A 144,179-nucleotide genomic window follows, 5' to 3' on the forward strand; every position below is an offset into this window, starting at 1 on the left:
TAGCTACTACTGGGTAAATATCTTTAGTTATTCCATTTATTGCTCTCAAATCCTGTACTAGTCTGTACTCACCATTTGGTTTCTTCACTGGGAATACTAGTGTATTAAATTCTGATTCACATAGTTCCAAAATTTGGTATTTCAAAAATTTATCAATAATCTTTACTATTCCTTGCCATGTTTCTGGCTTTATGGGATACTGTTTGACCTGTACAGCTTTTGCCCCTTCTTTTAATTCCACATGTACCGGTTGTGACAATTTAGATTTTCCCGGTATGTCTGATTCCCATACAGAGGGAATTACTGCATTCTCTACTCCCCTGGGGATAGTAGGGACTGCTTTTCCTTTTATCATTAAAATTTGTCCTGTCTTTGATTCAGGTATTTTCATTAAAAGTTCCCCATTCTCAAAAGTTATCACTGCATCAAGTTTTGCTAATAAATCTTGTCCTAAAAGTGGAATTGGACACTCAGGCATATATAAAAATTCGTGTGTTAAAACTTTGTTACCAAAACACAGATCCAGGGGTTGCAGGAATGGCCAGTTTTTCTCCTTTCCTGTGGCTCCCACTATTGTTGTTGTTTTGTCTCCAATTTGCCCTTTCAGATCATTTAGTATGGAATATGTAGCCTGGTGTCCACCAGGAATTTTAGTTCTTTATCTCGTATTGATGTACAAAACACTTGCTCGCAGTGAGAGACTTCTCCAGGGTCAAGCTGTTCAGGTATAAGCAGTTTATTATATGAGTAAAGAGAGGGAGAGACACGTGTCCACCACCAGCCTCGGCGTCCACATGGTCGGGAGGGGGGGCAGAGAGTGGGATGGGGAGAGCAGGAGAGGAGAGGTTAAAGATGGGGAGGGAAGAAAACAAGAGCAAGAGAGGAAGAAGAGAGAGTAAGAGAGGGAGAAGAGGGAGTAAGAGAGGGGAAAACGAGAGCAAGAGAGCAGGGAAAACAAGAGAGCAAAGTTCCTGTTACAATACAATATATCTTTTTCTATAGTGAATATTCTAATTCCCAGTAACCAATCACTACAAGACACACCCACTAAAGAATTTAGTTATACCCTATAAGAACTACTGCATTACCATACAGTGTTACATTTCAAACTCTAAAGGCTTTACAAATTCTTCTCTTGCTTCTTGACCTTTGGATTCTCCATCTGCAGAAGGACATTGTTTCATCATCAGGGATTCTCCTTTAGCTGGCTAGGCTATTGTTCTTTGGTCATATAGTAACCAGCACTCAGCATCTTATGACTCAAAGCAAGCTTTCATTTCTACTTCGATTCTAGGCTTCATACCTTCAGAATCTTTTGCCAAACAATCATATTCATAAGGTTTCCCTGTTTCATCCTCCCCAACAATCTCACAATTGTATAGTTACTAAAGGTTCCTGTATTGCTTTTTGTTCTGGTTCTAGTCAGCTGCTGTGTTCTCCCAACACCATTAGTTTTGTAGCGTCCTGATTCTGGTTGAACTGACTGCCCTGGCTAAACCGGTTTGGGCACTCATTTTTCCAATGCCCCTCTTGTCTACAATAAGCACATTGGTTTAACCCTAATCTTGGCAAAACTGATCCCCCTCGTCCTCTGCCAAGTCCGCCCCTTCCCAGTCCTCTCCTTCTAACTTCTGCAATTTTCTCCTAATATCATCCTGTGACTGCCCAAGGAAAATGAACGCAAGCTGAACTTTCGCCCGTTCTGTTTCTAATAGGAGATCCGTATACTTTCTTGCTGCCTCCTTAAGCCTTTCCAAAAATGCAGTAGCGGATTCTTTCTTTTCCTGTCTTATCTCATACAATTTAGACTAATTCCTAGTCTTAAGCATAGAGTTCTGAACTCTTATCTGGACCCACTCTTGATATCTCTTCAGCCTCCGCATGTTTCCAAAAGCATTGGGATCCCACCCTGGATCCTCTGTAGAAAGTTCTCATCTGAAGTCCCCATCACCAGCCCAGTTCTGAGATCTTCTCTTGCTTTCTCCTTGGCTGCTCTAAACACCATCTCTTTCTCAGTAGAGTCCATTAAATTATCCAATATTACTTGTATATCATCCCTGTAGGAGACGCTTTCTGGAGTGGACGGTCAGAGACACGGCAAAGACCTCTATAATCGAGTTAGGTGTTAGAAGTTTATTTCAGGGCTTGGGAGAGAGAGAGAGAGAGAGAGAGAGCCTGCTATGAGCCAGCAGATAGAGCTCAAAGTGGGCTCGGAGGGAACAATACAAAAGGGGGTAAAATATGAATACATGAGCTCAAGACTTAAGATTGCTAAGAAAGAGAGTAACAGAACAGAAGTGAGAGAGCCGGGGGAAAAGAGTAGCAAGAGAGAGACCAAGAGAACCAAGAGAACTAAGAGAGAGAACTCTCTTTTTCAATTACTTAGATAATCTATACATTTGAATATTCTATTCTTTCACTGACCAATCTTTCGAAGTATACTAATACAGTAACATTTGTGTGCGACCTATAGAAATCGCTATTTTTGCATATTTTTAGTTATCTCAGGGTCTTTCAGACCTTTCCTTATAAGGCTAGGAAGAGGGGTCTCAGCTTGGTTTTATTGTGGGAAAGAATGTGTTCTGGCGTACCAGCCCGGTTTCTTTGAATTATTCAAACTGTGCTATCATTTGTATTTCTTCCTTAGCCTTTCTGGCTAAAGAGTCAAATTTATAATTTCTTTCTAATTCTACCTTCCCAACAATCCCAATCTGGATTCTGAGTTTTCATAATCAGTTTTACCACACCTGCTACTTTATCAGGATTTTCTCTATAAGTTCCAGATGATTGTTTCCAAATTACCAAGTCTGCAGGGGAGAAAGGCACTTTTACAAACACCGGCCCCTCCACTCCTACTCCTTGTCTCAAGGGGGCAATCACAGTCCGCCTTTGCCTGCCCAAATCTTTTCCCATTTTACACAGGACCGGGGCAAGCTTTGACCAGGTCCTATGGGATACCAGTGTCACTGATTTATTATCATCACCCCCACTACTGCTATCTTTCCCTCACAGCATTTTTCACATTTCCTTGTATCACAGTTAGATTTTGATCACTTCCCGGAGAAGAAGGATCAGGTGTAGGCAGGAGACGAGGGTAAAGAGGGAAAGGTGAAGTAGGATTTAGTGGAATAGGGTTAGGTGAAATGGGATTGGGTGAAATGGGGGCAGACAAAATAGAATCAGGTTCTTTTGGTTCTGCTGAAACCACTTGTACATCAACATCCATATCGTTCCCCCAACACAAACTTTCTTTTAATGCCAGGTACTCTAAACAACACTTTCCTTTTACACAAACCTCACATTTATCACTCACACATGCCTTAACTGCCATGAATCCATACTCAGTCTGCCATTCTGGTTTGTCTATCAAATAGAAGAACAAATCAACGTACGGGACTTCATCCCACTTTTCCTCTTGCTTACAGAACAACATCAACTGTAAAATGGTGTTATACTGCAAAGATCCATTTCTTGGCCATTTTCCCCCACTGTCCAGGTCATATCCTGGCCACCATGTATTACAATAATCAATTTATTTTACATAAATCTTGCCCAAAATTACCCTCTTTCCAATGTGTTAATATGCACCCCAAAGGAGAAGTACGCGGTATAGGGGTATTGCCACCTAAAATCCCTTTAAGCTTCTCCACATTACAGCTACAATACACCACTGATGCCGAACCTGCAACACTTTCACAGTTGTCTGCAGACGGCGCCTAGGGAATACCAGGAATTCCTCTAGCCCAACCAAGCGTAGCTTTCGCTGCGTCTTATTGGCAGGCACCAGACCAAACTGAAAAGCACCTTACCTTTCAGAGGGAGGTTGTGAGCGGTGGAGACGGTTGCAGCCGGATGGGCTCCCCGAGAATCCCCCTGTGCCGGCTGGAGAGTGATCGGATCTCGAACTCGCTCAGCAGCGCTCACACGGTCCCATCTGGGTTGCCAAAATGTTAGCGTTCAGGAACACACATAATCATAGATTGATTATATGCAGGTGCTTTATTGAGGTGCACAGGAACTAGGGCTATCAGCAACCCAAATCTAGCTCCATTGTCTTTGTCCAAAGTGCACATGTTTATACAATTTCAACTGTAGCAGTAATCACTATAACAACCTTATCAATATTGCTTCATTAATATTGCTTCATTAACTTTATCAATATTGCTTCATTAGAGTTAGCTCATCCTTGTATGAACATGTACAACTCTTATCTCTGGGTATCTTAGAGATCTCAAGTACCAGTTCCCATTACCATAAACATTTTAGCTTGCTAGACTATCCCTAATACCAAACATTCTTGTGGCCTACTTCTACATGATTTTCAAAAATATTTAACCCCATAGTAACAGGACCACTGAAAATCTCACTGGTGAGTAAAATGGGATCTTCGAGGAGAAAACCTGGGAGGCCACCCATGAAGGGTAGCACAGGTAAAATAAGGCACCCATGGAGGGTTGCAAGGGTACAGTGGGGAAGGGGCCCCAGCAAAAGGGATGACAATCCCAAAATATCTCCAAATAATCCCTTGGAAGAATGTGGAGTTAGTTTACACATTCTCCCAGAGGTAATTAAGGATATAGACACCCAAAGAGGGCAATAAGGGAAAATCAAGAAGGGGTCTTGACACTCCATGCCCAGGGGGGGAAATAAGGGGAGCTGAGAAGGGGTCTCAAGAATCCACGTCCAGGGGGGCAATAAGGGGAGTCAAGAAGGAGTCTTGACAATAGGGGATGGATGGATTGTGTTGGTGTATTGGAACAGAATTTGTTAAAGGGGAGTGTGAAGAGATATGGTTGAGGCAAGGAGCAGGCGTGGAGGTGCAGGACCGGGAGCAGAGGCTGGGGGCCTGTGGGGCTACTGGGACTCAGCACTGGGCAGTGCCTGACCCCGCCAGCCCCGGGCAGGGGCGGCAGTGGCCGCCGGCCCTGTGAGGCTGCTGGATGCCCTGGCCGCCTGTGGTGCTGCCAGCTGTTCCCGCCGGGAGCACTGGGGGGGGGGGGGGGGGGGGAAGCGGGGGAGGAGCTGTTTGGACAATGTGGAAGGACAGAGACTGGCTCTGTTATACGGTGTGGGTAAACAGAGTGAGCACAAGGAGGAAAGGAAAAGGTGATGGCAGAATTTTTCCGGCCCAAGAGTGAAAAACCGCAGGGCCGAAGGGGTTCCCTGGGACAGAAGGGACAGAGTCGGCCAGAAGGAAGTGGCAGAGGCATTCCTCCCCAGCAGGGGAGATCCGACCCAGACAGTGGTTGGGAAAAATCAGTGTTCTATCTGCAGGGCAGAGGGACACTGAAAAAGGCAATGTCTGCAAAAACAGCTGGACTCTTGATAAAGTTCAGAAGATAAGGAAAATGGATTGTTAGGGGTGTCAAAGGCTCTCATTGTACCAAGAACCCACCAACCTGGAGCCTTTGCTAACTTTTAAAGTGGGTCTGGATCGAGGTGTGTGTCTTAGTAAAAACAAGGACCTCTCAATCCACCTTAATTTTTATCCCTGAGGGTGAAAAATTGTCTAAAGAATTTTTTTTTTGACTGTTCAAAGGAGTTGTGAAAATTGTGGTTTCTTCTGTGGGCTCAGAAGTTTGAACACATCATTCTCTGAAAGAATTGTAGAAATTGTAGTAAATGAATTTGGGGATTTAATTCATTTGTCTACATGAGGTTTTGTGCAGAGCTGAAAGGCTCCAGTTTGGAGGGGACTACACCTCTCTGCTTTTCGTATGTTTTGTTGTAAAAAGCCAGAATTGGAAAGTTGTTGCCGCTGAAGATGAATAGATCACACGGACACAGGTCGAGGTGTGGTGAAAGAAAGAGAGAGTTTATTTTTCCCCCCAGGATTTATAGGCTCCTGACCACAGCCAGGGATTGGATGGTCATGATAACACTTTCTCACTGCACTGGCTGCCGCGGCGGCGGAAAGCCCGGAGCACCGCGACTTCTCCAGAAGCAGCCTTGAGAAAGGCTGGCCCGAAGTGCATGTGAGCAGCTTCGAGCAGTCGAGTGATTCCAGCTCAGCTCAGTAATAGTATAGTGATTTCAGCTCAGCTCAGCTCGGCAGCAGCGGCGGCAGGCAACACAGGAAGCAGGGACGAGATAGCTGGTCCAGCGTTCCACCGAGGCACAAGCCTTTATTTAGGCAAAGCCTCGGCAAAGGGTGCCGGTAACAGCGAATCTCCCGAACAGAGGAAAACCCGGGATATTTATGGGGAAGGAGAGGGGCGGGGGGAAGCCCGAGATACCTGTATCGGGGTGGGACAGCAGGGGGGAACACCAATGAAACACAACAGTTTAACATAACTAACTCAAAGACCCCTGGGAGCGACATTGTGTCGCTCTTACAGAGAAGCATCTCCTCTCCAGGGGAGGGCCAGTATCTCGGGTCCAGCGGGCTCCTCCGTACCCACAACTCCCACTTCTTTATTTATTAAAAAGGCATCCCCTAGAGAGTTAGCTGATAGCTTCTTAAAACATGAAAACATACTTAGGAAGATAATAACAACTAGGAAAACCCAAGAAAAAAAAATATTTTTGAGGAGGGAGGCAACCCATCCTTTGAGCCCTTAGTTCTCAAAAAGGTCCTCAAGCCACTGGGGCTCCTTTTCAGTTTGGAGTTCCTGGACCGTGTGTTGGAGTCTCTGGATGCGGGCGTGGATGCCTTCACTGGGGCTGGAGAGGACAAAGCAGCACAGTCCGTTAAATTCCTCGCAGCCATGTCCATGGGCCAGGAGCAAAAGGTCTAGAGGGTTGGTGGCACTGCCCATGGACAAGCACATGTGGTCTTGTTGGAGTGTCTTTGCGAGGGTGATCCACACGTTCTCCTGGGGCTGTGCTACTAGCCAGGCATCCACAGCTGATGTTTTCAGGAGCATCGAGATAATCAGGGACATCAGGAACTCAAGGATGGTTTTGCTCTCCATTTTTGTCACGGTGTCAGGCGTGACGTTGGCAGTCGTCTCGTTGCAGCTCTGGTAGGATGGTTTGGCCTCTGTCTGGTTGTTGGTCTGGTGGCAGGTCGGTTCTGTGGACTCCGACGACGTCTCCGCTTCCAGGCTGCAGTGGGCTGCTGTTTTTCTGGACCTGTGTGGGTCTCAGGAGACTTTGAAAGTTCTGAATCTGGTGCAGGGTTTGTAGGGCCTAAGTAAGGTTTTACATTTTTCCCTGGGAGCCACTTAGGTCCTGATGGTGTGGACACACATGCATACCCTCTCCCCCAGGTAATCAGTGGGAAGGGTCCTGATGTCCATTGTGATTCAGGATCCTTGATCAGCACCGGCGGCTTCTCTGTGAGTTTGGCATGAGTTGAATTAGAGAAGTGCCGTATTACAGGGGGGTCAGGCTCTGTAGGTGAGCAATTTAGAAAGTTCATGACATATAGAGCCTTACAGAGCCTCTCAATGGGAGGAATGATCTCTGTTCCTCCCCGCTGGTGATCAAGGACTCTTTTTAGGTTTTGGTGGGTTCTCTCTACTATTGATTGCCCTGTAGGGGAATGAGGAATGCCCGTGGTGTGTTTCACCCCCCACTCATTGAAAAAGTCTCTTAATTTGTGAGAGGTGTAAGCAGGTCCATTGTCTGTTTTAATTTGTTCTGGGACTCCCAGGGTAGCAAAAGCAAGGAGAAAATGTCGGATGGTGTGCTTGGCATTTTCTCCTGCATGGGCTGAGGCAAACACTGCACCAGAGAAGGTGTCTACGGAGACATGTACGTATTTGACTCTCCCGAAGGATGGGACGTGAGTGACATCGGTTTGCCATATCTGGCAGCTGTTAAGTCCTCGGGGGTTAACCCCGGAGTTAACGACAGGTATTTGGAACGATTGGCAATTAGGACAGGTGGCAACTATTGCCCTAGCCTGGTCTCTGGGTAGTCTGAACATTCTCATCAGTGCAGGCACATTTTGGTGGAAGAACTGGTGGGACAATTTCGCTTGTGCGAAAATGTCAGGGACATTGGCTGCTGCAGCAGGCATGGCTAAGGCATCTGCCCTCCTGTTTCCTTCGGCAATGGCACCTGGGAGGTCGGTGTGCGCCCTCACATGCATGACATAGTAAGGTTGCTTTCTGTGAGAGATAAGATATACTAATTCAGAAAGCAATTGGTATAAATTTGGGTTAGAGACTTCTTTCAGAAATGCATGTTCTGCTCTCATAGCTATTCCAGCCACATAAGCCGAATCAGTCACCAGATTGAAAGGGTCTTGGAATTTCTCAAAAGCTCTGACAACGGCTGCTAATTCAGCAATTTGTGGTGATCCTTCGACCACTTGGACATCAGACTCCCATTTCTGTGTCCTGGGGTCCTTCCAAGTCATGACTGACTTGTGGGATTTCCCTGAGCCATCTGTGAAAACCGTCAGGGCCTGGAGCGGTGTTTTGCTCTGTAATGATTTGGGGACCAAATTAAATGTGGTTTTGAAAAGTCTGTGGCCAGGTGGGTGTATAGAAATTTGGCCTGAATAGCTATCGAGAGCAAACTGAAGGCTCTCATTAGTTTGGAGCAAAGGCTCCAAACTTCCAGTTGCCAATGGGAGGAAGATGCAGGTGAACTCACAGGCTGCAAGAGTGCGGAGACGGACTCTAGCTCTTTTAATGAGTTCAGTCATGATTTCTTGTGGAGTGGTGATAGTCTTAGTGGGCTGGTTATGTGTAAAGATCCACTCGATGATAAGGAGAGGATCCTTCAATGCAGTGTCCCATTGAAAAATGAGTGCGTGTAAGCGCGGGGCCTTACCCAGGACAACCAGCTGGAAGGGCAGGCCGGGCTCATACCGGTGGGCTTGCCGTGAAGACAGGGCCTCCTGGACCTTGGTGATGGATTCTCGAGCCTCTGGTGTGAGGGAGCGCGGTGAGTCGAGGGCTTCACTGCCACGGAGCAGGTTGAAAAGGGGTGCAAGGACTTCTGTTGTTACCCCAAGCAGAGGGCGTATCCAGTTGATGGACCCACAGAGCTGATGCAAGTCCCGCAGGGTCTTGGGGTTGTCTTTGATGCTCAGCTGCTGGGGCACGATGGTCCGCTCACGGATCTGGAGTCCCAGGTAGGTGCACGGGCAGGTGTGCTGGATCTTGTCCTCACGGATCTCAAATCCAGCATCCTCGATTGTCTGGATAGTTTTTTGTAAAGTCCGGTGCAGATAGTCATCATCAGCAGCACAAACCAGGATGTCATCCATGTAGTGGAGGATGACAGCATCTGGGAACAGGGTCCTCACAGGTGACAGGATGCGGGCCACGTACCATTGGCAGATGGTAGGAGAATTTTTCATCCCCTGAGGAAGGACTAGCCAATGGTATCTTTTTAAAGGTGCTTGTCTGTTTGGAGAGGGAACCGAGAATGCAAATCTGGGGGCGTCCTGAGGATGGAGGGGTATGTTGAAAAAACAGTCCTTTATGTCAATGACAGCCAGCTTCCAATCCCGGGGGAGCATTGAAGGGGAGGGCATGCCAGGCTGGAGGGGGCCCATGTCTTCAATAACATCATTGATTTTCCTGAGGTCATGAAGGAGTCTCCACCTGTCTTTGCCTGGTTTGCGTAGGACAAAGACAGGGGAGTTCCAAGGGCTATTGGTCTCAGTGATGTGGCCCTTGGCAAGCTGCTCTTCTACGAGAGCTTCCAGTGCGCGCAGTTTGGTCTCAGATAGGGGCCACTGATCAACCCACACTGGATGGTGCTGTTTCCAGGTGAGTTGGGGGATGGTAGGCGTGGCGCGCTTCTCAGTGACCCCCACTAAAAATCCCTGCTGGGAATCCTCAGAGAAGCTCCCCATTGGGACAAGAGATCCCGTTCCCAGAGGGTGATTGGTGCTCTCACCACAAATGGCCTGATGGTTGCCATTTGTCCCTCAGGTCCTTCGATGACAATATTCCGTTTGCTCCTCATGGAGGCTGTCATCCCTCCAATTCCTGAAATCATGCCTGCTACAGGCTGTAATTCCCAATTGTCTGGCCACTCGGAGCGGGCGATGATGGTAACATCTGCTCCAGTGTCTATCATTCCTGGGCGCTGAATCCTTTCCCCATAACAAAACAGGCTACAGTCCACAATGGGTTTGCAGGAGCCCACAACCTGTGTCCACATAGCACTGGGGTTGAGGGGAACATGATCTGGGCAGTCACTAGGAAGTAAAAAGGCCTGTGCCACAGGAGTCTGTTCCTTTAAATAATAAGGAGGGTCTATGCAGGTCAAAGAGATGGAAATTTCATCTCCAGGGTATATAGTCTGGACTTCAGGAACAGTATGAATTTGTCCTGGACAGTTAGTTGGATCCCCAAGTATTAAGATGTTAGAGGGACCACCTGGTGGTCCACGTTTCCCTGTGGGGACTTTGTAAACACAGTCACCTTTCATATGTAAAGAGAGTCTAGTTACCAGTTGACGCCGGGTTCCCATCTGAAGCCCTCCACCTGCTGGGCTTAATATTGGGGCCCCCATGGAGACAGGATGGTGGGTTTGGCAGGAGGGGTGGAACGGTGCGGCATTTGATTTGATGTCGAAGCACGGGGCCGTTCTGCACTCTGCTTGAAGTTTCCCGAATGCCAGTTCTGTCTGGGGAATCGTTGGTGGGCTGGCGGTTGTATAGAATGTCTCTCCGGACAGTCTTTGAAAAAATGTCCAGGCTCACCACAATTAAAACAACAATTTCTATTGGGGTCTGCAGCATAAGCTCCAGATATCGCCTCTGCCACTCCTTTAGCCACTGCAAGTGCCACTGTATTCTCACTTGAGGCAGAGGAGTGTTTAGTGCAGGCTTCAACCATCTGATCTATGGTTGGTTCGGGGTCCAGAGGGAGGGCTCGCAAAACTGCTTTGCACTCCTGATTAGCATTGGCCATTGCTATTTTTACTAATAATTCTTTTTGTGCCTGAGGGCTCTCTATCTGCTTTTCAATGGCTATTTTTAACTTATCAATATACTTAATAAAAGACTCAGTTGCCCCCTGCTTAATATTGGTGAAGCACTGCGTTGGCACTTTATCATCAGGGGTGGTAAAAAGAGATATCTTGGCAGCATTAGCTATATCCTGTAAAGCTGCTTCAGGCAGATCCCGGGCCTGATCTCGGGGCTTTTGGAAATCTCCTTCTCCTGCTAATTGCTCTAAAGTAAAATTGGGTCTGTTAGCATCTCTTGCATAAACATCTGCCAATTGCTTTAAATGTTTTTTCCACTGCCTCTCCCACAACATGTATTCTGCTGGAGAGAGGAGGCAGTTCATAATAATTTTGATGTCATGCGGGACCATGACGTGGGCAGAGAAGGAGGCTTCCAGCAAGTGTTTAAAAAAATGTGAACTCCTGCCATGTTCCTCGGCAGCTTTACAAAGTTCCTGCAGTTCCCTATAGTGAAGGGATTCCCATGCAGCAACCTGTGCCCCTGTCCTGTCTCTCCTCATTATTACAGGAAAGGCAAGTATTTTCTGGGACAGAGCTGAGTTCCCCGCCCGTGTGGCTTCCCTCTGCACCTCAGCCCAGTGATCTTCATACTCAGAATCTGAATAAGAAGATTCACTGCTCTCATCTCCTAGTGGAGATGGGGGGTGTTTGGTGGCAGCGCGGGGCCGGCTCAGGTGTCTAGAGCTGGCCCTTTTGTGGCTGCGTGGGGAAGCGGGGGTGGCCCCGCTCCGGCCGGAGCCGTCCCGACCTCCGGGGCACTGGGACCCTGGAGCGGGCGCGCCGCTGGGGACGGGGCCCCGGCACAAAGGGACAGGACCGGGGCCCGCGACGGGGAGGGGTTTCCCGATGGATGGGGGAGGGCCCGACGCGGTTACACCCAACGACGCAGTGGCGGGGGAGGAGGAACAGGACGCGGCAGGAAGAGAAGGGGTGAAGGCGGGAGAGTGGCCATTTTGGGCATCGAGGGCGGGAAAACCGGGGTGGGAGTGGGACAAAATGGCAGGGCTGGCCACGCTGCCGGCGCCATCTGTGCTAACGCTAGGAACTGGGGGGGACACAACCGGGTGTGAGGGCATAGGAGAGAGGGTAGAGGAAAGACCCAGAGCGGCATGGCCATTGCCACCCTGGTGCAGGTAGAGAGACAGCGGGGGGGTGTCAGGGAGACTGCAGCAGCCCTGTGCCCGGGGGCAATGTCCACCCGCCGACTGGCTCTCAGATAGGGAAAGGGGTTCAGGGACACCTGGAGGGGCTGACGGGGTTGGGGGGTTTAACTGGGGACCCAAAACTCCCTCTTCTTTTTTTCCCTCTTTTTCCAATGAGAAAATAATATTTTGAAACACAGGAAAGAACTTTGCAACAGAAAAATCCCCTTTAGCTTGAACTGTATATAACTTTCTCCCCACATTATCCCAAAAAATTCCTGATTTAGCAGAGTCCGAATTAATCTTAAAATGCTTAAAAACCCAATGAATAAATCTTTTTAAATCCCCTTTAGAAAACTTAAAATTTCCCGCTTTTAAGGTAGTTACAACTTGGATGTAAAAGTCCCTCTCAGGTGGGGTCAGCCTCAATACAGAGGACTCATTCCCCATCCTTTTTCACTCCCCACCCAGCAGTAAAACAGCAAAAAAAGAAAAAAAGCCCGAAAAAAGGAACCTTTCACGGGATACACTTACAATTTCTCTTCGGCAGATGCCGGCGGGCGAAAACAAAGCTGCTGGGTGGGTGGTCACCTGGGCGGCCGGTCCTCAGGGGCTTTCCCTTGCCCCAGATGGTCAGCGAGGGTCCCGGTCGCAGCCTCTTGGATCGCTTCTTGCTAGAACGCAAGCAAGCTTCCTCGAGGGGTGGCGGCTCCAACGGCGGCTCGCCTCACAGCTGAAGGTGTGGGCGGACGCTTCTTCAGGGTTTCTTCAAAGCCCCATGGTCAGGCGCCACTTGCCGCGGCGGCGGAAAGCCCGGAGCACCGCGACTTCTCCAGAAGCAGCCTTGAGAAAGGCTGGCCCGAAGTGCATGTGAGCAGCTTCGAGCAGTCGAGTGATTCCAGCTCAGCTCAGTAATAGTATAGTGATTTCAGCTCAGCTCAGCTCGGCAGCAGCGGCGGCAGGCAACACAGGAAGCAGGGACGAGATAGCTGGTCCAGCGTTCCACCGAGGCACAAGCCTTTATTTAGGCAAAGCCTCGGCAAAGGGTGCCGGTAACAGCGAATCTCCCGAACAGAGGAAAACCCGGGATATTTATGGGGAAGGAGAGGGGCGGGGGGAAGCCCGAGATACCTGTATCGGGGTGGGACAGCAGGGGGGAACACCAATGAAACACAACAGTTTAACATAACTAACTCAAAGACCCCTGGGAGCGACATTGTGTCGCTCTTACAGAGAAGCATCTCCTCTCCAGGGGAGGGCCAGTATCTCGGGTCCAGCGGGCTCCTCCGTACCCACAACTGGCCATGAGAGATGTCCATCACAAGACGTGCAACAGAAAGAATGTACACATATCTATGTTTACAGTTACTGTCCTGGGAAAGTCCTTAGAAAACCATGTCAGCAAGCTCAGAAGCTGAGTTTTCAGGGCAACAGAAAGTTTCAGTTATGAAGCCAATTCTGCAACTCCTACCTTGTGGGGAACACCCCCACCAGTCTGTGGTTTGTTGTGGAGACCTAGAATTGGGAAGTTCTAATCGTAAAGCAAATTCTGCATCTGCAGCCTTGTGGGGATGGTGTCCTATGGAAAGGCTAGGTGTTGGTCATGTACTTCCTCTGTGGAGGCTATAAGAAAACTTTAAGGGAAAGTATTTTATTATCTTTCCTTAATAAAGATTATAAATGTTAAAGGATATAAAATGTTATAAATATTAAGTGTTGGAGTCTGAGATACAGAGTGAGTGCCCTTGTTTCTAATACTTAGTTCTAGGATCCAAAGAAACACTGAATTTCATATAACATGAAATTCATGAGCATGTTTTCATGGTGATACATGAGAACAAATGTTAAAGTTAGATGGAAAAAGTGTAAGTGTGTAGATTAGAAAGTTGCTTAAATCACTGGGTGAAAAAGTAGTTTAGAGAGCAGAAGACAAGATGGAGGATTTAGGGTGTTGTCTCTTGTCCTTCTTCTTTCATGTTCTTCTCCTAGAGGTTTTTGGGTAGTAGTAAGTGATTGGATAAAGAATGCCACAGTGCATCACAGAGGTGATGGGTCATTGGGTCACTAAGAAAAATAATTTAGTTGGCATCTGTTAATTGGGTAAATGGACATATAAAAGACCTTGAAGAGGATCTTTGTTAGCCATTTTACCCCTTTCTATCATAGTGCACATAGCTCCTTGTACCTGGTAATGCGGATAAAAAAATAATAAACAACCAAGACCGAACAAGAGAAAATTTCCTCCCTCTCGACAATCTTCAGTTCAAAGGGAAAAAGAACCTAATCCAAAAGTCCTTAACGAGACAATTAAGGTTTCCTTAATAAAGGTTAATTTGTTAGTCACCTCCCTACACCTATGATGGATTTGATGCAAAAAATTGGGATAGGGAGTAATTGGTTACTAAAAATAAAAAATGTGATGTGATTAGCTTAGGGCAGTGGCATTGCTTGCTGCTGAACTATATCATGTTTTTACAGTCACCTGTTTTGTTTGGGCAAACTTTGCAGAAAATATTAGGAGAGTTTACTCCATCCTCAAGAGTTAAGTTGTTGCAGTATGTGGATAGTAAACAAAGGCATGCTAAAGGAATTTTGGTGAAAGAGCATAGAGGAACACGAAGTCTGTTGCCTATCTTTCTAAACTGCTAAACCTCATAACCAGAGGCTGGCCACATTGTCTGCAGAACTGTGAAGCCACAGCTCTGATGATAGCTGAGGCCCAAAATCTGACAAGGGGATGGGATCTGATTGTTAAAGTTTCATATCAAATTAAAGCTGTGTTAACTGAGAAAGCCTCTAAGTGAATGACCAGTGGCCAGTTATTACAGTATGAGTCTTATTTAATGGAACAGGAGGATTTAGAATTTAAAAGCGAGGAAGGTTTTAACCAGCCTCCTGTTAGAACGACCCTGAAGAGGGGACCCAGGGAGATTTCCATGACTGCATTCAAGTAATAGATTTGCAGACTAGGGCAAGGAAAGATTTTCGAGACATTCCATGGCCTGAGGGAGAAAATGTGTTTATTGATGGGTCTTCAAGGGTGGTAGAAGGAAAGTGATTTACAAGATACTCCCCTTGCTCCCAGTAACGGCACCCTTGCCAGAGAAGTTGTCTCTTCCCCCAGAAGAACTTGAGATAGTTAAAAAGAGTGGGGCAGAGGAAAGGGGGCAGGCGGTAATTGGTTTACAAGGGATGGTAAGTAGTGGATACTGTTGCTATATTTTATATATTAGTAAAGGCCTGTCTGCACAAGCCAGTCTTTGAAATAAGTCGTGATATTAAAGGCTAAAGTCCTTGAAACCTTCCTGCAGAAGAGAGAGTAAAGCAAAACAATATCCTTGTGTACAGGAGAAAAAATGTAAACCTATGTGTATTAGCCAATGGTAACTTGCTTAGCCCGTGGACCCTGTAAAACCCTATAAAAGGTGTGCTAAAGATAGAAATAAATGGCGTTCATGTTTACTTCTGTGAAGAGTGGTGAATAAGCTGGCAGTCTCTCAAGATCTGGTGCCTGAACAGGGACACCCTGCGGGCAAGGGGGCTTCAACGGGTCAATGCACGGTGGGACGAGGCCTTGGACCGAAGTTGGTGGAGCGGATCTGAGCGCAGATAGATGCTGCCTTGGATCGGTACCGGATAGGCGGCCCGCGGATAAAGGGGGGCGAGTCGCTGGGGGAGTCCAAAGGCAGAGGCGTAAGAGAGGGGTTGCGACTGTCCCCCCGCCATGGCCACAGAAAAAATGGATGTGGAGTCTGCGGCAGCTAAAAAACTGCTTCTTTGTATACTCGTTAACAGAGGCAAAGCAGCCCGGGAAAACGACCTGGATATGCTCATTATATGGGCTAATTATCAACGGCATTTAGTAGTGCCCCCACTGCTCTTTGCAGTTGAGGAACGGACAGATATAAGGGCTCTGATATGGGAAACGACAAGCATGGAAAAGAGCAAGGACACTGTGTCTCTCGGTCGAACTTGGCAGATTGTAATTAATACCTTAAAAAACAGAAAAGCGAGATATGCTGAGGCTGTGAGCCCCGTAATTCTACCTGCATCACAGCAGCAGACGCCTTTACCTCCCATGGCTGGGCAAGCTCTCCTATCTATGCTGCCCATGGAAAGAGGAAGGGAGAGTCAGAGACACGAAAATAATGCGAAAGAAATTCCACAGCAAATGCTGAAACAACAGAATCTGTTCAGTTATGGCAGGATGTGATACACCCGGAACTATTTGCTTCACTTTTGGAGTCACTCTTAACACTACAATCTTACTTAAGTTCCAACTTTACTACCCTGGAAGAAAAGAAGCCAAATTTAGATTGGTTTCCACCCGAACCAGGGGGACATAGGGGAGCACTGAGGTGTGCGCAGAGAGCGGGGGCACCCCTGGGGGCAGAGGCAGTGCGGGATGGGTTCCAAGGCCACGCTGGACAATTGCAGAAACAGCTGAGCAGAAACAGGTGGCTCAGACAGCTTCAAAGAGAGACAAAATAGCCAAAAAATCACAAACTATATGGTATCTAGTTCAAAATTCATAACTGTAATTAAGTTGATAAGCTGCAATGGTCACCGTTGTTACCACCTGGCCCTGTGAGACTTTTCGTGTAACATCACCTGCTTTTGTAAAAATCGTGCCCTTTTTCCTCTATCAGCGAACAGCAAGAGAGATCGAGAGAAACAACTGCATTTGTTAAAGTTAACTTTGTGAGGTTTTTTCTTTCTCTCCATTTTTCCTCTCTGCAAGAGTATGTGGGGGATGTGAAGAAAGATAACAGCAGCAGAGAGCAGCAGCAGGGCAGGCAGTCCACCCCCCCGGTCCCTCTCTAAGAAAAAGCACCAGTATAATACCCAGTTTGTTAAGAAGTTATGATTCAGTGGTTTTTTTAAAATAGTTTTTATATACCCTTTTAGAGTTAATTTTGTGTTTTAAGTAATTATGAGTTTATGCAGTTGCAGTATTTAGAGTTTTACAAGAGAAGTAATTGTGATTCTTTGAAAGTTAAAAAAAAAAAAGAAAAAAGTATTAAAGGTGAATATTAACAGAAGTTACTTTGCAATAATTAGTTTTAAAACCTAAGGTTAAAAATTATGGTATGATTTACAGCTACTAAGAAAACCTTCCAATTAATGTTATCTATAGAAGAGATTTGTGGTTTAAAAAATAATTAGTTAAGAGAACTTTACTGTACAAGACAAAGTTAAGTTAGAGCATATATTAGCTATTTGCTTGTTTTTTCCACAATTTTAATAGGGTAATTTCAATGTGAGTCCTTTTGTTATATAAAACAGATATAACTGCATATATACTAATTTGGATTTTGGATTTCAATTAAGAATTGGACTTTATGTTTCTGAAAAATGCTACAAAAGCTGAATGGCAACTTACCAAATCCTGTGTTGTTGTGGTTTTTCTCTAGAAAAACTGCACTTCAAAATCCTAACCAATTTAAACATATACTAGGTAAATTTCTGTTATGAATAAGTATTTTTAGTAACATTTGCAGTTATTGTGAGTTATTCTCAAAGCTAGATGACATAGAATTGTGATGTATTTGTTACATTTTTATAGTCTTTATAATGAATCCATGTTATTGTTATATTGTGTTTAAAAGGTATATATCAAACTTTTAGCTGCCTTTTTGTAGTCACAGAATAAGATTAAGTTGTGTTTTTATTTAATATAGATTAAGTGTTAATAGAATTAAGACTAGTCAAGTTTTATTATGTTTAGGCTTGAATGTTTTTAAGTTAAGTTTTATAACTTAGATATTCTTTTAAGGTTAAGTTTTGTTATATCCTTTTGTCATAAATAATTATTGTTAGGTTTAAATATTGTTTAATTTAAATTGTTTTATGTTTTATTGGAGACACTTGTCTAAACTGCAAAGTATAGTTATTTTCCTAGAGAGATGAAGATAGCTACAACTGAAACAGCTGTGATAGAACACTGATGAACACCTGCTTGTGGATAGAAGTGAATGCACTCTGTGACACCCTTGACTTCATTGAGAGTTCTATTGTTTGTTGCAATCTATGCAGTTTTTGTTTGTTATAGCTTTCTTATTTTCAGTGTTTCCAGAATTTTAAGATGTACCATTGCTGAGGATCAGCTGCCATGGGGGAGGCCTCAGATTTAACCAACTGCTGAATGGTTTAATTGGTCTGGTACCTAAGGCTTCTGATCATTTGCTTTGTACAAATGCATTTTAACAGTTTGCTGTGCTGTAAGCATCTCATAGCTGCCAGTATTGAGAACCTTGTTTTAGAAATATGGTAAAAGGCATCTTTCCAGTTTAAAGCCTAGGCCCTGGCCAAGCCTTGACTTTACCTGGACGGAATGTTTGCCAACAGATCCAGATGTTTTCTGTACCAAATCAGTATGAGTCACTTTTTGACTCAGCAATTTGACCCTATTAATATGACAGCTGGATCAATTTTGAAGTGGCCTTGGAGAATCATTTCCAGAAGTGATTATCCAATCCTTCACTAATTTTTTTTTTTTTTTTTTGATTGTTTCTGTTTGTTTGCAGACTATAAGATGCTGGTGCAGTGTTTTAGTAGTTAACAGAAGTTTTTATTACATATGTTATTAATAATGTTTATGATTTAATTGATTTTTAACTGGTATAGGTTCTTATTCATTGTGTATATGATTTTGTGTTGATGTTGATGTGTATGACAGAAGTACATCTCATTTTTATTTTTTTTAAGAAAACGGGGGAAATTGATGCCCTAAAAGCATTTGATTAGTGTAATTCATTAACTTCAAGGGGAGAAGTGTCTGTGTTTTGTTGGCAGGTTCAAAAAGGTCACCTGTTCATCTGACCAGACTGTCTGCCTCTGAACACGAGATCCAGTGAACAGAGATGTCATCACACAGCCTTGGTACTTCAGACATGGATCAGAAGTGGACCTGTCAGGACACAGTTGTGTCTGAACACTACACAGACAGTTTACCAACAGAAATTTTATGTTGTTATTATGATGTTGTGTCTCTACCAATTTTTTCAGTTATCTTCTGTGGGTACGGAGGAGCCCGCTGGGCCCAAGATCCATTCTCTGCCCTGGAGACAAGATACTTCTCTGTAAGAGAGACACAATGTATCGCTCCCAGGGGTCTTTGAGTTAGATATGTTTAACTGTTGTGCTCCATTGGTGTTCCCCCCTGCTGTCCCACCCCGATACAGGTATCTCGGGCTTCCCCCCACCCCTCTCCCCTCCTATGAATATCCTGGGTTTTCCCCTGTTCGGGAGATTCGCTGTTGCCAGCACCCTTCGCCGAAGCTCTGCCTGAATAAAGGTTTGTGCTTTGCGGAACACTGGACCAGCTTTCTTGTCCCTGCTTCCCGTGTTGCCTGCCTGCCACCGCCGCTGAGCTGAGCTAAATCACTCGACTCGCCGAAGTCACTCACACGCGCTTTGGCCCAGCCGTTCTCAGGGCTGTCTCTAGAGAAGTTGCGGTGCTCCGGGCTTTCCGTCACCGCGGCAATCTTCTGTTTTAAGATTTAGAAGGATGTGAAGAACAACCTGAACATCGAAGCCCTCAGTCACTGATCAGCTGACAGCTGACATCACAGGAGCAGTGAACGTTTCAAGACTGAATCGTGTTAAATCATAGTCTGTTTGTGAAGTAAATTCTGCAGAAAATCTAAGAAAAATGTAAAGACTCAATCTAACTGTATATAAAGCAAATTGTAGTTGTGTGTTTACCCTTTCAGCAAATTGCTTTCACGCTTAGACTACATATATACCAGAGCACGTGTGTTAAAACTAGTTAGATAATAGTTTAAGATAGAGTTTAGCCTGTATAGTAATTGTCATATAAGTATAAAGTATAAGCATTCCCCCCCCTTCAAGAGGTAGTGTAAACATCTTTGAAAGTTCATTTAACGTTAAAGTTTTAGCTGTGAGTTTGTAAGTATGGTGCCATTTGCATGGAACAAACTGCTTATAGTAATTGTGCTGTGTATAGTCCCGACCAACTGTCTGCTAAATTGCAAAAGCGACAGAACATATGGGTTACTCTAGCACATTGAACTGTTTAAAGGTCAATGTGTTTGAGCCTAGCCACACCTGGAGATCCTTTTCACACCTGTCTCATAGGAGTCCCTGAATGGGATCCTCAAGCATTTAAAGGTTTAGTTAGTAATGAGACTCGACTGAATCAATTGGCAATGTTGCAAGAGTGCAATCGCACTGTTGGCTTCACATTAAGACAATTTGAAGCCTGTTGGCAAGCAAAAATTATCGAAGTTCTCAATGTTACCATAGAGCCCCCAGAAGAATTAGATTTATTAGGTTCCACCAATACCTCAGGTGGATGAATAATATTTGAACCCCCAACAAAAGCCATTCTAACAAAGTAATGCAGCACTGGGCAACAGTCAACCCTATAGTTGATCTCATTACTCACACTGAAAGTAAAGCCTTTATTCGTGGTGCAATCTCACAGGACGGTTACCAAGGTGATTACCTACTTCCATATTCCTAATCTGTGGAGACAGAGCATGGAATTAGATTCCTGCTAATCCACATAGAAGACCCTGTTATCTTGGGAAACTCACTTTGTTCCACCCAAGCTTACATCAATTGCTGAATGTAGCTAGCAGAATGAAAAGTATTAAACAGTCAAAGCGAAGCCTGAATGAATTAAGGCTTAGCAACTCCAAAAAGGCTCGCTTTTTAGACTAAGAAAGAATTGAACTTAACATCAACAATGTTAAGTGAACTTTCAGCTGATGTGAGTAGTGTACGTCTTGCAGTATTACAAAATCAAGCTGCAACTGATTTTTTGCTCTTAGCACAAGGACATGGTTGTGAGGAGTTTGAAGGCATGTCCTGTTTGAATCTTACTGATCATTCAGTTTCCATCCATAAGCAACTACAACAGCTACAGAATGGGCTACATGCCCTGAAAGAAGATAGTGACCCCATTAGAAGTTGGTTTACCAGCTGGGGTATCACTGGATGGTTGAGGTCTCTTGTGCTAGAAGGGGGATGGACTTTACTTATAGTGTTAATTGGAATGACAGTTTAAATTGTATGTTATCTTGTCTTCATAAAAGTGTAGAATGAGTCACATCCAAAGCCTGGTTTGTGCAAAAAGAGAAAGGGGGAATTGTTGCTATATTTTATATATTAGTAAAGGCCTGTCTGCACAAACCAGTCTTTGAAATAAGTCGTGATATTAAAGGCTAAAGTCCTTGAAACCTTCCTGCAGAAGAGAGAGTAAAGCAAAACAATATCCTTGTGTACAGGAGAAAAAATGTATACCTATTTGTATTAGCCAATGGTAACTTGCTTAGCCCGTGGACCCTGTAGAACCCTATAAAAGGTGTGCTAAAGTTAGAAATAAATGGCGTTCATGTTTTCTTCTGTGAAGAGTGGTGAATAAGCTGGGAGTCTCTCAAAAGGATACCAAAAGCTCTGGCCTTACAGTTGTTAAAACAACTTCATGAAAGAAGTCATTTGGGCTCCAGAGGGATAGCAGAAGCCTTCATCAAAATGTATGCTGCTGTGGGTCTTTTTACTCCAGCATGAAGAGCCACTGAAAGTTGTTTGATTTATGATAAAACTCATAACAAGGTTGCAAAGAAACTTGCCAGTGGAAGGAGGCCCTGGGCTGTACGTCCCTTCCGGAGATGCCGGGTAGATTTTTCTGAAATGCCCCAAGTGGCAAGATTTAAATATCTTTTGGTAATAGTATGTCAGTTAACAGGGTGACCAGAGGTGTTCCCAGCTGTTTCAGCAACTACATGGTCAGTTATTAAAGTATTTTTAGAGCAAATAATTCCAAGATATGGGATTGTGGAAGCAATGGACTCAGATAGGGGAACTTATTTTGCAGGAAAAATTCTTAAAGGTGTGATGACTGCTTTAGGGATACAATGGAACCTCCACACTCCATGGCACCCCCAGGGCTTGGGCCGGGTTGAAAGGATGAATAGGGAAATAGGGAAACATCTTCTGATGCTGGTGATAGAACCTGAGATGTCATGGGTGCGGCTCTTGCCACTAGCTTTGGCAAGAATAAGGGCCAGACCCAGGGGGGATATTCAACTATCTCCCTTTGAATTGATGTTTGGAATTCCTTATCCTTGTAATTCTCAGCCTGGGGTGGGGATAGAGATAAGTGATGTATATTTAAAACAATATGTGGCCTGGATACTGTCTCTTGTGAAATCTCTGTGACAGGAAGCTCAGCTGACGCAAGACCCTACCTTTGGACTTTGCTGTTCACAACATCCAAGCAGGAGACTGGGTCCTAGTTAAGGAGTAGAAAGAAGCACCACTGGTAGCTAAGTGGCTTGGACATTTCCAGGTGTTCTGACGACAGAAACAGCCATCAAGACAGCTGAACACAGGTGGACCCATCACACTCGGGTCAAGGTCTCTGAGGCCCCAGAGGTTTGGACATCTCAGCTGGAGAAAGATAGGAAGCTGCGACTGACACTCTGCAGGAGTGGACTGGAGCAGTATAGATGTGCAAAACACTCGCTCGTGGTGAGAGACTTCTCCAGGGTCAAGCTGTTCAGGTATATGCAATTTATTATAGGGGTAGAGGGAGGAAGACACCTGTATCCGCCGCCAGCCATGGCATACACGTGGTCAGGGAGAGAGATAGTTTAAGAGTCGGGGGGGAGAGCTTAAGAGAGAGCGAGGGAGGAAGGGGAGAAATTAGGAGCAAGAGAAGCATGGAAAGAGTAAGAGGTAAGAGCAAGAGTAAGGAGAGGGGAGAACAAGAGTAAGAGAGCTTAAGAGAGTGGGGAAAGCAAGAGTAAGAGTAAGAGAGTGGGGAGAACAAGAGAGCGAAGTTCTTGTTACAATACTTTATATCCTTTTCTATACTGAATATTCTAATTCCCAGTAACCAATCACTACGAGACACATATACTAAAGAATTTACATATAGCCTATAAGAACTACTACATTACCATACAGTGTTACATTTTAGACTCTGCAAAGCTTTACAAATTCTTCTCTTGCTGCTTGACCTTTGGATTCTCTGTCACCAGAAGGACATTGTTTCATCGACAGGGATTCTCCTTTAGCTGGCTAGGCTATTGTTCTTTGGTTATATAGTAACTAGTACTCAGCATCCCATGACTCAAAGCAGGCTTTCATTTCTATTTTGATTCTAGGCTTCATATTTTCAGAATCTTTTGCTAAACAATCATATTCATAAGGTTTCCCTGTTTCATCCTCCCCAACAGGGCAGTAGCTATGCATTGACATCAGGGGAAGCCCCGAGTGCCTACCCACAGAATGCCTGCTGAAATAGTCTGTATGGGCATCCCTACTCTCAAATCTCCAGTCACTGAGGACCAATCCATGCTGTCATTGCTTTCTTAATGCTAAGCTGTTTCTGTGCCTTCACTTGCCACAGGTGGTGTGCAAGACAATGTGAAAGTGAAAATTAGGTTAGGAAATTAGATTATTGCACTATTAGAATGTTTCTCTAAATAATCTTACCTTTATATTGTCAGCTACGTTGGGGCCAAAAGTGGGAAAATCATTTTTTAACCTTAGGAGAAGAAGTAGCAAAAACCTTTGACCTTAGAAATTGTTGGGTCTGCGGAGGGCCAGGGGGATCTGAAAACTGGCCATGGGTGGCCAGCCCGGTCGAGCCTAGATGGTGGGTTAGCACCCTGAGTAAAGTCCATAATGTAACAGGATTTTAGGACAAAAGAGGAAGTCCATGGCAGCTTCATTCTTCTGAAAGAGGCATATATTGTCTAAATAGAACAAGTAGCATATATGTGGGAAAAAGCATTTGTGACTGGACTTTATCTTTGGGCTTATATTGTTGGACCCCCAACTGCCCTCCTTAAGGCTGTAAAACAGTGGGGCAAAGATGAATGACCACCTGAATGAATATCAGGTGCCAGAGAACCCATTTATAATTTAAAATCGGATAATTAATTTGGAAGCTGTCTTTAAATAATTATCAACCAGACAGCTACAGCTCTTGACCTTCTTGCTGACCAGTCAACTCAGATAAGAAATGCAATATTTCAACATCGGATGGTATTAGACTATTTATTAGCAGAAGAAGGGAGCGTGTGTGGCAAATTAAAGGACTCAAACTGCTGTTTGCAAATAGATGACAATGGAAAGGTGGTAAAGCAGATAACAAAAGGAATAAGAAATTTAGCTCATGTACCAGTCCAAACATGGAAAGGATAGGAATGGGACATGTTTTCATGGTTACCTGGTGGACTGTGAGTTAAATGCTTTTTTTCCCCTTATGTGTTGTAGCACCTCTAATCTTTTTACCATGCATGATCCCTTGCTTAGTGCAACTCATTCAACATGTGATCAAAGAGATGCAGGTAGTAGCCATGCCTACTGACCCAAAAATGGCTACAAAAGGGCAGAAAATGAGGCCACTGCAAATAATTGCAAAACCAAAAAAGACTCAAGAACAAGATATTAAGTCAATGATAACTAAAGTTTCTAAAGACAATTATTAAAAATTAAAAGAGGAGGGATTGAGAGGAATGACGAGTTTGTCTTTACAAACAAGCTGTGGGTCTGCTGATAAGATGAAACTATCACTGAGAGATAACAGAAACAATGGGATGGATTCCACTGAAGGATGAAAGGGACACTGAGGAAACACCATAAAATTCCACAAGAGTTTAAAATGATGAGGGGGGTTATGCATTGGGGGGATATCCCAGGTATTAGGCATTCCGGGAAGCCTGCACTTCTCAAGTACCTCATCCTATGGCAAAAGAGAGAAGGGACATAAAGCCAGGAATTAGGATAAAAAGGAGGCTGCGCCCTCCAAAAACTGGAGAGACCCCAGAGGAATGCCCCTTTATTCGAATGATGTTACAAGAGTCCTCTGTCTCCTTTTTGGACATAAACCTCTGGTGTTTGTGGATTAGTTTTCCTGACAATTTGTTAACATTTTTGTTTTATTTTTTAGTAATAAAAAGTGCTACATCGTCATTATAACACAAACACTGTTGATAAGATGGATAAAACTAAAAAAGCTGTAAAATGGTTCAAGCACAACCTTTCCATTTAATCCACTTAAAGTGCAAGCCTGTATTTTTTTTTATTATTATTATTTATTTTTTTTTTAACAGCCGAGTTTTGAAATAAATTAGTCAGGAGACAGATTCCTGTTTTATGCCTTTATTAGGACTCAGCCTTGGGGTGGGGACCCGAGGGGTCGCTCGCACCACTGCTGCTTCCACACTGGAAGCTCCAAGGAGGAGGCACAATTCAGCTTTGCAGCACACACTGCAGAGCTGGGGTTTCCGTCCTCATGGGAGTAGCCAGGAGGCCTCTTGGTCTTGCTCATTGTCCAGGGGGGTCAGTCCTTTCCAGTCCTCTTTAGGTCATGGTGATGCAAGAAGACGGTTTTTAAGCAGGCTTAGGTGATGCAGGAAGACGATCTTTCATCATAGCTTGCTAGAATATGTTTCTTTGTCCTTTTATTCCATTGTTAGCTCATTGTTTTGGTATCTGGTGTGCCTTAGTTTGCATATGACTCGGGCGCACAGCCCCCCGAGAGCAGCATTGTTACGTAGTAACAGGGAAGTAAGGAAAAGGGGGTAGAGGTACATCTTATAAGAGAACTCTTAAAACACTTCAACAACCAGTAAGTAATTAACATTACTAACAACTATTGGAGTAAACAAGGGGTACAACTGTAATAGATTGCTCTTGTTAGTTAATCAAATTTAATATAATATGATTGTTTAATATAATATGATTGTTAAAACTGTTTGCTTAATACAATGTAAAAGCTGAAACTGCAGAAAGGCCAAACCACAATATCTGGCTGTACAAACAAGAATTAGAACATTTTCTTATGAAAAGAGAAGTTAGGAGAAATTGCATAATTGGTATAGGACCAACGCCCACGCATGGACCAAGGAAGACTACAAGCCTTCATCTCACGACCATCAGGAGGCAGAGGACAATTCCTTAGCAACAGGCAGCACAAGCTCAGGTGCAACCCAGGAAGAAGCAATACAGGAACTGTATATAAGGAGGAACCTCATCAGCTGAGGCGTGCATGACGTTGGTGAAGCAGAGGCTTCCTGGCCATCGCCCAGCGCTGTTTTTTGCTTGCTCACTGCTTGCTGAATTAATAAAATTGATTTTCAAGAATGATTATTTAAATTGGCTCCTTGATTTAGTCAGGACAATTTCTTATAGTTTTGGTGCCGTGACTGGGATCCAGGAATCTGTGGTTTAGAACCCTCTCTCCAGGGAGGTGCCCTATCTTCGGATAGCCCTGGTGTGGAGGGTTTCTGTCCCCAGACCTGGCATTCTGGACCCCCCTCAAATGCGGTGAGCAAGAAAAGGAAACTTGCCGAACCCCTTAAATTTTGTGCACGAAGACCAAGCAAAGACCCCGGACGGGGTAAGTATAGAATTGGGAATCCGTTTGGTTGGGGTTGGTGATCCCAGAGTCCGGTGTCTGAGAGCTCTGCTGGAGACCAAGCAAGACCGAACCCTTAATTAGTGCAGTTCCCTCAGTCCATGAGGACCTGGGCCATGAACAAGGGGAGCGAGTGTGAGTGAGTGAGGGGACTCTGGAAGATGGGACAGAAGAAGAGCAAGCCTTCTGGGCCCATGGGAGGGGACAAGGGGAAGTTGCCAAGGGTCCCCCCCAGTAGCCCATTAGGGCTGATGTTGAAATATTGAGATGAATCACCCCAGAGAATAAAAAGTAGAGAAAAGAGGACTCATTATAGTACTGAGGTGTGGGGAGGAAAAGCAATTTATGGGCCAGGAGTAACATGGACGTCATTTGGCTCTTTTAATGAATAAGTCCAACAGGATTTGAACCTCTGGGCCAACAGTAAGACCCCTGTGAACCCAGAGGAAAGTGAGTATGCCTCCCTTTGGCTCCCTAGGGATGCACACGAGACTGGTAAAAGTGTCTCCTTGTATCCTCTAAAAGATAAGAAGGAGAAAAGAAAAGGGGGGAGCGATGAATTATTCTACCCACCTCCCTATGCCCCCCCTGAGGAAGAAGACGAGGGAGCGCAAGGGGAAGTACAAGCACAAGCACCGCTACCACAGGAACCACAACAGGAACCACAGAGACCATTTACTTGGAGTCAGGCTAGGCAAAATCTGTATCTGTTGAGGGAGGTGCCGATGCCGGGTGGGAACAACCCGGGAATTGAGTATGTGTCAGTCCCCCTTAATACTGGGGATGTCAGGGATTTTAAGAAGGAAATGGGTAACCTACTTGAGGATCCTTTAGGGGTAGCTGAACGATTTGATCAGTTTTTGGGTCCCAACATATACACCTGGGAAGAACTCCAGGCCATCCTTGCCTTATTATTTACAGCCGAGGAACAAGACATGATACGGAGGGCAGGGATGCAGGTTTGGGATCTAACACATCAGGCCGGACCTGCCGCAGACACTAAGTGGCCTATGCAAAATCCTCATTGGAATCATCAAGAACCGGCAGGGCGTAATAACATGGGTGATTTAAGGGCCATAATAATCCAAGGGGTAAAGGAATCTGTCCTGAGGGGACAAAATATTAATAAAGCATTTAAGGAGGAGCAAAAGAATGCATGCAATTATACTCAGGCATTGATTCCACTACACCTGTGGGACAAGCCCTCCTTAAAACCCAGTTTGTGGCTAAATCTTGGCCAGATATAAGGAAGAAATTAGAGAAAATAGAGGATTGGCAAGAAAAACCCCTGGATGAGTTGTTGAGAGAGGCTCAGAAAGTGCATGTAAGGAGAGAGGAAGAGTCCCAGAAAAGGCAGACTAGGTTGCTGGTGGCTGCAGTACCGGAGGGGGTCAGTAAACCGGGAAAGGGAGGGTTTACTAAGGGACCCCAAGGGCCTAGAAAACCCGTTGGAAAAAGAGATTGAAGTTGAATGGTTTTACTGTTACAAGAAAGGGCATTTGAAAAAGGATTGTAAAAAGAGGATTTAAGAGGAGAAGATATTTGAACAGGATTGGAGGGGTCAGAGGCTCTATTTGCTGGGGACCCATAGAAAATCATCAGAGCCCTTCATAAAGTTGAAAGTGGGTCCTCAGCAAGAGGTACTTGAATTTTTAGTAGACTCTGGGGCAGAATGGTCCACTGTCCAACGAGTACCTAAAGGATGTACACCTTTTTTGAAATACATCCAAATAGTAGGGGCAAGTGAAAAACCTTTTTTTTTTGGCCCCTATAATTGAGAATATATAATTAGAGTATTAAATTTAGAGTTGGATTGTTGTTATTAGTTTTGGAAACATTATAATTTGCTGGGATGGGATTTAATGATAGAATTAAATATAAGTTTAAAAATAAAAGATAAGTAATTAGCAGTAAAATTATGCCCTTTAAATGGATACAGGATGAAGAAGCAAAAAGGGTGGCAATATTGTTTTTTTAAAACAGCAAGAAAATAAAAATAGATTCTTAAAATAGGAACATTTAAAAAAAGAAAGATTTATTAGTGGTTTCTTCCTAATGGTAGAGAAGTCCTCCCAAAAGGTCTCGCTTAAAAAAATATTCAAAGATATTTAATATAAAACACATGCCCATTGGTCAGTAAGAGCATTAGTGGATCAGTTTATCAATAAATACATGTGTATGGATATTTATAATTTGGCCAAATAATTAGTAGGGGTTTATATGACATGCCAAAAAGTGAATAAACAGCACCTAAGAGACAAAGTGCCAGGAGGACAAGAGCTAGTAATTAAACCTTTTGTCCAAGTACCGGAAACCACATTTTATATGGAGATACCTCCAAATTATTTAGTAGTAGAAAACCAGTTGTTAAATTAATATGTTTTAAGTTTAATAAAAAGGAAAAAAAATAAACTGAGAAAACAAAGACTGATTATCCAGAAATCTCCCCTGAATGCACCTATTCACCGTGTACAACTTGGAGACTCTATCCTTATTAAAACTTGGAAAGAAACCTCTCTCACCCCTAAATGGGTAAGTCCTTTTCTCGTTTTGCTTACCACAAAAACAGCTGTACGGACTGCTGAAAGAGGGTAAACAGACGCCAGCCGGATCAAGGGTCCAGTTACTGATGCGTGAGAAGTCATTCCCCAACCTGATGAACTGAAAGTTCAATTGAAATGTAAAACTAATGAGTGATGTTGTGTTTTAGCCTGAGCCTGATTGTATTTGCTAACCTTTTATTTGTTTTAGGTGTAAGTTGTGTAAGGACAATTGGTGGGGACATTGTGTCGCTCTATTGGGAACGGCGAGAAGAACCACACAGACTCTCTTGTGAGTTGAACAGGAGAGTCCTTTCTCTTCTCTTCTTAAGGTTTATTACCTCAGATCTTCTTTTATAGACCGATATGTGAAAGTACAGAAAAGTAAAACTCTTATTGGTTAGTAAACTAACACATCACCATCACTGGTCAGTTGTGTACACCACCCCTCGACCTTCTCTTGCAAGAAAACAAGAAACTGACAAACAGCACCTGCAAGGCTGTCTTCTATCTCTGAGGATTGTTTTAGTTCCTCCTTATGATTTCCCAGGCCACTTTCTCAGGCGAGACTGAGAAAATTATGCGGCCTGCTATTCCACAGGCACTGTGCTGCCTGCTTCATAGTTAGCATCCATAACATTGTAGAACAGGGTATCCCCCTAGAAAAATTTGTAGAGAATGCTACAATTATGAAAGGTTATTAACTTCAACCTATTTAGAGCAAGCAGTGAACATTGGGCAACTTAAAAAGGGGTCCCCTGAGTGGTGGAAAATATACACATACAAAATCCACCCAAAAAAAAAGAGTGTGCATGTCCTAACTCATCCGGAAGCACACCTAATATATTAGAGGAATTGGAAATCATCGAGATGGTGTGCAGGAAATGCATACCCTGGATACCGTGCTCAGCACCACAGGTAAAGAGTAAAAGTTGGGAAGCGTATGTGACCCAGTGTAAAGCCAAAGGGAGAGCCCCTGAAGAATATGACTGCTGCCGAGAAGATGGGATACCTCGTTGCTCCAAGCAAAGGAGTAGGCAGAGGAGGCAGAGACGTACAGAAACTGTGGGGAAACAACACTCCCAGGGCAGTGATCCGGAAAGCTCTCAAACCTGTGTGGTAAATGTGTCCCTCTAAAATACCACCTCAAATCCCTATTGCAGAGGTAAAACACCGCATTATTGCTCCCACCTGGTACCCACCAAATCTCCTGGAATATATTTTGTGGATTTATTATTTGACAATTGTAACTGCATAACATATCCACCAACCTTTTAAATGGTTTCTTATTAAGTGGAATGATCAAAATGTGCTTTAGAACTATGTAACAGCGGAGCCTCCCTCTTTCACACCACAACTGTGTCAGCTAGTGCTTACAAAAATGTGCCAAAATCAAAAAAGTTTTTATACGTGTCCTGGCATTGGGCTTCCTTATTGTAATTATCCTGGGCATTATTATTGTGCCTACTGGGGGTGTGAGACTACAGTATTTAGGTGGGAAACAGCACTTTTTTTTTTGACTGTGGGGTGGGTGCCATCCAGATGTAAGTCTCCCCGGACAGATCCCTTTGGGGGCATGCAATTAGGCTGCCATCAAGTGGTATTTCTGCATAAAAATTACAAAATTGTGGAAAAAAATTAGAAAAACAAGAACAACAAAAAAAAGGAAAAAGCAATGAACCTGGCATAAATTTTGGTTTTTTCAGTCACCCTGGTTAACAACTCTGCTATCCACCCTAATGGGCCCAATAATTGTAATATTGCTAGGCCTCACATTTGGCCCCTGTGTAATTAATCAGGTAATATCAATAGTAAAAGAAAGATTGGAGGCAGCCCACCTATTATTAATTTACCAACATGAATGTATAAGAAAAAGCCTAAAGGTGAGCCAGTGCTAAATAGGGCAAGAGAAATGGTAAAGGAATTTGATAAACAAAATGAAAAATAGAAAAGGGGGGATTGTAATAGATTGCTCGTTAGTTAATCAAATTTAATATAATATGATTCTTAAAACTGTTTGCTTAATACAATGTAAAAGCTGAAACTGCAGAAAGGCCAAACCACAATATCTGGCTGTACAAACAAGAATTAGAACATTTTCTTATTAGGAGAAGTCGCATAATTGGTATAGGACCAACGCTCACGCACGGACCAAGGAAGACTACAAGCCTTCATCTCATGACCATCAGGAGGCAGAGGACAACTCCCTAGCAACAGGCAGCACAAGCTCAGGTGCAACCCAGGAAGAAGCAATACAGGAACTGTATATAAGGAGGTGTGGAGGCTAGCTTTAGAGCAAGCTGCAGGCCCCATGGCCTGCCAGACCTGCCTGAGAAGCTAGCCTGGGAATTTTATGGGAGGATTCAAAACAATCCTCAAAGACAGAAAACAGCCTGCAGGTGCTGTTTGTCTGTTCCCGTGTTTTCCTTGCAGGAGAAAGTCAGGGGGTGGTGAACCCCACTGACCAATGATGGTAATGTAGCACTTTACTAACCAATAAGAGTTTCCTTTCTGTACTTTCCACGAACTAGTCTATATAACATGGCTGTAGCAATAAACTAGAGATTCTCTCCTGTTCTGACTCCTTTGAGAGTCCGTGTCGTTCTTCCTGCCGTTCCCAATTAGAACGACATCTGGTGACCCCGACGTGATGTGCAGCCGACCCCCGAGGTCAGAAAGCAACCTACGTGAAGACATCTGCTAATCCCCTGAGGGTAAGCAGCGAGCGAGGACAAAGCCAACCCTTGCCCCTAGAGGGGTAAGTGGAATTCTCCCGGGCTTTCCTAGAGGAAGCTGGTTTCTAACCAACGGGATAGTGGAGCCTGCCAGAGAGCGGGCTTGGAACGGCCTATCTTGGTGAAGCAGAGCTTGAAATCCCGGGTCCAAGCCGATAGTGTTTGCATAATTGCATTCGCAGAGCTGCCAAGATAAAAAAAAGTTTTCATAATGGAGAACTGTGATTTAGCTGACGAGCAACTTGTCAGCTTTGCATGGCAAGACGCCTTGCTGAGCATGGGACTCTGTATTCCTGAAGAAGATATACGCGCTTTGTTCCACTGGGTGAAAGCGCAGGAGTTTGCTATGACTGTGAATAATGTGTTTAACCTTGAGATTTGGTGGTCAGTGGGGGACCACCTGTGGACTAGGCTGGCTATGGGAGATACCAGTGCGTGCAGCTTAGCAGCAACTTGGGGAGTGATTTTTAAGGCACTGGAACAGTGCCAGCCTAAAAACAGTGAAACCGAGCTGTGTAGCGGTCCTTCAGCTCTGCCCGGACCCTTAAAAAACTTTAGCAGCGGGCAGGAGCAGTCCGTGAGCCAGAAATCTCCCTCTCCAGAAAAGTTTGAGCGCCCACCATCCGCAGAGCTCTGCGCGCAGGTTTTACCAGCAGAAAAACAACAGAAGAGCGAAAATCGCTCGGCTCTGCCTTTACCGCACCCGCAGGCGTCGCCATCGCCAGCGCAGCCAGAGCCGCCTTTGCCTGCGCCCTCCGTGGAGCCTCCGCCGGCCCCTCCAGGACCAGCGCTGCGAGCACTTCTGCCAGCGGCCGCCGTGGAGCCTCCGCCGGTGACCCGAGTACCTGCCAGTGCGGCCGCGAAAAACCCTCTCTTCAGCCCCCCCCCGCGCCCAGGGGGCGAGGGGGCGCCGCCGCCGCCGCCGCGGAGCCAGGGCAGACGCCCGAGCACACAGAAGAGCCGCAGCCACCGGTAAAATCCCCACAGCAGCAGCAGCAGCGGCGAGAAAAAAACGAGAGAAAAGGTGGAAAAGAAGGAAGAAAAAGCTAACTCAGGATGCCGCCTGCAGCCACCGGCCGCGGGCCGGGCGGCCATCCAGGCCCTCTGGCTCCGGCCGGCTGCGAAAACCCCGTAAAAGCCGAGCCGAAGCCCGGATCTGGAGCCAGGGCCGGGGCCGTGGCGAGCATTCCCCCCCCGCACCCATCCAAGGTGCCAGCCAAAAAGCGGCGGGGGAGGGGGGGGGAGCCCAGGCCCCCCTTTCGTTTGCGCGCGCGCGCCCTGTGAGCTCCTTTCTTCTGTGCCGCCGGAAGCAGCGCGAAACCGCGGCACCCGCGCGGAGCGAGCTGCGAGGGTCGGCGCGGAGCCGCGGGACCTGCACAACACCCCCAGCGGGGAAGCGGCGGGGAGGACAGGGAGCGAACTTCGCTCCCCCCTCGCGCCCGTCAGCGTGGCCCGCGCGCGCGCGGACCGTGCTACGGGCGCCGGGCCGAGTTCTGCCAGCCTTGTGCTGCCAGGTTCTTCTCCTGCGAACCCGAGCCGCCCCGCGAGACGGTGCCGGGGCTCGAGCAGTGCCCCGGCCAGCACGCGTTCCCCCCCGCCTTGCAGGGGGTGAGCCGCACCAACGTCTTGCAATCCCTGCGAGACCCAAATTTGCTCACTTTGTACCACTTTAGTGTTCTTTTAAACTACTATATTGACAAGTTAGACTGTCAGTTTGAACAGACTAACAATGTTTTGTATTAGTTCACTGAGTTAAGGATATTTGACTCAACCGTCAAATCCTTGCAAGGAAAACAATCTTTAAACATCATCATAAACCAAAATTCCAAATTAATATCCATTCCAATATCTAGTAAAAGAAACCAATTGTGCCGTGTTTGTTCTCCCTCCTGCAGGGCCCAGCAGGATGTTACAAACACTGTACATTTTTTATTTTTTTCCTAAACCAAAAGGGTGAATTGTGGAGGCTAGCTTTAGAGCAAGCTGCAGGCCCCATGGCCTGCCAGACCTGCCTGAGAAGCTAGCCTGGGAATTTCATGGGAGGATTCAAAACAATCCTCAAAGACAGAAAACAGCCTGCAGGTGCTGTTTGTCTGTTCCCGTGTTTTCCTTGCAGGAGAGGGTCAGGGGGTGGTGAACCCCACTTACCAATGATGGTAATGTAGCACTTTACTAACCAATAAGAGTTTCCTTTCTGTACTTTCCACGAACTAGTCTATATAACATGGCTGTAGCAATAAACTAGAGATTCTCTCCTGTTCTGACTCCCTTGAGAGTCCGTGTCGTTCTTCCTGCCGTTCCCAATTAGAACGACAAGGAGGAACCTCCTCAGCTGAGGCATGCATGACGTTGGTGAAGCAGAGGCTTCCTGGCCGTCGCCCAGCGCTGTTTTTTGCTTGCTCACCGTTTGCTGAATTAATAAAATTGATTTTCCGGAATGATTATTTAAATTGGCTCCTTGATTTAGTCAGGACAATTTATAACAAAACAAACAAGGTTTACAAATGGGACAAGAATATTAACTGGACTCAACTAAACACAGTATTTTAACTGGGGTGGATTTCTTGACAGATTTTATTCATGACAAGTGTAATAAATTTTTATTATTTGTTAATCAAATTTAATATTATTACTAAAATAAAATATGATTGCTAAGGTTGTTTTAAAAAAGCTAACATTGCAGAAACGCCTAACCACAGTGATCACATATCCGGCTAAGAAGGCAAGAAGCTGAAACTACAGAGCTGAAGCTGCAGGATGCTATCCGGCTGTACAAAGGGGAAGTAGAACATCTTCTTATTAAGGAGAATTGCCTACCCATGACCACCAAGAAGCAGAGGAAGACCCCCTAGCAACAGGAGGTACAGGCACTGATGCGATCCAGGAAGACACCGATGCAGGGACTGTATAAAAAAAGGGAACCTCCTCAGCCAACGCGCGTGCCGTGTGCGGGACACTTCAGAGGAAGTGTCCTCCGGCTCTCCCCCCGCTGGGTTTTTGCTTGCTTTACTGCTTGCTGGATTAATGTTGGGGTCAGAGATGCAAGATATATACCTTTATCTGTAATGCCTAACTCTGACACCCAAGAAAGCACTGAGTTTCACAAAGCACCATGGAGACAACAGTTAGAGTTAAGTAGAAAAGACTGAAAATGTAAGTGTGTGAATTAGAAGGTTTCTTGAGTCACTGGGTGAATGGGTTGAAGTTTAGAGTTTAAGGTAGTTTAGAGTGCAGAACACAAGATGGAGGATTTATGGTGTTGTCTCTTGTCCTTCTTCTTTCTTCTTCATGTTCTCCTAGGGGTTTTTGGGTAGTAGTAAGTGATTGGGTAAAAAATGCTGCAGTGCAGCACACAGGTGTTGGGTCATTGGGTTGCTAAGAAAAATAATTTAGTTGGCATCTGTTAATTGAGTAAATGGACATATAAAAGACCTTGAAGAGGATCTTTGTTAGCCATTTTACCCTTTTCTATCATAGTGCACATAGCTCCTTGTACCTTGTAATGCTGATAAGAAAAGAATAAACAATTGAGACCAAACAAGAGAAAACTGCCTCCCTCTCGTCAATCTTCAGTTCAAAGGGAAAAAGAACTTAATCCAAAAGTCCTTAACGGGACAGATTAATGAAAATTGGCTTTTATAGATTATTTAAAATTGTCCCTTTTTATGGATGCTAAATCTGAATCAGAGTGCCTGTACAAATTACAGGCCGCATAGCTCCTCAGGCTTGCCTGAGAAAGTAGCCTGGGAAAAACATGAGAAAGAATTAAAACAATCCTCAGGGAAACAAAACAGTCTTGCAGGTGTTGTTTTGCTCTCCTTGTTTTCCTTGCAGGAGAAGGTCAGGGGGATGGTGAGCCCCACTGACCAATGATGGTGATGTAGTAGATTACTAACCAATAAGAGTTTCCTTTCTGTACTTTCCACGTATCTGTCTATAAAACAGGCCTGGAGCAATAAACTGGGAGATTCTCTCCTGTTCTGACTCTTTTGAGAGTCCGTGTCGTTCTTTCTGCCGTTCCCAATTAGAACGACATCTGGTGACCCCGACGTGATGATGAACCGACCCTCCGAGGCCTGGTAACCCGACGTGAACTGTATCTACTGACCCCTGAGGTCTGAAGACAACCGACGTGACGCTGAACCCCTGAGGGTAAGCAGCGAGCGGGAAAAACACCGGCCCTTCCCCCTAGAGGGGAAAGTGGAATTCTCCCGGGCTTCCCAAGAGGAAGCTGGTTTCTAACCAACGGGATAGTGGAGCCTGCCAGAGAGCGGGCTTGGAACGGCCTATCTTGGTGAAGCAGAGCTTGAAATCCCGGGTCCAAGCCGATAGCGCTTGTGTAATTACATTCGCCGAGCCACCAAGATAAAGTTCTCATAATGGGGAACTGTAATTCAGCTGATGAACAGCTTGCCTACCTCGCTTGGCAGGATGCTTTGCCCCGTATGGGACTCTGTGTTTCTGAAGATGCCATGCGTGCCTTATTTCAGTGGATAAAAGAGCAAGGTTTTGCTGTGACTATGGATAATGCCTTTGATCTTGAGGTTTGGCTGTCGGTGGGAGACCGTCTATGGTCTGAACTGACTGATGGGGATACCAGTGTGAGCAGCCTGGCAGTCACCTGGGGGGCGCTTTTTAAGGCGCTGGAACGGAGCCAGTCTGAGGACAGTGAGGCCGGGGTGGAAGATGAGACTGTGGATGAGTGGCGTAGCGCTTCCTCGGAGCGGCCCGGGTCCCCGGAAGATTTGGGCCGCGGGCGGAGGCGGGCTGCGCGCCAGGAACCCCCCCCCCTAGGACCGCCGCTGCGGGCTCTGCCGCCAGAGGCGGCGGGTGCTTCTCCCGCCCCCCCGCTGCCTTCGGCGGGGCCTGTGCAGGGGCCGGCGCTGCCCCTCCCCCAGACTCACTGTGGCTGCTCTGCCGCGGCGGCAGCGGGGGCTTCTCCCCCCCCGCTGCCTTCGGCGGGGCCCGTGCGGGGGCCGGCGCCGCCCCTCCCCCGAGCCCGGTGCGGCTGTTCTGCTGTTGTACCTGCTTTGGCCTCCGAGCGAAGATCTGCACCGCCTGACGTGGCCGGCCCGTCCACCTCTTCTGGTGCCCGCAACGACCCTACAGCGAGCCCGCCCCGGGGCCATGTCGGCCCATCCCCACCCTGTCCGGTGACCGCGTCTCCGATGCATCGGGGGCATTTTTGGGACGTGGTGAAACAGCAAGCTTTGGAAGTGGGGGATTGGGAGTTGCTCGAGAGGCTGGGAACACCCGGGACCGGGATTTTTAACACCGTAGGGGCTGGAGCGGGGGAGACGGCGGGAGGACTGGAAACCGCTTCGGCTCCTGATGACTGGGTCCGGCTGGGATGGGACGTCCAAGGGGCGCCCCAAGGGGCGGCCCAAGCCTTCCCTGTGTTTAAGGCCGCCCCGAATACGGGACAGGCCGACAAGCATAATGTGATAGCATGGAGAGTGGTGCAGGATATACAGAGTAAGGTGGCACAATACGGGCTCGGATCTCCCGAGGTTATGCAGATTATTAGGGTGTTAGACACTGATGTGCTTGCTCCGTTTGATATTAGGCACCTGGCTCAAGTCTTGTTCCAGCCTGTGCAGTTTAAAGTTTTTGAAGACAATTGGAGGCAGATGGCTCAAAGGGCTGCAGACGGGAATGCGCGTCTGCCTGCACATGATCCCAGACAGGGGGTCAGAGTAGAGGCCCTTATGGGTATTGGTGACTTTTCCAATCCTGACCTCCAGGCCCGTTGGGACATCAGAGTCCTTGAGCAAGGGCAGAAGATTGGTATGGGAGCATTGCTAAAAACTATAGAAGCGGCTGCTCCCAGGGCACGATATGTAATGATTACTCAGGGTCTAAAGGAACCTTTCTTACCCTTTGTTGAAAAAATTGCTGCAGCCTTGGAGAAGCAGGTTGAAGATGATAACCTGAGACAGCTCTTGTGTAAACAGCTGGCAAGGGATAATGCTAATGAAGACTGTAGGAAGATCATAGAAGCTCTTCCAGGGGACCCCTCAATACCAGAAATGGTCCGAGCCTGTGCCAAGGTGGGCTCTGTGGGGCACAAAATGTCTGCTCTGGCAGCAGCTCTAGCATCAAAACAACCAGGCTGCCAGGGTGGTTCCAGGAAGCAAAAGAATGCTCAGGGCAAGGCTCGGCAGGTGCAGCAGAATAATAAAGGGAAAGGAAAGTTCTTGTGTGCTAGATGTCACAAGCCAGGTCATTTTGCTGATCAATGTAGATCTAGATATCATGCCAATGGTCAGCCTTTGGGGGATTCGGGAAACGTGTACAGGAGCGCACAGGGGACCTGCGCTCTGACACGAGTTCCCAGGGCACAGCCCCCCCACAGGCCTACTCAGCCAGCTTAGAGGCAGCACCCAGGGGGCGGCAGGAGTGGATGTATACACCGCGACAACAGTTACATTAGATTCTAGTCATGTGTATAAGGTTCCCCTGGATGCTTTTGGTCCTCTGGGTCACGGTTTGAGTGCACTGCTTGTGGGAAGATCTAGTGCGACCCTACAAGGAATTTTTGTACACCCGGGAGTCATTAATGCTGACTTTATGGGACAGATTTGTGCCCTGGTTTCTACTCCTTCCCCCCCTGTTACCATCCCTGAGAAGACTCGCATTGCTCAACTTGTGCCTTTTAAGTCCTGTGTTCCTAGGACTGCTGATCGGACCCGCGGGGATGGTGGCTTTGGATCTACCGGATTGCCCCAAGTCCTTTGGTCCGCCTGTATCTCTACTCAGCGTCCTCAAATGACGTGCACCCTGAGTCTGCCGACTGCCAGCCCGCCGCAAATTCAGCTTCGAGGTCTCATCGACACCGGGGCAGATGTGACGATCGTCTCCTTCTCTGCGTGGCCTCCGTCCTGGCCCTTGACTCCTATGGGTTCGGCCATTGAGGGACTGGGAGGTACCACGCAGACATTTGTGAGCCAGCGGCCCGTGCTGATCAAAAACCCAGAAGGGCAAACAGCTACGGTCCGGCCTTATGTCACTGCAGATCCACTTAACCTCTGGGGGCGGGATGTCTTGGCAGCATGGGGAGTGCGGATTGGGACACATTTTTGATAGGGGCCACTGTGACGAAGGGCACACAGTTTTCCACGCTGCCTTTGCAGTGGCTGGTGACCAAACCCATCTGGGAAAACCAGTGGCCCCTGGCTAAGGAGAAATTGGTTGCCCTTCGTGAATTAGTCCAAGAACAGTTACAGCAGGGACACATTGAGCCTTCCACTAGTCCCTGGAACAGTCCCGTTTTTGTGATCAGGAAAAAATCTGGGAAATGGAGATTGTTGCAGGATCTCCGCAAGATCAATGCAGTCATGGAAAGCATGGGGGCACTGCAGCCTGGCATGCCGTCACCTACCATGCTTCCCACGGGGTGGAAAATCCTAATCCTTGATTTAAAGGATTGTTTTTTTACTATTCCATTGCATTCTGAGGACAAATGCAAGTTTGCTTTCACAGTGCCTGCGATCAACAACGCTGAACCCGTGCAGAGGTATCAATGGAAGGTTTTGCCACAGGGCTGCAAGAACAGCCCGACTATTTGTCAGTGGTATGTGGCTCAGGCCTTATCAGGAGTCCGTGAGTAGTTTCCTGAAGCTTATTGTTATCATTACATGGATGACATCCTGGTGGCAGCATCCACCCAGGATGAACTGCTGAGGATACAGCCCCAGCTGTTCGGAGCTCTGCGTTCTCATGGCCTGCAGGTAGCTCCGGAAAAGGTTCAGCAGCATCCTCCTTGGAAATATCTAGGGGTCAAAATCTTAGATCGAACCATTTGCCATCAAGAGGTGCAATTTGTGGATTCTATCAAAACTCTGAATGATGCCCAAAAATTGATGGGTATCATCACGTGGTTGCGTCCTTACTTAGGGCTGACCACGGCACAGTTGTCCCCATTGTTCAATCTTTTGAAGGGGGACCCTGATCTGAACTCCCCTCGGGAGCTGACTCCTGAAGCGCGGCGAGCGCTGGAGGATGTTCAACAGGCTGTTTCTGCTCGGCAGGTTTACCGGGTGGATCCATCCATTGATATCACTGTTTTTATTACTTGTCCAGAGTCTCATCCCACAGGTATCATTGGCCAATGGAGTGATCAATGGTCTGATCCTTTGCACATTTTGGAATGGATTTTTCTGCCCCATCAACCGAAAAAGACGGCGCCCACGGTATTTGAATTGGTTGCTCAATTGATAATTAAATGCCGTCAACGGTGTTTGCAGCTGATGGCAGCCGACCCTGGGAAAATTATCCTCCCAATACGGCGGGAGGAATTTGAATGGAGTCTGACTAACAGTGCCTCCTTACAGAGTGCGCTGCAAAACTTTTCAGGGCAGGTTGCTTATCATCTGCCCAGCCACAAACTGTTGCAATTAGCAGGGTCAGCTGAATTGTCCTTTCGACAAAAGAGTAGTCGGGTGCCGGTGCAGGGACCCACCGTCTTCACTGACGGTTCAGGAAGGACGGGAAAAGCCATTGTTACATGGAAGGATGAGTCTGAGTGGCAAGTGCTGGAAGGCCATGAGTCAGGCTCAGCCCAGTTAGTCGAACTAAGGGCTGCAACCATGGCATTCCAGCAGTTTTCTCAGGTACCATTGAATCTAGTTACTGATTCTGCTTATGTAGCAGATCTTGCTAAGCGTTTAGATTGTGTGCTCCTGAAAGAAGTTGATAATGAGCATCTATTTCAGCTGCTGAAGTCTTTGTGGTGTGTAATCCAAGCTCGAGTTCACCCATATTATATCCTGCATATTCGGAGTCATACCAATCTACCAGGTTTCATAGCAGAAGGTAATGCCAGGGCTGATAGGTTAGCTAACCCTGCATGGGTAGCACCTCAGCCTGACAAAATTGCACAAGCTAAGGCATCGCATGATTTTTTCCACCAAAGTGCACATACTTTGCAAAAACAGTTTCACCTGACGCCGACCGAAGCTCGTGACATTGTCAGTTCTTGTGCTGACTGTCATGGACTTGCAGCACCTCTGCCAGCGGGGGTGAACCCCAGAGGGTTGAAAGCCCTACAGCTTTGGCAGACAGATGTTACTCACATTGCGGAATTTGGCAGACTTAAGTATGTGCATGTGTCTGTTGACACCTTTTCATCTGCTATGTGGGCATCTGCTCACACCGGGGAAAAAGGTCGTGATGTTATTGCCCATTGGAAAATTGCATTTGCAGTCTTGGGCATACCTTCTTCTGTGAAAACTGACAATGGCCCTGCCTACACCTCACAGAAGACACGACGATTTTTACAGTTATGGGGAGTTTCACACACATTCGGTATTCCACATTCTCCCGCTGGGCAGGCTATTGTCGAACGCGCTCATGGTACCCTAAAACGTGTTCTAGAAAAACAAAAAACGGGGATGGTTGGAGAAACTCCACACAGCCGGCTGGAGAAAGCCTTGTATACAATCAATCACCTCACAGTGCAAAAAAATTCTGATAACCCTGTCATTTTGAATAATTTTCTTTCATTGCAGTCCTCAGGCGAGGTGCACCTGCCCCGAGCGAAAGTCTGGGTGAAAGACCTAACCACCAACAAGTGGCAAGGCCCGTGTGAACTCATCGCTTGGGGTCGCGGGTATGCATGCGTTTCCACAGACACTGGGGTACGGTGGGTACCCGCAAGGTGCGTCCGCCCTGATCTGCGACACCAAAGGCAGAAAGCAATCAACAGGCGACCCTCAGATGATGACCAAGATACCGATCATCACTCAGATGGTCCTTCTACAAGCAGAGACTGAACATTCTTACTTGTCGACAAGTTAGACCGTCAGTTGGAACAGACTAACAATGGTTTTTGTTGCGTGTGCGTGTGTGTTAGTTCACTGAACCGGTTCTGTTAGTCAGCCATCAGATCCTTGCAAGGAGAACAATCCTTAAACATCAAAACATAAGTCAAGATTCTAAATCAGCATCCATTCCAAGTTCTGTTGAAATAAACCTCTTGTGCTGTGTTTGTTCTCTCTCCTGCAAGGGCCCAGCAGGACGTGACAAACACTGCCCTTTTATTTTATTTATTTTTTTTTTAACAAAAGGGGTGAATTATGGATGCTAAATCTGAATCAGAGTGCCTGTACAAATTACAGGCCGCATAGCTCCTCAGGCTTGCCTGAGAAAGTAGCCTGGGAAAAACATGAGAAAGAATTAAAACAATCCTCAGGGAAACAAAACAGTCTTGCAGGTGTTGTTTTGCTCTCCTTGTTTTCCTTGCAGGAGAAGGTCAGGGGGATGGTGAGCCCCACTGACCAATGATGGTGATGTAGTAGATTACTAACCAATAAGAGTTTCCTTTCTGTACTTTCCACGTATCTGTCTATAAAACAGGCCTGGAGCAATAAACTGGGAGATTCTCTCCTGTTCTGACTCCTTTGAGAGTCCGTGTCGTTCTTTCCGCCGTTCCCAATTAGAACGACACCTTTTATTTTGTCATGCCAAGTTATAACAACAAGTATGTTCTCTGCAGTGTTGATCCTGGAGAGAGGGAGCGCGGCAGCCCCAAGGGGTGTGATCCCACTGGGATCACGTCCCCGGAGCGCTCAGCTTTCCTGACAGGCCTGGAGCTCGGCGGGGCCCGAGGACCTGCCGCTTCACTACCACCTCGCCGGTTGGGGCCTGCTTGGAACCGCTATGGGCGTGGAGGGGCCTGGCTTGGTACCGGCGGGTGTGTCCGTACTAAATACGACGGGTTTCTTCTCACTATTTCCCTCAGGGCGGGAGAGGCGGCCCGCCATAGAGGAGTGGAACGCCCTCCCCCTCGTAGCCGGAGCTGTCCTCCTCCGTCACGTGCCGGGGGCGTGCACAGGGTGCACGATGGTGGCGGTGGGGCCTGGCGGCGGCAGCAGCACCACCAGCGGGTAGAAAATGGCGGATTTCGAGGAGCTGCGGGTGAGGAGGGAGAGAAGCGGCTGCGGGAAAGACGCGAGTCAAGATTCCAACTGACCGCTTTCGCGGCGGGGGACCCCTCGCCCATCCCTGTCCTACGGCCTTTCCTTACGGAGAGTCCCCGCCGCACCCTTTGGTGCTTGCTGTGGGGGGCGGAAGCCGTCAGCGCCTTGCGCTGAGGCGGCAGGCTGCCCGCTGGGCACCGTGGCTGTCTGTTCCTTCCCTAGAGAGGAATCAGGGCCTCCCTGAAATGCGGTCGGGAGGGCGGCGAGAGTCGGTGGCGTGCCCCGTGGCGCTGCTATCTCTCCCTGTCACTTTGCGGAGTGGGTGTGGGTGGGTGTGGCCGGGGCGGGGGAGTGGGGTGGTGTGGCGCGGCTCAGCGAGCCCGCTTTCCATCGCCGCTGTGTGGGTTGTGCTGTTGGTGGGATACATACGCACTCTTCTACCCTACCCCCTCCCCCCCGCACCCCCCCCCCTTCAATTTCGGCCCTTGCGTGCGGGAAGCTAGGACCCGGTGCTCGCATGGCGCCTGTCGAGGCTCGGTACACTCAGGAGAGTCTAGCGCCATGGTGCCCTTACTGTAAGCTGAAGGGAGAATGATGGATACTGGGTTTTTATAAATGCTAATTATTACTGAAACTTTAAAAATTCATTAACCACTTTCTAACGGGGAAAACTGTGCCTGTGTAGCCAAAACCCAGTATTTCTTTTCAGACCTATTTTCAGTTGAATACCTTTTATATTGCACTTATGGACTTTCCCCTAACTTATTCACTATCTGTGAGTATCTTTGTAAAGAGGACATTGTCCTTTTTACAGCATCCACACCTGAAGAAGTGCTGCTGAAGGAATACTACATGCACACTGAATCCCCCCCAACCTAGACTGTCCTACAGAAGGAATAAAAATCAGTTAAATAGGAGCCACTCCGAGTTAGGCTTTAGTGTTGAGAATGGTCTGATGCTTGAACTCCTGTGATTGCCAGAGAATTTTCTATGCTAAGGTTTCTTCCAGCACTAACACTGCTTGGGTTGAAGGGGCTGTAGTGTAGCTGAGGAGCTCAGTTATAAAGATCTCATTGAAAGAATTGAATTTCTTTATTTGAGGACAACGGTGTTCAATCTTAATCTTAGGAAAAAAAATAAGACAACCTTTCTTAATCCTAAATTGAACATTTATATATTTAAAAAAAAAACTTTTTAACATACGTTTACATGTTTTCTTGTTTAGCATCCTCACTTGTTTTCAGCCCTCATTTCAAGGTCTCTCAAAGGGTGTAGCTACATAGGTGGCTAAATCCCCAGTGTAAACAGCAGAGGTGGCTCTTCATTTATCTCCTCCAGGCTTGAGCTGGAGCTGTGATCTGCATTTTCCAAGGCACTACAATCACTTATCTGGATATGCATAAGTATTGATAGACTCCATTTGGGATTGGGTACCTAAATACCTTTGGAATTATATACACACCTGAGTTGTTTGCCAGAAGTAATACAGGAAATATGGAGGGAAAAGGAATTTGGTTCCAGGCCAACTATAGGACTGTACTTTTATCACTTAAAAGAATAGGTATCAGTAGTTTAAAAAAAAGACTGAAGCCATGTCTTTTGATGTGCCCATCTTATTTGTTAACTGGAGTGCTTGTGAAATGAATTTGTTAGCTTGGAGCTTCTATAAATGTTCAACATGCATCTAATAATAATTCGTGGCCCATTTTGGGGGAATTCTAGATATTTTTAGAAGAGAATATAGTAGACTGCAGACTGTCTCATCCTCAAGGCCTTTACTGTGGTGTTTTGTTTTTTTTTTGTTTTAAGAGGATATGTTTGAATGTGTCTGAATATCAGGCACTTGATTTGTAGGTTTAAAATTTTTTTCAGACAAACAAATTTTCCTTCTTTTGTCCAAAGAACACTCCCCTTCCCCAATAGATTTTGTGACTTGACCTTTAGGTGTTCTTAAAATGCTACTTTATAGATTAGTGTGCAGAATGTTTTTATGGCAATATTCTTTGCTGCTCTCTTGCTGATTGCAATTTTCTGTAGTGTTTCATCTCTACCTGCCTTATAAAAGACCACTAGGGCAATTTGGAGAGTTGAATTTATTTTAGTAAATCATTAAGGACTGACTAAAGGCAAGAGATTAGAATTCTCTCTTAATTCCTATTTTTGAGGGAAACATACAGGGATAACATTTTTCTATCCTTGGGGCAAAGGATTGTTTTAATATTTGTTAGTACCATCTCTGCCATCCTCTGGATCTTCAGAGTAAAAGCTCTGGGGAGCTATGACCAAAGGGTTATAACTGAGAGGCTGTAGTGAAAGAAAACTAGAAAAGCTGAGGGACTTGGGCCTGTTCAGCCTTGAGAAGAGACAACTGAGAGGGAAACTGTTAAGATCTGGTTGAGAGATGCCTCTACCCAAATTAGGGTGCAAACTAGACCATATGCTAAAGTCAATAGTATGGATTTTATTTAATAGTAAAATGTGAGGTAGAGAGAAAGAAATAGAAAAGATAAGGGAGAAACAGAACAAGCAGAAGATAGTCACCACCCATGTATATGGCAGTGTTCTGTTGGTCCTTCTTCACCCTGGGCTTCTCACTGGTGGGGGGTCTTGAGGTTGTTCAAAACTTTTCATTATTTATGCACTTTTGCAAGCAAAGGGATTAATGCTCATTGGCTAATTGACTACACAGTTCTCTTATTCTATTGGTTAAATTATTCCCTCCCTTGTAGTGCTGGGGCCAACAAGGCTGGTGAAGGATCTAGAACATAAGTCCTATGAGGAGTGGCTGAGGGAGCTGGGGTTGTTTAGCCTGGAGAAGAGGAGGCTCAGGGGAGACCTTATCACACTCTACAACTACCTGAAAGGAGGTTGTAGCCAGGTGGGGGTTGGTCTTTTCTCCCAGGCAACCAGCAACAGAACAAAAAGACAGTCTTAAGCTGTACCAGGGGAGGTTTAGACTGGACATTAGGAAAAGTTCTTCATGGAAAGAGTGATTGGGCATTGAAATGGGCTGCTCAGCGAGGTGGTGGAGTCACCATCCCTGGAGGTGTTTAATAAAAGACTGGATGTGGCACTTAGTTCCATGGTCTAGTTGACAAGGTAGTGTTAGGTCATAGGTTGGACTCAATGATCTCAAAGGTCTTTTTTAACCTAGTTAATTCTGTGATTCTGTAATTAGTCCTTTTGAGTCTGTGGGTTGTGGTCTACCCCTGCTGGAATTACCTTTTACCCAATCAGAGCTGATTTCAGCACAGTTGCTGAGTTGCCTTTCCTTGTGGATTCCGTGTGTCCATTATCAGTGATAATTATCTCCCCCCCCCCCCCACTTTGTTTACTTCCCCCTATGCTTGCTAAGACAACACTTATATAGGGGGCTTTAGTGGTCACAGATGAGCAGTTGCTTCTTTTGGTGGTCGCAGATGAGCAGTTGCTTCTTTACACAGTTTTTCACAATGGGAGTCCTTCTGTGGTAACAGTATTTGAGACAGGCAACTCTGATCTTTAAGTCCTTTACAGGACCTCATTCATGTGTATAAATACCTAAAGGGGGGATGCCAAGAGGATGGACCAGGCTCTTCTCAGTAGTGCCAAGCAATAGGACATGAGGCAATGGGCAAAACCTGATGCACAGGAAGTTCCACCTGAATATGAAGAAGAACTTATTTCCTGTGTAGTGACCGTAGACTAGAACAGGTTGCCCATAGAGGGTGTGGAGTCTCCCTCACTGGAGATATTCAAGAACTGTCTGGACACAATTCTGTGCAATGTGTTCTAGGATGATTCTGCTAGAGCACGAAAGTTGGACCAAATGACCTACTGTGGTGTCCCTTCCAACCTGACCCATTCTGTGATTTCTGTGAAAACAAACAGACTCAAAGGAACTTGCTGTTAGATCATGCCTTTTGGAAACGTTCAGTTTTGTTAAAAGGATTTGGAGGTAGCTGTAACCACAGTCACTACTTTTTAAGATATTGGTGAAAATGTCCAGTATAAGGCTTACCCTTTTAAATTGTCAGATTAACCCTTAATTAATTCACAGTGTTTATTGAATTCTGTAGCTTACCAGTTTCTGGAATATTAGGGAGTTGCTGAGATGATGTAGTGAGCACAACTGTATTGATGCCTTTTCCTTGGTCCTAAAACTGAGAGCCAGACATGGTTAAGGGATAAAGGGTTTTAACCTCGGTATTTAATAAGGATCCTTATGGTGCAACACTTCGCCAAGATGGAGCATGCTGAAATGCACACCCCCGATAGGTTGCGTATACAATTTTATAGACCTTGCAAATTAGCATATCTAACAAAGATGCCCCAATGAGAGGCTTGAATGAATAGCGTGATATCCTCTCATCCCAAAGAATTCCCCCCTGGATGGGCCTAATCCTAGTTTACAGGATGTATTCTAGAGAGGACCTTGGTTTCTCAAGATAGCGTAGGGCTTTCCGGTCTCCAACTGTGAGGCTTCTAGGATGTTTGGTCTTCTGGCCTAATAGAATACCAGGACTCTACTAAGTTATCAAATTTAAGGAATTACAAGTATGCATGCTAAGAGCACTGAGGATATATAAAAGGTATATAAAAGGCATAAAATCATCATGGCGTCAGTATCTATCTCACATTTTTGAGATATAGTTTCCAGACTTGCTGTTCACAGATGTGCTTTTAAACATGGCTCATACCTTTATCCATAATCCTCACTCAAGAGCAACCTGATGAATGTCAAAGGGATTACACAGGCAGAGGTGGATATGGAACAGAAGTCAGCAGTCTGGTGTGGAGGCCTGAGATGGCATGTGAACACGTTTTTGAAGAGAATTGGCCCAGGAATGGGGAACTACAGCTCCTTCTGAGAGCCATCTGTGAGATTATTCCTGTTCCAAACAAATTCTGAACTCATAGAGATTTGACTTGAAGCTATGGCTTGTATCCCAGCAAAATGTTCCTCAAACTGAGGAGTAAGAAAAATGCACAGCCAGTGGAAGCAGGGACAGGTGACCTGGGGAGAGTACAGGGAGATGGTTTGGAGAGGTAGGGATGGGGTCAGGAAAGCCAAGGCAAATTTGGAACAGGACTTGGCAAGGGATGTGAGGAATAACAAGAAGGGATTCTATAAGTAGATAGGTCAGAAAAGAAAGGCCAAGGAGAGTGTACCTGCCCTGATAATCAAGAAGGGTGAACTGGTGGCAACTGATATGGAGAAGGTTGAGGTACTCAATAAGTTCTTTGCCTTGGTCTTCACTGGCAGTCAGGCTTTCCACTTCTCTCAAGTCCTTGATCCTCTGGGTGGGTGTGGGGGGAATGAAGTCCCTCCCACTGTAAGTGAAATGCAAGTTTGGGACCACATGATGATGCTGAATAGACACAAACCTATAGGGCCTGACGAGATGCATCCCAAGGTCCTGAGGAAACTAGCTGATGTTGTTGCCAAGCCATTCTCCATCATATTTGAAAAATCATGGCAGTCAGGTGAAGTCTCTGGTGACTGGAGAAAGGGAAACATCACTCCTGTTTTTGAGAAGGTGATAAGGTGAGACCTAGGGAACTACAGACTGGTGAACCTCACCTCTGTGCCTGAGAAGGTTATGGAGCAGATCCTCCTAGAAGATATGCTGAGGCATATAAAAGACAATGTGATCCAAGGCAGCCAGCACGGCTTTACTAAGGGCAAATCGTGCCTGACCAATCTGGTGGCCTTCTATGACTGAGTGATGGCAATGGTTGACAAGGGAAGGCTGAAAGATGTCAACTATCTAGATTTCTGTAAGGCCTTTGATATGGTGCCACATGGCATCCTTATCTCCAAATTGGAGAGACATGGATTTGATGGATAGACTATTCGGTAGATAAGTATTTTCCTGGATGGACTGTGATGGTTTTAACACCAGCTGGAAATTAAACTCCAAATAAGCTGCACCCCTTCCGGTAAGGGAGGGACAAATGCAGAGACTATGAGTTGAGATAACAATTTACTGAAAGCACAAAGCAATGGAATAAGACGTGTACAGTAACAATGGCAGTATTGATAACAAAAGCATGCAAAAAGAGGTGTTTTACCCACAAATAGATGTTCATCACCAGGAAGAAAAACAAGATGGAAGGTACACCCTGTAGGTTGCATCCACATGGCTTTCCCAGACAAAGGCAAGGTGGTGACAATTCCTCTGCTGGGCTCAGCAGGTATCTGTGCTGCCATTTCTACTGCCATACTGGAGATTGGTCCCACAGGTCGCTGTGACCTTTTTCAACTGCTCCTCTGTGCTTCTTTTGGCTCAACTGGGCTCCCTTCTGTTTGGCTTGATGGGCTTGGCTGGGCTGTGGTCACCCTTGCCAGTCCTTTCCCTGCAGCAGCCTCTGCATTGGTGCTGTCAGTTGAGCACTACTGTCGGTTCACATTTTCACTGCTTTCCTTTCAGTGCCAGGTCCTGCAGCCATGTTCTGGAGAAAACAGGAGGGGAACCAGCAGTGATGGCAGGGGGCCAGGTCTGCAGGGGCTGATGCTGGCAACTTCCTGTTGGAGATAGAGGGAGGCAAAATTGAGCACTTCCAATGGGGTGCCCAGCTTTTCCTCCTGAAACCACATCCTCCAGTGATGATGTGAGTGATATAGAATAACAACCTTGCCATGCCCACTGTAGTGGGTTGATACTGGCTAGCCAGATGCCAGGCACCCACCAAAGCCACTCTCTCACTCCCCTCTGCAGCTGAATAGGGGAGAGAAAATATAACAGAGTTCATGGGTTGAGATAAGGACTGAGAGAGATCACTCATCAAATACCATCACGGGCAAAACAGGCTCTAATTAGAGATATGAATTGAATTAATTGCTAACAAAATCAGAGCAGGATAATGAGAAGTAAAATAAACCCTTAAAATCACCTTCCCCTTGCTCCTACCTTCTTACCATCTCTACCTCCTCCTTCCAGTGGCACAAGGAGGGAGGTAATGAGGGTTATAGTCAGTTCATCATCCATTGTTCTTTTCGTTGCTCAGTGAGAAGAGTTGTTCCCCTGCTCCACCATGGGGTCCCTTCCATGTGAGACAGTTCTCCGAGAACTTCTGCAACATGAGTCCATCTCATGAGCAACAGTCTTCCCCAAACTGCTGTAGAGTGGGTCAGTCTTCCACAGGGTGCAGTCCTTCAAGTACAGGCTGCTCCAGCAGGGGCTTCTCTCTCCACGGGTCTCCCATGGGGTCATAGCCTCCTCTCAGGCATCTACCTCCTCCAGTGTAGGTTTCCTCCATGGGCTGCAGGTTGATCTCTGCATCCCCATGGATCTCCATGGGCTGCAGGGGGACAGCCTGCCTCACCATGGTCAGCATCACAGCCTACAGGGGAATCTCAGCTCCAGCACCTGAAGGACCTCCTTCCCCTCCTTCTGCACTGACTTTGGTGTCTGCATAGTTGTTTCTCTCACATGTTCTCACCCCACTCTTCTCTGGATGCAATTATAACTGTGCAATAACTTTTTTTTTCTATGTTCTTAAATATGTTATCACAGAGGTGTTACCACTATTTCTAATTGGCCCGGCCTTGACCAGCAGCATATCCATTTTTGGAGCCGCCAGGGATTAGCTCTGCCAGATATGGAGGAAACTTTTAGCAGCTTCTCACAGAAGCCACCCCTGTAGCTCACCCCCCTACATCCAAAACCAGGCCGTGCAAACCCAATACACTCACACAGCACTAAGCTCTGCCCCCTCTCTGCAACCAGGACATGGATGCAGCCAGAGAGTTGTGGTCAATGTCTCTGTCCAGGTGGAGGCTGGTGATAAGTGGTGTCCCTCAGGGTTCTGTCTTGGGACTGGTGTTCTTAAATATCTTTATTACTAACATCAATAGTGAGATTAAGTGCACCCTCAGCAAGTTTGCAGATGACACAACAGAAGGATGGGATGCCATTCAGAGGAACCTGGACAAACTTGGTAAGTGCACCCATGAGAACCTCATGAAGTTCAACAAGTTCAAGTACAAGGTGCTGCACCTGGGTAGGGGCAACCCCAGACATGAGTGCAGACTGGGAAATTAATTGGGAGCAGCCCTGCAGAGAAGGACATGAGTTGATGTGCACAGAGTGCACGCGATCTTTGAAATATTGTAGATCCATAGTTTAGAAAATAATAGCTTCAGTCTCATAGTTTGTATATAATCAGGTTTTGAAGTAATGTGTTAGCTTCATCTTTATGGGAGGAAAAAAAGAAGCCCTTTATAGGCAAATGGATGTGCCTGTGCCAAAATTAATTTGTGTGACACTAGTGAGCAGTTTCATGGCCATTGTGGAAAAGAACTAATTTGAGTGAGAAGAGATGGAAGTGTGCTCATACATCTTCTGTGGAAGGAGAGATTACACAAAATTTACTGGAGAATTGGATTTATAAATGCTGGAAGTAAGTCTCATGTAATTCTTATGTTCTTCCTAGTTGTGTAGTCACTTTTTCAGACCAGTGAAGCATATTGTAGTACCTTAAAAGTTTGTTGTATCTAGAATAAATAAGAATTAATGATTGTGCTGAGAGATAGCAATGGGGTAGATAAAAAAGAGAATGTAGTTTTTGAAACTTAAAAACTGAGGCTACAAGGGTCAAAATGGGTTTGCAAAAGGTCTGCAAGGGTCAAAAAACAAACGTGGTTGGCTTTCTGGGCTGCAAGCACACATTGCTGAGTAATGTTGAGCTGCTTCTCCTCCTCCAGCACCCCCAAGTCTTCTTCCTTGGGGCTGCTCTCAATCCATTTTCCAACCAGCTTGTACTTGTGCTTGGGATTGCCCTGACCCAGGTACAGGACATTGCACTTGGCTTTGTTGAACTTCATGTGATTTGCACAGGGCTACCCTGTTGAGGTCCCTCTGGATTGCGTCTCTTCCCCTCCAGCATGTCAACTGCACCTCACGGCTTGGTGTTGTCAGCAAACTTGCTGAGGGTACCCTCAATCCCACTGTCCATGTTGTCAACAAAGATGTTAAACAGCATCAGTCCCAATACTGACCCCTGAGGAAAGTCACTTGTCACCAGTCTCAGCTTAGATATTGAGCCACTGACCACAACTCTTTGAGTGTGACCATCCAGCCAATTCTTCTCCATGGAGGAGTCCATCTATCAAATCCATGTCTCTCTAGTTTATAGACAAGGATGTTGTATGGAACGGTGTCAAATGCTTTGCACAAGTCCAGGTAGATGTCAGTTGCTCTTTCCTTATTCACCAACACTATAATCCTGTTATAGAAGGCCACCAGATTTTTCAGGCACAATTTGTAGATCAGACTAGCTGCATTTTCATACATGTGGGGGTTGCTGCTTTAAAAGGAATGTAGGATCAGCTTTAGGGAGAAAATGTTGCAAAACCAAATTGTTTAATTACTTTCAGTAAAACTGTTGCAAGACTTCTTTCAAAAACCTATGTAATATTTTTGCATTGATGGACAAAACTATGTATCTTTTTTATACACTCAAGCATTTTTTAATGGGAGTGTTAATTTAAAATCTCACTGATTATGGTATTGAAGCCAGCTTGTGTCTTCTAGTAAAATTAAATATAGCTAAATGCTAATTTGTGGAATTTCTGTATAAAATGTTAGCTGTTTTGAGGCAATTGACTGCATGTTTCGCCTTGATTAGCTTGCAGGAATGCACAGAAAGCAGCAAGTTGGGTAATAGACAATATTTTGCAATACATGCTGTTTCCTTAATCTCACTGTCAAGGATTATTTTATTTGTTTGCATTCTGAATATGGAATCCATAATCATACATACTGCCTGCATCTGAAACAAAGGAGCTGATGTTGCTATCAAGTTTATACAACTGTCTATGAAAACAAGCAACACAAAGTTCTCGGTAAATTCTTGAATATTGGTATTATCTTTTAACATAATTTCTCTTATGTGACATGACTATAAAGCTTTTATAGTACTATAGTACACTATTTTCTTCATCCTGTCTGAGTGAGAAAAAGTAGAATGGGAATGCCTGATGGACAATGACTTTCTCCAGCATTTTGCAAACTCCATGAAGTTCTGTCTCCATCTTTCTTTACTTCTATTGTTTTGCTGTTGAGAAGTTGCTGAGATGAAATTAAGGTGAAATCTGCAGTTGGCCTCTTCTTCAAAAGTTAGGGTGAGCCACTCAACACCTACTGTGACACTGATTTCACTGGCAACTGCATCCATGGTGCATTTATAGGTGGGATGTTGGGGGAATACCAGTTTGAAGACTGCTGGGTTAGCTCCCTGATAGCTACTTGAAGCATCACTGTATCCAAACTGACTATCTGGAAATGCTAACATTCAGTATCTGAAATAGGATAACCTCATCCCCTCAATGGCGAGGAAAGTGTGTGCCTGATGAGAGTGCTACCATAGTATTTTAGATGGTTGTTTTGATGTGTATGAATAATGTGGCCCTTGAAAAGGCAGGTCCTGGCTGCTTGCCCCTGCTGTCTTGTCACAAGAGGGATCTGGATGGGCTGGATCAATGGGCTGAGACCAACTGTATGAGGTTCAACAAGGTCAAGTGCTGGGTCACGCACTTGGGTCACAACAACCCCATGCAGTGTCATAGACTTGAGGAAGAGTGGCCAGAAAGTGACCCAGTGGAAAAAGACCTTGGGGTGCTGGTTGGCAGCTGGCTGAACATGAGCCAGCAGTGTGCCCAGGTGGCCACAAAGGCCAATGGCATCTTGGCTTGTATCAGCAAAAGTGTGGCCATCAGGAGTAGGGCAGTGTTTTGTGAGTGAGTAGGGTCAGACACAGACACCAACTTAAGGAATAGTGTAATTTACTATAATGCAAAATGCAAAGAATCACAAAAGGATAAGCTAAGCAATGCACCTAATAATTACTACAAAAGAATGCCTATAGTGATTAAGAAGGATACATTACCAGTTACCCTAATACCTTACCATCATCCAAGTCCAAGAAACATCAGCTGGGGGGGGGGGGAACTGTCACAGCAAAGGACTGGAGAACCAAACCCAGTAACTGGGAAATTGTGCGGTGCATCCACCTTGCAGGCCACAAGGCTGCCGCACTTTGTTGTGTCAGTAGCTCAGCTTTTATACTGTTAAAAAAACAAGCTGACATAATTTCTAATTTCATTCTCCTGTTAGCTTTCTCCCAAAGCCTGGCCAGGGCTCAAGGAGGAACCAAGGGAGTTGTCTTTAATCCTATACCCCTCTAATTGAGCCAGATATGGCCTCATCTGGTTTCTAGATACAGAAAGGTAAATACATGTTTTGCCAATAAATGAACACATATAACAGTACTTGGTTAATGAGTATATATATATATATATATATATATATATAAAACATTTGGTTGAAAGGTTCATCTGTAGGTCAACTATGGCTCAGGGCCTGTTATTCAGACCTCAGTCAGGGCCTATTGTTCAGGCCTTAGTACTTCAGGCAGTGATCATTCTGTACTGGGCACTGGTGAGGCTGCACCTCAAATTCTGTGTTTTGGGCTCCTCACACCAAGAAAGACATTAAGGGGATAGAGTCTGTCCAGAGAAGTGTTATGTGTGGTCATAGGTTGGAGACAGAAATCACAACTCAAGTCCTCTTGATCATGAAATAAACAGCTTCTTTTATTGTTTGGATCCTTCTTATATAGGGGGTTTGAATCTCCCAGGCTTAGACAGCTGATTGGTTGGGATCTTGGACTGCCCAGCTCTCTGACCAGTGAGATGTCTGCAGCAGGATTGAACAGGATTGGTTGAAGTCCCTGTATGTGTTCAAATCCATCCTATCACTGCTCACCCAGGGACTTGTTTACTTCTAGGCTGGTTGAGTTTGGGGGGTAGCTTCAGACCAGCTGCACTGTGACAGAGAAGGGCAACAGAACTGGTGAAGGGTCTGGAGCACTGTGTTGTTTTTGCACTGATGCCTTGAGAAGGCTGACCTAGAACAGAGACTAGACAGTTAAAGGATAAAGTAGGTATTTATTAAAAGGCCTAAAAGGATACACCTTGGGAAGTACAAGAGCCTGGCCAGGGCTACACCCAAGGTGGACCCAAAATGGTCACAAAAATGGACAGCTGATCATGAGGTCTCACACTTTTATAAGTTCTGGTCCATTTGCATATTGTAGTTAATTGTCCAATTATTGGTAGCTTTCAGTTATGAAGTCCCATCCTCCTTGTTTTCACTGTTGTTTATACTTTTTGGGCCTGGAGCTTGTAATGGTTGTCCTCGGTCTCAAGCTGGAAAAGGATTGTTTTGTCTACCTATCCTGTGAAGAGAACCTACTAACACTTAATATGAAGCTCAGAGTTATACACTAAAACAGCACAGAATCTGAAAATATGAAAGCTAAAACTTGAGGCATCAGCATGGCCTGATTTTTGGTAGTGGGGTAGCCACAGAGGTGGCTTCTGTGAAAAGCTGCTAGAAGCTTCCACCATATCTGGCAGAGCCAATCCCTGATGACCATGAAGATGGACATGCCACTGGCCAAGCCTGAGCCAATTAGAGATGGTGGTAATGCCTCTGTGATAACATATTTAAGAAGAAAATCAAAACAATGCGGGGGCATGGTTTTAATTTCAGCTAGAGAAGAGGAGGAGGTGAGAAGATGTGACGGAAAACAGAGACACCAAGGTCAGTGAAAAAGGAGGTGCTCCAGGCTCTGGAGCTGAGATTCCTCTGCAGGCTGTGGTGATGACCATGGTGAAACAGTCTGTCCCTCTGCAGTCTGTGGAGGTCCACCGGGGATGCAGAGATCCATGTGCAGCCTGTGGGGGAGGTGCTCATGCTGGGGTAGGTGGATGCCTGGGAGGAGGCTGTTATCGTGTGTCAGACCCATGGAGAGAGGGTTCCTGCTCCCAGGCTGGAGCAGTCTGTCCTTGGAGGACTGCATCCCATGGAAGAGTGACCCACTCTGCAGCAGTTTTGGGAGGACTGTTTGCCTGTGGGAGGGACTCATGTTGCAGCAGTTTTGGCAGGACTGCTGCGCGTGAGATTGGAGCCACGCTGGAGAAGTTCATGGAGAACTGTCTCCCGTGGGAGGGACTGCACGGTCTCACAGGGGAACAACTTCTCTCCCTGAGCAGCAAAAGAAAACCTCAGGTGGTCAACTGACCAAAACCCCCACACCCTGTCTCCCTGTGCTGTTGGTGGGAAGGAGGGAGGGGTTGGGTGGAAAAAAGGTGTTTTTAAGGGCTTGTTTTACTTCTCATTATCCTCCTCTGATTTTGTTAGTAATAAACTCCCTTTGTACCTCTAAGCTGAGCCGGTTTTGCCCTTGGAGTGTTTTCTCCTGGTCCTTATCTCAACGCATGAACCCTGCATTAAATTTTCTCTATGCAGCTGTGGCAGAGGAGGGTGAATGAGCAGCTTTCGTGTGTGTCTAGCATCTGGCCAGTGTCAAACCACAACAAGCACAAGTCTGATGAGAAGCAGCTGAGGCAACTGGGGGTGTTTCATCTGGAGAAAAGGAGGCTCTGGGCAGACCTTATTGCTTTCTAAAACTACCTGAAAGGAGGTTGCAGTGAGGTGGGATCAGTCTCCCGATTAAGAGGATGAGAGGAAATGCCCTCAAATTTGCACCAGGGGATGTTTACATTGGATACTAGGAAAAAAATCTTCACTGAAAGGGTTGTCAAGCACTGGAACAGGCTCCCCAGGGCATTGGTGGAGTCACCATTTGTCTTAAATAGTGGACAAACCCTTCTCCCAAATAACAACCAACAGGGAACAAGGACAAAACAAAAAGAAAACCTGGAGTCCAAAACCAGCCAAATGTCCCTCTTATCTCTCTGGCGATGGCAGTTCCGTTGACAAAGGCGGCTTTAGCTTGGTCAGCGGCTGGAACTTTTGGAGGGACTTTGCCTTCTCCTTGACAGAAGCAGCCAGCTGGGGTGTCCTTATGGAGCAGGACTGTTCTGTTTTTCTCAGCATGGTTCGGCTGTAGACAGACAGGTATTTGTTCTCTTTTATTTTTCCCTGAGGGGGTTGCTTCAGGCAGGTCTCCAAGAAGCTGCATTTCACAATCCTAAACTGCTTCAAGGCAAATTCCACCAAGGGGAGCATCTGCCTTTCACTGCCTCAAGGGAAAGAGCAAGAGCCCTTTTGCCTGATCGACCCCAACCTTAAAAAGGGACCAGCACTCCCCAGCCCTGTGGTTCTATTTCCAGCTGCTGGGTCTTAAAGAGACAGTAACAATTTTTGGCACAGATAGATATGGACTACAATAACATTTTGGGTTACCCAGGACACCCTCCCTGGAGGGATTTAAAAGATGTTCATATCTGGCACTTGGGGACACAGTTGAAAGGTGGGCTTGGCAGTGCTGGGTGAATGGTTGGACTCAATGATCTTAGAGGTATTTTCTAACCTGAATGATTCCATGACTCTAAGTTCAGTTTTCATCTGATTCAATTCACTGGGCTGTCTTACTGTCAAAACAAATTTCTCAAGGTGAGAATAGGGACCAAGCAGCCAGGAGAAGTTTAGAGATTTTGGTGGCTGACTGTATGGTTGTAAGAGTATGCTCACAGAAATGTGAAATGATGTGTCTATGCTAAGTTACTCTTTTGTAGTAATGGGGAGAGAAAATTGTTTCCTTTTCCATAGTGGACTTTTTTTTAATGAGTCTTTCTGTTTACGAACTTCATAGTTCAATCCTCAAAGTCTCCCACAACTAACTGTGATAACCAACTGAATAGTATTATTTCCTCTGAAGAGATCTTTGTGACCCACCATACCAGAATGTTTGTTATATGAAAAGAACAGGAAGTTTTTTGCAAAGTTTGAAGAATCAGTTATGTTGGTTAAGCAGTTGGTTAATATATAATGTAGCCTCTTAAAATCTGTCCACCTTGCTGCGCCATCGTTTTAGGAATGAAACCTGATGTGCCTTTCTCTGTTCATGCATGCCTTTAACATGCTATCCAAAATAAAAGAAGTTTCAAAATAAACTATGCAGAACTTAAGAAATAAAATAAGGAAGTGCTTAAAATGTGTTGGAAGATAGGCGATAATACTCATTCATCAGGATTTTTGTTTGTTTGCTTATTTAATGAAGTGAGACAGATATTTTGTGTTAGAACTTGTATTTCTGCCTGTGAATTTGAGACCCATTTAACCTATTTAATGCATAGGTTGTGTGAAGGTTTTGTTGTTGCTATTGTTTGAGTGTGGGAACAAGTCTTTGAAATTATAATACAATCAAACTCAGTCTTCATCCTGGACCCTTTGTTTTTAACTATACTCTTATGTCAGGTAGTAGCTAAGATAAATCATTCTAGTTTCACACTTGTTAAGTTAACATGCTTTACCATGCTTCTCAAAAGTGCTTACTTGGGGTACTGTTGGTTTACCTGTGCTTACCTCTCTTTTCTTTCTAGAATATGGTATCAAGTTTTCGTGTTTCTGAACTACAAGTGTTGTTGGGGTTTGCTGGACGTAATAAAAGCGGGCGGAAGCATGACCTCCTGATGAGGGCACTGCATTTACTGAAGAGCGGCTGCAGCCCAGCAGTTCAGATAAAAATCCGAGAACTCTATAGGCGTCGTTACGCAAGGACGATTGAAGGACTTTCGGATTTATCGGCTATAAAAGCTGCAGTTTTCAATTAGGACAGTAGTTCCTCTCCTGCTGAGCCTGACCTCACTGTTGCTGGCATTCACCCACTTTCTTCTTCTTTAGTCACACCTCAGTCTCCTCCCTCGCCTGTCAGTTCTGTATTCCTCCAAGACACTAAGCCCCACTTTGAGAGGCAGCAGCCATCCCCTCCAATTCCACCTGTTCATCCTGATGTTCAACTGAAAAGCTTACCCTTTTATGATGCGCTTGATGTGCTCATAAAACCTACAAGTCTTGGTAAGTGTTTAATAGCTCTGTAGGTTGCTTAATTCATGAAATAAGTGTTGCTAATGACAGTACAAAGTTGATTTAAATGACTTTTTGCATCTGGGGAAAAGTGGAAACTCCCTTCCCTTCTCATCTCTACCCTTGCCCTCTCTTCACCACTTGTTCCCCAAAGTGCCAAGCCACACTTGAGAAAACAGTGTTCTCTTTTGTAAATATTATATGATTAAATATCTTTGTCTTTTGAATATTAAATAATAGAGTAGAATAGTTCAGTTGAAAGGTACCTACAATGATCCTTCAACTGCCTGACCACTTCAGAGCTGGCCAGAAGTTAAGAATAATAGTCAAGGGCATTGTCCAAATGTCTCTTAAACAGACATGCTTGGGGCATTGACCACATATCTAAGCAGCCTGTTCCAGTGCTTGACCACCCTCTTTGCTAAATAAATGCTTCCTAATATTTAATCTGAACCTCTGCTTTTGGCTGAAAGATTTTGACCTGAAGTCTCTGCCTAGTGCAAGCGAGGAACACATCTATCAGGGTGTGGTGGGTTGACCTTGGCTGGATGCCAGGTGTCAACCAGGCTGCTCTATCATTCCCCAGCAGGATAGGGGAGAGAAAATCAGATGGAAAACAACTTGTAGGTTGAGATAAGACAGTGTACTAAAGCAAAAGTGAAAGTTTGTGTGAGCACAAGCAAAAAGAAAAAAAGTTTATTCTCTACTTCCCATCAGCAAGCAATGTTCAGAAACTTCCCAGGAAGCAGGGCTTCAGCATGCATAGTGGTTGCTTTGGAAGGCAAACATTGTAGAATAACAAATGCCCCCCCCCCCCCCCCCTCCCCCCGGTTCCTTCTCCCTCCCTTAGCTTTTATATCTGAGCTGTTGTGGTATGGTATGTGTGAAAAACAGAGTAACTCTTCAGGAGTTTTAAAAAGTTAAATAGGGAATAAAATAAAAGACAAAAGGCCAGCACTGGGGTGCTCCTGGCAAGCAGCCAAAGAACACACCATAGATTTGAAACAGTTTGCCTTTATACTGTATCATTCCTGAGGCTCATGCATATTCATATGTTTTATTATTCAAACTTCCTTGGGAAGTCTTGATATTCCAGGTTCTCTTCTTGTTTGATTTTTAACCTCTGACCTGCCTACAGGATATTCTATAGATAAGGTCTTCCCATGTTCATATCCTGTTATTTCACACTCCGGATGCTTATGTGTCAGTTCACAAATTTAAGGAAAATTTGGTCTTTTGCACCATTCTTGGTGTTGGTTGCACAGAGGTATTTTTAGTTATTGAGAAACCGCTCAGACTATTCACTGAGTCTTCACAGAAGTATAGTGAACGTTGTTTATTTCTATCTTTAGCACACCTTTTATAGGGTTTTACAGGGTCCGCGGGCTAAGCAAGTTACTATTGGCTAATACACACAGGTTTACATTCTTTCTCCTGTACACAAGGATATAGTTTTGCTTTATTCTCTCTTCTGCAGGAAAGTTTCAAGGACTTTAATCTTTAATATCATGACTTATTACAGAGGCTGGTTTGTGCAGACAGGCCTTTCATGCCCACCTTCTGTTAAAATATTCACTACAATCCCCCCTTTCTCTTTTTGCACAATCCAGGCTTTGGATGTGACTCGTTCTACACTTTTACGAAGACAAGATAACATACAATTTGAAATTATCATCTCAATTAACACTATAATTAAAATTCGCCCCCCTTCTAGCACAAGAGACCTCAACCATCCAGTGATGCCCCAGCCGGCGAACCAACTTCCAATGGGGTCACTATCTTCTTTCAGGGCATGTAACCCATCCTGTAGCTGTTGTAGTTGCTTATGGATGGAAACTGAATGATCAATAAGATTAAAACAGCACATGCTTTCAAACTCCTCACAACCATGTCCTTGTGCTAAGAGCAAAAAGTCAATTGCAGCTCGATTTTGTAGTACTGCAGGACGTACACTACTCACGTTGGCTAAAAGTTCACTTAACATTGTTGATGTTAAGTTTAATTCTTTTTTAGTCCAGTAAGCGAGCCTTTTTTGAGTTGCTAAGCCTTTAGCAGCAGCTGCTCCTGGAATAAAAAAGGAGGCTGCCCATATTATACCACGATTCCAAAGGTCTGGGTCTCTAACATCATTACGTTGTAATTCATTTAGGCTTCGCTTTGACCGTTTGATGTTTTTTATCTTATCAGCTACATTCAGCAATTGATGTAAGCTTGGGTGAAACAAAGTAAGTTTCTCAAGATAACAGGGTCCTCTATGTGGACTAGCAGGAATTCCATGCTCTATCTCCACAGATTAGGAATATTGAACTAGGTAATAGCCTTGGTGATCATCCTGTGAGATTGCACCGTGAATAAAAAGCTTTATTTTCAGTGTGAGTAACGAGATCAACTATAGGGTTGACTGTTGCCCAGTGCTACGTTACTTTGTTAGAATGGCTTTTTGTTGGGGACTCAAACATGATCCATCCACCTGAGGTATTGGTGGAACCTAACAAATCCAATTCTTCTGGGGGCCCTATGGTAACATTGAGAACTTCGATATTTTTTGCTTGCCAACAGGCTTCAAGTTGTCTTGATCTGAGGCCAATAGTGTGATTGCACTCTTGTAACATTGCAGATCGATTCAGTCAAGTCTCATTACTAACTAAACTTTTAAATGCTTGAGGATCCCATTCAGGGACTCCTATGAGACAGGTGCGAAAAGGATCTCCAGGTGTGGCTAGGCTTAAACACATTGATTTTTGGCCTGTAAAGTGTGCTAGAGTGACTCTGTCGCTTTTGGATGTTAGTTAGCAGACAGTTGACTGGGACTATGCACAGCACAATTACTATAAGCAGTTTGTTCCATGCAAATGACACCATGCTTGCAGGATCACAATTAAGGCTTTAACGTTAAATGAACTTTCAAATATGCTTACATGAACTCTTGAAGTGAAAATACTTATATCTTATACTAATATATTTTCTGAACTTATCAATAACCTACAAATAACAATTACTACACAAACTAAAACTCTTTATCTTAAACTATGATCTCATCACCTTTAACACACGTGCTCCCGCACACATGCAGTCCAAGCGTGAAAGCAACCTGCCCAAAGGGTAAACACACTACAATTTGTTTTGTGTACAGTTAGATGGAGTCTCTACACTCTTTTAGATCTTCTACAGAGTTTCTCTCACAAACAGACTATGGTTTAACACGATTCAGTCTTGAAACATCTGCTGCTCCCGTGATGTCAGCTGGCAGCCGATCAGTGACTGACTGAGGGCATCAACGTTCTGATTGTTCTTCAGATCCTTCATGGCTGGTTTGGTCCATCGGCTAGTCACCCATAGTGGTCCAGCATCTGTGGAAACAGAACTGTAACCATGCCCGTTAAACAGCAATGGATTCGGTCCCTCCCAGATACCTGTCTTTGGGTCCTTATAATGTAATTTAATTTCTGGGGTAGCTTGCATCTTTACCTGACTATTATGAATTACCACCGGGGGCTGCTCTAACTCTCCAACTAAACTGAGGAAATTCAGAGTAAATAACACATGCTGCAATCGAATGGTAGGGTCTGATTTTTCAGGTGTTTTCTGTTTACTTAAATACTCTTTTAGGGTCTTATGGGTTCTTTCTACAATGGCTTGTCCAGTTGACACACGGGCAATTCCGGTTACATGCATGACTCCCCATTTTTGTAAGAACCGAGAAACTCGTGGTCCTACATATGCAGGCCATTTGTCTGTTTTCAGTTCTTTTGGAACTCCCATTACAGCAAAGCAAGCTACTAAATGTCGCATTACATGTATGCTTCTTTCTCCTATTTGTGCAGTGGCCCAAATCATTTTTGAAAAGGTATCTACTGTGACATGTACGTGTTTGAGGCGACCAAATTCAGGCACGTGTTACATCCATCTGCCAGATCTCACAGGCTTGAAGGCCTCTAGGGTTAACACCTAAGCCTAGAGTGGTTCCATACTGACTACATTGTGGACAGGATTTTACAATGCTTTGTGCATCTATTGAGCTGTTATTAAATTGTCTCTTGTTGGGGAGGGTGAAACAGGGAAACCTTATGAATGTGATTGTTTGGCAGAAGATTCTGAAAATATGAAGGCTAGAATCAAAGTAGAAATGAAAGCCTGCTTTGAGTCATAGGATACTGAGTACTGGTTAACCAAAGAACAATAGCCTAGCCAGCTAAAGGAGAATCCCTGCTGATGAAACAATGTCCTTCTGCTGATAGAGAATCCAAAGGTCAAGAAGCAAGGAAAGAACTTGTAAAGCTTGTAGAGTTTAAAATGCAACACAGTATGTTAATATGGAGATGCTCAAACGCTGTATGTAAAATCTTTAGTGGATGTATCTCATAGTGATTGGTTACTGGGAATTAGAATATTCACTATAGAAAAAGATATATTGGATTGTAACAAGAACTTCGCTCTCTTAGCTTTTCTCTCTTACCTCTGAACCCTTCTCTCTTGACTCTTACCCCTTTACCCCTCTCTCAGCTCCCCTCTCCCCTGCTCTTACCTCTTAACTCCTAACTCTTCCCTCTTTCCCTTTCTTACTCTTACCCTCTTAGTTTTTCCCCCTCTTATCCCTCTCTTGTCTTCCCCCTCTCTCATAAGCCTCCCTGGTTTCCCCCCGCTCTCCCTCTGTTGCTCTTATGCCCTCCCTCCCCTTTTCCAACCTCTTCTCTCCTGCTCTCCCCACTCTCTCCCTCCTCCCCCGGACCATGTGGATGCCGAGGCTGGTGGCGGACACAGGTCTCCCCTCTCTTTACCCATATAATAAATTGCTTATACCTGAACAGTTTGACCCTGGAGAAGTCTCTCACCGCGAGCGAGCTTTATAGACAGCAATAGTCTCTGTAAGGCTTTTGCGTCTTGATGAAAGAGAGCGTGACTCTCTCTTGCAGCTGCGAAGGAGTCTCTTGGTGCTGCAACAACAGGACTGACAAGCGTGTCAGCTTTTGCATTGCCTTCTCCGAGACCTGTTTGATGACTGTGAATGTGAATGATGCAACAAGATTCTCCCCTGTCCTCAATAGCTCTTTTAATTTCCAAGAATAGTTGACACAATCGCTTATTATCTGGTGGCTTGATGAGAGCATCTTCAATACGTTGTACCACTCCTACCACATATAATGAATCTGACACAATGTTCAGCTTTCTGTCTCGCCAACGAGACAGTGCCCATGAGACAGCTGTAAGTTCCAACATCTGCAGTGAGTCATGTGCATCTCCGTCTTGGTATTGCTTTTCCAACTCGAGCCTTCTCGCCAGGTACAGGCTGCTTTTTTCTGTCGACTTCCTGTGTCAGTATATACCATAAGGCCTTTCACTGGCTGCTGCACTACTTTGGGCTGTTGCAACCTCTGCTGCTTTAGGATAACCTGTAAGCGTGGATCTTTAGGTTGCCTGTTGTGTGCAGTTCCTGGATAATTGAGCAGCGCTAATTGAATTGGTTCTGAATGTCTCAACATCCACTCAAAGTTTTCTATCTTTATTGGTAGACTGATATGCTCTGGTTCAGCACCACTAATTTCCACAATTTGCATTTTCGCTTTTTTGATGAGATAAGCAATTGCTTCTGTCCTCTGCCAAATACTCATTGGTGGCGTATGCGGCGTAAAAATCCACTCAAGGATTGTCAAAGGCTCTGCACATTTCCTTGCTAATCTCACTGACCATACCTTCTTGACAGGTTGCTTGGCATCTTGACAGCTCTCAGGTGGGTCTTCTCCCCCTTTCTCTTTTTGCCAAGAAGGCCATTGGAATATGATAGCACACGGGGCAATAGGGTGGTTACAAATCATAAGTCCCAAAGGCACATCTGGCAATCTTCTGTCTGCTAGTGTTGAAAGCAGTTTCTTCCCTAGGTATTGGAGATATTTCTTCTGTTTTATAGAAAGGGTAATCGGAGTTTGTGGATCTGTGCCTTTTAAGAGGTCCATTAAAGATGCCCTCTCATCATTTCTCATACCAGCAATGGATCGTACCCATTGCAGATCTCCAATAAGTTTCTGTGCGTCATTAAGGGTGTTGGTCTCAGTGGTCAATTCTAATTTTTGTGGGCGGACTGATGAAGATGTCAGAATCCACCCTAGATACTTCCATGGAGCTTTCTTTTGAATTTTTTCTGGGGCAACCACCAAGCCTTTTGCTGCGAGTTGAGCGGTGATAAATACAAGATCTTCATCTTGGAATGGATCACGTTGACAAAACAAGATGTCATCCATGTAGTGATAAATAATTGTCTGGGAGAGCTTGGCCCGCACAGGTGTCAGTGCCCAGTGCACAAACAGTTGGCACATTGTTGGAGAATTTTTCATCCCCTGTGGGAGGACCACCCACTCAAATCTCTGAGATGGACTTTGTTTGTTGATTGATGGTAAGGTGAAGGCAAATTGCACTGTCTTCTTTTTGCAGGGGTATTGTGAAAAAACAGTCTTTAAAATCTATAACTAGAAGATGCCATTCTTGTGGCAACATTGTGGGAGAAGGCATCCCTGGTCGTAATGCTCCCATTGCCCACATCTGGTCATTTACCTTGCGCAGATCATGCAGCAGTCGCCATTTCCCAGATTTCTTTGGGATGACAAAGATTGGAGTATTCCATGGGCTGAGTGATGATTGGATATGCTTCGCTTGTAGCTGTTCTTTAACAAATTCATGCGCAATTGCCAGCCGCTCCTGAGAGAGAGGCCACTGCTCAACCCACACTGGCTCATTAGATTTCCACTGAATCCTTGGGGTTGGCAGCCTGTCAGCAGTGGCAACTACTGAAAAAGTGATTAAGTAGGAAGAGTTAGTGTTGCCCCGAGCTGGCTGAGAACATCTCGACCAACGAGCCCTCCAAGGCTTCCAGGCAAAGGCATGATGTATGGACATAAGGTGGTAGTCTGTCCTTCAGGAAATCAAAACTGAATTGGATGTACACTTCTCAGTGGTGTGGAGTATCATCCTACATCTTGAACTGAGTTCAAGGCTCTGTGGAGAAGCCACTCCTTTGGCCACCAAACTCTGCTGACAATGGTAACATCAGCTCCTGTGTCTAACATCCTCTTGACTCTTTGCTGTTTCGTTCTCTTGCACAGGGTGGTTTCAACTACTGGTCGATGGTTCATTTGTTAAACAAGATTCACCACTGCGTCTCCTGTAGATCCAAATCCTCTGGCTCCACGTCTAGGAGCACTTAGAAAAATGTCTTTTTCAGTTGCCACCATTTTAAGCAACACCAACTGAGCAATTCTTGTCCCTTTTCTAATCGTAAGTGGAGGGGCTAAGGTGTAGGCACAAACTTGGATTTCACCGGTGTAATCAGCATCAATAACTCCTGGGAAAACAATAAGTCCCGCAACTCCAGCAGATGATGTCACAGTCAACAAAGCACCAGGTGCACTGGTGACAGAATAGATGGGTCCTGTGACTCCAGCTGGGATCTTATGAATGGTGCTGTCGATGAGAGTGACATCTACTGATGCTGCCAAATCGATTCCCAGGCTTCCTCTGGTTGCTGGTGGGTTTAGCTGCTGTATAGAGTTGGGCCGGCTACTTGTGTCCCTGCGCGACAGCTCCTCGCGCTCTTGTTCACGTTTTTTGTGAACTGGAAGGCAGCTTGGCATGATTGTCTATTTGGCATTGGTCACACCACACAGGAACTCAACAGAATTTTTGAAAGTGTCCTTTGTTGCCACATCGGTAGCAAATGCTCAAAGTAGTAGCAGAAGATTTACATTTGGTTTTTAGTTTACTGACTGCAGCAGCGAGTAGACTTGTAGCTGGTTTCATGGCTTCTGCAACTGCATTGGCTACAAGTTGTCCTTGTTTCTGATTAACCATCAGAGCAATATCTAGCATGTCTCCCACATCTGCTTGTTTTGGGAGCGTGTCAAGGATAGGCTTTATTTTTTAATAGGCATTCTCAAAAGCTAATAGCTTAAACATGCTCTGTTTTGCCTCCTCAGTCATGTCATTCTGAGCTTTCAGGGCTTCCAACAGACAGTCGATGAAATGAGGATATGGTTTCGTAAGGCCTTGCAGTAGTGTTGTGAAGGAAGGATGAGGTTTCGAATCAGGCACAGCATTGAAGGCTTGATGAGCAAGCTGTGCAGACAAATGATGCATTGCAAGGGGGTAGTTTAACTGTACAGTCATATGACTGTATATTCCTGAACCAGTGATCATGTCAGGATTAAGTCCATACAATACATCATTCTGATCTCGAGGTTGATTGGCTTCCAAAACTGCTAACCTTTTCCATTCCATCTCCCACACCATAAGCTGTGATGGAGTTAAAAGCAGACGTGCGAGATTTTGGCTGTCTATGGGACTATTAACATCAGAGGTGAACAGCCAATCCAATGCAGTGTTTGCAGCTTCAGATTTAATGCCATGCTCGGTAACAGTCTTTCTGGCTTGCTGCAAGATCTTCCAGTTGTGCTGTTCATAGTGTGAATTTTGCTGATAATATAAAATGGGACAAGCGACTGCCGCTGCTGCTTGCCATTCTCCTTCAAGGATTGCATCTCGAATGATGCCAGTCCACCTTTGCTATGCTCTGTGTTTTCTGTTCTCTTCCTCCAGGGTAGTAGAATTAGAGCTGGAACAAGATTGTGGTGTTAACAGTGTCTCCAAAGGTAGAGCAGATGGTTCAGGACGCAGCATATCCTGCAGTTGTTGAACTGTCTCTGCCCACTGCATCGGTGTGTGATGCAGAGCTGCTTTCTCTTGATGACGCTGTACTTCGTTTGCACGTAGTGTCTGCTCAATCTGAGCTTGCAGCTGTCGCACAAGCTGTTCTATTTGTTGTTGCCATTCCAGTAACTCTTTCTTTGATGTATCATCGCCATTAATTGGCTCCACTCCTGCTGGAGGCCGTCCGTCATCGGAGTACATAGAGATGTCATCATCTGGGGGGAGAGGGACATCTTGCGGTCTTCCCCAGTGAACAGTAGATGGCAGCAAAGGATAGATCTTTGGTTTGCACTCTGTGGCTCTCACTTCCCCTGACGTGTCAGGCTCCGCCTGGCTGGAGCTGGCGCCCACTCCTTCTGGGGGAGTCGTCATTTCTACATCCACATTTGGCAGGGTAACTTTTGGCTTAGGCTCTGCTGGCACGGATGCAGCCGCACCGGAGCACCCCTGAGATTTTAAAAGTTCCGATACGGTGCTACACTGCCTTCCTGTGAGCCCCTTCACAGGCCGAGCATGCCCAACCCCAAAGAAAGCACCCAGACGGCTGATCGATGTGGCAGGAGATAACTGCTGTGGCACATCCGTCTCGAGCCAAACCATGGCTTCTAAAGTGGGGGCTGCAATCGAGGACTCCTGTAACTTTTCTCCAAAAACTCTTTTTTCTTTTTCTCTTATTCTGCTGCATTTCTTCTGTATTTTTCTTTCTCTTCCTGGATTTCTCAGCCTCCTTTGGACTGAATTCTTTTGGGATCCTTCCTCGTGGGGAGCCCTGCTTATCTCAGTTCTTATGATTTGAAGAAAACTCCCGAGCTCATTAGAATCTTGTTTCTCATGTTTATTAAAAGGTAATCACAGAATTTGACAGGTCTCTCCAGGCTGGCTACACAAGGTTAATCTTTGCAATCTGGTACATTTCTTTCTTCTGATGGTACAAACAAGGCCTTGTAGCACAGTTCGTGTCTGATGCACAAAATGGCCCCGAAATACACAGTTCTTTTATCTTTATACCTATTTTTACCCAATTAACAATAGACACGTATATTATTTTTCTTAATGACCCGATGACCCATCACCTATGTGCTGCACTGCGGCATTTTTTGTCCAATCACTTACTATTACCCAAAAACCTCTAGGAGAAGAACATGAAGAAGAAAGAAGAAGGGACAAGAGACAACACTCTAAATCCTCCATCTTGTCTCTTGTTCTCTAAACTTTTTCACCCAGTGATTTAAGAAAATTTTCTAATCTACACACACTTTTAGCTTTTTCTAACTTTAACATTTGTTCTCATGTATCACCATGAAAACATGCTCATAAATTTCATGTTATATGAAATTCAGTGTTTTTCTGGATCTTATAACTATCAGAAACAAGGGCACACGCTCTGTATTCCAGACGCCAACAACTCCGCCTTCATATCTCTTAAGGTGTTCAACACAATTTTCCATATTGAACTGAGCACGATTGCATCTTTACTCTTTCCCATGATTGCCGTTTCCCACATCAGATTCCCTATATCCGTCCATTCTTCAACTGCAAAAAGCAGTGGGGGCACCGCTAAGTGCCCATGATTTTTAGCCCATACAACGAGCTTTTCCAGGTCCTTTTCCCTGACTGCTTAGCCTCGTTTAACAATAATGCTAAGAAGCAGTTCTTTAGCTGCCGCAAACTCCACATCCATTTTTCGTGCTGCCACGGTGGGGGGATGGGCATTTGGAGTGCCAGTAATTGAGAGACTGCCAGACTATTCACAAGTCTTCACAGAAGTAAGAGTGAATGCCGTTTATTTCTATCTTTAGCATGCCTTTTATAGGGTTTTACAGGGTCCGCGGGCTAAGCAAGTCACCATTGGCTAATACACACAGGTTTACATTTTTTCTCCTGTACACAAGGATATTGTTTTGCCTTATTCTCTCACCTGCAGGAAAGTTCCAAGGACTTCAGTCTTTAATAACATGACTTATTCCAGAGGTTGGTTTGTGCAGACAGGCCTTTCATGCCCAATTTAAAATATTATCTATGTATTATTTTACATTTTTTCTCCTGTACACAAGGCTATTGTTTTTCTTTCTTTCTTGCTGCTCCAGGAGAGTTTCAAGGACACTACCTTTAATATCACCACTTATACCAAAGGCTGGCTTGTGCAGACAGGCTTTTACTAAAATACCATGCCTTTACTCTGTTAAAATGTTTTACTACAATTCCCCGTTTCTCTTTTTGCACAAGCCAGGCTTTAGACATGATTCATTTTACACTTTTACAGAGACAAGATAACATACAGCTTAAAACAACTATCCCTGTTAATATTATAAGTAAAATTCATTCCCCTTTCAGCACAAGAGACTTCAACCATCCAGTGATGCCCCAGTTGGCTAACCAACTTCTAATGGGGTCATTATCTTCTTTCAGGGCATGTAACCCATTCTGTAGCTGGTTTAGTTGCTTGTGGATGGAAACTGAATGATCAGTAAGGTTCAAACAGCACATGCCTTCAAACTCCTCACAACCATGTCCTTGTTCCAAGAGCAAGAAATCAATTGCAGTTTGATTTTGTAATACTGCATGACGTACATTACTTGCATCAGCTGAAAGTTCACTTAACATTGTTGATGTTAAGTTCAGTTCTTTCCTGGTCCAACAAGCTAGCCTTTTTAGGGTTGCCAAGCCTTTAGCAGCAGCTGCTCCTGGAGTAAAAAAGGAGGCCAGCCATATTATACCACGACTTTAAAAGTCTGGGTCTCTTAACATCATCACATTGTAATTCATTCAGGCTTGGCTTTGACCGTTTGATGTTTTTTATTTCACCAGCTATATTCAGCAAATGGTGTAAGTTTGGATGGAACAAAGTAAGTTTCCCAAGGCAACAGCGTCCTCTGTGTGGGCTAGCAGGAATTCCATTCCATGCTCTATCTCCACAGATTAAGAATATTGAACTAGGTAATCGCCTTGGTGATCATCCTGTGAGATTGCACCGTGAATAAAAAGCTTTACTTTCGCTGTTAGTAATGAGATCAACTATAGGGTTAACTGTAGTTCAGTGTTGCATCACTTTGTTGGAGTGGCTTTTTGACAGGGGCTCAAACATGATCCATCCACCTGAGGTATTGGTGGAACCTAACAAATCCAATTCTTCTGGGGGCCCTATGGTAACATTGAGAACTTCAATAACTTTTGCTTGCCAACAGGCTTCAAGTTGTCTCGACTTGAAGCCAACAGTGCGATTGCACTCTCATAACATTGCCATTTGATTCAATCGAGTTTCATTGCTAACTAAATTTTTAAATGCTTGAGGATCCCATTCAGGGACTCCTATGAGACAGGTGTAAAAGGGATCTCCAGGTGTGGCTAGGCTTAAACACATTGATTTTTGGCCTATCAAACGTGCCAGAGTGACCCATATATTCTGTCGCTTTTGGATGTTAGTTAGCAGACAGTTGGGACTATGCACATTACAGTTACTATAAGCAGTTTGTTCCATGCAAATGACACCAAGCTTTTAGAATCACGGCTAGGTTTTTAGGTTAAATGAATTTTCAGATACACTCACTTCAACTCTTGAAGGGGGAATACTTACACCTTATACTAATATCTTCCCTAAAATTATCAATAACCTATAAACAACAATTATCACACAAACTAAAGCCTTTTATCTTAACTATTGTCTAACTACTTTTAACACACGTGCTCTGGTATTTATGCAATCTAAGTGTGAAAGCAATTTGCCTAAAGGGTAAAAATACAGTTACAATTTGCTTTTATATACAGCTAGATGGAGTCTCCATACTCTTCTAGATCTTCTATAAAACTCTTCTCACAAACGATGATTTAACGCGATTCAGTCTTGGAACATCCGCTCCTCTGGTGATGTCAGCTGGCAGCCGATCAGTGACTGAGGGCGTCGATGTTCAGGTTGTTCTTCACATCCTTCTAAATCTTAAAACAGAGAATAACTGAAAAAAAACTTGGTAGAGACACAACATCATGATAACAGCATAAAATTTCTGTTGGAGAACTGTCTGTGTAGTTTTCAGTCACAACTGTGTCCTGACAGGTCCACTTCTGATTTTGTCTGGAGTATCAAGGTTGTGTGGTGACGTCTGCGTTTACTGGATCTCATGTTTTCAAAGGCAGACAGTCTGGTCAGATGAACAGGTGACCTTTTTGAACCTGTCCACAAAACACAGGTACTTCTCCCCTTGAAGTTAATAAATTATTTTGACTTAGCTGTAGTACACTTAATTGTAAATTCAGCTTATATGATCTTTCTAAATCTTGATGTAAATATTTCATCATTGTGGTCCAAATTTCTAATGCACATATTACACTAATCAAATGCTTCTAGGGCATCAATTCCCCCCGTTTTTTTTAAAAAAATAAAATGAGATGTACTTCTGTCATACACATCAACATTAACACAAAACCATATACACAATAAATAAAAACTTATAGCAGTTAAAAGTCAATTAAATAATAACCATTATTAACAACATATGTAATATGGAACAGTCATTAACCACTAAAACACTGCACCAGCATCCCATAGTCTGCAAACAAACAAAAAAAATCAGTGAAGGATTGGATAACCACCTCTGGAAATGATTCTCCAAGCCCACTTCAAAATTGATTCAGCTGTCATATTAATAGGGTTGTTATAAATGCAAAGGCAATTTTGGGATAAAATCAAAGAGAAATTTATTAATAAACAATAATAAGTAAAACAGCGATAAAAACCCACAATAAAAAGATCAGCGCAGCGCCGGGTGGACAGGGGTCTACACCAGAGGTATAGGTTTCCCAAATCCACGTCTGAGCGCTCTCAGGCTTGGGGTTTTATAGGATTTTTAAGTCCTCAGGCTAAAATTCCAGGCCGGTTCCATTCACCAAGTGTCCTTGATTGTCCAGTGAATGGATTTCCTGGCATAGAATAAAGACATTAACTACTGTCCGGCCAGAATCTCCTCATATGTAAAGGAGTTTCTGTGTGTGTTGCAATGTTAGGTTTTTCATGGCAGGGTGGTGGAATCCGGGCTGGTGCCGATGGGTATCTCGGCCGGGTTTTCCCTTTTGTCTCCCCTGATTGCTTTTTCAACACAGGGATGTTCAGGTCTGGCGAAGTCTTTCTTTTTGGAACTTGTCTTTTTCACTGATCAGTTTCTGTACCCACTGGAATTTGCAGGGCGTTGCTTGGGTCCGGAGGTAGATAATTTCCCGAGCCAGTTCCATTGTCTTCTTGATGGTCCGTGTCCTGTTTGTTTGTTTGAGTTGATGGGCCGGCCTGGGTTAGTTATCTTGGGCGTTGCTGGCAATCAGCAACTTCTTGGAGAAAAACCTCGTCCTACTCTGAGGAGAGGTTTTTCTATACTTTATATTTTTTTATATTCTTGCAAAACATATTTGTCTTATATACACTTCGAATTTTTAATACAACAATAATTTATTACAGTCCCCCACTTAATAATTTATTACATTTAAAAATTCGTTATTTTCACATTTTCCTTTGAAGGAAAGTATCTCTTTTTTACTCTCTTTTTTTTTTTTTTTTTTTACTTTCTGGGTCTAATCTTTCTTCATCTTTTTGAAAAACAGAACACTGGGTTAAATTGAAGACACGAGTTCTCGTCATCTGACTTCAATAGTTCCAAAATTATGGGTTCATTATTGAATGTCAGCTTTGCCTCGTGTTTCACATTCTTCCCTTCCCAGTACAATTTTCCCCCCATCATGCATGGTTTTAAGTTTGCTTTACTGTAGCAGGTAGGGTTAACTCGGTGGTAAGCCAGAAATGTCGAGTGTTTCTTTCCCCCAATCCAGACAGTTTTATTACACTGTCCACAGACTTCGATTGGGGGAGTTCCCTTTATTTCTCTTTTGTTTCGGAAGTGGGTCATTGCAACCCCTATTTCTTCCAAGTTCCGAATGGGTTTTTCCTTGATACTTGCTCTCGAATTCGAGCACCAGATTTTCTCTTTTGATTTACACAATTTGAACTGAGTGCCGTTTAACCAACAAATACCTGCGTGTAGTTCTAAAGGGCACTCGGTCAAGCGCTCGATTTTTGTGGCAGTCTGACACTGCTCACACTTCCCCTGGGGACCCTCCCCTGGGGGTACCTCGGGCTCTATTTCCTTGATTGAGCACATGACTAGGCTCAGGGACATCAGGATTCCCCACAATTGCATCCCTCTGCCATTCCCTCCGCCCGTACAAAAGTATACGGCGGGGATAACCATCTTCTCGGCAGCAAGGACTGTCTTCAGGGGCCCTTGATGTCCTGATGGCAAACCTCCGCTTAAAGGTTGCCCACCGAGACGCTTTAACCGGTTCAAATCTGCACGGTACTTTCACGGTCCTACGGCACTCAATTTCCAAGGGTTCTGCTTTGCAATCAAGCTGACCCCCTAATCCTTTTTGATAAAACAGGAACCACTCCGGAGAGTCTAGTTCTAAAAGGCCCGCTCGAGTTGCAAGTATCAGGAATCTGTTTGTCTGGTCTAATTCTCTCTCGTGGCACCTAGAGCACAATCCCCTCGGTTTATTACCCCTTATGCAATGAGCTACCCAAATCTGCTTACAGCAAGCACACTTAAAATGTATAATTTTGACAATTGTGATTTTAATGTTTGATTTATCCTTTCTACCTGTCTCGAGCTTTGAGGATGCCAGGGAGTGTGATATTGCCATCTGATTCTCAATGCTTCTGACAGTTGTTTAATGATTTTTTGAGGTAAAGTGAGTACCTTGATCTGTCTTCCAATCTTCGGTAATTCTGTGAAATCCACCTGGATTCTCTCAAATGGCCTATACGAAAGCGGTCGGCCACCCCAATTTGTTTGTTTTGAATTTGAACGGTTTACTTTCTGGCATATCACACACCCCTGTACCTCTTGCTTGGCAAGTTCAAAAATTCCTTTACATCCGAAAAATTTTAAAAATTGTTCAGCCAGTGCTCTGGTTCCCCAGTGGGTTTGTTCATGCAATTTCCGGAGTATTCCTCTCGCTATACTTTTTGGAACTAGCTCCCTCCCGTCTGGCAACCATCATTTATTTTCTTTGAAATATCCACTTACCTTCTTGAAGTCTTCTCGCTCCTTCTCCGAAGGAAGCACGGATACTTCTGGGGGTTCCTTGGGACTAATCTCAGGAATACTTACCGCCAGCAATGCAGCTCGTTTCGCCTCTTTGTCCGCTAAATTGTTTCCCCTGGTGTGAAACTGCCACCCAGTTTGGTGTCCTCTTACATGGACTACCGATATCTCCTGGGGCTCCCTGACAGCTTCTAAAATTTGTTTAATTATCTCTCCATGTATTAATCCTTTTCCTTTAGTATTTATTAAACCTCTTTCTTCCCATATTTTTCCGAAAGTGTGCACTACCCCAAATGCATACTTTGAATCCGTGAAAATTGTTCCTTTTTTTCCCTTTAAGCCTTTGAGGGCTCTTAAGAGCGCAAATAGTTCACAGGCTTGAGCCGACCAGCATGCCTGCAAGGGGCCGGATTCTATGATCTGTCCGGTCATACCATTTATGATGGCATAACCTGACTTTCTTTTTCCTTTTACCATTTTTGATGAACCATTAATGAACCATTTTTCCCCTCCTTCTAACTCTTGATCTTCCAGGTCCGGTCTTACCTTAGTTTGCAATTCTACCGCTTCAATGCAATTATGAAATAGCTCACCTGTTGGTTCCCCAAACAAAAACTGCGCCGGGTTTTGGGCAGTAGTTGTCCTTAACTCGAGGCCTGGCGAACTGATTAGCATGGCTTCGTATTTCAGAAGTCTTGAATCAGTTAGTTATTTCTCGGCCTTTTGTTGTAAGATATTCCTTACATCGTGTGGGGTGTAGACTGTTAAAGAGGCTCCAAAAGTTATCTTTTTTGCTTCCCCAACTAACAGAGCTACTGCAACAATTGCTTGCAAGCAAGTAGGCCACCCTCGACTGACTGGATCTAGGATTTTTGATAAAAATCCTATGGGCTTCTTCTTTTCTGCCCACTCCTGGGTCAGAACTCCTTGGGCTGTTTGTCTACTTACATCGATAAATAGCTGGAATTCTTTGCTAGTGTCTGGCAAGGTTAGAACAGGGGCAGTTATGAGTGCAGTTTTCAATTCTTGAAACTTGCTTTCATCCTGAGTAGTCCATTTCAATCTATCCATGTTTAGTCTTTCATACAAAAATTTTACTTTTTCGCTGTATCCTTCAATCCACTGTCTGCAGTATCCCAGGAGCCCTAAAAATTGCCTGATTTGTCTTTTTGTTTTTGGGGCTGGGAGTACTAGAATCCCGGCCACTCTGTCAGGGTCTAACCTCTTTTTTCCCTGAGAAATCCAATGTCCCAGATATTTTACCTCGGGCTCTGTGAACTGCAGTTTGGATTTTGATACTTTCAAACCCTTTTTTCCCAAAAAATTCAGTAACGATATTGTACTCTTTCTGACCTGTTCTTCCATGGTTCCGGCAATTAGCAAATCATCTACGTATTGTAAGAGCTTTGTCCCTTCCTCTGGAATGAATTCAGTAAGTAATTGTTCCAATGCCTGTCCGAATAAATTTGGTGATTCCACTAACCCCTGGGGGAGGACCGTCCACCTTAGCTGCTGATTTCTATTTGTGTCCGGATCCTCCCACTGAAAGGCAAAGAAATTCCTACTCCCTTCATCCAAAGGACAAGTCCAGAATGCGTCTTTTAGATCAATTACACTGTACCATACATCCTCGGGTGAGAGTCTGTTAAGTAAAGTATAAGGATTCGCCACCACCGGAAACCTGGTTCGGGTTCTAGCATTTACTGCCCTGAGATCCTGAACCAGTCGGAAGCTCCCATCCGCTTTCTTTACTGCCAGGATGGGGGTGTTATGTTGGGACATGCAGGGTTCGAGGGTACCCCCTCTAAGGAGGTCATTGATTACTAATTTCAAACCCCTTCTCCCTTCTATCGGGATGGGATATTGTTTGATCCTTATCGGATCCTCTGGGTTTTCTATTTCAATTTTGATGGGAGTAATATCTAATTTCCCCACCTCCCCTTTTGAATGCCATACTTTGGGATCAATCTCCCTTTCATCTCTTGGAGTTAAATGGAATATCTTTATTACTAATTCAGAATTCTTTACAACAATGTTTATACCTAATGCGACAATCATATCTCTTCCTAATAAATTGTAATCGGCTTCTTCTACTAATAATAAATTTCCAAGGCATATTTTATTTTGAGATTCGATTTCCACATCTTTTATTACAGAAACCTTGAAGGGATCTCCCTTCGCGCCGATTACCACTACTTTTTCTTTACTTGCTACGCATCCCCTGGGTAATTTTTGCAGGGTGCTTCTCTCAGCTCCCGTGTCAACCAAAAATTCTACCTCTTCGCGATGGGGACCTACTTTTAACTTTATCAAGGGCTCTTTAGCTGTTATCGTCCCCATCTGAAAAAGCCTAAGACTCCCCTAATCTTCTTGGAATATTTGTTCATCTTTTAATCTCTGGCGGCAGTTCCGTTGGAAGTGTCCTACTTTCTTACAGTAGAAACATTCTGGGGAATCTTTCCGCGGGGCGGAGCCCTCCTTCTGCGGCTCCTGCGGCTTTTTCAGCGCTCTTTTAAACTTGCCGTGCGCCTGTTCTTGTTTCTGAGCCTCTTTTACTGCGGCCACTAGTATTTTGGCCTGGAGTTTCTGTTTCTCATCCTCTCTCCTCATGTAAATCTTTTGAGCTTCCCTTAGAAGCTCTTGGAGATTTTTCTCTTGCCACCCTTCAATCTTTTCAACTTTCTTTCTAATATCTTCCCATGACTTTGCCACAAATTGGGTTTTGAGTAACACTTCTCCCACCGGAGAGCTAGGGTCAGTCCCAGAGTAAATCTGTAGACTTCGTCGCAATCTCTCCAACCACTCGGTGGGGGATTCCTCCTTCCCCTGGCATTCCCCAAACACTTTACTAATATTTTGGCCCCGGGGAACCGCTTCCCTTATTCCTTGCACAATTATATTCCTCAAATCATTCATACTCCTCCTGCCATCCTCTGTTTGGGCGCTCCAACTCGGGCTCACGCTCGGCCATTTCTGATCGCCTGGCGTTCCCTGAGGGTTTCGCCGCTCCCAATCTCTGATACCAGCCTGTTTAATCATTTCCCTTTCCTCTTGACTAAACAGGGATCTCAGGATAGCCATGAGATCCTCATATGTATAAATACTACTACCCAAAAATTCATCCAATCTCTCCGCTACTCTAAACGGATCATCTAACAATCGTCCCATCTCTTTCTTAAACGCTCGCACATCCCCTGAGTTTAGGGGTACATTCACAAACCCAATCACTCCCGGAGCAGTAGGCACTTCCCTGAGAGGGAACATTCTGTGCCTACTCTCATTCTCTTCCCATTCTTCACTCATCTGCCTAGACTTAAAACGAGTCCTGCTTGCGGGGGGGGAATAGGGGTTTTTGAGAGTCTGGTCCTTTATTACTGATGTAAAGTCCGTTGCCACCAGGTTATTATGAAGGATTCCCCCTGTCAAATTTGAGGGACCTGGCTGTGGCAGCGGGACGGGCAATGGGGGATAAGGAGATCCCCGACCTTGCACCACCATGGATTCTGGAGAAGCGGCGGCGGCTGCGGTCCCCACAGGAGGAGCCAGAGGGGGGGCCACCGGAACCACTGCTGGCGCCGGTTCCCCTGTTCGCGATGTGTGTGCGCTTCACCTGGTTGTGCCGGCGAGCTCGTGGGAGCTGATGGCACCACTTGATCCACCACGGGAGGTCCGGCCGGCCCGTGGTACGGAGGGGGTAAATGATCAAGGGGCTCCCAGGTTTCTGTTTTTGTTTCGCTTTTTAGTTTCATTGGAAATAGCCCTACTCTGGCCTTTAGCCAGAGTTTGGCGTATTCCTTCTCCTCAGAGTCTGAGGAAACCTTGCTCTCTACATAAGAGAGCAATTCATTACACGTCCACCTTTCAAACGTTCCTAATATTGGCCAAATGAGATGGGGTCTCAGTTCCTGCCTACCCCAAACCTCGGCGCAATAGTAGATCATTTTTTTTTTGCCTTGGACTTCTTTTTTCTCTCAGGGCAATTTTCCCAATATTTTAACAACCAACCTAAAGGACTTTCTGGTGGGATGTCTAACAATCCCTTCGTTTTTATGGAAGGATTCTTCTTATCTACTGGCTTTTGTATTTTACTCTTTCTCTGTCCCATGGTGAAAAAGGGAGTCTTACCTGTTTCTCTGCGTTGTGTTTGTGTTTTTGAGAGACAAAAGTCTGCTAATACTCACCTTCGCGGTTTGCTGTACCGGGGTCTTTCTTAGCGCTTTGATCTCTCCTCCGGACCTCTCCTTGGGCCCTGATTGCTAGAAGAGTTTACTCATTCCCGAGCTCTACTGGACGTCCTCTTCCTCTTCCAGCCCTTTGTGATCGGTCCCCCAGAGCACCCCTTTGGCCCCAGGCTTTACAAACGTGTAGAGAGAGTCCTCTCACCCCGACTCGCTTCCTCCGTGGCCGGCCAATTCCCTCGCGGGAGGATGGAACCGCGGCTTTGGAGTCCGCTCTCGCTCCGTGATCAGATCACGTCTCACACACGCTCGCCCAATCACCCTGCTCAACCTCGCAGTACTTACAGCAATTTTCTTGCGAGGATGTCTTCGTGCACGACTGACTTTTTATGAGCTACCAAGCCATGGCTTTTTTTCCAAGCTCTTCTTGGATCCGTATCCTCTTTTATTGTGGTTTTTACCTCAGCCTAAATTTGGTTCGGATGTCGGAGTGAACTGCGGAGGTTCTCGGCTTCCCAGGCCGCTGAAATCAGCGGGGGTACCCTCCTGGACAGCGAGGTTCTCCCACAGTTTTCCGATCCGAGTCACGGCACCAATCTGTTATAAATGCAAAGGCAATTTTGGGATAAAATCAAAGAGAAATTTATTAATAAACAATAATAAGTAAAACAGCGATAAAAACCCACAATAAAAAGATCAGCGCAGCGCTGGGTGGACAGGGGTCTACACCAGAGGTATAGGTTTCCCAAATCCACGTCTGAGCGCTCTCAGGCTTGGGGTTTTATAGGATTTTTAAGTCCTCAGGCTAAAATTCCAGGCCGGTTCCATTCACCAAGTGTCCTTGATTGTCCAGTGAATGGATTTCCTGGCATAGAATAAAGACATTAACTACTGTCCGGCCAGAATCTCCTCATATGTAAAGGAGTTTCTGTGTGTGTTGCAATGTTAGGTTTTTCATGGCAGGGTGGTGGAATCCGGGCTGGTGCCGATGGGTATCTCGGCCGGGTTTTCCCTTTTGTCTCCCCTGATTGCTTTTTCAACACAGGGATGTTCAGGTCTGGCGAAGTCTTTCTTTTTGGAACTTGTCTTTTTCACTGATCAGTTTCTGTACCCACTGGAATTTGCAGGGCGTTGCTTGGGTCCGGAGGTAGATAATTTCCCGAGCCAGTTCCATTGTCTTCTTGATGGTCCGTGTCCTGTTTGTTTGTTTGAGTTGATGGGCCGGCCTGGGTTAGTTATCTTGGGCGTTGCTGGCAATCAGCAACTTCTTGGAGAAAAACCTCGTCCTACTCTGAGGAGAGGTTTTTCTATACTTTATATTTTTTTATATTCTTGCAAAACATATTTGTCTTATATACACTTCGAATTTTTAATACAACAATAATTTATTACAGGGTCAAATTGCAAAGTCAAAAAGTGACTCAATTACTGATTTGGTACAGAAAACATTTGGATCTGTTGGCAAACATTCTGTCCAGGTAAAGTCAAGGCTTGGCCAGGGCCTTAGGCTTTAAATTGGAAAGATGTCTCTTAACTCATTTTTAAAACAAGGCTCTCAGTAATAGCAACTATGAGATGCTTACAGCACAGCAAACTGTTGAACTGCATTTGTACAAAGCAAATGATCAGAAGCCTTAGGTAACAGACCAATTAAACCATGCAGCAGTTGGTTTAATCTGAAGCCTCTCCCATGGCAGCTGACCCTCAGCAATGGTACATTTTCTTGGAATTCTGGAAACACTGAAAAATAAGGAAGCTATAAAAAACAAAAACTGCATAGATTGCAACAAACAATAGAACTCCCGATGAAATCACGGGTGTCACAGACTGCATTCACTTCTATTCATAAGCAGGTGTCCATCAGTGTTCTATCACAGCTGTTTCAGGTGTAGTCATCTTTATCTCTCTAGGAAAATAACTATACTTCACAGTTTAGACAAGTGTCTCCAATAAAACAAAAAACAATTTAAATTAAACAATATTTGAACCTGGTAAAATTTAATTATAACAAAAGGAAATAACAAAACCTTAAAAGAAAATCAAAGTTATAAAACTTAACTAAAAACCATTCAAACTTAAACATAATGAAACTTGATTTTGCTTAATTCTATTAACACTTAATCTATATTAAATAAAAACATAACTGAATCTTACTCTATTATTACAAAAAGGCGACTGAAAGTTTGGCATATACTTTTTAAACACTATATAACAGTAACATGGATTCACTATAAAGATTATAAAAATGTAACAAATACATCACAATTCTGTCATTTGGCTTTAAAAATTATGATAATTACCAATGTTACTAAAATAGTTATTCATAATAGGAATTTGCCTAGTACATGCTTAAATTGGTTAGGATTTTAAAGTGTAGTTTTACTAGAGAAAAACCACAACAACATAGAATTTGGCAACTTGCCATTCAGCTGTTATAGCACTTTTCAAAAATATCAAGTCTAACTTTTAATTGAAATCTGAAGTCCAAATTGGTATATATGCAGCTATATGTGTTTTTTATAACAAAAGGACGCACATTAAAATTATCTTATTAAAATTGTGGAAAAAACAAACAACTGGGCAATATGCTTAACTTAACTTTGTCTTGTACAGTGAAGTTCTCCTAGCTAATTATTTTTTAAACCATAAATATCTTTTGTAGATAACATTAATTGGAAGGTTGTTTTTCTAGCAACTGTAAATCATTCAATATTTTAACATTAAGTTTTAAAACTAATTATTGCAAGGTAATTTTTACTTCTGTTAATATTCACCTTAAACACTTTTTTTTAAAAAGGGGTTTTTTGAACTTTCAAAGAATCACAATAATCTCTCTAGTAAAACTCTAAAGAACTGCAACTACATAAATTCATAATTACTTAAAACACAAAATGAACTCTAAAAGGGTATATAAAAACATTTTAAAAAACCCAATGAATCATGACTTTTTAACAAACTGGGTACTATCTTGGTGCTTTTTCTTAGAGAGGGAGCAGGGGGAGGGGGGGGGGGGGCAGTGTGAACTGCCCGCTCTGCTGCTGCTGCTGTTCTGCTGTTATATCTAAAAAGTTTGAGTGCAGTCTCCGTCATCCCTCACATACTCTCGCAGAGGGGAATAATGGAGAGAAAAAAAACTCACAAAGTTAACTTTAACAAATGCAGTTCTTTCTCTCAATATTTCTCTCGTTGTTCACAGACAGAGGAAAAAGGGCATGATTTTACAAAAACAGACAATGTTACATGAAAAGCCTCTCAGGGCCAGGTGGTAGCAACGATGATCATTGCAACTTATCAACTTTTAATTACAGTGATGAATTTCGAACTAGATACCATATAGTTCGCGACTTTTTGGCTATTTTGTCTCTCTTTGAAGCTGTCTGAGCCACCTGTTCTGCTCAACTGTTTCTGTAATTGCTGATATTTGCCCAGCATGGCCTTGGAGCTTCTTCTGCACTGCCTTTGCCCTGGGGGTGCCTTTGTTCTCTGTGCACACTTCAATGTTCTCCCATGTCCCCCTGGTTCAGGTGGAATCTAAATCTGGCTTCTCTTCTTCCAAGGTAGTAAAGTTGGAACTTAAATAAGATTGTGCTGTTAAAAGTGTCTCCAAAAGTGGAGGAAATAGTTCAGTATGTATCGCATCTTGCTGTTGCTGAACATATTCTGTTCATTTTTTCAGTGTTTGTTTTGGAGTTTCTTTCTTCTTATTTTCTTCTCTCTGACTCTCCCTCCCTCTCTCCAAGGGCGGCATAGACAGGAATGCTTGCCCAGCAGTGGGAGGTAAAGACGGCTGCTGTGACACAGGTAGAATTATGGTGCTCGCAGCCTGAGCATATCTCACTTTCCTGTTCTTTAAGGTATTAATTACAATCTGCCAAGTTGGACCGAGAGACAGTGTCCTTGCTTTTCCCTGTAATCTTTCTCTTCCACATCAAATATCCTATGTCTTTCCATTCTTCCATGCACCCTCGCCTATTATCTCTAGCCCATAAAACGAACTTTCAAGGTCCTTTTCCCTGACTGCTTCACCTCATTTAACGATAATACTCAGAAGCAGTTTTTTCCCTGCCGCAAACTCAACTTCCATGCTAGCAAGTGCACGGCGGGGGGAGGGTCGCGACCTCTCCTCAACTCCTCCGCCCTCGGCTTCCCCCAGCAGCCCGCCTCTTTTTTCCGTGTCTCACCACGCCGCATCTCACTGCGCGCAGCCTGCCTACCCGGTACCAATCCACGTCCGCGTCTTCCCGTACATGTGTCCGCTACACCGGCTCCACCACCGAATCCTCTCAGCGTTCAAGAGGTCCCTGTTCCGGCGCCAGACATTGAGAAACCGCCAGACTATTCCCTGAGTCTTCACAGAAGTATAGTGAATGCCATTTAATTCTATCTTTAGCACACCTTTTATAGGGTTTGACAGGGTCTGTTGGCTTAGCAAGCTATTATTGGTTAATACATATGGTTTACATTCTTTCCCCAATACACAAGGCTATTGTTTTTCTTTCATTCTTGCTGCTTTAGGAGAGTTTCAAGGACACTAGCCTTTAATATCACCACTTATACCAAAGGCTAGCTTGTGCAGACAGGCTTTTACTAAAATATCATGCCTTTACTCTGTTAAAATGTTTTACTACAGCATTTTTGATCAAAACTGAGCAAACAACATCGTTTACTTTGTTTCTGCAGACAACAGCAAAGCCTGTTATTCCCTGCCCATGGTTAGGGGGTTGAAACTAGATGATCTTTAAGGTTGCTTCCAACACAAACCCTTCTATGATTCTATGATCTTTTAAATACAGCTGATATTCCATGTACAGCCCTTCTTCAGGGACCTTGGCAGAGGACAGATGACAACTCGTAGCTAACTGGGTCAGGTGTAGTTGATGCAAGGCAAATCAGGCACCAAGGAGATGTGGAACTCTTGGATTAAGACTCTTGTTTTTTACATAGAATCATTGAAGTGTTTTCTGGGTGTGAAACACTGAGTTAACTCTTCATGACTTGCTGTGTTTGTCACTAAGGCTGTATCCTTGCGATGTTCCACTCTCTTTCAGTGTGTGCATATGTGGGAACGAAGCATCGACATTACTTTTTATTCTTCCAGTGAACTTACCTGGACCCAAGCTGTGCACTTTCACCTTTTCTATAAAACCCCTTTAAACAAAAAATGCCTTATAATTGTGGTTGACTTATTGTATTAGACTGTCAAAGACTGATATTTTTCAGATTATGTTGGATTTGGTCTCCAGCCTAGAGATCCTCTAGGTTTACCTGCTTCCCATAGATCTGTTTAAAACATACAAGTTTGTGTCAGCAGGGAGATTTGATAACACATTAATTGTCCTTTCTTCCTATAGGGATATGCTCCACCACCAAAAAATGGAATTGAACAGAAGCAACCTGGGCGTCCTTTAAATATAACATCTCTAGTTAGGTTGTCATCAGCAGTGCCAAAACAGATTTCCATTTCCTGGGCTTCTGAAATTGGAAAGGTAAACTGCATGTTGTGTAGGATGTGGGAAGTTGTTTAAATAACCTCATCTAGCCTTTCTTCTCTCCTACTTTCTGATGTTGCTGGCAGTGCAAATGCCAGCAAGTGTTTAGTATTAGGTGGCTGAACTTATCAGTGCCAGGAAAGAAAATTTGCTCCAGAACTATTGTACTTTTCAGTAACATAAATATGATTCACATAGAGATGATAAAGACTTCCTTATAGAATTCACATTAGAAAGCCTGCTGTTAGGGGTTTCCTGAAGTGCGTGTCAAAAATAACAAGCTCATTTTGTGGTGTAAATAGTACATAACAGTTCAGAGATGACAAAATAACAAAAGGTAGACCTACTCACTTCCTTGTAGCTTGATGGTGTGAAAAATGAAATTATGTAGCCATATATTCTAAGGCATATTTCTTAGTATCTGTTGTAATTGTCCATTGGAGAAGACTTTTTAAACTGATCACCAATGATAGCTGAAAATAAATTTGCCTTTAAAATGGCTGTGCGGTTGTTTAGAAATCCACCTATGGATTTTTAAAGAAAAAAAAGGACATGGGAAATTTCTGAATTCATCTTAAGTTTAAATAATGGTTGCATCAGCCCTTCAAACTGTTGCTAAGTATCACGATCTGCTAATACAAGCGGGAGTTGTGAGAAGTTTATTTCATCTCAGAGTGTAAAAAGGACACAAAGGGATTTCAGTTTAAATCACAATAGTGCCCCTTTATTTTGGTGCCAACAACAGGGGTTATGCGATAGAGGAGAGGGAGAGAGAGAGATAAAGAAAACAAAGTAAAGAGAGAGAGAAAGGGGAGTTAAAGCTACCAACAGATGAGACAGGGTCACCAGCGTCTTCTTCTGTTGAGAGATCTCGAAGAAAGTAACTTAGAAAGTCACTTTTATAGTCTGTTTCAAAAGCAAGGGGCAGCTGGCGAAGAGGTGGGGAAATTTATAGGCTATTGTGATGAGACCCTGTCCTTGTTTAGGGCAAATTTGGGAGAGAACCTCCAAATGGGGTTCCCCCAGAAAAGCAAAATTCAAACGGCCCCTCCCCCCAACTGGTTCAGGAAAAGAGATTTCTTTGGAGAGAAGTGGAAAAAACTGTTTATTTAACAGAAATTGAATAATATTAAACAATAAAACCACTCGCTGTTCGATGAGATGGCAAATCCAGGAAGAAAAGTCCTTTTCATATGGTGTAGTTTGGCCTGCTCAGGGTCTTATCAGTCCCTTCGGCGCTGGAAAGTGCCACAGCCCAGGCCCCAGTGGGCCACAGGCATGAGCTCCTGGGGTTTGGCTGGGTGTTTTTCAGTCCAGAGCAGGTTTGAACAGATAAAAAAAAAAAGGGAAAAAAAAGTCCAGGGAACTCCTCTGCCTCAGCTAGCTAAAACTAACTAACTGTAAAAGAGAAGCTCTGTCCTGCTGTCTGTCTGTGCTGCAGACAACACAGTCCAGGCGCAGGATGTGGGGGAGTGATGTTTTTCTTCAACACAAACTGTGCTGCTTCTCCTCCCTCCTTCACTCTCAGAGCCAGTCTTAAAGGTGCAGAACTTAATATGTAACATAAACCAGGTGATTAGGGATACCAGTATCATAAAGTCACCCCAGGACAGACCCGTTGCTCTGGGAAGCAGGTGTAAGCTACAGAACAGGCCGCTCCTTACAAGTCCCTGCTCACCAGGAGGAAGTAAAACAGTGTACCATGGCAGCACAACAAGCACACCTGCAAACAATCACTAGGCAAGCATACACCTCAACTAGGCCAGAACCCCTGTACAAAGTCCCTTGGGGTCTTCGGGGTCTTAGGCTCTGTTCTTGCGACAGTCGTGAAGCAAATGAGCGAAACTTCGGACCATCTCTTACACTAAGTCAAGAACTATTTATTCCTATGTGATTATTTGTGTAAATGTCATGGTTTAACAATGGTACTCTCCAATTTAGTGCTCCCCTTGTCAGGAAGATTGATCCACAAACACTAGAAGCTTATGTCCAAAAAGGAGACAGAGGAGTCCTTTATTCGAATAAAGGGAGAGACCATGGGGCATTCCCCTGGGGTCTCTCAAATTTTTGGAGGACACAGCCTCCTTTTTATCCTAATTTCCTGGCCACATGTCCCTTTTCTCTTTCCTCATAGGCTGAGGTACTTGAGAGGTGCAGGCTTCCTGGAATGCCTAATACCTGACATCCCTCCCCAATGCATAATCCCTCTCTTCATTCTTAACTCTTGTGGAATTTTATGGTGTTTCCTCAGTGTCCCTTTCATCCTTCAGTGGAATCCATCCCATTGTTTCTGTTATCTCTCAGTGACAGTTTCATCTTATCAGCAGACCCACAGCTTGTTAATAAAGACAAACCTGTTATTCCTCTCAATCCTTCCTCGTAATTTTTAATAATTGTCTTTAGAAACTTTAGTTATCATTGACTTAATGTCTTGTTCTTGGGTCTTTTTTGGCCTTGCAATTATTTGCAGTGCCATCACTTTCTGCCCTTTTGTAGCCATCTCTGAGTCAGCAGGCATGGCTACTACCTGCATCCCTTTGATCACATGTTGAATGAGTTGTACTATGCAAGGGATCATGCATGGTAGAAAGACTAGAGTTGTTACAACACATAAGAGGAAAAAAACCATTTGTTTAACCCATAGTCCACCAGGTAACCATGAAAGCATGTCCCATTCCCATCCTTTCCATGTTTGGACCGGTACATGAGCTAACTTTCTTATTCCTTTTGTTATGTTTTACCACCTTTCCATTGTCTTTTATTTGCAAACAGCAGTTTGAGTCCTTTAATTTGCCACAAACTCTCCCTTCTGCTAATAAATAGTCTAATACCATTCGATGTTGAAATACTGCATTTCTTATCTGAGTTGACTGGTCAGCAAGAAGGTCATGAGCTGTAGCTGTCTAGTTAATTATTATTTCAAAGACAGCTTGCAACCTAATTATCCAATTTAAATTATAAATGGGTTCTCTGGCACCTGATATTAATTCATTTGGGTTCCAAGTAGCTGGTCCATAGTGCTGTATGATTTGTTCAGGTGGCCATTCATCTTTTCCCCACTTTTGGGTGCTCCTTCCAGCCAGGGATGTATCAATTGACCACTTTTCTGTAATTAGATCATCATATACTTTGACTCCTAACTGATTTCACTGAACTTGTGGTAGCAGAAAGAACATACCTATAATATACCTAATATACCCCACATAGCATATCCCTGACCAGTTCTGGGGTAGCCTGCAGTAAGCATATTGGCCACAAATTCAGTAATGCCCCTTTAGAGCCCAGGTCCCATTGGCAAAGGGACCTTTGCAGTTTCCATCATTAATTAGTTGGTCAAAATACAGCTTGCTTCCCGGGCCTAGTGGTCCCCCAACAATAGTTTCCTTGCCATAAGAATCACAGTATTTGCATTTCCAAGCTCCCACATGATGTTTCCACTTGCAGTTACATCCCAGGTCTGTTTTGTTAGATCTGGACCAGAACCTACTGAAAAGGGTTCGAGTTCCATTCTGGTGTTGCCATTTCCACTGACAGTCATGGACAACATGTGTCTTATGAAATTATCTCAGGGGCAGCTTAAAAATAAGGGGTCAAAAAACTTATCCTTCCCCACTGCTTTACAGTCTTCAAAATCCTTTTTGTAATTATGGAAGGAACACCTCACCCAGCTACCATTAGTGAGCTTAACATGCGTTTGATTCCATCTGCCTTGATATCTGGAACAGTCATAAGGAGGGCAGTTGGGGGTCCAACAATCTAAACCCAAAGATAAAGTCCAGTCACAAACGCTTTTTCCCACATATATGCTACCTGTTCTATTTAGGCAATATATGCCTCTTTCAGAAGAATGAAGCTGCCATGGACTTCCTTCTTTGTCCCAAAATCCCATTCCATTATGGACTTTACTCAGGGTGCTAACCCACCATCTAGGCTCGACCGGGCTGGCCACCCATGGCCAGTTTTCAGATCCCCCTGGCCCTCCGCAGACCCAACAATTCCTAAGGTCAAAGGTTTTTGCTACTTCTTCTCCTAAGGTTAAAAAATTATTTTCCCACTTTAGACCCTAACTTAACTGAAAATATAAAGGTAAAATTATTAAGAGAAACATTATAATAGTGTAATAATCTAATTTCCTAACCTAATTTTCAATTTCACGTTGTCTTCAACACCACCTGTGGCAAGTGAAGGCACAGAAACAGCTTAGCATAAAGAAAGCAATGACAGCATGGATTGGTCCTCAGTGACTGGAGATTTGAGAGTAGGGATGCCCATACAGACTATTTCAGCAGGCATTCTGTGGGTAGGCACTCGGGGCTTCCCCCGATGTTGACGCACGGCTACTGCTCCAGTCCATTCCTGCAGTGTCAGTGGCGGTTTCCCATCCTTCTCCTCCAGTTGAAATGTCCAAATCTCTGGGGCCTCAGAGACCTTGACCCGAGTGTGATGGGTCCACCTGTGTTCAGCTGTCTTGATGGCTGTTTCTGTGGTCAGCAACACCTGGAAAGGTCCACACCACTTAGCTACCAGTGGTGCTTCTTTCTACTCCTTAACTAGGACCCAGTCTCCTGCTTGGATGTTGTGAACAGCAAAGTCCAAAGGCAGGGTCTGTGTCAGCTGAGCTTCCTGTCACAGAGATTTCACAAGAGACAGTATCCAGGCCACATATTGTTTTAAATATACATCACTTATCTCTACCCCCACCCCAGGCTGAGAATTACAAGGATAAGGAATTCCAAACATCAATTCAAAGGGAGATAGTTGAATATCCCCCCCCTGGGTCTGGCCCTTATTCTTGCCAAAGCCAGTGGCAAGAGCTGTACCCACAGCATCTTAGTTTCTATCACCAGCTTCAGAAGGGGTTTCCTTATTTCCCCATTCATCCTTTCAACCCAGCCTGAGCTCTGGGGATGCCAGGGGGTGTGGAGGTTCCATTGTATCCCTAAAGCAGTCATAACTTCTTTAAGAATTTTTCCTGTAAAATGAGTTCCCCTATCTGAGTCCATTGCTTCCACAATCCCATATCTTGGAATTATTTGCTCCAAAAATACTTTAATAAGTGACCCTGTAGTTGCTGAAATAGCTGGAAACACTTCTGGCCACTATGTTAACTGACATACTATTACCAAAAGATATTTAAATCTCGCCACTCGAGGCATTTCAGTAAAATCCACCTGGCATCTCTGGAAAGGATGTATAGCCCAAGGCCTTCCCCCTCTGGCAAGTTTCTTTGTAACTCTGTTATTTGTTTTAGCACAAATCAAACAACCCTCAGTAGCTCACTTTGCCTGATTAAAAAGACCCACAGCAACATATGTTTTGAGGAAGGCTTCTGCTATCCTTTGGGAGCCCAAATGACTTCCTTCGTTAAGTTGTTTTAACAACTGTAAGGCCAGAGCTTTTGGTATCCACAGCTTACTATCCTTTGTAAACCAATTACTCCCTCTTTCCTCTGCCCCACTCTTTAATTATCTCAAGTTCCTCTGGTGGAAAAGACAGTTTCTGTGGCAGTGGTGCAGTTACTGGGAGCAAGGGGAGGATCTTAGATATTTCTGTCAACAATGCAGCTTTCTGAGCTTCTTCATCAGATAGTCGGTTTCCTACTGCTTCTTCCGAGCACCCTGCCTGGTGCCCCTTGATGTGTATTATTGCTACTTTTTTTGGTAAATTCACCACTTCCAATAGGTGGGAGATTAAGTTCTCATGAGCCAACGTCTTCTGCAGGTTAATAAACCTCTTTATTCCCATAGTTTCTCAAATGCATGTATCATCTCATATGCATATTTAGAATCAGTAAAAACATTTACTGTCTTGTCTTGGTATAAATCACAGGCTCTCACAAGAGCATACAGCTCTGCTGTCTGAGCTGACCAGGTGGGTGGTGGTTTCTTTTAATTGCTTTCCATTCACAACAGAGTATCCTGTAAATTGTTTTCCTTCTATCACCCTTGAAGATCCATCAATAAACACATTTTCTCCCTCAGGCCATGGAATGTCTCATAGATCTTCCCTTGCCTGACTCTGGAGATCTATCACCTGAATGTAGTCATGGAATTCGCCCTGGCCCCCTTCTTCAGGGCCGTTCAAACAGGAGGCTGGGTTAAAACCTTCCCTGCTTTTAAATTCTAAATCCTCCTGTTCCATTAAACAAGACTCATACTGTAATAACCAAGCGCTGGTCATCCACTTATTCTCTCAGTTAACAAAGCTTTAATCTGGTGTGAAACTTTAACAATCAGACACCCTCCCTTGTCAGTTTTCGGGCCTCATCCAGCATCAGAGCTGTGGCTGCACAGTTTTGCAGACAATGGGGCCAGCCTCTGGCCACCGGGTCTAACATTTTAGAAAAGTAGGCAACAGGCATGTTCCCCCATTTTCTTGCACCAAAATTCCTTTAGCATGACCCTGTTTAACATCCACATATAGTTCAAATTCTTCTTCTGTGTCTGGAAGAGCTAGGACTGGGGCATTAACCAATTTGTCTTTTAATTTTTCAAAGCTTTGCTCTCCTTCTGGTGTCCATACCACAACATTAGGACTGTCTTGTGTTAAAAAGCCATATAAAGGTCTGGCCACAACAGAAAAGTCCTCTATTCATACTCTGCAGTATCCCACCAACCCTAAAACTGCCGTAACTCCTTTTTTGTTTGGGGTAATGGTACTTGTAAAATTGCTTGTATTTTTTCTGGATCAATACACCGGAACCCTCCAGTCAAAATGTGTCCCAAATATTTGACCATTTTCTCTACCAACTGCGCCTTCTTTTTGGACACTCTAAGTTCTTTTCTAGCAAGAAAATTAAGCAGTTTTACAGTAGCTTTTTCAGCCATCTCCTCCTGTTCTCCTGATAAAAGCAAATCATCCACATACTGCAACAACTTAACTCCTGAGGCTAGAATAAACTCGCATAATATTTTCTGCAAAGCTTGTCCAAACAAAACAGGTGAGTCTGTATAACCCTGCGGGAGGACTGTCTAAGTCAGTTACTGCTTTACCATTTTCCCTCTTTCCTCTTGTTCCCACTCAAAGGCAAAATACTGTTTACTATCTTGTGTAATCAGACACCCCCAGAAAGCATCCTTCAAATCCAGTACTGAATAATACTGGTGTGAAGAAGGGATCTGGTTCAGGATTGTATAGGGATCCAGAACTGTGGGATGCCTTGATTTGACAATTTCATTTATTATTCTTAAATCTTTCACCATTCTGTAGGTTCCATCTGGTTTCTTAACTGGCAGGATAAGGGTGTTATAGGGAGACATGCACAGCTCCAAAAGACCTGCTTTTAGCAGGGACTCAATGATAGGCTGTAGCCCCTTCTTTCCCTCCCTTGAAAGAGGGTATTGCTTTTTAGATACCACTTGTCCTGGTTGCTTCAAAGTAATTTGGAGAGGCTCTATGTCTAATTTTCTGTATTTCCCGGGGGCTGCCCACACTTCCAGATCTATTTCAGCATAAGCTTTCTCAGACATTTTACACAAAAATATCACAGTGCTGGACTCAGTGTCATTTTTTACAATACTGATTTGCATTACCACTTTTGCCATCAAATCCCTTCCCAGTAAATTACAATCACAATTAGGAACAAACAGGAATTCATGCATTTCAAACCTGTCCCCCACATCTATTAATAGTGGTTGAATAAAATGCACTTGCTCATTCTTTCCGCTTACTCCTTGAATAACCAATGATCTTTTTGACAGTTTCCCCCCTTTAGGTATAAAATTCAAGGTGGATTGAGAGGCACCTGTGTCTACCAGAAAACACACCTTCTCTCGATCCGGACCCACCTTAAAAGTTATCAAGAGCTCCTGAGTGGCGGGTCCTTGGCATAATGGAAACTCCTGACATCCCTAACAATCCATTTCCATTATCTTCTGGACGTTTTCCTCCTGAGGGTCCAGCTGTTTTTGTGGACATTCCCTTTTCCAATGCCCTTCTGCCCTGCAGATAGCGCACTGGTTCCTCCCCAACCGCTGTTTGGGTCGGCTCTCCCTTGTCGAGGAGGGAATGCCCTGGCCACCTCCTTGTGGCCGACCCCATCCCCTCTGCCCCAAGGGACCCCTTGGACCTTGTGGTTTATTCCTTTGGGGCTGCAAAACTCTGCTATCATCTTTGGCTTAGCTTTTAACTTTTCTTCATCCCTTCTTATATATATTTGCTGTGTTTTTCTCACCAATTCTTCCAGAGGCTTATTGTGCCACTCTTGATCTTTTTGTAGTTCTTTCCTTATAGGCCTCAGGCCAAGCCTTTGTAACAATTTGTACCTTCAGCAATGTGTCAAAGGCTTTCCCTTCAGGATCCATCCCCCCATACTTCCGCAAGGCATCCCTAATCCTCTCAAACCAATGAGAGGGGCTTTCATGTTTCTCCTGTTCTAATGACATAGCCTTAGCTATGTTGTTAGTTCTGGGAGCTGCTGATTTGATTGCCCTAATCAAATAAGCACGCTAATCGCTAATCGCAGAGGCAAGCCACACTGGCCTGGTTATTTGGATCCCACTGGGGGTCCACCTGGGGGATGGCATCATCCACTGTAGGTGCATTAGGTCCAGCCCCCCCCACTGCTTGTGGATGTTCATCTTCCCACTGCTGCCGAGCTTTCTGCAAAATCATTCGTTTCACTGATGACCCAAACAAAATCCCCAAAAGAAAATCCTAATCCTCCCATGTATAATTTGCATTTCCCAAATATTCCTCTATCTTTTCCCCCACCCCTATGGGATCATCCAAATATGGGGTTAATTATTTTTTCAGTCCTCTTATATCCTAGGTAGTAAGTGGTACAATTACAAACCCAAACCCTCCCCCTTAACCTCCCAAAGGAACTTGGCTGAGTGGCATTTGGTGTACTCCTGTCTCTTGGGTCCAGGGGGCATCTGATGCCCTAAATTGAGTTCCCCTTCTAGTTCTAGGGGGTGATATGATATGCTGCTCCCCCCCCCCTACACCATTGTTATTCTCAGGTGGAGCTGTAGGAACAGCATTTCCCTGATCCCTTTGCTCTGGAAGATGAGGATACAGGGGACCTGCAGCTGGCCCTGGGTCAGCTGGCAACACCGGATGACAAGATGGGGGAAGGTGCTGAAAAACATCTCAATCTTCACCGTTTTCCTCTTCCCCCCCTTTTTCCTCTTCTCCTTTTTTTCTTAACACATAGATTTCTCCTGTTGCTTGTTTAAACCATATCAATCCACATTCCCTTTCAATCCATCCTTTCTAATTCTCCTCTAAATACCTCCACAGAATTTGACACAAATTCTATCCGTTCCATAAGGTAGCCACATAAGTCCATTTGGCAACTTATACTCTGGCCATACATAAAAACAATAATTTACCATCATCTCCATAGTTACTTCTGGGTGAATGCACAATCTGTCCCAAGATCTCAGCATTCTCCCTAAGGGACTCTCCGGGGGTATTATGAGATCGTCATCCCTTTTGCCGGGACCCCTTCCCAGCTGTACCCTTGCAACCCTCCATGGGTGCCCTGTTTGACCTGTGCTACCCTCCCTGGGTGCCCTCCCAGGCTTGCTCCCCGAAGATCCCATTTTACTCACCAGTGAGATTTTCAGTGGTCCTTCCCTGCAGACTCTTCACAGACCCCCCTGGTCTGCCACTCGTCTGTCTCCTGGACAGTCTCAGGAATCCAATCAATCGCCCCATGCCGGCCGCCACCAAGGGGAGCTGATCACCGAAACTGGATGAGGCGCACCTTCAGCTCCGCTCGCTACCCGCCACCCTGGACAGTGGAAATATCCCGGACAGAGCCCCAAATTGTCAGGAAGATTAATCCACAAACACCAGAGGCTTATGTCCAAAAAGGAGACAGAGGAGTCCTTTATTCGAATAAAGGGAGAGGCCATGGGGCATTCCCCTGGGGTCTCTCAAATTTTTGGAGGACACAGCCTCCTTTTTATCCTAATTTCCTGGCCACATGTCCCTTTTCTCTTTCCTCATAGGCTGAGGTACTTGAGAGGTGCAGGCTTCCTGGAATGCCTAATACCTGACATCCCTCCCCAATGCATAATCCCTCTCTTCATTCTTAACTCTTGTGGAATTTTATGGTGTTTCCTCAGTGTCCCTTTCATCCTTCAGTGGAATCCATCCCATTGTTTCTGTTATCTCTCAGTGACAGTTTCATCTTATCAGCAGACCCACAGCTTGTTAATAAAGACAAACCTGTTATTCCTCTCACCCTGAAGACTCTCCAAACCATATGCCACTCCTGCTTCGGGCTGGAGTGGAGAACTGGAGGCACAAAAGGTAAAGATTGTGGGTTGAGATAAGAACAGTTTACTGAAAACAGCAATGAGATGAGAAAAAGAACAGTAACAGCAACAATACTAATTATGGAGAGAACAAGAAAAGGAACAATTCACACAGAACCCCCCTGACAACAGATGATACTAGACCACTTCCTTGGCTCCCTCTGCCACACCTATGCCACCAAGTTTACTCAACTTTAAGGAACCCCTTCTCCCTGAAAGAGACTCCCTGCCCCAGGCAATGACATGAGGTGGTAGAAACTAACCTCAGGTTCTGGCCATGACCCCTCCTGGTTACTACAAAAGAGCCAGGACAGTAAATCCTTCTGGATTCAATTATCAAAGTAGCTTACCTCTTTATTTCTTCACAATCAAAAACTGGACTAGAGACACCACATTTCAAAGTGAGACTCCAGTATAAGCTTTTTTACACTAATTAAAAATTTTAAAAAAAATTGGAGAGAAAGCTAATATTCAGAAAATGAATGAAGGGCAGTGCTGACAGCAAAGTGTTTTTTGTTTTGTTTTTTTTCTAAAACAGAGGTGGAGAGAAAGATCTAGGCTGTTTCTTCCCAATCAGAAAGTACAAGAATCTTAAAATAACTACAGTGCTGTGTGTGGTCTTGGCCTCTCCTGTTGACCTCTGCTTTCTTCCTCTCCTCTGTCCACCAAAACATATTCTCATGGAAGCAAATTACTTTGAGGTTGTACCAGCATTCCCTTTTTCCCTGAGATGTAGAACAAGCTTTTTGGTTTAATGTTGGTGCCAGAACTCATGTAGCAGCCATCACTATACATCCTCAAAGTTGAGTCCTTGGGGGCCAGTCTGGAGTGTCAGCAGGCTCATGGTAAAGGCTTATTGGCATGGACTTGACTGATAGTGGAGGAGTGCTGAGTAAAGGAAGCATTAACCCCTTAGAGGTGGTCGGACTTGAGCCTATAAAATTCTTTCTGTAGGCAATGTATAGTCATTCTTTAGGGAAAAAAAACAAACACACCTACACACCCAAAGCCCCCCATTTTTCTTATTGGTGTCACATGCATTTAGATCACTTTATCTGCTCATCTAGTCAAGAGCTGGTGGGACTTGCAGAATTTTCTTTTCATGTGACCTTGAAGAGAGAGTGAATGATGAACAAAAGCAGATGGCAAGTGGTATGAATTAGGGAAGAGTAGTAAATGCTACTGAATGGGGCCAGCCTCAAAGGAGTGGAGATGGTATAACAAGGCTTGGCTTAAAAGTGCAGAGCAAGCTAAAGAAAAGGTACAAAGAAATTGGTGCAACTGCGTGCCTTTCGAAGGTGTTAGGTTTGCACCTGAAAGACCATAATCTTTTATTGTGTGATTGTCTCTGAGCTCCCTACTAACAGACTGACACTGGAAAAAGGGAAGGATTTAGACAAATGTGAGAAGTTCCTAAAGACTGCATGTATGAGATGTGCCACTATGTAAATAAACTTTCCAAGAACAGACCCTAGATTGTCTCTTGGAAGGCAGGAACCTCCCTTGGAATGGAGAATATGACCCCCTTCCCTCTGAACTATTATAATTTTGAAATTAAGGGGCTTTCAGGCAAAGATATAAGAAAAGGAATAACAGTTCTTTACTAGTATGTATTGAAAAGAACGGGCAAGGAGACCAGCTCCTTTTTAATGCCTTTATTGAGGACAGCTCTAGGTGGAGGGCCCAAGGGGTTGCGCACACCACCGCTGCTCCGGATGGATGACACAGAGGAGGAGGTGTTCAGCTCTGCCACATGGCAGAGCTGGGGCTTCTGTCCTCACAAGAGTCCCTGGGAAGACACTGGCTTGTTGAAAACCTAGAGTAGTCATGCACAGCAAGTGTTGTTTTACTTATGGCAACGAGGTCTGGAACATCAGTAAGTTGCTCAGTGTTCTCCCTTGATCCTCGACGTAGTTTGGAGTCCGGTTTGTGCCATGGCTTGCTGATTCTAGGGGTCTTTAGATGTTAATTCCACTTCCCCTGGGTGCTAACCCCCATGGGAGTTCACTCATCTACATACTGGGCAGTGTCATCGGTTGTCATTAGGGGGTGCCTGGAGCAGCAGAGGCAATATACAAGGCCAGGTGACATTTAACAAGGCTGTCACAACAACATTGGTATGTAACAAACATGACACAACATGAGGTATTTAACAAAGAAGGCACCTTACAGTGACAACATTCTACTGTTCAAACTGTAAACATCTTTGTATACTGATCAGGAGGTCACATTTTACTCTTTACATGTATAACAAGGCAAACAACAACAACGGCAGCAACAACAAACAGAACCAGAAAACGCAGTAGCAGCCTTCTTGGCCGCAGGCACTTTCCCCTTTGGTGTAGTTACGGTCACAGCCGGCAGGGGAGCTGGTGGCTCCCCGGCCGGGCAGGGCAGGTGCAATGATTTCCCTGCGGCTGCAAGGGGCGTTGTGGTGCGAGTTCGTCTCTCTGCATGTGGATAATGGCGGGCGCAACCGGCGGAAGGGATGGAAAAGGGGCTTTATTTACAAACCCTCAGGGACAGCCAATCCCAATGCCCCTCTGGATAGCTAAAGGAGCTGTATCAGGGATCCTCAAAAGCCAGCAAGGTGGAACGGCAGGGATGAGCAAAATCTCTGAGTGGTAAACAAGATGTATCAGAAACCCCGCAGGTGCAGCAGGAGTTGGTCCCGGTAGGTAAGGTGTGCATGGCTATATTGTAGCAAAAAACTTCAGAGCAGCAGCAGAGACACGGCGGGGGCTGGGCAGAGGCAGTTCAGCTCCTGAACACAGCAGGGAGAGGCACCCTCAGAGGGGAAACGGGCTCGGGGTCCCGGGGTTTCCCCTGAGGCACACGAGCAGATGGAGAAGGTCCTTTTTTTTTAGTGAGGTAGGGTGTTAATAAGGTCCCAGTTCAATATCTGCTTTCACAAGCAAAGACTTACCCACGGTAGGAGAAACAGGGCAAGGCTGCGCTCCGGCGGCGGCAGTAAATCCCCCCCCCCAAGCAGCTCGACTGTCCTCCTCCCAAGGCGACAGCGAGAGGGCGAGGAGCTGCGCCCAGCCGGCTTTCCCTCAGGCCAAATCTCGAGCTATCTCTGCCCCTTGAAGAGAGACCCCTCAGGTAAGATAGTAAAGCCAGCTGTACTCTTCGCCCTTCTCCATGGTTACTTTTGTCTCTCTTAAGTATCGGTCGTTATTGTTTCTTAGCAACAAAATGGGAGAAAATCCTAACCTCCAACAATCTTAGTTAAGTCGGAACTGGAGTAAGAGAATTGGATTTGATTGGCAGGAGAATTCTGGCAGAATATTGGACTCTTTCACAGTAATGAAGTTGTCTGTCTGCTTTTCATAACTATTAGGCAAAAATCATGTGTGTGGTTTTTTTGCTGGATGATATAACCAGTGTAAATAGTAATCTGTTGTCATAGTGGAAGTACTGTATGAAATCAACATTTAATCTTCAATCACTCTTTTTGTAGAATTACTCCATGTCTCTGTATCTCGTTCGCCAGCTCACTTCAGCTATGCTTTTGCAGAGGTTAAAAATGAAAGGTATCAGAAACCCTGATCATTCCAGAGCACTAAGTAAGTCTAATTAATTTGCTTGTCTATACTTTTTGAAGGTGGTTGGTGGCTCTTTAATACTAGAATTTCTAATACTTCAATAATTTGCATAATTTTGAGAAGAAAGTCCATGCCCAGAGTATCAAAGTTCCCTTTGCTGTTGCTGAGGCATCACACTTTTTCAGTGAGAGTCCCTGTGCTGGTAAGGAGCACACCATCTGAAATGTTCTTATGGGAATACCATGAACACTACTTACTGTGGTGGGCTGTGAGGTGCAGGTAGATGTTCTAAATTCTCTTCACTTGCATGTGATGCTGATTGTACCTCGCTCACTGATAATTGTAATAGATAAACTTATGTATAAAAATTCGTAGAGGTCAAATTAAATATATTTGTAATAATATAAAATAAAACAGTGTGGCAAAAAGTCCTTCCCCAGATCTAGTTGCGAATTCCCATTCAGGAGAAAACAATGCTAGCCTGCGCCCATCGACCGAAAAGAATAAGCAGGACATGAGCCATCAGGCTAACAAAAGGACGAGCTCGGAGGAGATATCCATCGCCAGACCTGAAAACGCCCTGCAGACCGCTGTTGGGGAAGCAATCAGGCTGACAAATCACCAGAACCAAACACCCCACCTGGCAGACCGCTGTTGGGGAAGCAATCAGACTGGACAAAGGGAAAAGCCCAGCCGAGATATCCATCGGCTCCAACCCGGATCCCACCACTCCGTCCTGATGGCCCAAATCAAAATTGAAATCTGGGAACATTAAAAACCTCTTTACATATGAGGAGACTCTGCCCAGACATTTACTAACTCTATTCTCCAATGCCAGGAAATCCATTCATCCAACAATCAAGGACCTTTGGTGAATGGTGCCTGCTTGGAATTTGGCCTCAGGACACAAAATCCCTATAAAAACCCAGACCAGAAAACCCTCAAGCATGGATTTGGGAACACGTATACCTTTGGTATAGACCCTGTCCACCCAGCGCTGCGCTGCCCATTTTATTGTGGTTTTTCCTCGTTGTTTGTTCTTTATTGTTTTATAATAAATTTCTCTTTTTTTAACCTGAATTTGCCTTTGCATTTATAACATAATTATTTTCTCTTTACATGTTAGGTTGAGTTTGCTCTACTAACCATTGTGGCTGTTAGTGCATCTGCTGCACATCAAACAATGTTGTTATGCACAATGTTTGCCAGTTGCTTATAAATAGTGAAGCTATAGTTGTTTGGTATTGCTATGAACTAGTTTCCTAGATGCTTAATTTATTTAGATAGCTGGAAATAAAGGACATGTACCGGTAAATCAAGATTAGCATTTTAAATAATGACATCTGTGTATAACTTCTTAACTTATTTTAATAGTTAAAGAAAAACTTACTGCAGATCCTGATAGTGAGATTGCTACAACCAGTCTGCGGGTATCTTTGATGTGTCCTGTAAGTACATCTGGAAATTACCAGATACAGATTTCTATTTTTATCTTTAGTGCAGAGTTGGGCTGCTTTTAAGAAGACCCACTTTAGAAACTTCACTAGTTTTTGTTATATACTTGTAATAAATTAATCTGTAAATAAAAATTCGTAAAGGTATAAATAAGATATGTATGTGTTGTAATAATATAAAATCCAAAATGTACAAAAAAAACCCTTTCTCCAAGTCTGGCCGGGAGTTTCCTCCAAAAGGCAACGGATTGCAGCCAACACCCAGATAACGAACATCAGCTCGGAAAATAGACAGGACGAGGGCCATCAGGAAAACAAAAGAACTAGCTCGGAGGAGATATCCATCTCCGGACCTGACCAACGTCCCTGCAGATCTCTGTTGGGAAACAATCAGGTCGACAAAAGACAAGCCTCGGAAAAAGTAGTCGTCGCTAGACCTGAACGCCCCACCTGTCAAACCAGTGTTGGAGATGCAATCAACGGAAACAAAAGGAAAGACTCTGCCGAGATACCCATCGGCACCGATCCCGGATCACACCACTTTTGCCTTGATAACGCAAATTGAAATACATACAGAGTCTCTTTACATATGAGGAGACTCTGTCCGGACACTAGTTAGTTCTATTTTTCCATGCCAGGAAATCCATTCACCGGACAATCAAGGACACTTGGTGAATGGAGCCTGCTTGGAATTTTAGCCTGAGGACTTAAAATCTCTATAAAACCCCAAGCCTGAGAACACTCAGACGTGGATTTGGGAACCCTGCACCTCCGGTGTAGACCCTGTCCACCCAGCGCTGCGCTGACCATTTTTATTGTGGTTTTTTCTCGTTGTTTATTCTTTGTTGTTTATTAATAAATTTCTCTTTTTGACTTTATCCCGAAATTGCCTTTGCATTTATAACAGATTGGTGCCGTGACTCGGATCGGGAAAACTGTGGGAGGACCTCGTTGTCCAGGTCGGGTACCCCCGCTGATTTTGGCGGCCTGGGGAGCCGAGAGCCTCCGCAGTTCGCTCCGACATCCGAACCAAATTTAGGCTGGGGTAAAAACCACAATAAAAGAGAAACGGATCCAGAGGAGCTCGGGAAGGCACGGAGCCTTCGAGAAAAGCCGCGGCTTGGTAGCTCATAAAAAGTCGACAGTGCACGAAGACACCCTCGCAAGAAAATTGCTGTAAGTATTGTGAGGTTGAGCGGGTGATTGGGCAAGCGTGTGTGAGACGTGATCTGATCACGGAGCGAGTTCGGACTCCAAGGCCGCATTTCCATCCTCCCGCGAGGGAATTGGCCGGCCGCGGAGGAAGCGATTCGGTGTGAGAAAGACTCTCTCTTCACGTTTGTAAAACCTGGGACTAAAGGGAGTTCCGGGGGACCGATCACAAGGGGCTGAAAGGGGAAGAGGACATCCAGTTGAGCTCGGGAATTAGTAAACCCTTTCAGCCATCGGACCTAGGAGAAGGTCCAGAGGAAAATCGAGACAGAGGACCCCGGTGCAGCTAACCGAGAGGTGAGTATTAGCAGACTTTGATTTTCCTGGAAAAAGCGGAACGAACACAACGCAGGACAGGTAAGATTTTTCTTTAAATATGGGGCAGAGAAAAAAGTAAACTACAAAAGAAAGGCGAGGAAAGGAGTCCTTCCGAGAAAGCAAAGGAATTGTTAGACATCCCTCCAGAAAGTCCCTTGGGATGGATGTTGAAATATTGGGAAAAATGTCCTGAAAGGAAAAAGAAATCCAAAGCAAAAATGATCTATTATTGTGCCGAGGTTTGGGCAAGGCAGGAACTGAGAAGCCATCTCACTTGGCCGATACTAGGAACATTTGAAAGGTGGACGTGCAACGAATTACTCTCTTATGTGGAGAGTAAGGTTCCCTCGGACCCCGAGGAGAAAGAATATGCCAGGCTCTGGTTAACTGCCAGAGTAGAGCTATTCCCAATGAAACTAAAAGGTGGATCAAAGACAGAAACCTGGGAACCCCTTGATCATTTACCCCCTCCATACCACGGGCCGGCAGAGCCTTCTGCGGTGGATCAAGTGGTGCCGTCAGCACCCGCGGGTTCCCCAGGGCAACCGGTTGAAACACACACATCGTGAACAAGGGAGTCGGCACCAGCAGTGGTTCCAGCAACCCTCCCCGTATTTCCGCCTGCAGAAATCCCAGCCGCCACAGCCTCTCCAGAGTCTATGGTGGTGCAAGGCCGGGGATCACCCTATCCACAATTGCCTGTCCGGCTGCCACAGCCAGGTCCCTCAAACTTAGCAGAGTGAGTCCCTCACGGTAACCTGGCGGCAGCGGACTTTTCACAAATAATAAAAGAACAGACCCTCAAAAACCCCAGTTCCCCTCCTGCGAGTAGGACTCGTTTTAAAGCAAAGCTGATGAGTGAGGAGTGGGAGGAGAATGAGAATGGACACCGAATGTTTCCTCTCAGGGAAGTGCCAACTGCCCCTGGAGTAATTGGGTTCGTGAATGTACCCCTTAACTCAGGGGATGTGCGAGCGTTTAAGAAAGAGATGGGGCGATTGCTAGACGATCCGTTTGGGGTGGCTGAAAGATTGGATGAATTTTTGGGTAGTAGTATTTATACATATGAAGATCTCATGGCCATCCTGAGATCACTGTTTAGTCAAGAGGAAAGAGAGATGATTAAACAGGCTGGTATCAGAGACTGGGAGCAGCGAAACCCGCAGGGGACGCCAGGCGATCAGAAGTGGCCTAGCGTGAGCCCGAGTTGGAACGCCCAGACGGAGGAAGGTAGGAGGAGCATGATTGATCTAAGAAATATAATCGTGCAAGGAATAAGGGAGGCGGTTCCCCGAGGTCAAAATATTAGTAAGGTATTTGGGGAATGCCAGGGAAAGGAGGAATCACCCACCGAATGGTTAGAGAGATTGCGGCGAAGTCTGCAGATTTACTCTGGGACTGATCCTAGCTCTCCGGTGGGGGAAGTCCTGCTCAAAACCCAATTTGTGGCAAAATCATGGGAAGATATCAGAAGGAAATTAGAAAAGATTGATGGGTGGCAGGAGAAAAGCCTCCAAGAGCTTCTGAGGGAAGCTCAAAAGATTTACATGAGGAGAGAGGATGAGAAGCAGAAACTCCAGGCCAAAATATTAGTGGCCGCAGTAAAAGAAGCCCAAAAACAAGATCAGGCACAGGGCAAGTTTAAAACAGTACCGAAAAAGCAACAAGGGTCTCAAAAGGGCGGTTCCACTCCACAAAAAGACCCTCTGGAGTGTTTTTACTGTAAAAAGGTAGGACACATCCAACGGGACTGTCGACAAAAAATAAAGGATGAAAAAGTATTTCAAGAAGACTAGGGAAGTCTTGGGCTCTTTCAGGTGGGGACGGTAACAGCAAAAGAGCCCTTGATAAAATTGAAAGTGGGTCCCCATCGTCAGGAAATAGAATTCCTGGTTGACACGGGAGCTGAAAGAAGCACCCTGCAGAAATTACCCAGGGGATGTGTGGCAAGTAAAGAAAAGGTGGTTGTAATTGGTGCTAAGGGAGATCCCTTCAAGGTCTCTGTAATAAAAGATGTGGAAATTGAATCACAAAATAAAATATGCTTAGGGAATTTGTTATTAGTAGAAGAAGCTGATTACAATTTATTAGGAAGAGATATGATTATTGCATTAGGTATAAATATTGTTGTAAGGAATTCCGAATTGGTAATAAAGATATTCCATTTGACTCCAAAAGATGAAAGGGAAATTGATCCCAGAGTGTGGCATTCGAAAGGGGAGGTGGGGAAGTTAAATATTACTCCCATCAAAATTGAAATAGAGAACCCAGAAGATCCGATAAGGATCAAGCAATATCCCATCCCGATAGAAGGGAGAAGGGGTTTGAAATTAGTAATCGATGACCTTCTCAGAGGGGGTACCCTCGAACCCTGCATGTCCCAACACAACACCCCCATCCTGGCAGTAAAGAAGGCGGATGGGAGCTTCCGACTGGTTCAGGATCTTAGAGCAGTAAATGCTAGAACCCGAACCAGGTTTCCGGTGGTGGCAAATCCTTATACTTTACTAAACAGACTCTCACCGGAAGATGTATGGTATAGTGTAATTGATTTAAAAGACGCTTTCTGGACTTGCCCTTTGGATGAAAAAAGTAGGAACTTCTTCGCCTTCCAGTGGGAAGATCCGGACACCAACAGAAAGCAACAGCTAAGGTGGACTGTCCTCCCACAGGGATTTGTAGAATCTCCAAACCTGTTTGGACAGGCTCTGGAGCAACTACTCACCGAATTTATTCCAGAGGAGGGGACAAAATTACTGCAATATGTAGATGATTTGTTAATTGCTGGGGCATCGGAAGAGAAGGTGAAAAAGAGTACGATTTCTTTATTGAATTTTCTGGGACAGAAAGGATTGAAGGTATCAAAATCCAAACTGCAATTCACAGAGCCCGAGGTAAAATATCTTGGACATTGGATATCTCAGGGGAAAAAGAAATTAGATCCTGAGAGAGTGGCGGGAATTCTCGTGCTCCCTGCCCCAAAAACAAAAAGACAGATTAGACAATTTTTAGGGCTCCTGGGATATTGCAGACAGTGGATTGAAGGATTTAGTGAGAAGGTAAAATTTCTGTATGAAAGATTAAACACTGACACATTGAAATGGACAGTACAGGATGAAACTAAATTTCAAGAATTAAAGAATGCCCTCATAACTGCCCCAGTACTAACCTTACCTGACACAAATAAAGAGTTTCAGCTGTTTGTAGACGTAAGTGGACAAACAGCACAGGGAGTTCTGACCCAGGAATGGGCAGGAAAGAAAAAGCCCATAGGATTTTTGTCAAAAATTCTAGATCCAGTCAGTCGAGGCTGGCCTACTTGCTTGCAGGCAATTGTGGCGGTAGCCTTGTTGGTCGGGGAAGCTAAAAAGGTAACTTTTGGAGCTCCTTTGATAGTTTTCACCCCACATGATGTAAGGAATATCTTACAACAGAAAGCAGAAAAATGGTTAACTGATTCAAGGCTTCTGAAATACGAAGCCATGTTAATCAGCTCACCAGACCTGGAACTGAAAACAACTGCTGCGCAGAACCCGGCGCAATTTTTGTTTGGGGAACCAACAGGTAAGCTACTTCATAATTGCATTGAGACAGTAGAGCTGCAAACAAAGGTTAGGCCTGACTTGGAGGATCAGGAATTGGAAGGAGGAGAAAAATGGTTCATTGATGGCTCCTCAAAAATGGTGGAAGGAAAACGAAGATCAGGATATGCCATCATAAATGGCATGACAGGACAAACTATAGAATTGGGTCCCCTGAAAGCAAGTTGGTCGGCACAGGCTTGTGAGCTATTTGCTCTCCTAAGAGCACTTCAGGGCTTGAAAGGAAAAAGGGGAACCATTTACACTGACTCAAGGTATGCATTTGGAGTAGTGCATACTTTTGGGAAAATATGGGAAGAGAGAGGGTTGATTAACACAAAAGGAAAAGATTTAATACACGGAGAAATAATCAGGCAAATTTTAGAAGCAATCAGAGAGCCACAGGAGATATCGGTTGTTCATGTAAAAGGACACCAAACTGGGTGGCAATTTCACACAAGGGGGAACAATTTAGCAGACAAAGAAGCCAAACGAGCGGCTTTGTTGACGGTAAGTATTCCTGAGATAGTCCCGAGGGAACCACCAGAAGTTTCCTTGCTTCCGTCGGAGAAGGAGCTGGAAGAATTCAAAAAGGTAGGAGGCTACCTCAAAGAAGGAAAATGGTGGTTACCAGACGGGAGGGAGCTAGTCCCAAAGGGAACAGCAAAAGGAATACTCAGAAGGTTGCACAAACAGACGCATTGGGGAACCAGGGCATTGGCCGAACAATTTTTAAAATTCTTTGGGTGTAAAGGAATCTTCGAGCTTGCAAAACAAGACGTGCAGGGATGTGTGATATGCCAAAAAGTAAATCGATCAAATTTTAAGCAATCAAACTGGGGAGGTCGGCCACTCTCGTACCGGCCGTTTGAAAGAATCCAAGTGGATTTCACAGAATTACCAAAAATTGGTAGAAATAAATTTTTGCTGGTAATAGTAGATAAACTGACACATTGGGTAGAAGCTTTTCCCAGAGCGAAAGCGACAGCCCAAACAGTGTCTAAAATTCTACTAGAGGAAATAATTCCAAGATATGGGATAGTGGACCATATTGACTCAGATCAAGGCACTCATTTTACTTCAAAAATTATTAAACAATTATCAGAAGCATTAGGGATAAGATGGCAATATCACACCCCCTGGCATCCTCAGAGCTCGGGGCAAGTAGAAAGAATGAATCAGACATTAAAATCGCAGCTGTCCAAACTTATAATTGAAACAAAAATGTTCTGGATCAAATGTCTCCCCTTGGCACTGTTGAATATTAGAACCATGCCACATTCTGAAACCGGCTTGTCCCCCTTTGAAATGCTATATGGAATGCCATATGAGCATGGAATGCCGGTAGCACATCCCCAAGTGGAGGATGTGCAACTACAACCATATCTCATTTCTATAAATAAAAACTTACAGGAACTGAGGAGAAGAGGATTGATTCCTCAAAGTACCACGCTGGGATTTCCCATTCATCAAATTCGACCAGGAGATAAAGTTCTAATCAAAGTGTGGAAGGAGCTTCCCCTGAGCCCTCACTGGGAAGGCCCATTCCTCGTCCTCTTGACTACGGATACAGTGGTTCGAACTGCCGAGAAGGGCTGGACGCACTCCTCTCGAGCAAAGAAAGTCTCAAACTACAATTCCTCCAAGTGGAAAGTTACTACCCCTCCGGGAGAATTGAAAATCAAATTTCGGCGACAACACAAATGAGTGAAGAACGGATAAGTTGTACCAATTTTGATTGTTACTGCTTTCCTTTTGTACACTTTAAGTGCGCTTATTGTAAGCAAATTTGGGTGGCTCACTGTTTAAGAGGGTATAAACCAAGGGGTTTGTGCACTTAATGTTTAGAAAAAGAATTAGACCAGACCAACCGATTCCTAGTACTTGCTACCCGGGCGGGCCTGCTGGAACTCGACTCTCCTGAGTGGTTCCTGTTTTTTCGAAAGGGATTGAGAGGTCAACTTGACTGCAAGGTGGAACCTTTAGTAATTGAGTGCCGCCGAACAATAAAAGTACCGTGCAGATTTGACACGATCAAAGCATCTCGGTGGGCAACCTTTAAGAGAAGGTTTGCCATCAGGACTTCAAGGGCCCCTGAAGACAGTCCCTGCTGCCGAGAAGATGGCTTTCCCCATTTATCTCCTCAATCGGCTTATTAGGTTGAAGGCTGTAGTAGAAGTAGTCTCGAATCACACTTCAGAAGCCCTAGAACTCCTAGCGAAACAACATTCACAGATGAGAGCTTTTGTATATCAAAATAGATTAGCTCTCGACTATTTGCTAGCTGAGGAGGGAGGAGTGTGTGGTAGCTATAATGAGTCCGAGTGTTGCATGGAGATTAATGACTATGGAGAAACTATAAAGGGATTAGCTGCTGAAATAAAAAAGGTGGCACATGTGCCAGTCCAAAAGTGGAATTCCATTTTACAAGCCTCCTGGTGGGATCAAATTTTTGGACAGGGGGCTTGGTGGAAAAAGCTAGTCTTCTTTATAGGATGTTCGGTTGCCGGAGTAGTCTTCCTACCTTGTCTGATTCCTTGTTTGATCAGATTGATACATTCTGTAGTACAAGGAATGCAGATTGCCACCCTCCCAATAGACCCGGAAAAAGCACAAGGGCAAACAACCCTTCTTTCTAAACTAATGAAGTTAGAAGAAGAGAAAGAAAGTAAAAATGCAATCAAAACCTTAGAGGAGTTTGAAAACAAACACATGTTATCTCAAGAAAATAGTGAAGATACACTAACAAACTGGGAAGAAAGATGAAATTGAGTAAGAGGAATACCAGTATTCCTCTTCCAGTAACGGTTTGATTAAAATATGAATTTTTAATAGGATGAATTATTAGGCGGGGGACTGTAATAAATTAATCTGTAAATAAAAATTCGTAAAGGTATAAATAAGATATGTATGTGTTGTAATAATATAAAATCCAAAATGTACTAAAAAAAACCTTTCTCCAAGTCTGGCCGGGAGTTTCCTCCAAAAGGCAACGGATTGCAGCCAACACCCAGATAACGAACATCAGCTCGGAAAATAGACAGGACGAGGGCCATCAGGAAAACAAAAGAACTAGCTCGGAGGAGATATCCATCTCCGGACCTGACCAACGTCCCTGCAGATCTCTGTTGGGAAACAATCAGGTCGACAAAAGACAAGCCTCGGAAAAAGTAGTCGTCGCTAGACCTGAACGCCCCACCTGTCAAACCAGTGTTGGAGATGCAATCAACGGAAACAAAAGGAAAGACTCTGCCGAGATACCCATCGGCACCGATCCCGGATCACACCACTTTTGCCTTGATAACGCAAATTGAAATACATACAGAGTCTCTTTACATATGAGGAGACTCTGTCCGGACACTAGTTAGTTCTATTTTTCCATGCCAGGAAATCCATTCACCGGACAATCAAGGACACTTGGTGAATGGAGCCTGCTTGGAATTTTAGCCTGAGGACTTAAAATCTCTATAAAACCCCAAGCCTGAGAACACTCAGACGTGGATTTGGGAACCCTGCACCTCCGGTGTAGACCCTGTCCACCCAGCGCTGCGCTGACCATTTTTATTGTGGTTTTTTCTCGTTGTTTGTTCTTTGTTGTTTATTAATAAATTTCTCTTTTTGACTTTATCCCGAAATTGCCTTTGCATTTATAACATACTGATTCAATAATATAAAATAGTGGGGAAGAAGGGTGCATCTACAAGCACCTGATTGTAGCAGCATTCATTCAACTATGGTTTAGAACTGTGAATGCCTCAGATGTAGCTCAGTCAGGATCAAATTGCTACTCCTGTGTGTATAGTGAGGTCTTTAAAAGGAGTAATCTCATACTGAGGTGTTGAGACTAATTGGGAAGGGTGACAGAATAATTAAAGGATACAGTGGTAAATAAAACTTTAGATCTGCTCATCTTGATGGTATTGCTTATACTGTCACTTACTATAACAAACAAGAGAAATTGATCACTGTGTAACAAGGCAACACTGCCTTGGGGTTTCTCTTCCCAGGTAGAAACTGGCCTTGTGTTTATAACTGGTCTGTTCAGTTAAACATTAAAATGAGTCTAACATGTAACTGGACCTCAGAAAAAACCTTTAATTATTTGGTTAAAAGAAAATTATAAAAGCAGGTATTTCAGTAAAAAAATCCTGGAAATAATGTTGATGCAGGTCCATTAGAAATATTTCTGACAACTCAGTGGAGATTTTGAGGATGGCTTTATTGTTCCTTTAAGTGTACCGTGTGTTTTGATAGGGTGGATTTGCTTGCAGCACCCTTAGCCCTGGGCACCCTCTGTAGTGAAAAGAGACAGTTGTTAGCTATCCAGGCTTACTTCACTGTCTTCTGTTCTGACTCTCTCTAAATGCATCTTCTGCAGCTGGGAAAAACAAGACTGACAATCCCATGCCGGGCTGTTACTTGCACACACCTGCAATGTTTTGATGCTGCTCTTTATCTTCAAATGAATGAAAAGAAGCCTACCTGGATCTGCCCTGTCTGTGACAAAAAGGCAACTTATGAGAGCCTAATATTAGATGGGTAAGAGACTGGGTTTGCAGATTACACAATTACTTAACATTTTTCATTATTACTCAGTAGCTACTTTTGTGACTTGAGGTTTAGCCATTTCATATTATTTTCTTTGTCAAAATACTTTAGACTGAGAGGAACTGACTTTAGTTTCTCTTACCATGTAACGAACTGCATAAGTTTATCTCCCAACTGCATCATTGAACTCGTGAGCCTCAGTATATTTCTTCTGATGAAATCCAAGTCTGATATTTAAGTCTCCCTTTTACGTGACCTTATCTCTGAGGCTATTAACTTTAAAATTTAACTTTTAACTCATAAAAAAGTGTCAAACTTGGTTCAAAGTATGATTATTTCTGCTTCTGTATTGAAATCTACGCATTGCAATAATGTTGGAGTGGAATATGGGTAGGTAGGGATATTCTTTTAGTTGTCAATGTCTGCAAAGTCTATAATTACAGGCTTTCAGGTAAGAGAAACTAGGGAGAGAGCACATGCAATGGATGGAAGGTGATCATAACTGGCTTTTCCACTGTCTCTCCTTTTCAGTTAGAATAAAAATTTCACTTGGAATCAAAAATGAAACCACTCAGCCCTCTTTTTCAGGCTCTTTATGGAAATCCTTAATGAATGTTCAGATGTGGATGAGATCAAATTCCAAGAAGATGGGTCCTGGTGCCCCATGAGGCCAAAGAAAGAAGCAATGAAAGTCTCAAGTCCACAGTGCACCAAAATAGAAAGTATGTACATATGGGTACTGATTGCAAACCAGCTTGGATAATGTGTGAATGTGTGTGTTCTGGAGAGCTTAATACTTCTAACCTTCTTGTCATATAAACTAAAAAGAAAGGTTTGTGTCTCTAAAAGTATGCATTTTGGGCTTTGTCTTTGCTCTTTATAATAGCAGTTAAGAAAGCGAAAGGTTGTTCTTGTTTTATGTTCTTAAACTGATTAAGTGAAGACTAAAACTTGTGTTTTAATATTCTCAACATTACACAGTGTCATGAGTTGACACTGGCCAAATGCCAGGCACCCACAAAAGGTGCTCACTCACTCCTCTGCTACAGCTGGACAGAGGAGAGAAAATTTACCAAATGGTTCATGAGTTGAGATAGCCAGGATAGATCACTCAGTAAATACCATCAGGGGCAAAACAGGCTCAACTTAGAGATATAAGGTGAATTTATTGCTAATAAAATCAGAGCAGTATAATGAGAAGTAAAACAAGCCCTTAAAAACACCTTTCCCCCACCCCTCCCTCCTTCCCAGCTCTACCTCCTACTTCAGCAGCGCAAGGAGGCAGGGAATGGGGGTTATGGTCAATTCATTACCTGAGGCTTCTCCTGCTCTACTGTGGGGTCCCTCCCATGGGAGACAGCTCTCTGTGAACTTCTGTGACATGAGTCCATCCCACAGGCAGCAGTTCTCCCCAAACTGCTGTGGCATGAGTCACTCTTCCACAGGGTGCAGTCTTTCAAGGACAGGCTGCTCCAGCCTGGGAGTGGGGCCCCTCTCTCCACGGGTCTCTCACAGGATCACAGTCTCCTCCCAGGCATCCATCCACTCTGGCATGGGGCTCTTCCATAGGCTGCAGGTGGATCTCTGCATCCCCTGTGTGTCGTTCTAATTGGGAATGGCGGAAAGAACGACACGGACTCTCAAGGGAGTCAGAACAGGAGAGAATCTCTAGTTTATTGTTTCAGTCATGTTATATAGACTGGTTCGTGAAGAGTACAGAAAGGAAACTCTTATTGGTTAGTATAGTGCTACATTACCATCATTGGTCAGTGGGGTTCACCACCCCCTGACTTTCTCCTGCAAGGAAAACACGGGAATCAGAAAAACAGCACCTGCAGGCTGTTTTCTGTCTTTGAGGATTGTTTAGAATCCTCCCATGAAATTCCCAGGCTAGCTTCTCAGGCAGGGCTGACAGGCCATGGGGCCTGCAGCTTGCTCTAAAGCTAGCCTCCATACCTGTGGACCTCCATGGGCTGCAAGGGGACAGCCTGCTTCACCGTGGTCAGCAGCATGGCCTGCAGAGGAATTTCAGCTCCAGCACCTGGAGCACCTCCTCCCCCACCTTCTTCACTGACCTTGGTGTCTGCAGTTGTTTTCCCTCACATGTTCTCACTCCTGCCCTTCTCTGGCTGCAATTACAACTGCACCACAAACTTTGTTTTGATTTATTCTTAAATATGTGATTCACAGAAGTGAGGGGTGGAATGTATTGGTTTTGTATGGGCTGGTTTTTTGTAGTGGGGGGCCACAGAGGTGGCTTTTGTGAGAAGCTGCTAGAAGCTTCCACCATGTCCAGCAGAGCCAATCCCTGATGGCTCCTAAGATGGGCATGCTGCTGGCCAAGGCTGGGCCAATTAGAAATGGTGGTAACACCTCTGTGATAACATATTTAAGAAGAAATCAAAGCAAAGTTTGTGGTGCAGTTGTAATTCCAGCCTCAACCAATGTCAACCCTCGACATACAGAATACTTATAAAACAGTTCCTGGCTATAGCATTCTCTGTAGTGGCCAGGAAGATAATCTGGTTCTGTTGCAGATAGAAACTGCTGATGTCAAGAGCATTTAGAAAACAGTGATGTTCTATTATCTTCTTCAGGTTCCAGTGTTCTTAAGAAACCCTGTTCTGTGACAGTGGCCAATGAAGTAAACAAGAAGAAAGTTGACGTTATTGACTTGACAATAGAAAGCTCTTCTGATGAAGAGGAAGATCCTCCTGCCAAAAGGAAGTGCATATTTATGTCTGAAACACAAGGAAGCCCAACCAAAGGGTTTGTCAGTTTTAAAGTTAGTTGTAATTCTGTAATGTCTCAGATAAACTGATCTGTAGAGAAACGGATTTGTAATCTCTCTTCAGGATCCAGCTCCACACTTCCAGAAGACAATTTCTAGGCCTCTCCTTGTAGAAGATTATATTGATACAGTACCTTTGTACAGGCAAAACACTATTAAATAGTTGTACATATCACAAAAGACTTGTGCTCACTATTGCTGTGTTTGCAGGGCCATTTCTCCATAGAAAAGGAAGTTGATTAAGATAATGGACAAGATTCTCCTGAGAAAGTAGATTATGCCAAATGAAGGAGCTTTATGCATTCTTGTTAAGTTACTGTCATCTTAAGGCTTTTTTCTCACTGTTACACCCTTTATCTAATCTGTGCTGGTGCCCAGGAAATGAGGCTGTGTTGCGTTTTTCATCCATCCTGTCAGTCTTGGAAGGGAGGCACTTTGCTGTTCGGAATCAAGACAAGCTTTTCCTCCTCTATTACACACTGGAATGTCTTGGACACTTGTTGGCCATGGTTATCTGTCAGTCCAGCAACTTGGTTAGCACAACCAATGACTTCCCAAGTACTCTGTCAACTGCTCCATCTTTGTTGTCACACCTGACCTCAGTGGCAGGCTTAACCAAGTTCTTTACTGTTGTGTCACCTGTCCCAGTCTGCGCACTTTGGCTGCAGGTACTGTTTGTGGCTTCCATAACATTCTTGCTCATGGCCCATAGGGCACAGGAGACCTACAGGGAGTGAAGGGCACTGGTTAGGCTCACCAGTGCTCACTGCTCCACAAGGTGATTCCAAGCATCAGGTTTTAGTAATGACTCGTTATTGTTGCATGTGTGTCTTTCTCTCACTGTAGTGGCTAATGTCTTGTACTAAAATAATAGTAAGACAAACAAACCCCTTCTGTTTTGCCAACTCTTGAAGTAATGACCAGGTGTACTGTGTCTCTAGCTCACAGGAATGTGTGATTTTTGATGAGCAAATAGTTGGTCATCTTCAACCACTTTCAACAGCGATTCTGAAATTATGTTGCTTTTTGTGAGGTGTGGAGGAGTCCCTTTGCCAGAGACACGTTTTTTTACTTTTATAAGAAAAAATAGTTACAAATAAATCTCTTAATGAAGTTTCAGAAGGCACCAAGACTTGCTTCCATGCTCCTGTGCTTGTTTGAGATGGCTATGTAGAACTGTAATTGTAGAGGGACTGAGTTTTCTTGTCTCTCTGTGAGCAGTGTATTTTCCTTGCTGTTTGGGTATGGATATGGCATGTTTTCTTTCTGCAAAGCCAGGCTTTTGGCAAAATAGCTTATCTCCTGTAAATAATGGTGCCTGAATGCTAGTTTTGGCAAAACTGTGGAGTGTCTTTTTATAGGCAGAAACAATGTAGGCTGAAGTATAAGAGATGCTTGAGAAGGAAGGGTCTGAAATCCAAGCTTTTGAATTCAGAAGTAGCAAAGCAGCAGCCTGGGGAGGAAGATATGAGTGTATAACATGGCTGGTGGGCTGGAGGGAGCAATGCAGAACAGCTGGGAACAGGATTCTGGGTGTTTCCATCCGACTTGGAGTTTATGAAATATTTTATCCGTATGGCTGGTGCCTGAATGCCTGTGGTGTCATCTTTAACAGTGTCATGAAGTAATTGGGCAGCAGGTGTGATGCAAAAGGGTTTTAACTAGTTGCATGCTCTTGGAGAGCTGAACTTAGCTTGGGCTCAGGCTTTGAGTAAAGATGGGTTTTGATATTTAACTCCCACATATGTAATCTGTGCTTCAGTGGCTGAATAATGGTCAGTTGGGCCCTTGGTGTGACAGGTTGGCACTGAGGAACAGTTATGTAGAGAAATTGAAACAAACACTCTCTGGCTCTGAATACCTGCACATCCCTTCCAGGGTACTCTACAGATGGATTGCTTACTACATTACTTTCTCTGAATGGTAGGCTGTTATAAATTACTCCAGCACTGTACTTTGTTTTAATACCAACTTGCTCTGATGTCACAGCTGCTGTTGAGAGCCAAGATAGGGTTATGTTATTATGAAGACTGTTATCAAAGAGGAAATTAGAGTTGGAATACTGTATAGTGAGTAGCCATGCTATAGTCATAACATAGTGACCCTGTGAATGAGAGTGCACAGTGGTGCATAATTTCTCTTCTGTAGCTAACAGCCAGGTTGTTTGTAATTTCTCATGCTGTTTGAAACAGGGTTCTTGTGTATCAGCCACCTACTGTCAGAGTGCCCAGAGTGACAACAGTTGATGCTGCTGCTATTCCACCTTCATTAACAGACTACCCAGTACCATTCCATCTTCCACCAATATCCAGTATTTCATCAGACTTGCCAGGTAAGTGGTGGTTATTTTTCACATATATTTTGACAGTATTATTAACTTGCGGGGTGGGTAAAAATTGGAGAATTGATCAACTTTTTTTTAATGGAACAAGACTATATGCAGTATTGCAGTGATGTGATGTCCAGACAAGCCCAGTACATATTTTTTTCCAGTTTCAGATTGCATTTTGCAACAGTGATGTGACAAACATTGCTTCTGGGGTACAAATTGACACTTCAGAATGGCAACCAGAAACACTTGTTGCTATGTTCAGTTAGATTTTGTGTAAACATCTGATGGTTGTGTAGTAGATGCGAGGGACAGTAGCTACTTCTTTAAATTAATAGATGTATGATGGCACAGACTCATACAAACCCTAGCTGTAGATATTCTGCTAAATGATTGTAGTGGTGCTCTGTCTAGACTGTATGAAAAAGGTATTAAGGTGAGCTACAATCTGTAAGCTGACATCTATTGACTTTCTTTACCTAGACATACCCTAAATGCCTATGATGTATTCTTCAACACTGCTGCTAAATATCAGACAAAAGGTGGGGATACTGATTGTTTTCTATCCTGGCTCCTTGAAATGAACACTGTGTATAGGGATTCTGGAGGTTCTCTTTGCTAGCTGTAACAAACCCAGAACCCAGGAAATGGTGACTTGTAGTGGCAGCTATCACATCGCCCTCCTGTACTTCACCTCTCCCCCTTTCATTTCTTGTATTCATTTCTGCCCTGAAACATCACCCCTTTTTTTCCTCTTCTTTCAGCACCAGTTTGGCAGTGAAATGGATATAATTCCCCTTGTTTCTCTGTCCATTTGTTTCCCTTACTGCTCCCTCTTTCTACTTCTCCCTTGTTAAGAAATTGGTTGTCTTCCCAAATTGGATAGGAGAGAAAGCTCAGAGAACAGAAATCTAGAACTGTTGTCTATCTCTATTTAGTGAAGTTCTAGAACGTGCAAGACCAAAAGAAGCTGTCAATTCTGTAAAAGCAGCTGCGCTTAAATCTCCTCCAATTTTTTTCTCTAATGGAGAAAGGGGAGATGTCACTGGCCAGAACAGATTTGGAGGTGAGAGAAGAGAGAGGGAAGAAGTTTACCATTTTTTTCTGTTGACATAGCAAACACAAGGCCAATATTTAACAACAAAACAAAAAAAGGCCATAATTTTTCATTAGTTTCATAATTTTAAACATCTTGCCCTAAATGCTTACATGCGACTAGTGTAAAAGATGGACGCTGGTTGTCACTGATCTTAGAGGATATATCTTGAACTACTTGTAGTTTCCTCTTCTTTATTCCTTTTATTTATCTAGACACAAAATGGGGATGATATTAGAAATGTTTTCTTATTGACTGCCCATGGGTGGAGGAAGAGATCTGCTGCTTGGTTTTGGACTTGTGCATGTTGTGACTTTACTTCATTCCAGCATCTTTAATGTGATGACACTCTTCATGTCCCAGTTTGGCCAAGTCAGGTACAATATGCAGTGAAATTTGCATTATGAACTAACAGCTCCAAATGGCAACCTCCATCTAAGCAATCACATTGAACCACCCAGCAATATCCATTGAATAATACATCATTATGTCATCCTCATTCTTAAAAAGAGACACATGTACTAGATAACTCGCTTTGCTGCTGCCTGAGGTAATTATTGAGAGTGATGTCACAGTAGTATATTCCATTTAGAAACTGTGTAACAATTGCAAAATCTGTTCTATGTCCACAAAAAAGTTTCTCAAATTTGTTGTGTGTGTATAAAAGAAAGACTCATCAATTTATTATCCTTCTTTCTAGGACTGAATTTTCTTTCACTAATCCCAGTTGATTCACAGGTATGTTTCTGAACTGCTGTGGGGTTAATTTTCAAGTGTTTTTTGTGACATACTGCTCAAATAACTATCACATTTATGCAGTCCACTTGCTTAGACCTAACCACAGACCAGGAAAATCCATTTTCCCAACAAGAGGTGGTAATGAAAATGCATTAAGGGAGGATTCAGTTTAGCCTTACTATGATAAATCCAGGCATGGAAACTCACTCTTTATTGGTAGTCTGCCTTTTTAGGCAAAGCAGATACTTGCACAGCACTAACTTAAATACACTCAGGATGGTGAGGCACTGGGATAGGTTTCCTAAAGAAGCTATGGATGCCCCATCCCTGGAAGTGTTCAAGGCCAGATTGGATGGGGCTTTGAGTAACCTGGTCTAGTGGAAATTGTCCCTGCCCATGGCAGGGGTTTGGAACTAGGTGGTCTTGATGGTCCCTCCAAACCATTCTGGTACTCTATGATCATGTACTTCATGCTCTTAGTTCATGCTGTCTATCTGTAGACTAGATTAAACTCTGTAAATATACCTCACTGATTGTTATTTCTGTTCTTTTTTTATATTAGTAGGATATTAGATTCTAAAGAAAATATCTTCATTAATTTGAAGGGCACGTGACTGAATACTTTTATAATAAATTCTTCCATGCAACACTTTGACTACATTGGCTTTGGATTATATGGAAATTTTCTAGGTCAAAAAGAACCAGGTGGTATTTTTCCTTCCCTGGAAATTTAAACTTTACACCACTACGGAGAACAATTTTTACTGTAACTAGATTCTTATGCAGACAGACTTACAGCCTTGAAATGTGGGGGAATATCAGCTCCCTAAGACAAGAGGATCTGAAGCAGATTCTCTTTTTCACCTCTGTCATTAGAATAAAACAGTATAATAGATATAGAATAAAACTACTCTTAGAGTAGTTGACTTTCTGGTGTCTTAAAAACGAAGGATGAACTTCCTCCTTTTCTTTCCACTTACTGCATCTTGCAATACTCTGTGCCTGACCTTGAGATCTGAACTGCCAAAAGCGGGAATAACAGAAGTTTGTTCATGCGGAAGACTGCAAGCAGGTATGCTGCTATGAACTGTCCATTTTGGACAGTTCAAACAGCTCAGGCTCAGTTTCAAACTTATGCCAAAGATTCGAATCCACAGGGTAAGAGAAAGTAAAGTGTGTCAAACAATGTGCGCGTGTGTGTGGGGTGTCTTATCTTCTTTGACATCTGGCAACCTTGTTCTGTTTCTAAATGCTTAGAATGTTCAGCTCTGAAATAGCTTGTCTTTCACTTCAGGAAATTTAAATCAACTTAAGAATTTTTCCTTATCAGACTTGATCAGGGCTCATTTATCACTACTAAAATGTTTATATACCTGCATATATTGTTGTCAGTGTATACTATGAAAATGTTGATTAGTACAGCTGCTGCCGTTTGAGGGGATGAAATTATTCTAACCTCCACTGAAGGAGCAGAAAGCATTTTGCTGCCTTTCATAATGAAAGGAGCCTAAAATAGGCAGTTGGGCCCAGTACCTATGGGCAGTGAACATTCTCCAAATGTTAAGGGGTTTTGTGGGTGGGATTTTTGTGGACATGATGTTTCTTAATGTGCTAATAAATGTTCAAGCTAACTATTTAATAAGAAAATCAAAAAGGGGAGGATGAGGGAAAAGGACTCGGTTCATCTTTGCTTGATTACTTGCTGGTCTGCAGAACTCTGGTTTTTGCTATGCATGTGTTAACAAGGGTCTGATAGTAAAATGTTTTGTGCTTGTCGCTCTTCAGAGCATACATTTTCCTTGTGCAGTTAATCTCTTCATTCTTCATTGTTTCAAGCAGTACTGTCCTCTTATGTTTTTGGATAGTCTCACTTCAACCTTAACAAGCAGCATGCCTGGCAGCATCATCACATCAACCAGCCACCATGAGAGCAGCACATGTTAGCTCCTCCAGCAGGAGCAAGACAGGAGTGATAACCAGAAGCAAAGGCAGTGTTCCTGACATCATCTCACTGGACTGAAACAAGGGCCAGCACAGGACTCCCAGAGAAATTGCACAGAGCTGTTGCTTGTATCTCTGGAAATTCATAATCTCAGAAGTTATGCTGATATTTATTGAAAGGATTTGCCTTCTAGAAAATGGAGTAAATTCATCAACACCAAACAGAAGTGATAGATTTTTTTATTTTTTTTTTCTTGCTCATTATACAGCTGGCATAGAAAAGGCCCCTTCATAACATGCGTTTATGCTTTTGGTTTGTTCTGGGGAAACTGTTGCTGGGTGGATGTGGATGCTAGCTTTGGAGCAAGCTGTAGGCCCATGGCCTGACAGGCCTGCCTGAGAAGCTAGCCTGGGAAATTCATGGGAGGATTCAAAACAATCCTCAAAGACACAAAACAGCCTGCAGGTGCTGTTTTCTGATTCCTGTGTTTTCCTTACAGGAGAAGGTCAGGGGGTGGTAAACCCCACTGACCAATGATGGTAATGTAGTATTTTACTAACCAATAAGAGTTTCCTTTCTGTACTCTTCACGAACTAGTCTATATAACATGACTGAAACAATAAACTAGGGATTCTCTCCTGATCTGACTCCCCTGAGAGTCCGTGTCGTTCTTCCCGCCGTTCCCAATTAGAACGACATCTGGTGACCCCGACGTGATGAGAGATCGACATCTGGTGACCCCGCGTGATGAGAGATCGACCCTCCGAGGTCTGATAACCCGACGTGATGTGCAGCCGACCCCCGAGGTCAGAAAGCAACCTACGTGAAGACATCTGCTAATCCCCTGAGGGTAAGCAGCGAGCGGGAAAAACACCGGCCCTTCCCCCTAGAGGGGAAAGTGGAATTCTCCCGGGCTTTCCAAGAGGAAGCTGGTTTTTAACCAACGGGATAGTGAGCCTGCCGGAGAGCGGGCTTGGAACGGCTATCTTGGTGAAGCAGAGCTTGAAATCCCGGGTCCAAGCCGATAGCGTTTGCATAATTGCATTCGCGGAGCCGCCAAGATAAAAAATTTTTTCATAATGGAGAACTGTGATTTAGCTGATAAGCAACTTGTCAGCCTTGCATGGCAAGACGCCTTGCTGAGCATGGGACTCTGTATTCCTAAAGAAGATATACGCGCTTTGTTCCACTGGGTGAAAGCGCAGGAGTTTGCTGTGACTGTGAATGATGTGTTTAACCTTGAGATTTGGTGGTCAGTGGGAGACCACCTGTGGACTAAGCTAGCTGCGGGAGATACCAGTGCGTGCAGCTTAGCAGCAACTTGGGGAGTGATTTTTAAGGCACTGAAACAGTGCCAACCAAAAAACAGTGAAACCGAACTGTGTAGCAGTCCTTCAGCTCTGCCCGGACCTTTAAAGAACTTTAGCAGCGGGCAAGAGCAGTCCGTGAGCCGGAGATCTTCCTCTCCAGGAAAATTTGAGCGCCCGCCCTCCATGGAGCTCGGCGCGCAAGTTTTACCAGCAGAAAAACAACAGAAGAGCGAAAATCGCTCGGCTCTGCCTTCACCGCACCCACAAGCGCCGACATCGCCAGCGCCGCGAGAGCCCCCTCTGCCTGCGCCCTCCGCGGAACCTCCGCCTGCGCCCTCCGCGGAGCCCCCGCTGCGAGCACTGCTGCCAGCGGCCGCCGTGGAGCCTCCGCCGGTGCCCCGAGTCCCCACAGCAGCAGCAGCAGCAGCGAGAAAAAAACGAGAAAAAATGTGGAAAAGAAGAAAAAAAAAAAAAAAAGCTAACTCAGGACGCCGCCCGCCGCCACCGGCCGCGGGCCGGGCGGCCAGCCGGGCCCCCTAGCTCCGGTCGGCTGCAAAAACCCCCTAAAAGCCGAGCCGAAGCCCGGATCTGGAGCCGGGGCCGGAGCCGTGGCGAGCATTCCCCCCCCACACACCCATCCAAAGTGCCGGCCGAAAAGCGGCGGGGGAGGGGGGGGGAGCTCAAGCCCCCTTTCGCTCGCGCGCGCGCGCCCTCTTAGCTCCTTTCTTCTGTGCCGCGGGAAGCGGCGCGAGACCGCAGAGCCCGCGCGGACGCCCGCCGCTGCCCCGCGCGGAGCGGGCCGCGCGGAGCGAGCCGCGCGGACGGCGCGGAGCCGCGGGACCTACACAACACCCCCGCTGCCCCGCGCTCCAGCGGGGAAGCGGCGGGGAAGATGGGGAGCGAACTCCGCTCCCCCCCGCGCCCGTCAGTGCGGCCCGCGCGCGCGCGGACCGTGCTACAAGCGCCGGGCCGGTTTCTGCCAGCCTTGTGCTGCCGGGTTCTCCTGCGAACCCGAGCCGCCCCGCGAGACGGTGCCGAGGCTCGAACAGTGCCCCGGCCAGCACGCGTTCCACCCCGCCTTGCAGGGGGTGAGCCGCACCGGGGTCCTGCGATCCCTGCGAGACCCAAATTTGCTCACCCTGACCACTTTAGTGTTCTTTTAAACTACTATATTGACAAGTTAGACTGTCAGTTTGAACAGACTAACAATGTTTTGTATTAGTTCACTGAGTTAAAAATATTAGACTCAACCGTCAAACCCTTGCAAGGAAAACAATCTTTAAACATCAAAATCATAAACCAAAATTCCAAATTAATACCCATTCCAATATCTAGTAAAAGAAACCACTTGTGCCATGTTTGTTCTCCCTCCTGCAAGGGCCCAGCAGGATGTTACAAACACTGTACATTTTTTATTTTTTTTCCTAAACCGAAAAGGTGAGTTGTGGATGCTAGCTTTGGAGCAAGCTGTAGGCCCATGGCCTGACAGGCCTGCCTGAGAAGCTAGCCTGGGAAATTCATGGGAGGATTCAAAACAATCCTCAAAGACACAAAACAGCCTGCAGGTGCTGTTTTCTGATTCCTGTGTTTTCCTTACAGGAGAAGGTCAGGGGGTGGTAAACCCCACTGACCAATGATGGTAATGTAGTATTTTACTAACCAATAAGAGTTTCCTTTCTGTACTCTTCACGAACTAGTCTATATAACATGACTGAAACAATAAACTAGGGATTCTCTCCTGATCTGACTCCCCTGAGAGTCCGTGTCGTTCTTCCCGCCGTTCCCAATTAGAACGACAGGTGGATACCACAAATGGTTTTTAATTTTGTTGTAAAACACAGAAATACTGTAAAAACAAACAAAAAGCTTTTTAATTAAAAAAGGGCACTTAACCACTCTAGAATAACAACCTGGACAAAGGTGCAGAAGTGTATTCACTGGTGAATTTTCAATATTTTCACAGGGGCCTGTAATAAACTTCATTTAAGACCATGAAGCTTTAAAGAAGCCATGACTTGTGTTGTATGTCTCTTATTCCCCATCCCCCTTACTTGGGGACATAGGGGAAGCCAATGTAAATGAGATTGTTTGGGGGTTTTTTTCCCTAATTTCATGTTTTTCAGAAATGCAACAAAATCCTAAACTGTGATGACTTCTTAATGTTCTTTGGGCTGGGGCAGGGACAGACTATCTATGCAAACTCTGCATTATACAGTCTCTGTGCTGTCATGTCAGAATTAGGACATATCTCCACTACCAAAAGCTCCAAACTATGCACAGTTGAATTTAGTTTAATTTCTGGTTGGAGAAATTTAAGAGGTGATAGGAAAAAAAGCCTTTAAACTCAGATTTAGATTATTAAGTCCTCTTTGAAAGTGCCAGATGATCAAGCGAAGTGTGTGCTTTCTATGGCAGATGTAAGAAGAAAAAAAAAAAGAAATTGCTTTCTCCAGTGCAGGATTACTTAATAGGATTTCACACTTGTGGTTTCTGTCACTTCAGTAACTGCTGTATTCTGTGTGAGAATACTGCACTCTGACTTGCTGTGCGGGAGGCTTGATGTTTTGGAAGATAGAAGCTGTAACTGCACAGTGTTTCCACAGTGTTTCTGGGGGTAACCTCAGCAGTACTCTGTGTGGAAGGGGTTACAGATCAGAAAAATAAAGTCATTTTCACAGAACTGGAATAATGGTATTGTCTATGTATGCTGACAGAGCAGCCTTTCCAAGTGTTATGTTTCTGTTGAGTGCAGGAGTTCAGGACCTCTGAACAATGAACCAATATGATTTTACAGAAAGCCATTTATTGTTTACATTATACAGTTATTTATGCATTCTAAAACTACTGTTCATGCGAACATGCATATTTTCATTGGTGCCCCTATCCTGTCCACGCACTCTGCACGCACTCCTCAGGGCACGGGATTGATTACAGTCTAGGTGTTCAACCACCCTCTGTTATCTGGCTCTTGTGGCCTTGTTTTCTTGCTTTTCAGCCTCTTCTTCCTTATTTTTAGAACAGCTTATATCTCGGCAACCTTGAGAAATTCCAGATGGTCTGATAAGAAACTACAGACAGTTTGGCTGGTGCACACTATGGCCCAAGCTGTTCAGATGTATTGCTAGTTGAGCAACTGTATTTAAGATTACTCCCTGATAACCAGCTTTCACTTTTTCCTAATTTTATGTTCTTATTTCTTTAGTCAGATCTCTGCTGCTTTTTGCCTTCCATTACTATTACAGTATTTGAACAAAGTACATAGATGAAAAATATTGAAGCAAGATGTTTTGTAACTTTTGTCTGCCCTGTACTCCATCTTTAATAGAATGTACTCCACCTTTAATTACTATTCCTCATTGCCTTTTTTGTATGATCTTTCACAGCAGTCTTCAATTCACACATTGATCATAATATTGCATCCAATTCTTCTTCTCCTTTCCTTAGCTGTTGGATTTTTTGTACCTGTTAAGGATCAGTTTATTAATATTTTCAGGTTTATTTCCAATAAAGCCATACTACTCATTGGGTTTTTTCCTAATATTCGCAGTGGATCAGTGCTTTTTGCATTACAATTGTATGGTGATGACCTGTAAATAGAGTATGGAGAAAGGTTCCTGAATCATTCTGAATAAAGCATTTAAAATCAGTATCTGTTGCTGAAGATTCTATTTGTACTCTATGTCAAACTCAAGTGTGACTCGGCTAACTGTTGAACTGGCTGAGGTGATGTAAACATCTCACATGTACATCAGAAAAGTAAAGGTGAGTGCCATTTTTTAGGATGTGCTCTAAACCACTTATGGTATTATGAAATATGGCTGGTATTTTGTTAAATATTGTGCCCTGTTTAGTAGTTATGTCTCAAGGCTAAGGTGCAGTTGTGTTCCCCAGCTGTTGTGGGCAGAAGTTTTACAACTGCATTTAGCTTTAAACCTAGACCCATGACAACTGTTGGAGTCTAGAATACAGAGTGTGTGCCCTTGTTTCTGATACTTAGTTATAAGATCCAGAAAAACTGAATTTCATATAATATGAAATTCATGAGCATGTTTTCATGGTGATACATGAAAACAACTGTTAAACTTAGAAAAGCTAAAAGTGTAAGTGTGTAAATTAGAAAGTTTTCTTAAGTCACTGGGTGAAAAAGTTTAGAGAAGCAGAAGACAAGATGGAAGATTTAGGGTGTTGTCTTTTGTCCTTCTTCTTTCTTCTTCATGTTCTTCTAGAGGTTTTTGGGTAATAGTGATTGGTTAGAAAATGCCACAGTGCAGCATACGGATGATGGGTCATTGAGACATTAAAAAAAATAATATACATGTCTATTGTTAATTAGGTAAGAATAAGTATAAAGATAAAAGAACGGTGTTGTTCGGGGCCATTTTGTGCTTTCTGACACAAAGTGAGCCACAAGGCCTTGTACCATCAGAAGAAAGAAATGTACCAGATTGCAAAGAATTAAGCTTGTGCAGCTAGTCTGGAGAGACCGGCCAAGTTTTGTAATGACCTTCCAATAAACATGAGAAACAAGATTCTAACGAGCTCAGGAGTTTTCTTCAAATCTAGAGAACAGAGATAAACGGGACTCCCCACGAGGGAGGATCCCAAAAGGAGCTCAGCTCAGGGGAGACTGAGAAATCCAGGAGGAGAAAGAAAATTACAAAAGAAGAGCAGCAGAATCAGAGAAAGAGAAAAAGAATTTTAAAGAGAAAAGTTACAAATGGTGCCCCGTGTAAGTGGCAGAGATAGCTCACAGAAGCTTCGATCAACACCTGCCTGGATCAGAGCAACCAGTTCCTGAAAGAAATCCGTCTGGAGAAAAACATCTGCTATCAAATTCCGAAGCTCCAAGGGCCCTGGACTCGGAACATCGGATTCTGCTGGTCAGTAATCTGAAGATAGCCAACAGGTCTGGTAAGCTGTGTCCAGTCTAGATAATGGGATTGAATATTTCTAAAGAGGAATTGTTTGAACCCAGGATATGGGGGAAAGGTAAATATGAGGTTTAAAGAGTTAGGAACCCCGGGAATGTGGGTGGATGAACTGCCCTTTCTGAAAGCGCGGGAAACACAGAAAACTCCCCTGCCACGTGGTTACCCCTACCCCCGTCTCTTCAGAGAACGTGGGGGAGGAGGGAGGAATGCGGGACAAAGTTAAACACCGGGAAGCTTTTGCCATTGCTTCAGAAAGCAGAGTGAGCAGTTTGTTACATTGTTGGAGGTTAAAAAAATTGCATACAACATGATGTGTTGTATGGAGTCTTTTTGGAATCTTTATATTTTGAGCAAATAGCGGGGGGGGGGGGGTGGAAAAAATGCTGGGAAAAATCCACGCTGTTTCTGAAACCACGCCTTTAGAACAGCCTCCTACCCTGCACTCTCCACGTAGGTTAGAGGAGCCAGAGCGAGGGAGGGAACCGACCCCGCCCTCTGACGAATCTAACCACCTAAAGGTGATGTTAGAAAAAGCTGGTGAAGGTGTGTCCACCCAAGAGGAGGACATGGGGAACATTCGCTCAGCAGGCGATCCCAAAAATGCCCGCCCAGCAGGCGGAGTCAGAGGCTGCCCAAGAGGAGGAGCCACAAGGAGCCGCGGAGTGACCCCGAGCAAAGGGGGAAGAGATTAGAAGCAATATTAGGACGCTGCCATAGACAGCCAGCGAAAGCTAAGGGGCTGAGCAAAGTTACAAAGGCACGCCCCGTAGGGACATCTGTAACGTGATCCATGACGAGGAGGACCCGACCCTCCAGAGGGGAGGTTGGCGGGGCCCCCCGTCGAGCCATGCATGCGCGTTTCGGCACTGAAGCCGAGTCTACACAGTTCGGGAAGTCGGCCTGGGAGTGGGACAAAAAGTTGCGATTTTCGTTTGGGGTCTGGTTTCTGGCACAAGCGGCAATCGCCCAAAAAGGGATTTATCTCCTGAAAAGGAGCTTCTCCCTAAATATAAGTGTAATAAATTATGTGTAAATAAAAATTCGTAAAGATATAAATAAGATGTATATATTGAAATAATAAAAAACCAAAGATGTGTTTGTAAAAAGAAAGAAACCCTCCTCCCAAGCCTGGCCGGGAGTTCTCCGAAAGCAAAGGATTGTAGCCAACACCCAGATAACGAACATTAACTCGAAAAATAGACAGGATGGGAGCCATCAAGGACAACAAAAGGACTAGCTTGGGGGAGGAACCCAACTCCGGACCTGACCAACGTCTCTGCAGACCTCGGTTGTGAAACAATCAAAGTCGACAAAGACGGGCCTCAGAAAAGTATCCGTCACTAGTCCTGAATCGCCCACCTGTCAGACCAGTGTTGGAGATACAATCACTGGAAACAAAGGGGGAGACTCCGCCGAGATTCCCATCGGCACCAACCCCGGATCACATCACTTCATCCTTGATAACGCAAAATTAAAATACATACAGAGTCTCTTTGCATATGAGGAGACTCTGTCCGGACACAAGTCAGGTCTATTCTTCCAAGTCAGGAAATCTATTCACCGGGCAATCAAGAACACTTGGTGAATAGAGCCTGCTTGGAATTTTTAGCCTGAGGACGTAAAAATCCTATAAAACTCCAATCCTGAGAGCGCTCAGACGTGGATTTAGGAACCCTACACCTCGGGTGTAGACCCTGTCCACCCAGCGCTGCGCTGACCATTTTTATTGTGGTTTTTTCTCTCTGTTTTTTTTCTTTGTTGTTTATTAATAAATTTCTCTTTTGATTTTATCTCAAATTTGCCTTTGCATTTATAACATAAGTTTTTAGAGTTTTTTTTTCTCAGATTTAAAACCAGCCCGGCGTGGAGGGGCAGATGGGGCTGGCAGTACACACACACTGCAGTGCCAGCGGCCAGAAACGCTGTCACCACGGCAACCACCAGTGAAACAAATAACAGCAGCTTCCAAACCAAAAGGCAAAAAGCAAATAACAAAAGAAAAAAGATAAAGAAAAGAGAGACAACAGAAAGCTGGACATCTCGGAGAGGGGAGAAAAAAGAGAGAGTTTTAATTGGACAATTCAAAAATTAGAAGCTTTGTAAATTGCATTGTTGGTAAATCTGCAAATTGTTGCAGTCATGATTGAGTTTTTAAAAAGAAGTCCCTATTGAATGAAGTGCCTTCAAAAATAGATCAAAAAGTTTATAGATATTTTATAGTGAAAAATATATGTATATGGATGTTGCATATGTTCTAATCACATTCTAATGATATCTGCTGGTTTTGTTTTTACAAATAACATGGAAAATTATTATAGTTATGCATTCCAAGAAATTTAAAATATTTTTGTTCTGTTTCAGTATTCCCAATACAGAAGGTTTTAAAAATGTTATCTTCTCTATACATCTACTGATAATATAACATTGTATGATATTGAGTAATCATCAGGTATTATTACTCTAGTTAGTCAGTTTCTGCAAGATGCATTTCTTTAAAACTGAATTGAAAGATCATATAGTTAACACTACAGAAAAAGGATTAAATTACAGGTTTCTTTCATTTTTAACCTTTCATTTGAGTAAGTGTATTGTGGATTTGGTTCAACACAGTTTTCAGTAATCTCAAAGTTAAGTTACCATATATTACCCATTTGCTTGGGTTTTTTTTACAATTTTAATAAGGTAATTTTAATATGAGTCCTTTTATTATAAAAAAAAACCAAAACACATATAACAGCATATATACCGATTTGGATTCTGGATTTTAATTAAATGTTAGACTTAATGTTTCTGAAAAGTGCTACAAAAGCTGAATGGCAACTTGCCAAATCCTGTATTGTTGTATTTTTTCTCTGGTAAAACTGCACTTTAAAATTCCTAATCAATTTAAGCATATGCCAAGCAAATTCGTTTTACAAATAAGTATTTTTAGTAACATCTGCAATTATTGCGAGTTATTCTCAAAGTCAGATAACATGGAATTGTGATGTATTTGTTGCATCCTTATAACCTCTATAGTGAATCAATGTTACTGTTATATTGTGTTCAAAAAGTATATGCCAAACTTTTAGTTGCCTTTTTTATAATAATAGAGTAAGATTGAGTTGTGCTTTTATCTGATATATATAAGTGTTAATAGAATTAAGCAAAGTTAAGTTTCACTATGTTTAAGTTTGAGTGTTTTTAAGTTAAGTTATAACTTTGGTATTTTTTTTGACATTAAGTTTTGTTAGTTCCTTTTATCATAATTAATTTTTAATAGGTTTAAATATTGTTTAATTTAAATTTCTTCATGTTTTATTGAAGACACTTGTTTAAACTGCAAAGTATAATTGCTTTCCTGGAAAGATGAAGATGACTACAACCGGGACAGCTGTGATAGAACACTGGTGAACACCTGCTTGTGGATAGAGTTGAATGCAATTTGTGACACCCTTGATTTCATTGGAAGTTTTATTGTTTGTTGTGATCTCTGCAGTTTTTGTTTTCTATAGGTAACACAAAATAATAATGATTGTTATTTACTAAAAAAATTAGAAGTTTTTTACCTTATTTCATTTTTAGTCATTAAGACATGAATGTTTTAAAAATATTATCTTGATTTTTTCAGACACTGCTGACATATTCATTGTAAAATGTAAATTTATGGATTTCTATGATGAACATTATCTATAAAGTGTCGTTGTATTTGCAGCCAGCTTTTTTTATATATTTTGACATATCTTTGTGTAATTACTTTTTAGACACGTGTCATTTGAGATTTTTTTGTTGTTTTCTAACTATAGATGCATCTTGGTAAACAAGTTATATAGCTGTTCCTATACAGAATTTTTTTTTGTTTTTTACTCTTTCTTTGTTTAAGAAGATTTCCATTTGTCTATTCCTTTATTATTTTTTATTATTTTTAATGTTTCCAGGATTCTAAGAAAATGTATCATTGTTGAAAGTTAGGTGTTATAAAAGAAACTTCAGATTAAACTAACTGCTAAATGGTTTAATTAATCAATTACCTAAGATATCTGATCATTTGTTTTATACAAATGCCTTTTAACAGGTTACTGTGCTTTAAGCATCTCATAACTGCTATTATTAAAAATCTTGTTTTGAAAATGACTTAAGAGACATCTTTCCAGTTTAAAGCCTAAGGCCCTGGCCAAGCCTTAACATTACCTGGATGGAGAATTTACCAATAAACCCAGAAGTTTTCTGCATCAAAACAATATTCAGGTCGATTTGACTTGGCAATTAGTGAATTAATATAGCAGCTGGATTTTTACAGTGGGCTTGGAAAATTGTTATCCAGACATGATTTTCCAATCTTTCATTGATTTATCAGCTGTGGCAGAGTCTGGGATGAAAGTATATTTAGTACATTCAGTAATTCATATTACAGATGATTTAAACAATTTTCATATCGCATAATATTAATTATGCATCTCCTTAACAAGTTCTTGATTGCTGTAAAAGTGTTATTTCCTATATGTATACATGTGCAAGTGTTTTACTTTGATGGTTTTTCATTGTCATAACAAGAAAACAGATATTTTACCTTTGCTTATGAGAGGGGGAGCAAACAGAGGTTGCACCTCAGAAGCATAGAAAAGCCATGTATTTTAGATTTTGGGAAAAGTGTAAAAATCATATATCTATTGCAAATAATTCCTGAACAGTCCTTTTTAAACAAGTCTTCTACAAAATCAATTCCATTAATTATCAGATATTGTTCTAACAGTACTCAAGCAAAGTTGAGAAAGAATTCTTTGGTTCTGGTCAAAGGTTCATAAGCAGGACAGATTAAAAATCCATTTCAATTAATAATTTGGAGGAAAGTGTATGTTTGTGTATTCACAGGTTCAAAGCAGAAGTAACTTCCTAGCGAAGAACATGGAGACTTATCAGCTGCAGAGACAAGCAGACAGCCCAAGGAGCAGAAGAACGAGCATGTAGATGTGAACTGTATCAAGACCACAGTTGACAGCTGAACAGCTTTGATCCCACATGCAACAGCAATGAACTTTGGGTTTCATGTGAAAGAGTGGGAAAATTGATATTGTAAAGCCTCATTTGTTAAAGCATGGTGTGAACTGTGTCAAGATTCAGAATCTTGCACAAGAGATAAAGTCCTTGAATATGAAGGTGAATCAGGTATCACCCTTGAGCTGTATCATTTTGTTGATCACTTTGTGATGTGATTTTACCTGCATCACTTCTTTTAGTTAACTCAAAAGAAAGTGTACCTTATCTCAGTGAAAATAGATTTTTGTATAATATTCAATTTTTCTGTGTTAAAACAGAATGAAGATGAGATGATTGTTGCCGCTGAAGATGAATAGATCACACGGACACAGGTCGAGGTGTGGTGAAGAGAGTGTTTATTTTTCCTCCCAGGATTTATAGGCTTCTGACCACGGCCAGGGATTGGATGGTCAGGATAACACTTTCTCACTGCACTGGCCATGAGAGATGCTCATCACAAGACGTGCAACAGAAAGAATGTACACATATCTATGTTTACAGTTACTGTCCTGGGAAAGTCTTTAGAAAACCATGTCAGCAAGCTCAGAAGCTGAGTTTTCAGGGCAACAAGATGATGAATGTTACTCCAAATCATGCTTTATACAAAGAACCAACATCTTAGTGTAACCTTATATCAGTCTTAGTCACACCTGATTGTGAGGAGTGACTCATGAATTTTCAGATAGAGGTGTATAACAACTCAGCTTTCAATTCAAGTAGCTTCAGCAGAAACCTTGAAACAATTAAACAATTAATCAAACCTTTAAACAATATTTGAGCCTTGCCCATTAGAGAGAGAAATTGTCATAGGCTGGGGTGTGAGGCAATTTTAGGTAAATGATGCAATTTTCCTACAATGCTGATGTACACACTGTAGTTATTACACTTGTGTAGCTTCCAAATCCTTTAATTCACCTGTGTTTGTGGATGATGTGTATCAAGGGATGTTGTGGTAAAGGTTGTTAGAATGTTACTAAGTTACAGATTGTTAGTTTCTGTTTGTAGCTGTTAGCCTGGAATGTCGGTATACCCCTCCAAGCCGCGGCTCCTCTCCCCCCCGCCCCTCCTGTCGGCTTCCTGCCGGAGGATGAGTTTACTATGGTTACCGGAATTTTTCTTCCTCAGACCCCTCTGTTTGAGCCTTGCCGCCGCGGGGGGTCGTGCCGGCCCCACCTCCCCCTCTGCCCCGCAGCGGGGAGGCAGCGGGGAGCCCGATAGAGTGGAGAGAAAGCACCGCTGTCATTTCCAGCCGCTCCGTGTTTCTCTACCCCCGGCATGAGAAAGGCCGGGGAGGGAGAGAGGCAAGGGAGGGGAAGAAGCACCACCGCTGTTTCCCCGCAGCCAAATTAACTCCGCGCTTTCCCTGGAGCCGACAAGGAATTCCAGAATACTTCCCGGCTTGGAGCAGATTGTCACGGTTTCCTCTGCACCCAGCAGAAACGGCCCGGGAAGGCTCGGGGGTAGTAATGGCCAATAAGTCCGTTCCCAGGGCGCGCGGGAACTCAAGGCTTTGTTCTCCCGGTTTCTGCCTGTAGTCACTACCTCCGGTTTCCGTGCATTTTCCGGTTCCTGTGTACCATCTAAAGGAGCTGGGTGTGTGCCTTTACCCCCCCCCCCTCCCCCCTGCGTTTCCAGGTTTACTTTGTACATCCGACGCATGATAAGATGTTTCTTATTTGAGGGAATGTACGTCTGTTATTTCTTATCTTAGCGTGTTTAACCTTGATTTATAGAAAGTTTGTAAGTTTTTTATCTGTGGAAAATAATTGGTTCTGTGAAAAATGAAGTTCACTCTCCTGTAAAATTTTAAAAAGTTTTAATAAAGACAATAAGAGACATAAAATAAAGCAAAGAGTTACAGCTGGGTGCCTTGGTGTGCTGCCAAGAGCACACCTGGTATCTTGGGAACACCCTTTTTATCCCATCCTGCTGTGAGGGTTTAATGCATATTAAAACTTTTTCAAGAAGTATTTAGCATGTCCCCTCCCTGGTTCCACCTTTTTAGAACATGCTCTGTATGGTTTTTCTTTTTGCTGATCATTATTTTTGCTGATCATCATTATTTTTGAGTTTGATTTCCTTTCTTCTGCAAATGGTCAGTGTTGATAGCAGTCCGGGCCCCTCGTCCTTCCGCTGATGGCAGCTGGGCTTCATATCCTTCCGCTGCCAATGGCCTGGTCTCCATGTCCTGCTGCTGATAACAGTCTGGTTTCCACTGTCCTTCCGCTGAAAACAGCTTGGTCCTCCCATTGTCTTGCCTGTTGGAGTTATCTTGCCTTGTCCAGATGAAACATATCCCTAACGTTCAGAATTCTTTTCTAAGCCTATAACTTGCTAAGAGAGAAAAGAATATAGCAAAAAGCATATAGCATATAACATTTATCATAATACTTGTGAAAAGCCAATATTTACAATATGAATTCACAACAGTTCTCTCTGATGTTCCCACCCTCTGAAGAATCCCCTGTTAAAAGAAGCACCCCAGACCCCAAACCTTTTTGTCTCGTTCTCTGGAGTTCCCTTCACAGAAATAAACTGTGGAACATAACCCAGCAGAAGGGTACCCCCTGTTTCTTTACTCATTCAAGAGACTTGAGTTCCAAAAGTGAATTGGTAAGCTCAAATCCTACTCCTCCTTGGCTCAAGCCAGAGTGAGAAAAACCCCATCTCTGAGCTAGCTGAGAAATTCTGGTCTCAAGTCAAAGGGATTGGAGTGCTGCAGTGTAGTCATATTATCCATTCGGTATGCTTTCTTCCACAAAAAAACCCAAAGAATTTACTGAAAGCAGGTGTGGGTGAAGAGGGGATTTGGATTTACAGCTACTCTGGCTCTGCTCCAAGCAAACCTGTCCATTGTAGCTAGATGAGTTTTTGATCTATTTTTCTTTCAATGAGTTCTAAAATGCATCAGACTGTGTATCCAATAACCTCTAACATGAGAAAAAACTTGAAGAAAAAGTTAGATGACTTCATAGCTCTTAGTTTCCACTATGGAAGCATCTGGTTACTGCTTTGAGAGGACTACATCAAAGATACCTTCAAACTGACTACAGAAGTAAAGTAAAGCTTCTGAGATTAATACAAGTCTTTCTATGGCACAGATAACCAGTGTGCAATGAAAGCCATGCTGTAAGAGCTGGCCCTTTTTTTCCCCACCCATCCATTTGCTATGTCTTTTTATGCATTTTCTGGAAGTGACCTAGCTGCTAGAATACTGGTGGCAGAAAGGCTATACCTTCTTGAAGGCTATTAGCCTGCACTGGCTTCTGATTTTCATACTTACAGGTCAGATAAAGCTGTCTGAAACAATAGTGAGACATTTGGGCAGGACTTTGCTGCCCAGTAGCATCACACCATCATCCAGAGGTTCTACACTTTTCCAGCAGCAAGAATTCTGACATTTCCAGTGTTATGGATTTTTTGTATCTGCATTTAAATCTAGGTGCTGGATGCTAGAAAGCTTACCTGGAACTGCAAGCCTTTAAATATCAGTCTTCAACAGCACAGATTATTCAAGTATGGAAATGAAAGAACATATCTTTTAGCTGAAGGGACAAAACATAACAGTTCAACAAGAATTTATACAAGAGCAAAAAAGGGAGCTGCTTCCTAGGCTACAAGACAGTTGTACATTAGTGTATTGGTTTGGCACAGCCAGGTTTTGGGTAGCAGGGAGGCCACAAAGATGGGTCCTGAGAGAAGCTGCTGGAAGCTTCCCACCATGTCTGGCAGAGCCAATGGCTGATGGCTCTGAAGGTGGACATGCTGCTGACCAAAACTGGGCCAATGAGAGAGCTTGGTAATGCCTCTGTGATTACATATTTAAGAAGAAAATCAAAACAAAAGTCATGGGTTTTGCTTCTAGTCAGAGAAGAGGAGGAGGTAAGAACATATGAGGGAAAAAAACATGCTGACAATGATGGGGTCAGAAGGACAGAAAATAGGCCCTTGTCTGTGGTGACAGGCTCTGACACCCAAGAGAGCACTGAGTTTAGCATAACACCATGGAGACAGCTTTTAAAGTTAAGTAGATGTCACGATCTGCAAGGTGGGATTCGTGATGTGGTTCTTTTATTTGGTCTTAGAGTACAAAAGATTATCAGCAAACCAAGGACTTAAACAGCAAAACACACTTTATTGAGTGCTCATCAGCACTAATATGCGATAGAGAGAAAAGAGGAGAAAGCAAAGCATAAGCAAAAGAGAGTAAGGGGATTATAGCTACCAATGTCAAAGTCCACTCAGCCATCCAACGATGCAGAGTCTTCTGTCCGTTGGGGAGATCTCAAAGGAAGGTAAATTTGGGGTATAATTTTATAGTCTTAAACAATCACTTCACAAGGCCAAAACCAGAGGAGATTGATGATCATTGTCATGAATTCCATTGCACGGGGGGCAGGTGTATGTTGCTATATTTTATATATTAGTAAGGGCCTGTCTGCACAAACCAGTCTTTGAAATGTCGTGATATTAAAAGCTAAAGTCCTTGAAACCTTCCTGCAGAAGAGAGAGTAAAGCAAAACAATATCCTTGTGTATAGGAGAAAAAATGTAAACCTGTGTGTGTTAGCCAATAGTAACTTGCTTAGCCTACGGACCCTGTAAAACCCTATATAAGTGTGCTAAAGATAGAAATAAATGGCGTTCACGTTTAATTCTGTGAAGGGTTGTGGATAGCTGGCGGTCTCTCAAGATCTGTCGCTTCGAACAGGGACACCCTTCGGGCAGGGGGGCTTCAACGGGTCCACTTACAGTGGGACGAAGCCTTGGACCAAGGTTGATGGAGTGGATCTGAGCGCAGATAGATGCTGCCTTGGATCGGTACCGGATAAGCGGCCCACGGAAAAAGGGGAGCATGTCGCTGGGGGAGTCCGAAGGCGAAGGCGTGAGGGGTCGCTACCCTCCCCCCACCATGGCTGCAGGAAAAATAGATGTGGAGTCTGGGGCAGCTAAAAAACTGCTTCTTGGTATTCTCATTAAACGAGGCGAAGCAGCCAGGGAAAAGGACCTGGATATGCCCATTATATGGGCTAAAAATCACGGGCATTTAGCAGTGCCCCCACTGCTCTTTGCAGTGAAGGAACGGACAGATATAAGGGCTCTGATGTGGGAAACGGCAATCACGGAAAAGAGCAAGGACACTGTGTCTCTTGGTCGAACTTGGCAGATTGTAATTAATACCTCAAAAAATAGAAAAGTGAGATATGCTGCGGCTGTGAGCCCCGTAATTCTACCTGCATCACAGCAGCAGACGCCTTTATCTCCCACTGCTGGGCAAGCACTCCTATCTATGCTGCCCATGGAAAGAGGGAGGGAGAGTCTGAGAGAAGAAAATAATGAGAAAGAAATTCCACAGCAAATGCTGAAACAATGAACAGAATCTTTTCAGCAATGGCAGGATGTGATACATTCGGAGATATTTGCTTCATTTTTGGAGTCACTTTTTAACACTACAATCTTATTTAAGTTCCAACTTTACTACCCTGGAAGAAAAGAAGCCAAATTTAGATTGGTTTCCACCCGAACCAGGGGGACATGGGGGAGCACTGAAGTGTGCACAGAGAACAAAGGCACCCCCAGGGCAAAGGCAGTTCAGAAAAAGCTCCAAGGCCACACTGGACAAATATCAGCAATTACAGAAGCAGTTGAGTAGAAACAAGTGGCTCAGACAGCTTCAAAGAGAGACAAAATAGCCAAGAAATCACAAACTATATGGTATCTAGTTCAAAATTCATCACTGTAATAAAAAGTTGATAAGCTGCAATGGTCATCGTTGTTACCACCTGGCCCTGAGAGACTTCGTGTAACATCGCCTGCTTTTGTAAAAATCGTGCCCTTTTCCCTCTATCTGCAAACAACGAGAAATTGAGAGAAAAAACTGCATTTGTTAAAGTTAACTTTGTGAGGTTTTTTTTTTTTACTTTCTCTCTGTTTTTCCTCTCTGCGAGAGTATGTGGGGGATGTGAAGAAAGATAACAGCAGCAGAGAGCACCAGCAGGGTGTGCAGTCCACCTCCCTGCTCCCTCTCTAAGAAAAAGCACCAAGATAGTACCCAGTTTGTTAAAAAGTCATGATTCAGTGGTTTTTTTAAATGTTTTTATATACTCTTTTAGAGTTAATTTTGTGTTTTAAGTAATTATGAGTTTATGCAGTTACAGTTTTTAGAGTCTTACTAGAGAAATTATTGTGATTCTTTAAAAGTTTAAAAAGGCCCCTTTTCAAAAAAAGGTGTTTAAGGTGAATATTAACAGAAGTTACCTTGCAATAATTAGCCTTAAAACCTAAGGTTAAAATCTGGTATGATTTACAGCTATTAAGAAAACCTTCCAATTAATGTTATCTACAGAAGAGATTTGTGGTTTAAAAAATAATTAGTTAAGAGAACTTTACTGTACAAGACAAAGTTAAGTAAAAGTATATATTACCCATTTGCTTGTTTTTTCCACAATTTTAATAGGGTAATTTCAATGTGAGTCCTTTTATTATATAAAACACATATAACTGCATATATACCATTTTAGATTTTGGATTTCAGTTAAGAATTGGACTTAATGTTTCTGAAAAGTGCTACAAAAGCTGAATGGCAACTTGCCAAATCCTGTGTTGTTGTGGTTTTTCTCTAGAAAAACTGCACTTTAAAATCCTAACCAATTTAAGCATATACTAGGTGTTATAAATGCAAAGGCAATTTTGGGATAAAATCAAAGAGAAATTTATTAATAAACAATAATAAGTAGAAACAGCGATAAAAACCCACAATAAAAAGATCAGCGCAGCGCTGGGTGGACAGGGGTCTACACCAGAGGTATAGGTTTCCCAAATCCATGTCTGAGCATCCTCAGGATTGGGGTTTTATAGGATTTTTAGGTCCTCAGGCCAAAATTCCAGGCAGGTTCCATTCACCAAGTGTCCTTGATTGTCCAGTGAATGGATTTCCTGACATAGAATGATGACATTATTTCGTGTCCGGCCAGAATCTCCTCATATGCAAAGGAGACTCTGTGTGTTGCAATGTTAGGTTTTTCATGACAGGGTGGTGGAATCCGGGCTGGTGCCGATGGGTATCTCGGCCGGGTTTCCTCCTTTGTCTCCCCTGATTGCTTTTTCAACACAGAAATGTTTAAGTCTGGCGAAGTCTTTCTTTTGGAACTTGTCTTTTCCCACTGATCGGTTTCTCTACCCACTGGAATCCGCAGGGCGTTGCTTGGGTCCGGAGGTAGATAATTTCCCGAGCTAGTTTCATTGTTTTCCTGATGGTCCGTGTCCTGTGTGTTTGTTTGGGTTGATGGGCCAGTTTGGGTTAGTTATCTTGGGCGTTGCTGGCAATCAGCAACTCCTTGGAGAAAAGCCTCATCCTACTTTGAGGAGAGGCTTTTCCATGCTTTATATTTTGTTTTGTTCCTACAAAACATATCTTTCTTATATACACTCCGAATTTTTAATACAACAATAATTTATTACACTAGGCAAATTCCTGTTATGAATGAGTATTTTTAGTAACATTTGCAGTTATTGTGGGTTATTCTTAAAGCTAGATGACATAGAATTGTGATGTATTTGTTACATTTTATAATCTTTATAATGAATCCATGTTATTGTTATATTGTGTTTAAAAGGTATATATCAAACTTTTAGCTGCCTTTTTGTAGTCACAGAATAAGATTAAGTTATGTTTTTATTTAATATAGATTAAGTGTGTTGAGGGTTAGGTGGGAATTTTTACCCATTATGTGCTGGGAAACCTAACTACCGGTACTTAGGGGTGCTCACAAAGGACAAAGAGTGGCCGGGCTCAGGGTGGCGGGGGAAGGAGACAGAAAAAGGAGGGTGGGGACAGTTTTTCGCTGGCTTTTTTTCCTCGGCTTCGGGGAAGAAGGACGTTCGTGCGCTGGGTTGCGGAGCTGCTTCTTCTCCTTCTCCCCTCTTGGTTGGTGGCCTCGCACTCCCTGTCCTGCCAGGCATCGCCGTGGAGCTGCTGATACACCTCATCCACTAGCCCAAGATCTCAGCTCGTCCCTGCTGTTGCAGCCGACTGTTTTTCCTCGGAGCCCTGCAGGAGCACCGGGACTGACTGCCCGAGGGGTTTGTGAAAACAAAGCCTCTCCTCCATCCCGTCTCAGCCGAGAAAGCTGTCCCGGGGTCCCTGGTTCTGTTTTCTTGTTATTGCTGTAGTTATTGTTTGTTTGTTTACCTGGTAATACTAGTAAAGAACTGTTATTCCTATCCCCAGATCTCTGCCTGAAAGCCCCTTGATTTCAAAATTATAATAATTCGGAGGGAGGGGGTCTACATTCTTTCATCCCAAGGGAGGCTCCTGCTCTCCCTAGCAGACACCTGTCTTCTAGAACCAAGACAAAGTGTTAATAGAATTAAGAATAGTCAAGTTTTATTATGTTTAGGCTTGAGTGTTTTTAAGTTAAATTTTATAACTTAGATATTCTTTTAAGGTTAAGTTTTGTTATTTCCTTTTGTTATAATTAATTTTATTAGGTCTAAATATTGTTTAATTTAAATTATTTTATGTTTTATTGGAGACACTTGTCTAAACTGCGAAGTATAGTTATTTTCCTAGAGAGATGAAGATAGCTACAACTGAAACAGCTGTGATAGAACGCTGATGAACACCTGCTTGTGGATAGAAGTGAATGCAGTCTGTGACACCCTTGACTTCATTGAGAGTTCTATTGGTTTTTGCAATCGCTGCAGTTTTTGTTTTTTATAGCTTTATTATTTTTCAGTGTTTCCAGAATTCTAAGAAAATGTACCATTGCCGAGGATCAGCTGCCATGGGAGAGGCTTCAGATTAAACCAACTGCTGCATGGTTTAATTGGTCTGTTACGTAAGGCTTCTGATCATTTGCTTTGTACAAATGCATTTTAACAGTTTGCTGTGCTGTAAGCATCTCATAGCTGCCAGTATTGAGAACCTTGTTTTAGAAATATGTTAAAAGGCATCTTTCCAGTTTAAAGCCTAGGTCCTTGCCAAGCCTTGACTTTACCTGGACGGAATGTTTGCCAACAGGTCCAGATGTTTTCTGTACCAAATCAGTAATTGAGTCACTTTTTGACTTTGCAGTTTGACCCTATTAATATGACCGCTGGATCAATTTTGAAGTGGGCTTGGAGAATCATTTTCAGAGGTGGTTATCCAATCCTTCTCTGATTTTTTTTTTTGTTTTTGTTTGTTTGCAGACTTCAAGATGCTGGTGTAGTGTTTTAGTAGTTAATGGTAGTTTTATATTACATATGTTATTAAAAATGTTTATGATTTGATTGATTTTTAACTACTATAGGTTCTTATTCATTGTGTATATGATTTTGTGTTGATGTTGATGTGTATGACAGAAGTACATCTCATTTAAAAAAAAAAAACAAAAAAGAAACCAAAATAACCAACAATGGGGTAAATTGATGCCCTAAAAGCATTTGATTAGTGTAATTCATTAACTTCAAGGAGAGAAGTGTCTGTGTTTTGTTGGCAGGTTCAAAAAGGTCATCTGTTCATCTGACCAGACTGTCTGCCTCTGAACACATGAGATCCAGTGAACAGAGATGTCATCACACAGCCTTGGTACTCCAGACATGGATCAGAAGTAGACCTGTCAGGACACAGTTGCATCTGAACACTACACAGACAGTTTACCAACAGAAATTTTATGTTGTTATTATGATGTTGTGTCTCTACCAATTTTTTCAGTTATCTTCTGTTTTAAGATTTAGAAGGATGTGAAGAACAACCTGAACATTGAAGCCCTCAGTCACCGATCAGCTGCCAGCTGACATCACGGGAGCAGTGAACGTTCCAAGACTGAATCATGTTAAATCATAGCCTGTTTGTGAAGGATATTCTGTAGAAGATCTAAGAAAAGTGTTGAGACTCCATCTAACTGTATATAAAGCAAATTGTAGTTGTGTGTAGAGCAGGCTTGCACAGATCCAAGAAAAAGGAAAAAAACAAAGGTCCGGGGAATTCCTCTGCCTCAGCTAGCTAAAACTAACTAAAAGCCAGGGAGAAGCTCTGTCCCGCTGTCTGTCTGTGCTGCAGACAACACAGTCCAGAAGCGAGATGTGTGGGAGTTATATTTTCTTTAACACAAACTGCGGCTTCTTTTCCCCCTCCCTTGCTCTCAGAGCCAGTCTTAAAGGTACAGAACTTAATATATAACATAAACCAGACGATTGGGGATACCAGTATCATAAAGTTACCCCAGGACATTCCACCCCTTATCCCCATATCGTCAACTTATTATCAAAATTAATATATATATATATTTTAACTCTACAACACATACATTATACAGACAAGGGAATTAATTCACGATCTTCACTCAACCATCAGATCTCTCTGAGGTACACATTGTGTTGTTCTATCTTTTCGCATTATCCACCATGTGCAACCCGGTTCCTGAGCAAAAACAACCCCACGAATGGGTTTGTTTGCACTCGAAGTAGAATTGATTTAAACTGTCTTTCTTAACAAACCTCTGAGATGTACCGCTGGGACTTTGTCTCTGTCTACTATATACAGGGCTTCGGATTGGGCTGGGCCTGCTCGGTTGGTGGAACTTCGGGTGTTAACTATCCAGGTGGCCTTTGCTAGATGCTGCTCTCAATTTTTGAAAGATTCCTTACTTAATGCTTTCAAGGTAGTCTTTAACAGTCTATTGTACCTCTCTACTTTCCCTGCAGCAGGTGCATGGTAGGGGATATGGTACACCTACTCAATGCTATGTTCCCTAGCCCAGCTGTTTATAAGGTTATTCTTGAAATGAGTCCCATTGTCTGACTCAATCTTCTCAGGGGTGCCATGCCTCTAAAGGACTTGCTTCTCAAGTCCCAGGATGGTGTTCCGGGCTGTAGCATGAGGCACAGGGTAGGTTTCTAACTATCCAGTGGTGGCTTCTACCATGGTGAGCACGTAGCGCTTTCCTTGGCGAGTTTGGGGCAGTGTGATGTAGTCAATTTGCCAGGCTTCTCCATACTTGTATCTGGACCACCGCTCACCGTACCAGAGGGGTTTTAACCGCTTGGCCTGCTTGATCATGGCACATGTCTCACAGTCATGGATAACTTGGGAAATACTGTCCATGGTTAAATCCACCCCTCGGTCTCGTGCCCACTTATAGGTGGCATCTCTACCCTGATGGCCTGAGGCATCATGGGCTCATCGAGCTAGGAACAACTCTCCCTTGTGTTGCCAATCTAAGTCTATCTTTGACACCTCTATCTTTGCAGCCTGATCCACCTGCTCATTGTTTCGGTGCTCTTCATTAGCCCTACTCTTGGGGACATGGGCATCTACATGACGGACCCTCACAGACAGTTTCTCTACCCTGGTGGCAATGTCTTTCCACTCATCAGCAGCCCAGATTGGCTTTCCTCTGCGTTGCCAGTTGGCTCTTTTCTGCCTTTTTAGCTATCCCCACAGAGCATTGGCTACCATCTATGAATCAGTGTAGAGATAGAGTTTTGGCCACTTCTCTCTTTCAGCAATGTCTAGGGCCAGTTGAACAGCTTTGAGTTCAGCAAGTTGGCTTGATCCACCTTCTCCTTCAGTGGCCTCTGCGACCTGTCGTGTGGGGCTCTATACGGCTGCTTTCTACTTCCGGTTTATCCCCACGATGCGACAGGAACCATCAGTGAACAGAGCGTAGCGTGTTTCTTCTGCTGGAAGTTGGTTATATGGTGGAGCTTCTTCAGCCCGTGTCACTTGTTCCTGCTCCTCTTCATTAGTGAGATCAAAGTTTTCACCTTCAGGCCAGTTTGTAATTATCTCCAAAATCCCAGGGCGATTTGGGTTTCCAATACGGGCGCGCTGCGTGATGAGGGCGATTCATTTGCTCCATGTAGCGTCGGTGGCGTGGTGGGTAGAGGGAACTTTTCTTTTAAACATCCACCCCAGCACTGGCAGTCGGGGTGCCAGGAGGAGTTGTGCTTCTGTGCTAATCACTTCTGAGGCAGCTTGAACTCTTTCATAGGCAGCTAAGATTTCCTTCTCTGTGGGAGTGTAATTGGCTTCGGACCCTCTGTAGCTTCGGCTCCAGAATCCCAGTGGTCGGCCTCGAGTCTCCCCAGGTACTTTCTGCCACAGGCTCCAGGACAGACCATGGCTCCCGGCTGCAGAGTAGAGCACGTTCTTCACATCTGGTCCTGTCCTGACTGGGCCAAGGGCTACTGCATGAGCGATCTGCTTAATCTGAGCAAAGGCTTGTTGTTGTTCAGGGCCCCACTGGAAAGTGTTCTTTTTGCGGGTGACCAGGTAAAGAGGGCTCACAATCTGACTGTACTCAGGAATGTGCATCCTCCAAAAACCTATGGCACCTAGGAAAGCTTGTGTTTTCTTCTTGTTGGCTGGTGGAGACATTGCTGTGATCTTGTTGATGACATCAGTAGGGATCTGACGCCGTCTATCTTGCCACTTTACTCTCAGAAACTGAATCTCACGAGCTGGTTCCTTAACTTTGCTCTTCTTGATGGCAAAACCGGCTTTCAGGAGAACTTGGATGATTTTCTCTCTTTTCTTAAAGACCTCTTCAGCCGTCTTTCTCCAAACAATGATGTCATCAATGTACTGCAGATGTTCCGGAGCCTTACTTTTTTCCAGGGCAGCTTGGATTAGTCCATGGCAGATGGTGGGGCTGTGCTTCCACCCCTGGGGCAGTTGGTTCCAGGTGTACTGCACTCTCCTCCACGTGAAAGCAAACTGAGGCCTACATTCTGCTGTCAGGGGAATGGAGAAAAATGCATTGGCAATGTCAATAGTGGCATACCACTTTGCTGCCTTGGACTCCAGCTCGTACTGGAGCTCCAGCATGTCCGGCATGGCAGCGCTCAGCGGTGGAGTCACTTCATTTAATGCACGATAGTTCACAGTCAATCTCTATTCTCTTTTAGATTTACGCACAGGCTAGATGGGGCTGTTGAAGGGTGAGTGGGTTTTGCTGACCACCCCTTGGCTCTCCAGTTCTCGGATCATCTTGTGGATGGGGATCACAGCATCTCGAGTTGTTCTATACTGCCGGCGGTGCACCGTCGAGGTGGCAATTGGTACTCGCTGTTCTTTTACTTTCAGGAGTCCTACTGCAGATGGGTTCTCTGAGAGTCCAGGCAAGGTGTTCAGTTGCTGGACACCCTCTGTCTCTACAGCTGCTATCTCAAATGCCCACCTAAGCCCCTTTGGGTCCTTAAAATACTCACTTCGGAGGTAGTCTATGCTTAAAATGCACGGGGCCTCTGGGTCAGTCACAATGGGGTGTTTCTTCCACTCATTTCTAGTCAGGCTCACATCAGCTTCCACTAAAGTAAAGTCCTGTGATCTCCCTGTCACACCAGCAATAGAAACAGATTCTGCTCCTACATATTTTGATGGGATTAGGGTGCACTGGGCACCAGTGTCAACCAAGGCCTCATATTTTCGTGGTTCAGATGTGCCAGGCTAACGAATCCACACAGTCTAAAAGACACGGTTTTCCCTAGCCTCTACCTGGCTAGAGGCAGGGCCCCTCTAAGCCTGGTTATCTTTTTTTCTTTGGGTATAGGTCTTGGAGGTTCCTTCAAGAGAATCAGACATGTTATCATCATACTTGTCAGTTTGACTACAGGCTACTGGAGCGGCTTTCTTTTTGGTGGAGTATCCCCCCTGAGTCTTGCTGTCTTCTAATTCACGCACCCGTTGTGCCAGAGCACCAGTAGATTTTCCATCCCATCTTTTTATGTTTTCTCCACAGTCACGTAGGAAAAACCACAGCTCAGCTCGTAGCTTTTTCTCTCTATCTGGGGAATTTCTGCGTTGAGTCCCGGGGCTCTTGGACTGTACTGCCGAGACTGGAAGAAGATCTTCTTTAAATTTCTTGAAATTCTCTTCCATTTTGTCTTGGAAGTTTTGCATATCTGTTCTCACAGCTGCAATTGTTGCCTGCATGGGGCCATGCACGGTATCTGCATATGTTCGAAGTTTCTTCGCCATATCCAGCACAGTCTCTTCTCGGTCATCCCGCTTCATTGTTGCTAAAGCAGAAGCGTATTCTTGTGGCCCAAGTCGAACAAGTTTTCGCCACATCACAGATATACATGGCACCAAGTCTGGATTTCTAGTACTTAAGTCACCCACGAAGACAATCTCTACTATTGCCATTTCTCTCAAGCGCTGAATCTCTTGTTCTATGGTTTTTTAACGAGTTTGCTGTATATAGAGATCGTCTGCACACAGATATCTTTGTGCCACACTTCTTAGGACCCGTTCCCAGAGACTGTAAGGGTCAGCTCCCCTCATCACTCCTTGGTCAATAACCGGATCATGTGACAGGGATCCCAGATGCCTCGCTTCAGTGCCATCCAGAACTGTAGCTTCACTTGCAGCATCCCACAGACGGACTAACCAACTAATTATAGATTCATCAGGTCGTCGAGTGTAATCTTTTCTCAGGCCACGAAGGTCTTTCAGGGAGAAAGGTTCACCAGCGCCTTCTGATTTTTGATTAGTTGCTGGTCTTGAGGGTCCTTCCCCCGCATCGCCATTATCATCATCTACTGGCCGATCGGTTTTGGTTTTGAATTTCATACCTCTCGTGGTAGGAGCAACAGACACTGGCTTAGGTTCACTGTCTGGTGTGGCCGCTGGCTTAGGCTCACTGTCTGGTTTGGCTGCTGACTTAGGCTCACTGTCTGGTTTGGCTGCTGACTTGGCTGCAGCCTGAGTGACTGGGGTAGCTGCTGATTTATCTGCCTGGCCTACAGTATCTAGCAGCGTGCGATAAGCATACACTAGGGCCCAGCTTATTGCAATGAAATTTTTCTTCTTAGAATCATCACAGCAATTCTCTTCCAGATATTTCCCTACTTCATCTGGGTTCTGAATTTGTTCACGTGAAAATTCCCAGGCTGGGGAATCAGAAAATTCCTTCAGAGTTCGGCCAATTCTCTCTCATTCTCTACTCCACTCAGGATTTTTCACACTTGAGCCTACTTCTGGGACAGGGGTTTCATTGGCTCTTCTGGATATCTCAGCCCTCACTCTAGAGAAGTTACAGGCCGTATAGAGGAAGCTTAACAGCTGAACTACCAGAAAAGTAGTATCCTTAACACTCAGGGGAAACTGGATATTCTCAAAGAGGGACATAACAGATTCAAAGGAGAAAAAGGAAAGAAAAGGCTGAAAAGCCTCATCCCCTGCTCTTCTTCTAACAAACTGGGTACAATTACCAATAAACT

The 144,179-nt window shown here is 44.0% G+C and overlaps 1 protein-coding gene across 9 annotated transcripts; it reads left to right on the plus strand.

Annotated features, from left to right (window-relative positions):
• The first annotated feature begins 42,398 nt into the window (after nucleotides 1–42,398).
• Nucleotides 42,399–118,289, plus strand: LOC131591646 (E3 SUMO-protein ligase PIAS2-like). 9 transcript variants are annotated; one of them, XR_009280427.1, is made up of 11 exons: nucleotides 42,399–42,619; nucleotides 83,751–83,885; nucleotides 97,620–97,725; nucleotides 99,079–99,152; nucleotides 108,648–108,808; nucleotides 109,406–109,539; nucleotides 111,415–111,586; nucleotides 113,801–113,940; nucleotides 114,421–114,479; nucleotides 115,734–115,771; nucleotides 117,611–118,289. XR_009280427.1 is itself a non-coding variant. In XM_058862577.1 (10 exons), the coding sequence occupies exons 1-10, from the start codon at nucleotides 42,596–42,598 to the stop codon at nucleotides 116,788–116,790; spliced, it is 990 nt and encodes a 329-aa protein (XP_058718560.1). In that variant the 5' UTR covers nucleotides 42,399–42,595; the 3' UTR covers nucleotides 116,791–118,289. The 9 variants fall into 9 exon arrangements, 7 of the variants coding, with proteins under 7 accessions (XP_058718560.1, XP_058718557.1, XP_058718559.1 ...); XM_058862577.1 differs by lacking the exon at nucleotides 114,421–114,479 and having other exon boundaries at nucleotides 116,785–118,289; XM_058862574.1 differs by lacking the exon at nucleotides 114,421–114,479.
• The last annotated feature ends 25,890 nt before the right edge of the window (nucleotides 118,290–144,179 follow it).

The sequence above is a fragment of the Poecile atricapillus genome, chromosome W (assembly GCF_030490865.1).
Source record: "Poecile atricapillus isolate bPoeAtr1 chromosome W, bPoeAtr1.hap1, whole genome shotgun sequence".
NCBI classification, from domain to species: Eukaryota; Metazoa; Chordata; class Aves; order Passeriformes; family Paridae; genus Poecile; species Poecile atricapillus.

Excerpts from the sequence above, each read along its gene's own strand:
- LOC131591646 (XM_058862574.1), top strand. The coding sequence starts at position 42,596 with ATGGCGGATTTCGAGGAGCTGCGG. Across the intron at positions 108,809-109,405 it reads GAGAGCCTAATATTAGATGG|GCTCTTTATGGAAATCCTTA; the intron begins GTAAGAGACTGG and ends CCTCTTTTTCAG. Across the intron at positions 109,540-111,414 it reads ACAGTGCACCAAAATAGAAA|GTTCCAGTGTTCTTAAGAAA; the intron begins GTATGTACATAT and ends TATCTTCTTCAG.